Source organism: Nomascus leucogenys, chromosome 22a (genome assembly GCF_006542625.1).
Source record: "Nomascus leucogenys isolate Asia chromosome 22a, Asia_NLE_v1, whole genome shotgun sequence".
Lineage (NCBI taxonomy): Eukaryota > Metazoa > Chordata > Mammalia > Primates > Hylobatidae > Nomascus > Nomascus leucogenys.
The window spans coordinates 122,824,458-122,968,636 of record NC_044402.1 but is presented as its reverse complement, the minus strand read 5'-3'; the positions used below and the strand labels follow the sequence as shown (position 1 = coordinate 122,968,636).

Sequence of the window (144,179 nt, the reverse complement as noted above, 5' to 3'; positions counted from 1 at the left end):
ACTGGCACTGGTGTTAGTGGGTTCAGGTCAGCTGATTATTGGGCCACCAGGAGGATTCCTTGGGTGTTGACAGTCACAGCAGTGAGCCATGTGGGTGGGAGGGTCCTTGGGCCCCTGGGCATCAAGTATGGCCTGGGTGATGGCAGTAGCAGTGGCAGGGCAATCTCTAGCTGTCCTGGTGTTGGTGCTGACTGTGTTGGGCAGGGTGGGCTGGTCCCTAGGCCTGCAGGTGGGGCATACAAGTGGGTGGCAGCTATGGTGGTAGTGGCAGGTTGGTGGGCCTGTCCTCAGGTCCCTGGGAGGGGTGCTTAGGTGTCAATAGTGGTAGATGAAGTTCGGCAATCCCAAAGCACCCAGACATCATGCTCAGGCACTAGGGGAAGGGGGATGGAGCCGGGTCAGGTGGGCCTATATTCAGGCCCCCTTGGTGGTGCATATGGGTGCTGGCTGTGGTAGGCAGGAATGTAGTGATCCCAGGCCATTGGCAGAATGCCTGGGTGGGAGCAGCAGCAGCTGTGCTATGACCCTGATGCTAGGGAAAGCAGGGTTGCTTTCAGTGGCAACAGTAAGGTGGCTGGGGAGCACACATTTTGGCCTCAGGTGGCTGCTATAAGTGAGGTAGCCTTTTTTTGGGATGCCTTTAAATGCATAGTGGCCTTGCTACTGGAGGCAGCTGGGTTACTGACAATGGCTTGCATTTTGGCCTTGGCAGCAGAGCCAGCTGTGGTGGTGAATAAAGGTGGAGAATGTCAATGGGGCTCCAGGGATGTGAAGATACAGGGGCTATTGGGCCCTCCAGCAGAATACAGTATGATAGGGGCTGTGTTCTCAAAATGGTGCCTTCCTGTAGCTGCTTAGGATTTAGGAGCTGTGGAGGACCCTGTGTGAGCTTCCTCTCAGAAGAAATACTGTGGGATAGTCTCCAGGCAGCTCCCTATGTTAGTCTCAGGGACTGCTTGAGTTGAATGGCTCAGGGTCCAGGCTAGGATTTCAGGAGTCCATGGTAAGAAGGTGGACCTGCTGGGGGTTTCTCATTCACCCTTTTTCCACATTGGAGAACTTCTCCAGGCTCCTAGCAGATCCCTGCTGAGCAGGCTGCCTTGCTTCCCCCTCGGTACTTGTCTTACGTGTTTCCTGTCACTTCTCTGTTAAATTCCAGCATTCTTTCTCTCTCTCTCTCTCTAGGTGGTCTATTTGAAGTGTGATTATGTAGTCACTATTTTGGTTCTTTGTGGAGAAGGCAGCTCTAGATGCCTCTGGTCAGCCTTGGTTGATTAGATTAATAATCTGGCCAGCTGGGATACAGTCATGTACCTGTCTTTCATGTATTTGCATAGTTTCTACATACTCTGTCCCTTTAGTTCAATATGCAAATATGTATTCTTTCAAAAGAAACAATAGCAACTCTGGTGAAGAAAATTTGAGTTTAATCCAGAAGTGGATTTACCATGAAACCAATGAAGCTTAAGTTTCAAGGTCACTTATTTGAACTTGAAGTGTTCCCATGTCCATATGTTCTCATAAAATTCACAGGAATATATTTTAACTGCAAATCGTTGAGACCATTGTTTCTTTCCACTTCAACTTCCCCTTGTTAGGGTCTGGTAGCATCGAAGAAGCCACGGGCATTTTTGGACCACGTGTAAGGAAGTTGATCTTTGGTTTTGGTTTAGTGAAATATTTATGCAATTCACAGATTCTTCCATGTAGAGGTTAGCTGTCCCAGTGCAGAAAACCATTTTCAGTCCTAATCTTACCACTCCCTATATCTGTGCATCTAACTTTATAAAAGGAAGGTGAAGGGCCCCATATAACCCTCATAATATGCCACAATATTAGGGACACCAAAGACAAGCTGGTCAGTGAGTGTTGTCAATTCAGAGTACTTAAAATTACTCCCTGCAACAAACAAATCCCTAAAATGCCTTGAAGTTTTACAGCTCATATATGAAATTCACTTGAGAGAAGTGTTTTTAAATTAATAATAATCCTAAAAGTGTACGCACCAATACAAACAATTGTGAAGCCAAAAGGAACCTTTCCGTACTATTAATTTTTAAAAAATATCTTGTTTGATCCACCATGCTACAAGCAAGACTGATTTCTTCTTCTAGTCTCTCGCAGAAAGTATGACAAAATTCTTGTGGCATGAATAGACAATCAAATAGTATGCAGACAAATAATTTTATTGAGGGGTGTGTCAGATAGCTAATTAGTTGAAAAAAAATTTTTCTGGATTTTGAGATCTTTCCTCAATTTGTCAACTTCAAATGTTTTGTTGTGGCAGTGGTTTATTTTATAATTCTAAATGAATACTTAACTTCTTACCAAGTAGTTTTAATTATTTTTCTTAAAAAGGACCTCCAAAACGGTCCTTTTTAAGCTTCAGGTCCGTGGGCTTGCATCTGGTTGAAGTGAGTACCTCACCCACATACTCTGATAGTGGATGGGAAAGAACCTAATGGATCTGCCCTTTACAACTGCCTCAGTCTCCTGAAAACCAAATCTGCTTATTATTAAGTCAGCGAATGCACAGTTGATGGATTGTAATGACTCTGAAGGAATCTGTGTGGCCAGAAAGATAAATAATACATTGTTTAAAGGTTTTTGAATTCTTATAATGTTTTGGAAGAAGACATTCTTTAAAATACAAAAGAAATTAAGAGGGAGGATGTATCATGGTCAGAGAGAAAAATACATAAACAACCAATTATGATTAACCATGCTAGATGAAAGGTGATTTGTCTCTTATTTCCATCTATGGGAAATATTACAAAAACATCATCATGTGAAGAGTCAATTAAGCAGATACCATCTAACAGAGACAGTCTATCTTGGCTCAATATACCCATAGAATCTGTTTGTTTCTTTTCAGCAAGGGTACTGCTGTATGTAGGATGGTACATGGCTTCAAATAGATGATGCAAATGGCATATGGAAGAAATTAGCCTGTTTCTTTATTGTTAACCCATCCGGTACTCCGTGCATGCCGAATCTCACTCCCAGCTTTAGCCCTTTATAGGTATAAAGGGAAAAGTCGATTCCTGTGTTGGTTGATGTGCTCCTTTGTCTTATGCACTTTCCTGCACCACTCAATATTTATAATGCAGCATCTGAATCTGTTTCTTTAAAATTCTCTTCTGTTAAGGCTTTTAGTCATATCTTAGATACAGGTTTACTAAAAAAAATTTTTTTTGAGGCTGTAAAAGTTTGATAAACACTTGTTTATACCACATCGAACTGATTTCTTTACATCTTTGTAATAGTACTTCTTAGAGGCTTTAATAATCAATCTCTGAGTAGAAAATATAGAATGTAGTTTGGAATACTTCCCAAATTATTTGATGACAAAAACTTTTTTTTGAGGAACTAATATTTTAGAGACCATAATTTTGGGAAATTCTGCTTTAGACTATAATGAAATGAGACAATGGAATTTACATGCTTTGTTTAACATAAAAACCAAAAAATTATATGGTACTATGATAATAAATATTATTATTACTGTTATTATTATTATTAAGACTACCATGTTCAAAGGAATCAATTGGTTCTCTCATTCTTTTCTAATAGGTGTCATTTAAACTGTATGTATAGATCTGAAAAGAAGATGCACTAAGACAAACATATTCACTTGCATAATTTTCTGCTGTAATAGTTTTGTTTTACAAAGAGATTGAGAAAAATTTTACAAGCTTCTAGCTATCGAGATTTTTCCTGTGGCCTCAGTAGTTTTCACTATGTTTTTAAGATTCCTCACTGGATTTATTAAAGAACAGTGACTATCAATGCAATCCCTATCAGAATTCCAATACTTTTTTTGCAAATGTAGAAAAATTCATTCTAAGATTCATGTGGAATCTCAAGGGGCCCTGAATAGCCAAAACAAATTTGGAAAAGAAGAACAAAGTTTGAGCATTCACACTTCCTGATTTCAAAACATATTACAGAGCTACAGAAATCAAAACAATATGGCATTGTCACAAACACAGATAAATAGATCAATGAAATAAAATAGAGAGCCCAAGCTGGGCATAGTGGCTCATACCTGTAATCTCAGCACTTTGGGAGGCCAAGAAGGGCGGATCACCTGAGGTCAGAAGTTCCAGAGCAGCATGGCCAACATGGTGAAACCCCATCTCTACTAAAAATACAAAAATTAGCCGGGTATGGTGGCACACACCTGTAATCCTAGCTACTTGGGAGGCTGAAGCAGGAGAATCGCTTGAACCCAGGAGGTGGAGGTTGCAGTGAGCCAAGATTGCGCCAGCACACTGCAGCCTGGGTGACAGAGTGAAACTTTGTATCAAAAAAAAAAAGAGAGAGAGAGAAAGCCCGGAAACAAACTCATGTGTATAATCAAATGATCTTTGACAGGGGTGCCAAGATCACTCAAGGGGGAAAGGACAGAGAAATGGAGAAATGGTACCGAGAAAACTGGATATACATGTGCAAAAGGATGAAGTTGACTTTTATTTTATAACATATACAAAAATTAAATCAAAACGAATTAAAGACCTAAAAGTAAGACCTAAAATTATAAAACTCATAGAAGAAATATAGAGGTGAAGCTTCATGACACTAGACTTGGCAATGACTTCTTGGATACAATACCAAAAGCACTGGCAACAAAAGCAAAATAGATAAATGGGACTGCGTCAAACCTAAAAACTTCTCCACACTGAAGGACACAATCAACATAATGAAAAGGCAACCTATGGGATGGGAGAAAGTATTTGAAAATCATATATTTATGGGGGTTAATATCCAGAATATGTCAGGAATTTCTACAATGACTCAATGACAAAAAATTAAATAACTTAACTAGAAAATGGGCCAAGGCATTGAATAGCCATTTCTCCAAAGATGATATACAAATGGCTAACAGGCATACGAAAAGTTGCTCAATATCACTAATCATCAGAGAAATGCAAATCAAAACCACAATGAGATTTCACCTGAGACCCATTAGCATGGCTATCAAAAACAACAACAACAACAACAAAACCCAGAAAACAAAATAATAAGGGTTGGCAAGGGCGTGGAAAAATTGGAATACTTACATACTGCTGGTGGAATTGTAAAATGATGCAACTGCTATGGAAAACAGTATGAAACTTTCTCAAAAAATTAAAAATAGAACTGCCCTATAATCCAGCAATCTCACTTCTGGGTATATGTCCAAAAGAACTGAAATCAGTATGTCAAAGAGATATCGGCATTCCCATGTTCAGAGCAGCATTATTCACAATAGCCAAGAGGTGGAAGAAACTCAAAGTGTCCATTGATGGTTGAATGGATAAACAAAATGTGATATACACATACAATGGAATATCATTCTGCCTTAAAAAGGAAGGAAATGCTAACAGATGCTACAACAAGAATAAGCCTTGAGGAGATTATTCTAAGTAAAATAAGCCAGTAACAAAAAGACAAAAAGCATATAATTCCACTTATATGAGGTATCTAAGTGGTGAAGTTTACTTTTAATGGCAAGAACTGCAATTACTTTTGCACCAACCTAATACAAACAGAAAGTAAAATGATGGTTACCAGGGGCTGGGGGGAGCTGGGACAAGGAATTTGTTCTTTAGTGGGTATGGAGTTTCTGATTTGAAAGATAAAAAGCTCTGGATATCTGTTTCATAGCAATGTGAATATACTTAGCATTACTGGACTATACACTTAAAAATGGTTACGATGATCAATTTTATGTTATGTGTTTTTCACACACACACACACATACACACACACACACACACAACCATAAATAAAACAGTGACTGTCTGGGAGGTCCTCAAAGATGAATGAAGGCCATTTATAACTAGACTTTCTAGAACAATTGGCTTTTTTTTTTTTTTTGTCACAGAGTCTCACTCCATCACTTAGGCTGGAGTGCAGTGGCACAATCTTGGTTCACTGCAACTTTCGCTTTCCAGGTTCAACCGATTCTCCTTCCTCAGCCTTCCAAGTAGGTGGGATTGCAGGTGCCCACCACCATACCTGGCTAAGTTTTGTATTTTTAGTAGAGATGGGATTTTGTCATGTTGGTAAGGCTGGTCTCAAACTCCTGGCCTCAAGTGATCCACCCACTTTGGCCTCCCAAAGTGCTGGGATTACAGGCATGAGCCACTGTGCTTAGCCTACAGTTAACTCTTGAACAATTCAGAGGTTAGGGGAACCAGCCCCCTGTTCAGTCAAAAATCTGCATATAACTCTTGACTCCCCAAAAACTTAACTACTAAAAGCCTACCATTGACCGGCAGCCTTATAGATAATATAAATACTTGATTCACACATATTTTGTATATGTTTTATAAACTGTATTCTTACAATAAAGCAAGCCAGAGAAAATAATATTATTAAGAAAATCATAAGGAAGAGAAAATATATTTACTATTGGTTAAGTGGAAGTAAATCATCATAAAGGTCTTCATCCTTATCGTCTTCATGTTGAGTAGGCTGAGGAGGAGGAAGAGGGGTTGGTCTTGCTGACTCAGGTGTGACAAAGGAGGATGAAAATCCATGTATAAATGGACCCATGCAGTTCAAACTCATGATGTTCAACTGTACTTCTCTTTCTGTGTACCTTTGTTCACTTTTGTTCTAATCAAATGAGTTCTTTTAATAAATTCCCCTTGGAGCCAGGATACTTAAGAGATTATAAATAGACGGCATACATGTATAATGGGTGTTAAAGAGTGAGAAATTGACACCAAGTCTGAAATGTTTTCATGTGATGTTTCTTTTCCTTTCAAATTTTGCAACTGGTGATCAAACACATCAAGGACTGCTTGACCATACAGTCTGTGATGCCTTTTACTACTTAGATCTTTGTGAAGTATCAAGGAGACTGGAGTCTCAGAAGCTGGGCCATCTCCTCACCTCCTACAGTCCATGGGAACCTACAATACCTCTTCTTTCAGTCAAAGACTTGATTAGACTTAACACCATCTTTGGCTTTTATTCTCCCTCAAGGTCAAGACCATCCCTGGTGTCAGGTTGGGAACTTGAGTGCCTTTAGTATTTCACAGCACTAGGGCAGCCTTTTGAGTTTTGAGAATCATTGCTTTGATAGAAGTGCCAGGACAAATAAAGGTAAGAAATGCAATACAATTGCAGCTTCATTTACTCCTATTTGTGGCATCCAAGAAGGTGTATTTCTTTATATTAAAAGTGCTGTATTTTACTTTTATGTCTCAAAGAAAATATTCATAGCTCAAAGAGAAAGAGCTTTTGCAACTTCAACACACATTTTTGACCTGATAAAGTGTGTTTATATTAATAGCATCAAATAAAAGGGTAGAATTATAAGAGCGAAAAAATTTTCTGGCAACAATGCAGACTTGATTGAAAGAGTCCAGGCTGCAGAATGACCGTTCAGAAACAAAGTACATTGCATGTATTTCCATTTGATCTTGCCTTTGGCATACAAATTGTAGGAAATATTAGAAGGGAAAAAGCTATTTTAGAATTGAGCCTGTAGCTGGTTGGCATAGAAAGCATAAGTTCATGAATGGCTTCCAGAGATTAAGGTAGGGCAATCATTTTCCCAGGTGAGGAGATGGCCCAGCCTCCTAAACCTGCAGCTTTTAAAACTTTGAAAAGATCTGAAAAGCAAAAAGCTTCAGACACCGCTTATAGATTAGAAACAGGTATTTAAACGGGTTTTTCTTCCACAGTGGATTTAGTAATTCTTAAAAAATCCACCATGAAAGAAGCTCCTATTTTTCCATTCTGCCATTTTCCCATTATTCTCTTTGTTATGTAGCACTGATAAGCTCCCATATTTCTTCTTCTTCTGCTTTGGCCCATGGAAGTCTGGGTTTTGGAGCAGTGATATCACCAGTGTCTTGAGTGATAAGGGCAGTGGTCTGAGGCCTGAGCAGTGCCTGTGGAGAATGGAGAGAGGAAAAGAAGGACTCCTAGGACTCGTGCTGGGCAGTGAGCTCAGCCTTGATTTTCCTCCCTGTTTCAGAAAGGGTACATCTGGGCTCCCCTCCCACTTCAGCGCTTCCTTGAATTCTTTCTGTTTTGTTTTTGTTTTGAGATAGAATCTTGCTCTGTCACCCAGGCTAGGTGCAATGGTGCAATTGTGGCTCACTGTAGCCTTGAACTCCTATACCCAAGGGATCCTCCCTCCCCAGCCTCCCTTCGTAGCTGGGACCAAATGTGCACACCACCACACTTGGTTAATTTTTATCTATTTTTATATTTTGTAGATAGGAGCTGGCCATATGTCCCAGGCTGGCCTTGAACTCCTGGCATCAAGTGATTCTCCCACCTCTGTCTCCCAAAGTCCTGGAATTAAAGGTGTGAACCACCACCATTAGCCTTCCTTGATTTCTTTTTTCTCTCTCTCTTTCCTTCTCTCTCTTTCTTTCTCTCTCTCTCTTCCTTTCCTTTCCTTTCTTTCCTTTTTCTTCTTTTTTTTTTTACAGTGTCTTCTCAGCTGCCCAGGCTAGAGTGCAGGAGTGTGACTCACTGCAGCCTCAAATTCTATAGCTCAAGGGATCCTGCTGCCTCAGCCTCCTGAGTAGCTAGGACAACAGGCTAATATTTTAGTTTTTTTTAGAGACAGTCTCTCTGTGTTTCCCAGGCTAGTCCTGAACTTCTGTCCTCAACTGGTCCTCCTGTCTCTACCTCCCAAAGTGCTGGGATTGCAGGTGTGACACTGCACCCAGCTGTAGACTTCTTAAAGACAGCAGAGAACAAAAAGAGGCCAAAGGAAAAAAACAATGAACAAAAGAGCTAGATTCCAGATTATTTTCTCCAGTCCCTTAAAACTAATGTGCTTAGTGAGGTCTTCAAAAATGTAGTCATTATTTGTGCTATTTTTATACAGATGATCCCAGTTTTGAGGGTGTCTGTAAGATTGATGACTGTTATGAACATTTTTAAATATCATGGAAGATAGTAGTGTAATGAGCATCTGTATCCCCATCATCTAGCTTTATCCATTTTCATACATTATGACAGTCTGATTGTGGATTCACTACTATTTACTAAAGTCCATGCTTTAGTCAGATTTCCTTAGCTTTTCCCTAATGCTCTTTTTCTGCTCTAGGATTCCCTCCAGGATATTACTGCATCACATATAATCATCCTGCCTCCTCAGGCTCCTCTTGGCTCGTCTATTAAATTATTGGGTCCAGGAGGCCAGGTATATTATCACCAGCACCAATGGCTTCTGGAATAGGACCTCGATAAATGTTGATTAAATCGACCCGGTTTCTATTTTAAAATGTCAAGGCTTTGATTGAATCATCTAGTACCTGCTTCTGAGTGGCATGATCTGCATGTATGTATGTATGTATGTATGTATGTATGTATGTATTCCTCCAATACCTACAGTGAGATTTCACTTTGTCCTGATGTTTTATGCAGGGCTTTATTTATTGTAACTAGTAGATCAATAATGTGTGATTAAATTCATAGGTCGGGCCTCTGCCTGCTCTTCTTGACTGAGCTACTACCTATATCTCTATCTCTGAAATAACAGAAGAGATGCATGAGAACTACTTTTTGCTCCTATTGGCTGTGTCACCTTGCCCTGATTACATAAACTTTCTGAGCCTCTCTCACAGGGTTTCATAAGAATTACTGAGATCAGCTGTAGGAACTGCTGACATAGATAATACTGAGTGTTAACAGCAGCCCAGGAGTCTTTGTGTGTTATGTGTACAGCATATTCAGTCTTCACAACAGACTTATGCAGTAACCACCCTCATCCTCATTTTACAGTTTGGGAAACTAAAGCACAGAGAAGCTAAATAGCACATCTAATACTACACAAATGATGAGCAGCAGGACTAGGATGTGGACTCAGGACTGTCAACTCACACTCTGTGTGAATGTTTTTCCCCCACTAAGTCCTTTGTGAGACAGTAACCCCAAAACTAAAGCATTCTCTCTCTTTAGGTGGTCAATAGAGGAAATCTATGTAAGAGATTGCCTGAGACCATGGCTGTCTCCCATTTATACACAAATCTTCAAAAATAAAACAATTCAGCAAATAGTGGATGTCTAATATGTTCAAGCACGAACAAGATTCTTGCAAAGCCCATTCAAATACTGACATGAATACACAATGAATATCCCTTATCTGAAATGCTTGGAATCAAAACTGTTTCAGATGTCGGATTTTGGAATATTTGCATATACATAATGAGACAGCTGGGGGATGGGACCCTCAACATGAAATTCATTTATGTTTCGTATACACCTTATACCTATAGCCTGAAGGTAATTTTATACTCTCTCTCTCTATTTATCTATATATATATATAAACATGGTATATATATATATTACATAGATATGTATTTTGAGACAAAGAGTCTCGCTCTGTGTGTGTGTGTGTGTGTGTGTGTGTGTATATATATTTTTTTTTTTCTTTGAGACGGAATCTCTCTCTGTCGCCCAGGCTGGAGTGCAATGGTGCGATCTCGGCTCACTGCAACCTCTGCCTCCCGGGTTCAAGGAATTCTCCTGCCTCAGTTTCCCAAGTAGCTGGGATTACAGGCGCCCATCACCACACCTGGCTAATTTTTGTATTTTTTCATAGAGACGGACTTTCACCACATTGGCCAGGCTGGTCTCGAACTCCTGACCTCAAGTGATCCACCTGCCTCAGCCTCCTAAACTGCTGGGACTATGGATTTGTGCCACTGTACCCAGCCTATATAATATTTTTAATATTATAAAATATTTATATATTCATCACATGAGGTCAGGTTTAAATTTTTTTCACCTGTGGCATCATGTTGGTGCTCAAAAAGTTTTGGATTTTAGATTTTTAAATTAGGGATGCTTAACTTATGCCGAGTTCCTTGTTTCTGATCCCTTTTAATACATCTTGCTCTAAAGTGGAACTCTAATTCCTACATGAATGACCAGGATTTACTACTTAAACCTTCAGGTGACACTGGCACTGGCCTGACAGTCTATTAAGGCAGGTGCTTATGGCCTGTGTCACACGAACTCACACTCTTTAGCAATGTCATGCCTCCTCCCTGAACCTACAGAAGCCCCACATGGCATTTTTATGAGTCCTAAAAATGAACGATTTACTTTAGGATATAAAATAATTGAAGATTTGGGCTCCTCTGAAAAACCTATCTAAACTCAGACAGTAAATTTTACCATGGTTAAGCAAATTCTCGCAATTGTTTATGACTCCATTAACAGGATGTGTTATTGACAAAAGCTGTACTGGACCTCTCAAAGACAGTTCAGTATTATCTAAATGACCATGAGCTATAGAAGAAATGCCTGTAGTCATTAAATTCTTTGAGAATGCTATCTTACACTAGTTAGGAGCTGTAAGATATTACTGGTTTTGGTTTCACTTTAACCAAATCTGTGACTTTGTGGTAGCTCCACTGTCCTCAAAGAGTGACATTTTTGGTTGTCACAACTGGGGAGAGGTGTTACTGACATCAAGTGCATAGAGGCCAGAGATGCTGCTAAACATTGAACAATGCCAAGAACAGCCCCACATCAAAGACTTATCCAGCTCCAAATGTCAATTATGCTGAGCTTGAGAAACCCTGGTGTCATCCTGCACTCTGTTCCTCAAGTCTGTCATTCAATGGTGAGAATGCATAATAAAGTGAAGCTTCAAAATCTTAAGTGTTTTGCCCATATGCACACCATATTCAAACATACAGACCTTCAGAACTATTTTTAGTCGCTTGGTATGGAGGCCACACTAGCCCTCCTGTTCATGTGCTTCTCTTCTCCCTGACACTCTGTTTTAAATATGTCCTACATCAGCATTACCTCTCTTCTCCGCACGCAGCTACTCAAGGCTTAAAGCACAAGAACCCAGTTTAACACTCTGCATAAATGAGCATTTTCAGGCTTTTCCCAGTCATAAAACTAAATGAGGGAAAGAGGACAGAAAGCCACTTCCTATAGTTAGGTTAGTGTCACTTTGTAATATTCTAAGGCCAGACTAAGGCCTTCTCAGGATGTCCCCTCAACACACGCTCTCTGATCACCACCCCATCACTAAGTGAAATGCTTAAAAAATTGAAAGAATGTTATCACCGCAAGTAATAATTACAAAATTAAAAACTAGGAAATGGAAAATAGTGGGTTTTAATGAGCTTCACTTAAAACCCTTCAAACTGAAGATATCACATTCACTATTAGCATAGAGTAACACATTTATTTTGAAATGTCATAGAAACAATATTGATAAGTCCTCTTCTCCACCTCTTGTGTGGTGATTTACTGATTTCTCTCTTTCCTTCTTTTTCTTCAGCTTGCTTCCCATCCAGTCATCCTTTTTCACAAACATTCCCTGGGGGCATTTTGCTGTCTTCTGCAGAGAATGTGAAAAAAAGTAGGAACATTCCCAACTGTGGGAATCCAGAACATTCCAAAGTCATCTTTTCTTGTGTTGAGGGGGAAGGTGGGTTCCCTGCTCGTAGAGTGAGGCCCAACCTGGAGAAATCGGGGCACAGACTTTCCGGTTAGGAATATCTGAACACCACCCCTCAGTTGGTCCTCAAGCCCACCACTCCTGTCACCTACCCAGTGCTTCTTAAGCAAGCCCTATTTCTTGCTACCCGGTCCAGATGATCTTCTGTTTTCATTAAATCAAGAGGACCTATCCCATGTTACCCCTGGAGTTTCAGTTCTCTACATGTGTATGTTAAAAGTTGAAGTGGACGAAGCCAGTGAGGGAGCCCAGGAACTCGGTTTAAGCCGCACTTTGACAGTCTGTGAACCTGTTTGACAACTTTCTCCCTTCTCTGCCTCTGTGAACGCCTGTGCACCAACGAAATAGCTACCTAGATCCGCTGTGGTCAGCGTCAGGAAAACAGCAAGACCCAGCTACGAATCTGTGTCTTCGTCCTCCTTTAACTCTCAGCAATATTTCTGAGAGAGAGAGAGAGAGAGGGAGAAAAAAAAATACTGTTCAGCTCAAAAATTTCCTCTAAATGATACAAGGAAAACGCCGCCGCTCCGTTTGTACCCTAGATGTGGGCTGCAGGGCTGCCTGGGCTCTGCTAACAAAAGCACAAGGCGTGAATGACCTGGTGATGGCTGTTTTTTCGCCCTTGGACGGAGAGATGAGATCACGATTTTCACGAAGAGAAGGAACCGCCGCTGCCAGGCGGTTGAGGCTGCCGTTTCCCCTCCCCGCGCGGGTCCCGCATTACATCACTGGTGAGCTCTGGTTTGGGGGTGGGTGGGTGAAAAGGAGTCTTCGCCAGGGACCCAGCCCCCGGGCGAGGAGGATAAACAGAACCACACTGGTGGGGAGGTCGTGCCGAGGAAGAGAAAGAAGGAGAACTCAGGAACCGGTTTCCTGCCACTACCCCGCGTAGGGGGCGGGGGACTGCTGGGGTGAAAGGCAATATCTTTATAAAGCAGCCGCACCCCAAATCTCCTTCCCGCGCGCCTCCAGGCCGCCCTCAACTCCCAATTTCAAGTCCAACAAAAAATGATATCGTAAGCTGCTGGAAAAGCTGCGTTGAGGGGGCCGAGGGGGACTGCAGAGGAGCCCAGGGACGGAGAGGACCGTGGTGCACGCGCCGGGGGCGGGGGGCGGGGAGGCGGGAGGGGGAGGCGGTCGCTGCTGCGCCCCCGCCTGGCCCAGCTAGCGGTGCCTCCCCCGCCAGGCGACAGCAGTCAGAGGGGGGAGGCAGAAGCGCCTCCTCCCCGCCCGGAGCCCAGGCGGCGGTGCAGGGGGAGGAAGGCACCTCACCTTGCCCCCGATGAGGGGCGGATCATGCCATGGCAGCGCCGGCGAGCGACAGTGGCGGCAGCCAGCAGAGCCCGAGCAGCAGCCCCGGGAGCCGAGAGGGAGCTGGGGTCGCCGCGAAGGGAGCCCCGGACTGCGGAGACTCAGCAGCCGGGGACGCAGCGGAGACGGTCTCCGGCCTCCCTCCGCTTGAGGACTACGAGTGCAAAATCTGCTACAACTACTTCGACGCGGACCGGCGCGCGCCCAAGCTGCTGGCGTGCTTGCACACCTTCTGCCAGGAGTGCCTGAGCCAGCTACAGCTCCGCGCCGCCGCCGCCGCCGCCGCCGCCGCCGCGCCTGAGCGCCCGCCGCCCTGGCTCTGCCCGCCAGGCGCCATCGCGTGCCCGGTGTGCCGCCACCGCACGCCGCTGCCCGACAGCCGCGTGCACGGCCTGCCCAACAACACCAAGCTCGCCGAGGCCTTCCCGCTGGCTTTGCGCGCAGCCCACGACCCGCTGCCCCAGGACCGCCTCCCGCCGCTGCCCGCGCGCCGGCCCGCGCCCGCTGCTGCCCCGCCGCCCACCCCAGCCCCGCCACCGCCGCCCTCCCCCGCCCCGCCGCAGCCGCCGCCGCCTGCCGAGGACCCGGCCCCCGGGCCTCGCGCCCGCTCCGGCCTGCGCGCCCCGGGCGCCTACGACAGCTGCCAGAACTGCAAGCGCGCGGCGCTTACCGCTGGCTGCGTGTGCGTGGTCTTCTCCTTCCTCTCCATGGTGGTGCTGCTCTTCACTGGTCTCATCTTCGTCAACCACTACGGCGGCGGGGGACCCCCCGGAGGCGGGGCGCCCCCTGGCGAGGCACCGGCCACCGGGTCGCCCTCGCCCTCGCCCGTGGGGCCCATCTGCCTGTCGGTGGCCAGCATCCTGGCACTCTTCTCGGTCGTTGTCACCTGGGTCATCTGCTGGCTCAAGTATCGGCCCGAGGGTGCGGCCGCGGGCTCGACGGGAGGCAGCGGCGGCGGCGGCGGCCCGAGGGCACGGGCGGCGGCGGGCGGCGCGCGGAGGAGCGACACATAGCCGGGCCGCGCTGCGGAAGTGGCGCCTGCACCTCCAGCCCCGCACGGCGGGAGAAGAGGGGGCCTCTGGCTCGGTGCGCTCGAGCTTCTGCGCCCTCTCCCTGCGGCCCCCGGGCTCTCCCGGACTCACACCCTCTCCAAACTCGGCCACTGAGGGGCCTCGGTTTTCTGTCCCTCGGGCTTCTGTCGCCCCTCGCCCTTCGCTCTGGGCCAGAGAGGGAAACTGAACAGGCAGGGATGCTGGTGGGGGGTCTCTTTTGCCTGGACTGTGCAAAATTGACCTCCGCGTTATGCACCACCCTCGTCCTAGTCAGAACGTGCGGCCATCCCTCCCTAGAGCACAAAGATCTGCAGAGAGGAGGCAAGGGGAGGAGGAGCCCCACCGCCCCGCCTGAAAGCTGGTTTTCTGGCCGCCAGGACTTGAGAGTTTCTTTAAAGGTGCAGCTGCGCGCGCGCGCGCGCACGTGCATCTGTGGCGGCTGTGAAAGACTTGAATTGCCCGGAGGAAGAATGAATGGGATGCAAACGTGAGAGGAAAAGGGTTTCCTGCTTCCTAGCGGTCCTGGAAAGGGAGAGATCCTGAGCGCTGAGAGTGACGGACACTCCCCGCCGGCACAGCGCGGGCGTGCCCGGAGCTGCTGGAAGAACCGGCAGGCAGCAGCTGGGCGCGGTGGGGCAGGTACACGGCGCGCGTGCGCGCTCGGAGCCGACTCAGAGCGGCCGAGGCGGCGGCGCGCCCAGGGCAGTGGGCCCTGTTGCCCATGGCCGGGAGTTGTCTGGAGCAGAGCCCAGAAGTCTCATCTCCTGGAAGCTTGTGGTTGTTTTATTCACAGTGTTACTGCCAGGAAGTCATTTCATCTTCTGTAACTGGACTCAGGGAGCTTAAAGAGCCTGCTCTCCCTTCTCTCAAAAGTGACTTACTGTTGCCCCCACCTGGGAGATATTGAAAGCTATTCACACAGAATATAAACTAGATTTTCTCCTTTCCCTTGCCTTTTTTTCTTAATTTCATTTAAGATATAATTTATTTTTGAATATATAAATCTGGAAATTTTTGTGCATTAAGATATCCAGTAAATTGTTTGATAAGCAGTGACATTAGTCCCATACCTCGAGTCCAAACACATTTCGAAATTAGGAGCAGAAAATAAAAGCCTGTTGGTAATTGAGTCAATATTTTATACTGTGAAATAACTAATGACTTTTAATTATCTGATAAAATATAAACTAGTGCCCAAAGATGAAATCAACTAACTGAAGGTCTTTCTGCCTTTGACTACAAAGATATATATCGTATACACATATTAGAAAGTATTATATGATTTTGAATTTAGCTGTTTGATATTGTTGGAATTACTGAAATGTTCACATACAGTCACATGAGATGAAAAAGAATATATATCTATCTGATTTTGTAACTACAAAGATCAATTACCAGTATATGTTGCAAGTGGGTTAGAAGCCTGTTTTTTTTAAGAAGGAAAACTGTTCCAAATGTATTTTATATGAAAACATTCTTTATTCCATCTTTTGAAATTTGGAATAAGACAAAGTTTTCATGCTTAAAAATCACAGAAGCTACTGAAGGTATGCTATTATTCCTCGAGTATTTATGCAAGCTGTCTGCATGATATCCTGACACTATTCTATTAATTGAACTTGAATCGAGCATTTGTATCTATCATAGGAGTGAAGTAATTTATTGGCCATCGATAAGTGGTTTGGCTGCAATGTAGAAACTACAGTATGAAGTATTTTATGTCTGCATTGTCTTAATAATAAAAACAAGAAGTATTTATAGAAATATCTATTTTCGTGACATTAATTTCATGGTAAAATTGCTCCATTATTTGTGTGGCACTTCTCTTCCTTAAATACATGTCCCCATCTAAATCCAAATTTCACATTTTTAAATGAGGCTGAGAGAGAAATAACTCACACATGGAAATGTGCATTGCTAAGATGGGCATTTTGTGGGATTATTTCTAGGAATAATGACCCTGGAAGGCCCAGTGAGATCTGTTGTGTTCTGAAGAGAGAAGTAACTTACATATTTACTAGCACAACATCCACTAAAACTAAACTCTGTTGTGAGACTTTGTTCTTGCTTTCTATGAAATGTTTTTAGGTTTCTATTACTAAAAATCACTTTTCAGAGCTTAGTTTCAATTTACTTATACCCCCATGTCTTGTGTTTTACTTCTATATCCATTTTTGCCTCTTATTCATTCTTTATTTACCTCCATTGCTAAGATTCTGTTTGCACTAAAAACTGTTGAGTTGCACAAGTGCAGCTACACGTGTATATATGTATGTATTAGGTTTATGTTTAAAGATATATTATATATAAAATATATGCATACTGGTAACAACTTGGCTTTGTGGCTGTAACCATGTGTACATGTGTACACACACATGAGTTTTTTATGTGTGCTAAACTGGCAACCTGGAAGTCTGTCTAAGGTTACTTTGGGCACCAGGTTTCTTCTTAGAGTTTATTTGTGCTCCAGAGAAGTATGCCAACAATGTAACCTAAAAGATTCCTCATAACTGAGAAATACATTCTTGAATCACCTCGATGACAACAAAAGCCACATTTTGCTTCTCTTATGGATTGCATGTGTAAATTTCATGTAATTGAAATTTGAGTTAGAATACTTTTAAGTCAAAGAGACACACTTAGCAGATCAATATCTAAACATGGAGAGATATTTTCTGTGGCTTACCATGCTTTATTGCTAATTTCTGATTTTGCTATCAGGAACTGAGTGGCAAGATGTGGTCATGGAAAATATCTGTCTGGTTTCTAGTGGTTATCTGGCATTCAGGTCTCTCTCCCCTCTCTCCATTCAGCAGATTGGATTTAATCATTTATATTCATGTGGAAACACCTATACACCAGCACCTTGAACAAAGCAGGAGTTTAAGGAGTAATTGTTGAAATAACAAGTGAGTTGTCTGGAGGGCTCCTGGTGAAAATGGTATTTTTCTCCCTTCCCATGGCAACTCTCTTCATCTCAGAAAAGCTTGATTCAATCCTGGACACCTCTACTACCAGTAGAGTCACTACAAAAAGCCAGGCCTGGTCTGATCTTTGCACCTGCTTGGAAACTCCTGGTCCCCATGGGCCACATTCTGCCTAGGTTCTGGGGCTACAGGTTAGACTCATCACCGTGCTTTCAGGGGATCTACATTTCAGGTGAAAGAAACTCATGATGCAGGTGGTGAATTAAACATTCAGCCTCTGAATACAATATGATTTAGTGAACAACAGGCACATCTAGAAAGCACACTGGATTTGGGGTCAGTATCTGCGGGCAGGAGGTGTAAGCCTGAACGTTGGTTCTCTCTTTAGTCGGAAAGACCATTAAAAATCATTTAACCTCTTTTGAGTCTCAGGCTCCCCATCTATAAAATTAGGGGTGGGGAGTACCAGCGCCCCCTACCTCATGGAGTTGGTGTGAAGATTTGTACACATAAGAGGGTAAATTCATGAAAATTCTTTGGAAACTAAAGCCCTATATGGACCTTGCTTTTATTTAGGTCTCCAAGTGTCTAATATTACCTCCCCAGAGAGGTCTGCCCTGGCCAGTCTATTCCCAGTGGATATCTATCCCAGTTTTACTTTCTTAATGAGATTTACTTTGTATAATATGTGTCATACTGTTTGCAGTAGTCTTAGTTATCAGTTGCATTTTTCATCACTCTCCTGCAGAATGTAAAGACATAAACAGAAACTTTGTCTATCTGGTCATCCGTTTGATCCACAAAGCCTTAACCAGTTCTGGGCACATAGTGAGTGGCTGATAAACGTTCTGTTGAGTCTGCTGAAGGGACACTCTGGAATTAATCTTAAGTGACTTGGCTTCCCAGACTCACACTGACCATAACTCCTGAGATCCTGGGAGGCTTAGGTAAACAGTTTCCTTCCTTACTTCATAAGAATTTTTGAAAGGCAAAAAAAATACTTCTGGCAAGCACTTTGAGTTTTGAGAAAAATTAGCACTATAATAGTGGAACTCTTACTGTTTTATATTCAGTGATAGGAACCACTAGAGAGACTAAAGGACATTTGGCCTCCATTTTTAATCAGTTCTGCATTGTGTGACATTTTAAGGTATCTTTGTGAACGTGTCTACATTGTCGCCTCCAAGGCTAGCAGCACCTGCGTAGCTGGGAAAAAAGCACATTGCAGTAGAATTTCCAACATGAGAAAAAGATCTATTAAATTTCTTACTATTTGTTATTCCCTGTTTTCTTAAGTATTCAATCTTTGCCATTTTAATAAATCGTTATTCATAGAATTGCTAATTTTATGATCTTAATAACTAAGCAATTTCCCAGTTATTATGATCTTAATAACGAATCCCCCAGTTATTCTGTGATTCAACTCGTACCCTCTTTAATAATTTAATTCCTGTTAGCTATATTTGTATTTCACACTTCTGCTATTATACAAAGATGATGAAATTCACTTTATGGACAATGAACTGCATGCTTGCTAAATATGCATTACACTTCTTCCTTTGAAATCATATGCTTTTTATTGTATTTGTTATAGTGCAAGTTTGTTTGAGGAGTGGCTAATATTTACTGTAGTATCTATTTCTGAAATGAATGTTAGAAATGACTGCAGCCAGATCTTGTTTGAAGTTATGTGAATGAAGAAAGCGTAAGAAATTGAATTTATCCTCTGCTAGAGATCTCTTTTGATTTTACATAGAAGATAAGCTTTGTAATATATATCGGCATTGTTTCATCCAATCAGTTTTGATTCTAAGCCTTCTGTACTCTTATGCAGACTGAAATATGCCAAAGAAAAACAAGTTTGTCTCTGTGATGAATTCACAATAATTTCTGATTATAAAATATACTTGGAGAAGTAGGAATATTCAATGCCTAATTTCCAAGAATATTCCTAGGAGCTGAGGAAGAATGTGCACACTTCCTTTTTTTTTTTTTAAGCTGTCTTTGCATGTAAAATTGGATTATCTTTGGTTTAGAAATACCACATCTCCATGGGGTTGAGTGGGGGATATTGAAGTAGGAAGAGAGTGGAGAAAATATGCAAAAAGTTTCTTTAGCTTTTAATCTTACAAAACATACCACAAAATAAACAGAAGAGAGCATATTCAATCACTGCAAGAATAGAACAATTTTATTTCAACAACTATGATTTCAAGAACTGTGGTAATATATGGTCCACTCAGCTATCTCATAGCACATAAACAAGTATTCTCCATCATATATAAATAACACATTTGTGTCACTACTGTGTGACTTTAAAAATATTTTGTAGTCAAATTTGAGAGGTAGAGAGCAGGTTCTATCTGATGCAAAGTTTGGGGAAGAATTAACTTCCAGTGAGAATTAGACAGTCTTTGCTTGGAAAAAATTGGAGGGCCAAGTTCTGCAAGGCAAATGATTTGTCCCTAGAAGCTCATTTCCTATTAAATTCACACATAGCAAATTTATCCACTATATGAGCTTTATGGAGATTCTCAACCCTATTAGCAAGTTAGAGTTACCTGGAGAGCCTTAAAAAAAAATTACAGAAGCACCCTTCCTGCCCCCAGAGACATATATTTAATTGGACGGGCCAGTGGAGAAGGAGTTGCATCGGTATTTTTTTAAAGGCACCCCATGTGAGATTATTGTGCAGCCAAATTTGAAAGCCATTATATTTAACGTATTTACTGAAAGGCGACTATCTTCCTAATCTCACTTTAATGAACTAAACGCCACTAGGTGCCCTGTCTTAGAAACCGATTGGGAGATGCTGAGGCAATGCTTGGATTTTGAATTTTGGAAGTGGTCTTGGATCACCAAAGGAGGGTTATTTAATTGTTGCTTCTGTCTCTCTCTCTCTCTGTCTCTCTCACACACACACACACACACACAGACACACGCACACACACACGTACACACACACACGTACACACACACACACACACACTCCTGTTACCTTAGCGTTCTCAAGAAGGTTAAGTAAATACTTGCATCCCTATTTGGCTGCTGGGATCTTTTCTCACGTGGGCGGGGTGGCGGTTGCTCCTTCCCCCATCTGGGGGCTTTTCTATGGGCTTCCCCATCCCCCACAAAATAGGTGCTTTCCAAGTCCCCCGTGTCATCAAAATGCAGTGACAACGAGGGGATTTGAGGACGGATTATGCGGATAATCAGGGAAGTCTCGAGGTTAAATTAACAAAACATCGCCAGTGATAGATGTGGGTGTCATCGCCAGTGACAGCTGAAAGGGGAATCTCAGCTTGTCTGCTGGTCGCTGACAGGTGCCGACGGGCGAGCTGATCTAGCGCAGAGTAGTGTTTTAAAATACTCGCCAGGAGAGCTGTTAAAAAGATCCTTTTTAATAGTAGCCATTCAGCGTGTAAATTAATTCCACGCTCTTGGGTGCAGGTATACTTCGGTTTGCACAGAGGCCGAGCTTCCGACAGTCGGTGGGAGGCGGGGGATTACCTCCATTTCTCTCCTTGGGTGCGCAAGCCGGCGGTGGCTCGCAGCTGAGCCCAAGGGGCAGGGCGCGCGGACCGAGGACTGGGGTCCCTGCTTACTCTGCGACCGCGGCCCGGGGCAGCCACTGCCAGTGGGACACCGGGGGAGGCTCTCGGGTGGGAGGGGCAGAATCCTGCACCCTGGAGCTGGCGGGGTCTTCCTCCTCCCCTGCAGCCTCTCCGACTGGAAAGGACCCAAGGCCGCCCAGGGTGACAGGCGTTGAGCCTCTCTCGGCCGGGCCAACGACGCTTTAGGCTGTCCCGTTCGCCCCACTTGCCAGCCCCATTACTGGCGAGTTTGAGATCGGAAAGGCAGAAGAGGGCTCGGGGACAAATCCAAGGCACAAGGACGCTGTGATGAGCCCACTTGTCACGCGTGGAGGGAACCAGCGGCCACACTATCTTGCCAACCCCATCACTCGGCATCCCGGCTGAGTTTGGTTTGCCTTTGTGCGAACCTGGTATTCAGCCTCACCTGTGACGTCCCGGATTTCAGGGCCTGGAGAGTAGGTTATTTACAACCGGATGACGTTTTTAATATTCCTAGATGCCCACGGGCCGCTCCCAGAGCCCGCCCAAAAGCTCCGCGTTCGCATTTATTTGTAACAATAGCAGAGGTGCCCCAAAAAGTAAATTAAGAATAAAACAAACGCCGGGTACGGTGCCTGCGCCCTGCGGGGAGTCTCCTTCGTTTAGTCCCAGGTTTCTCCTGCGCTTTTGCCCCCCAGCAGGGGTTCGAGAATCTCAGCCCCGAAGGGCTCCCGAAAACCTGCTCCCGGTCGAAAGTCTCCTATTTCCCCCTCGGCTTCCAAAGATGCAAAGAGCATCTTGACACACCCTCTCATTGTCCGAGGGCGGGGCAGCGTGACCTGGACACGAAAGTTGGAGGGGGGGACTTGGAAACACCTTAGGAGTCTTTTTTTTTTTTTTTTTTTTGAGACGGAGTCTCGCTCTGTCGCCCAGGCTGGAGTGCAGTGGCACAATCTCGGCTCACTGCAAGCTCAGCCTCCTGGGTTCAGGCCATTCTCCTGCCTCAGCCTCTCCGAGCAGCTGGGACTACAGGCGCCCGCCACCACGCCCGGCTAATTTTTTTGTATTTTTAGTAGAGACGGGGTTTCACCGTGGTCTCGATCTCCTGACCTCGTGATCCGCCCGCCTCGGCCTCCCAAAGTGCTGGGATTACAAGCGTGAGCCACCGCGCCCAGCCTACACCTTAGGAGTCTTGAGGTGCGTTTGTAAATTTCTTCCCAGGGGCCGAGCGTCCTCACGCCCAGGGGCCCAAGGCCCTGCCTCTGCAGCAACACAGTCCCTATCCCAGACCTTCTACGACGTCTGCACAATCAGACTTGGCGGTTGGGAAGAAGGCGAGCTTCTCTGCGGGGCTTGCATCGGAGTAGGAATGCCTCAGAACGCCCGCAAAGACGCCGCATTCCAAATGCAGAGCAGATCGGCTGTAACAGGAAGGCGAGAAGCTTGGAATTCTTACTTTATATCTTCATCTTCCGCCTGCCATTGTCCCGACCGAATTAGAGGCGGAGGGTTGAGGCTGAAGTGTCTCAAGTTGTTTTCTGCATGGCAATATAGGCTAATAAATTTTCCCCGGGAAGAAAAAAAAAAGGTTGTTTAAAATAAGCAAACACTTTAGGCAGGGCACAGTGGCTCACACCTGTAATCCCAACACTTTAGGAGGCCGAGGCCGGAGGATTGCTTGAGGCCAGGAGTTCCAGACCAGCCTAGGTAACACAGCGAGATCCCCGTCTCTAACAAAAAATACAAAAATTAGCCGGACATGGTGTCACACGCCTGTAGTCCTAGCTACCTGGAAGGCTGAGGCGGGAGGATCGCTTGAGTGCAGAAGTTCGAGGCTGCAGTGAGCTATGATCCTGCCACTGCACTCCAGCCTGGGTGACAGAGCTGTCTCAATCAATCAATCAGTCAAATAAGGAAGCACTTTAAAGTGGGATTATTTGACGTATTTTAAAAGGGAAATGAGGTGAAGTAAATTTCTAAATTATTTTCAATCGAGATAAGTTAGTTTGGTGTCTCCTGAAGGCATTAAAGGTAACTTTTGTTGACATTTACTTACTGCTACAACAAGGCAAACAATGAAAGATGAAGTATTTAGGTAGCTTCCAGACCTCGTGCTTTCCGGGGCTGAAAACTAGTACTTTCTAATGGACCAGGACTGGTAACATAACCTTGTCCTGATTTAAACCCTAACACAGCGGCTTCTTAGCTGTATGACCTTGGGCAAGTTAATTAAACTATCTGTACCTCCTTTTCTCATTTTAACTAGATATAACCTAATTGATTTGAGCAGTAAGTAGATGAATCTTTGTAACATACTGAGAACAATACCATTATCTACTAAGCACTCAGTAAACATATAATTTTATGATTCACCATTATCAAGTACTGTTGTCACCACATGTGGATTTCCTTAGTTCTCCTGAGATACCTTATTCAGCTTATTTGGGTGGGGAACCCCCGCAGCAGGACAGCAGGCCCTCCAAGCTCTCATGTTGCCAGCCCCAAGACACCAAAATATCCTCCGAGAAATCTCATGAAGATTGTCGTCTGATTCCCAGGACCGAGACTGAGACAAGTGAAAGGTGAGATGGCTTAGCAGTTTGTAATGCTAAGCAGGGAATAGTGGCATCCTCTTCCCTGATTCCCCCACCCTGGCACTTCGGTGACTTCTACTTTAAAAGGGTTTATTCCAAGTATTTGACTTCTTTACCTTCACCTTTTCTCCTATTTTTCTTCACTTTTGCAAGGTTTGAGCAGGCAAAGTCCAAACTCGATTTATTTTAAAACCTTGGGAGCAAAACAAATAGGTTTTTTCTTAAGTCAGTACAAAGTAAGGTTATATGTAATTTGTCTAGCCCATGATAGGATCATAAATAATGCATTTTCCTTTCTAACATTTTCCCCCTATTATGGAAGAGTGAATTGGGGATGAAGATCAGTTCTCCCAGTGCATATATGTCCTTCAAATTGGAAATGATCATTTATTGTTGCCCAGTGTAATATACCACCTGGATTCCATGTAGAACATCAGTTAGGATTCATTTTATCAGAAATATCTTAGTAATTATATTCCGATATTTGATGCCTCCCTCTATTTCTCTCTCTCTTCCTCCATCATTCTTTTCAGTTTGGAGCAATCCTCTCTTTTTCCAGGAGTTTTTCCTTTTTTCTGTCTCTAAGATTATTCATTCCTAGGACTTTCCTGCTTTTTGAGCTTGGAACGCTTTTCTGATTTTTCCTGCCACCCTGCTTTTAATGTCCCGTGGTCTGGCTCCTGCCCTCCTGAGTCATCCTCCTCCAGTGAAACCTACACAGTTTGCTCTTCTGAAAGTCAAACTGCTTCACCAAGCAGAAGAGTGGAGCAAAGCCCCTATCATGTGACCTTGTACTGAGGGATCAGAGATTATCTTCTATTATAGGCATGATTCTCATGTCCCCATTATGACAGAGGTACCTGGTCTTTCTGAGAACCTCTTTGGATTGCTTTGGAGATATGAAGATTAGGTTTGGAGACGCCACGAAGATTCTCTTTCAACATGGGTCTTCTCACCTCCTTCACCGGTATAGGTTCCTGTTTACTTCCCTGATGAGCAGCTCTAAGTTATTTATTGGTAGGTTTTACTTTATCAGTAGTTCCTGTGATAAGTAAGTACTGCTCTCTTTGGCTGTGAAGCACTTCTGCATATTGCTCTGAGAAATCTGTAGTGTTATGTCAGGTGCGCATGGTGGCTCATTCTTAGAATCACAGTGGCTTTGGGAGTCCAAGGTGGGAGAATGGCTTGAGACCAAGAGTTCAAGACCAGCCTTGAGACTCCATCTCAAGAAAGAAAGGGGGGGGAGGGAGAGAGAGAGAGACAAGAGAGAGAGGAAGAAGTAGTAGAGTAAGAACAAGAAGAAGAACAAGAAAACAAAAGAAAGAAGGAAAGAAAAAGAAAGAAAGAAAGGAGAAAGAAAGAAAGAAAGAAAGAAAGAAAGAAAAAAGAAAGAAAGACAGACAGAAAGAAAGATAGAAAGGAAGAAAGAAAGAAAGAAAGAAAAAAGGGTCTTTTTGTTTTTTCAAGCCTCTACTGCAGGGCAACACACTGTTGCCTCCACTTCATCTGTTGCATTCCTTGGTCCCAAACTTCTTAGGCTTTCAAAGATGTGTTCAAAGACTTTGTAATAACTTATGAAACGTTGTGAAAATATTTCCTCCTGAATTCTTCCTGCTGGTTTATTTTCCATTTATCTTACAAATACCAGCCAAGGAATGACGACTGGTTCTTTAGGGCCTTGGGCTCCTCTGGATTATCTGGAAAGAGGAGTCTTCCACACCCCTCCCACTGCCAAAGTGGTAATACCTCCTCCAAATCACCCAGGAGGAAAACCCAGACTTGCCGTCGCAGTGTGAAGCAGGATACTCCTAGCTTTCCCAAGGTCTCCCCTGCCTTGGAGGGAGTTTCCTCCCGTATGGGAAATGGGAGTGACAGGTCCCGTGGAGTGGGGATCTGGACCCCAAGAAGGTGCGCAGTCATTTTCTGTCAAATAAAAATGCACTTTTCACCCGATGGGGGCTAGACGAAGAGGCCCAGGTCCATCCTGGATTTTTGAGCCACGATCACTGGAAGGGAGGAGTCTCACACCTCTGGCATGTCAACGGTGACAGCTACCATACCCCTGGAGGTGGTGCGAGGAACAGGGCTCAAGGGAACCTCAGCCCGTCCATCAGAAGGTTCAGTTCCCCTGTCACCCCTCCCATAGCCATTTTGAAATATCTTCCCAAAGAAGACAATGGGAAACATCTAGAGAGATGCTGGGCCCCCAGAGGAGGCAAGTACTACCTCTTTTGGAGGGAAGCATATCTGCAGATTTGGCTGCCCAGGCCCTGCCAGGAGTTTTCCAGGACCTCAGACTGCCACAGCACAGTAGGCATTCACTAAAGTGTTGTGGACTACATGGTTTCATCACTTTCCTTTGTCCTTGCCCTTCCTTCAGCCAACACTCCTTCCTCCTCTCCCTTCTCTGCAAGGAGCTATAGTTCCATAGAGCCTGCCCAGACCACTCCTGCTGAAATATCAACTGCACCCCAGCCTTTCATACCAGCCCACTCACTACCCCACCCTTGGCCCTTCAAGCTTCTCCAGAGCTGAGCCTCAGTCTTACAACCAATCTCCTGGCAGGGTGCATTTCTGTATTATTTTTTGCTATTTTCTAGATCATCAGCTCTGCCAGGGCAAAGACTTTGGTCTGTTTCGTTGCTGTGGCGCCAGCACTCGGAACGGCACGTAGTAGAAGCTCAATAAGTATATGTGGAATAAGTGAAAGGCCACGTGTGCCAGAGTGCGATCGATTCCAGGCGAAACCGGAAGACTAGCCCGGCCGAAGATTCAGTGGGGGAAGAGAGGGACAATAAAATAATCTGGTGACCCTCAAGGTTCGCAGGTGCCTCAGGTCCAGGAGACGACCCGTGAGCAAAGGAGCCTGAGAACTTTCAGAGGGAGAATGAATGATTGAATGTGAGAATGCCGGACACCGGAGTGCGCCCAGCTCCAGCACTAAGGAAACATCAGGGAAGAGGGAGGTGCTCCAGGCGCTGCTAAACCCTGGCGGGTGGTGCTCGTGGGCCACTCCCACACGCACTATCGTCTCCGCTAGTGCAGCCCAAGCAGCACAGTGGGGCAGGTTCCTTCGCAGGCCACCGGGTGCCCAAGGCTGCGTGCTGGGGCTCAGTAGCTCCCGGCAGCGCCTTCGAAGAAAAGGCTCAGTGTGCGGTGCGACTTTCTGCTTCCCGGGGAGGCTCCGAAAGGCCCTCGAGCCAGGGGCGCCAGAGGACGTGAGGGTGGGCAGGCCAGTCCTTTAGGGTGGGGACCAGCTGAGGGCCAGACCTCCGACGCCAAGCTTGATCCAGCTTTTATATTTTTTTTTATCCAGTAGAATCTCTTGAAGCGACGATGGTCCAGGCTCAAAGCGCAGGTTAGGACCTACTAGTATAGGGTGGGACTAGGGAGCAAGGTCAGGCCAAGAGACCAAATCCTGCTTTGCTGAGAGAGGTGGTCGCACAGGACACCCCGCCCCAAGGCGTTTTCCCTTGAAAGCCCAGGGTAACCTGCCTTCAGCGGACAAGACTGCTGCGGGGCTGCCCGGAAATAACCTGAGTTTGCAGCCACCCCCTCTAACCCCAATCTCTAGTCAACTGGAGGATCCCTCTCTCTCCCCAAAACTCACTCCTGAGCAGTGTGCCGGTCCTATGGCAACCTGGCCACCTGGGAGGAGTTGGTCGCCCTGACAACTTCTAAGGTCTTCCCGCCCCATCCCCCAGAGCAGTTTTTCGGGGCGTCCTGGGGCAACAGGAGGTTTTCTGCCTCCGCTGTCACTTCGCCCCAGGCTCCTTTTTAGAGGGTCCTAGGGAAGAGGAGGGCTGAGAACCGCGTGGTCCCCACTGAGCCTGGGGGTGAGGGGAGGGAGGAAATGGACCATGAAGTGTCCGCGCGAGTCCCTGTGCCAGTTTCTGCGTACGAGCGCGAGCCCAAATAGTGAGTGGGGGGTATTTTCTGGCCTGTCAGGGGATCTAGAGCGATCCTGCTAGCGCGCAGACAGCCGGTGTTTCAGGAAAGGCCTCCCTGAGCGCCGGGTGAGCAGCCAGCTCCAGGCGAGCCCAGGAAGGTGGAAGTCACGGTGGAAACGCCGGCCACGCGGCTTCTTCTCCAAACGCGCTCTGGGAAGGGATTAGGCGCCCCCTGCACTTTCGCTTTGGGCGTGATTGATGCGAACGGCGCGCTAAGGGCTGCGTAATTAATACAGATTACGCCGGTTTTGTCGAAACGTTCCTCTTAATTAATGAAGGAGGGGGGCGCCAAGGGTGTTTGATTTGCATTTGGAAAATTACCTCTGCGGCTCGGGCTCAATGGTGAAGCGGCCGCTGGGATCCGGGACTAACGGGCAATCGCCGGGCCGAGGCGTTCTTGTTCCGGATCAAGTGTACCCCATCCTGTTCCCCTCGCCCCGAGATCTACCGGGACGCGCTCCCTGGGGCTCAGGGCCCCACTCAACTCTGTCTGCATCCACCCCTCCTCGAGCGGGCCTCCTTGCCTTCTGCGGACATTGGCGGGCACCCCCGCCCCCCAGCCCCGCACACTTCCCGCAGAGCCTCCTGATCCTTCCCTGTCCTTACCCCATCTAGAGGGTACCTCCAGGAACCCAGATCACCGATCCTTGGGCTCGACCAGGGCTTTCGTCGCTGCCCTCTGGGAGGGGGCCGAGGGATGGAAAGAAGCATTTATTCCGTGTCTCTAAGGCCAAAGGGCGCTCAGGGAACGCTGAGAACCCTCCCCGCCCTGCGTGATTGTGTGTGTGTGTGTGTGTGTGTGTGTACGTGTGGTTGTTTGTGTCCTGTGTGGGTCGTATACGTGTGTTTCTGGGAGTGGTGCGTTTTGTTAAAATACTACATTTTCTCGGGCCTTACTGTCCACCTGCTGCAGCCCAGGAAAAAAGAACCTCCTTTCCCTAGCGTTGCCGCAGTGAAACACACTTTCGCTTTAACCCTAGACTCCTCCACCCTGGTCCCAGGTTGGAGGGGGAAGCAAATGCTCCCTGCACAGCAGGAGCTGGGGGCGGGGAGGTGGGAGAGACCCAGTGGCCGCGTGGAGGGCCCGAGAGCCGAAAAGCAGCTTCAAAGGTTGTGGTAACGACTCTTCGGCCTTTATTTATGCCCCTATTAATACAATATCCATCATGTAGATATCGATCTTTATCCTTTAAACTGATACGCTGAGAATCAATTAGCCATGCAGATTACATTTCCTACATATCCAAATGTTAATCTCTTAGGCTCAGAGCCGGTGATAATATATTTTTGCAGCCAGATAGTATTAGATTTCGTTGAGAAAAAAAAGAAAACGAAGAAGAACAGGAAGAAAGGCTCTCTGAGGCTCCTTCCTCTTGGGGCTACTTGTCTTAACTCTTGGCCCGGCTGAGGCTGGGGTGCCCCTCACAGAGTTTTCCGGGGCGAAGAAGCGAGACCGCGAGGATGGTGCGCGCGCAGGGCCACCGTGCGGAGCCGGGCAGCTTTCTGCAAGAGGGCTCTAGGAGGTTGGCGGGTTAGCGAGGGGTCTGCACTTCTGCCGCGTGCTCTCTCCAGCAAATCAACGGGTCTTGGTGGCCCCTTTCAATTGGTTTCTGTGTCGGAGATGGTCAGTTTTCATCTTTTTAGAATTTTTCCACCTGGTTCTCCAATCTCCAAGGTTCTGGATCAAAATTATTCTCTTGTCCCTCGCTCCCAAACCTACGACTTGTTTAAAGGTTCATCTCCAGAAAAATAAACTTTATTTAAAAGAGGAAATGGGAGTTTTCTTGGGTGACGGGAGATGAAAAAGTTTAAGGTCTAGGAAGGAACTTAATGCAAGTCATGTGTAGAAATTCAGGAAGCTTAGGCGTCCTGCTTTGGTTGTGGTGATGAGAGTTTCTCCCCTCTTCCCTCCCCCGTGTTTTCCCTTCATTCTTCCCTCCTTTTATTATTTTTTAAAATTTCTTTCTTTCCTTCTCTCTTTTCTTCTCTCTTTCTTTCTTCTTTTGCATCTCCTCCGCCTCTTCCCCAATTTTGAAAGAGTGAGGGGTCGGGAGAGGACGTGTCCTAGGGCGGGCAGCCCTCCCGGGGTCTGTGGACTGTGCGTTCTCAGGAGACGCCCGGGCGGAGTTGGGTATCTCCGAGAGGCAGGTGCGCTCAGCACTCTTCAAAACGTCTCTCTGCAGTCCGAGGTCCGCGCTCCCCAAGAACTGGCCAGATCGCGCCGGGCTTGGCCCCTGGCAACTCTGCCTCCTCCACCTGTTGCGTTTACTCCGTTTAGTTGGCTGTGCAGTCTCTGGCCCCAGGTACGCTTTTAAAATCCGAGGAAAGCGGGTGCTGGACTCATTCGCAGCCTCTTGCCTCTGGTTCCCGTGATCCCACGGTGGCGAGCTTCCAGGCTCAGCGAGGAGATCTGGGTTTGAACATTCGTCTCCCGTGTTTCTCTTTTCTTGCTCCTCGCGTCACTGGCCCCTCTTCCCTGCCGCTGAAATCCGTCTCGAGGAGAAATTTTCTAAGAGACCCAGGTTGAGAAGCGGCTGAGGCTCACTGTGCTGGTTCAGGAGCTGGGGCCGCGTGGAGTCAGAAGGAGTCCAGTCCTGATCCGAGCGAAAGAAAGACCTGTTAATTCCCCCTGCCCAGTACCCTCCTCCCCCAAGAGCAGGACACACAGCCCCAAGCTCTTTGTGTACCGGCGCCCGGAGGCAGGAGCTCCTGGAGTGGTCACTCGCCTACTTTTTTGCTCCAGGCGTCAAGGAAACCAACGGACCCCAAGGTTTCTTTTATTCACTTCCTCCAACTCTGTTCCCGCCCCCACCTCACTCACAGCCTTCACCTGCCTCCGCACAGATCAGATTTTCTGGTCTTTCCAAGGCCTAGGCTGCCCGCCCCCAATATAAGACAGTCCCCGAGCTAAATAAGGCCCTTCAACCCTTACCCCTTTCACACACACACTTACACACACCCCGAATACACACACTCCCCGAATACACACACCAAAGAGCAGTTACCAAAGAATTTCTCTTCTAAACATCATCCCCACCCCACCATGAACTTTTACCTAATTGAGCAGAACATTTTTTGGAAGATTAGACAGGACTTACTCTTATTTTTTACAAGACACCCTCCCCCGGCACCGAGAATCGGGCTGTGGAATCTTGTCTTCCTTGTATGCCTAAAAATAATTTTCTCAGACCCAAATGAACTAGGAGACCAGCTGCTGTGAGATTTATTCTTCTCTCCCTCCCTCACTGCCTTTAAAAAAAAGTACGTCTCTCTTCTTTCCCTCTTTTCTTTTTCCTTTCCTATTTTCCTTCTCCCTTCCTTTTTTCCCACAAACCATGTGTTCTTTATTGTAAACCCGCTCACACGTTCCCTGGGGCTCCCCAGCTGAAAGAGCAAACCCACTTCGGCTGGCCTACACCACGTTTTCAATGAGATGTCCGCATCCTCATCTAGTCCCTTAATCCGAACTCATCCCGACTGATTTTTCGATGGGGAGAAGAGCGGCGCCAATGCTTTTGACAAATAACTGCGGGGGGCCTAATGACGGTCACTGAGGCAGGGGCTGCGAAAGACCACGGGTTTAACCCGGGCATTCACCAATCCTGTATCATCACATCCGGACCGGAAGCTCATGATCACGAACCTGGCCTTTTGATGTCCTCCCCGTGAGCCCCCGGCAGCCTTTCTGTGGGATCGAGGGTTTCTCGGCGTTTGCCCAACTTTTACTGCATCCTGAGAGTCACGCCTGGGGCCGGGCGGGTGGCCAGGAGCTTCTCTGCTTGACCATGTCAGCCTGCCAGAGCTCGACCCTTCAGACAGGACGAAAAAGGCCTGGGTGGCAGAAGCCACCCCCGCTCCCCACTAGGTCAGGGACATTATTTTGCATAGATCATAATATCCTCTTAAGATCTGTGTCTGGCTGAGTATGAAGTCATCTCTCAGAGGCCCTGAGAAGTCCACGGGCCATGAAACCCTTGTGCCAGTGTCCCCAAGTGCGGAGGCTGTGCGCTGAAGGGTGGTTCACAGCCCAGGCCGAAGTCACCCAAGTGCGACTGGGCTGTAGACGCACGCATCCAAACGGGCTGCGAGGGAGAACCTTCAAGCTAACAAGGGCATGCTCCACCCAGGCCTGGACAGCCAGCCCGCTGTTAATTTCACCTGTAGTGTCTCTGAAACTGGAGTCAGAGGCGCAGAGGGGACAACGGAAGCTATCTCCCCCCAATTTTTTTTTTTTTTTTGGTCAAATTATCCAAATATCGTCTTCAAGTCTCCAGTTTCATTTCGAACGTGTACAGAGCGTGAGTGGACGCTACACTCGTTCACAACACCGTTGTGGAGAGTCCTCCTGATGCTTTCTGGGTAATTTGTTACTCCGGGGAAAAGCCACTGCCTCCCAAACCAGGGTTCAAGGATGCAGGGCGCGGGCCCTCGCCTTCCAAACCCCACCGCTGGGTCATCCCTTTACCAATTAGCGCCTGTACCGCGGCCAAATTTGGCACCAGGACTCCTTGTCCCACCGGCTCCGGATAGGGAAGTGGCCTGGACTCCCATCCGGCTGCGGGGTTTGGGGGTGGGGTGACTTGGGCTCCGGAGAGACTTCAGAAAGAAATAAAGGGGAGGCCCAAGCCTTGGAGATAGAGAAAGAGTGGCTGGAATCACCGGGCATTCCTGAGACCTGTTGCGCCCTGTTCTGCGGAGTCCCCGGCTCTGAGCCGGGTTAGGTTTGGTGGCGTGCGGGCGCCCTAGGCCGGGCAGCCTCAGCCAACTTTGCTGTCCTGGCCATCCCAGGTCGGACTTGGGGGACACAGGCCACAAGAAATTTAGAGTCATGAAGTCTTTGGATGTGGCCCAGCTGTCCAGACCCTAAGGGTGAGCACCCACCCCTCTCCGGGTCTCCAGGGACCTCTGGCCACTGTCCAGTGGAGAAGGGCCGAGCTGATCATCTGGGTACATATGAACCTCAGAGCGCTTGGCAGAAGAGAAAGAGGCCGGAAAGGAGAGAAAATGAGTCGCCTCCTGATTCCGGAGCTTTAGGCCCCCAGCACCCTCGCATCCCCGTGGCCTCCATTTGTACATTTTTATAGCAAGTGACGGCTAGTTTATGAACCAGCCCCCACGGGCACTTAAGACCCAGCTCAGCCGGCAGTACCTCCGTTCAACGGTCCCGCGGACTCCGCAGTCTACGGGACCGGGAGAAGGAATCTTGCAGCAAGCGCCTCCCTCCAGCATCTGCCGGCTCTCCGGAGAGAAAACTCCCGGCAGGAGAGAGACGGGTGGACGCTGGGAGGGCTTGGAGACCAAGCCTCCGGCTCAGAAACAAATGAGATTCAGCCCTAGATGTTCTTTAACTGCTCGCGGGGTCCCAGAGTTTATTTTAGCTGAGAGTTGAGCCTACATTTGCCTGCTTGTAATTACACTTCGGGTACCTCCTTCACCCAGCAATTACTGCTGACCCCAGAAAGTGCTCTTTCGACTCTGCTCAACTTTTGGGAAGAAGAAAACTTGGAAAAAGTCTAGCTCTCAAAATGCTATCGCTGAGAAGTGGCTTAAAAAATATGTACACAGGCTTTAGTGGACCCAACTCCTTAAAAAGAAAATGAGAAAATTTTCCCCTTGAAAAAATTGAATCATTTTATGTAAAACCAGGTTAAATAAGGCCCATGCCTCCCTCATGGGTCCAGACATTTTTGGGAGTCTCCTGAGACCTGTCTCCGTGGCTCTGACGGTCAACCAAGCCTTCTGGCATCAGGCAGGCTGAAAGCTTGTCTGTTTTCCCCAATGGTGGGTGGGTTTTTAAAGGACCAACTTGTGGACTGCTGAGCAGCTATACCCCACACACCCCCCCCAACCACATCTTGCCTTCTGAGTTTGCCTTAATTATGGAATGGGGAAGTAGGGTTGGGGGCCCGAGTTCACGTCAAAACTGTCAAAGGAGGTGGGGGAGGAGGACAGAGAGAGAGAGGAGTGGAGAACTCCCTCCAGGCGCAGGAAAAATTCAAAAATCGTAAAAGGAAAAGGGGGAACTTGAAGCCCAGAAGTCATTGTTTCCATTATTTCAAAGGGAAAAACCTGCCCGATTCTCATCCTTTTGATTGATTAAGGCCCTGAATACCTCGCGGCCCCGGAGTGACAGTCCCTGAATAGACTCGAGCGAATAAAGCTCAGTGCAGAGCGCGGGGCTGGCACTCGGGGGTGTGAAGGAGGCGAGTTCGCTGGCACTTACCAAGTTATAAATAAAAGCCTATGCACAATGGTACCTTCTCTAAGGACAGACAGTCTTTACAACACTCCTGGCGTCATATCCTGCTGGGGACACTTCAGCTCCTAGCCAAGACTTCGTTCCTTTTATTTTTCCAGCAGTTTAGTCTGAATGCCATAATAAATTCCTGAGAACAAACGCTGCACCCGGGCAAAACTTTAACATATAGACACATCTCTGTCGGCGCATCGGGGATCTATACGTAGAGATTTAGAACCGCAGCTTGCCAGAGCGGTTTTTAAATCAAGAAGAGGAGCCAGGTTTTTTTCTGCACCCTCCCCCATACCCCCAGCCTTCAACTAACGAGTGCTTGGGCCTAGCGACGGCTGCCTGTGCTTCACACTAGTCGCGCTTGCAGACGGAGAAGACAAAAGAACATCAGCGCACCCTGGACTCCTCCTGGGAGGAACCCCATCGGGAGGACCCCTTAACAAGCCTAGGCCAAGGGGCACTGACCACAGGAAGCAAAGCGAAATATGTCTGGGGCCCCAGATCCCTTCTTATTGGAATTGTGCCCCCTCCAGTGGCAGTAAGCCAAGAGAAATGAGAGCGAGACCTACAGGTAGAAAAAATGAGACGTATAGAGAGACACAGGAAATCACAAGAGGAATAGAGGCTGAGCGAGACACACACACAGAGGCACAGAAAGAGACAGAGAGAGAAATAGAAAGTCACGGAAAGAGAGATCAGAGAAAGACACACACACACACACACACACACACACACACACACACACACACACACACACAGTGACAGCCAGAGACAGAGAGACAGAGAGAGACTTCTCCGCCCTCAGCAACTGCCATCTCCCTGGGGCTGTCTCTCTCAGTTTCCACCAGGCCACCCTTCTCTCCTGGGCAAGGGGCGCAGCGCGGGTCCCCCTCGGGGCCAGCAGAGGCCTCGGCACCACCAGAGATGGGAAGAGAAAGTGGCCGCTGTTGCCCAATCAGCGCGTGTCTCCGCCACCCGGGACGGTCTCCCCGTCGGCCAATCGCAGCTCAGGGCTCCTGACCAAGCTTTGGGTAAAAGAACTAATAAATGCTCCCGAGCCCGGATCCCCGCATTCGGTGTCACCACAGGAGAAGACTCAGGCAGGCCGTTCTCCCGCCTCACCCGGCTCCCCGGCTCCCCGTGGCTCTCTGAGCCCCCTTTTCAGGGACCCCAGTCGCTGGAACATTTGCCCAGACTCGTACCAAACTTTTCCGCCCTGGGCTCGGGATCCTGGACTCCGGAGCCTCCCCGTCCTCCCCTTTCCCGGGTTCCAGCTCCGGCCTCTGGACTAGGAACCGACAGCCCCCCACCCTGCGTCCCTCCCTCTCTCTCCAGCCGTTTTGGGGAGGGGCTCTCCACGCTCCGGATAGTTCCCGAGGGTCACCCGCGCCGCACTCGCCTTTCCGTTTCGCCTTCACCTGGATATAATTTCCGAGCGAAGCTGCCCCCAGGATGACCACGCTGGCCGGCGCTGTGCCCAGGATGATGCGGCCGGGCCCGGGTCAGAACTACCCGCGCAGCGGGTTCCCGCTGGAAGGTAAGGGAGGGCCTCAGCGCGCCGCCTGGATCCCAGGGCCTGGGACTGGCTGCCTCACCCCATCCCCAGGCTCCGCAGGCTCCTTTGGTGCTTCCAGGAAGCCCATTCCCCGGGCACCCCACACCCCAAGAAGCACCAGTCGGGGGCGAGGACCTACTCGATTTCCTTTCTGCAAATGGAGCGCGCTGCTCTCTGCAAATCCTGGCGGAGCTGGGCGGCCAGGCCTGCAGCGGGCCGGGGCGACTTGCCCCTGTTGTTTTGGAAATGCTGCGGTGGAGAAGGAGGGGAACCGGCTTCTGAGAGGCAGAAACAACTTCTCCGCAATTCGTCCATTCGAAATTGTCTCGAAACTGTCCCGGCTGCGCCCACACTTGTGAAACATATGTTAGTTCAGGAAGCATTGTTTTTGCCCTGCAAATTTGTGGTGGCCAACGCCGCGCCATTGTGATTGGAATTTTTAGAATAATTAAATAAATTAGAATTCTATTTATCTCAAATAGCATCTAGAAGTTTCTATAACTTGTTTAGGAATCGCCTTTCAGTCCACTTGAAGATTCTGGGAATCCCAGGGAGGCAGGAAGCCTTGCAAGCCTGAGCCCCTTCCAGTGGTTTTCGAGGTTAGGGCGCCCCAGCAGAGATGCTCATCGCCCCCCCAACCCACCCCCTTCACGCCCAGCCTAGAGTAGAATGTAACACCCAGAGCAAGAATGGGGGCTAGGGGGCCCAGGAGCAGCCCTGCCGCTGCTGTGGTCTCTGTCCCAAGATGTAACAGGTGACACAGGCACTGCTGTTTGGGCCTCCTTTCTGGACCCTCTTTAACCCTTGGCTGCTGCACTTTTGGCTAGAAGCCCCAAGGGCTATCAGCTCGCCCAAGTCCCTTAGAAAGGGAGCGATCCCAATTGGACAGGGATCGATGGGAGCAGAGTTCATCAAGGCCAGCTCCTGGGTGAACTTCTCTTTCCCAGGAGGCTGTTTCTAGAGCAAGCTAGACTCTCTACCAGCTGTAGGATCTCCTAAGTTGCCACTCCTCCCGGGCCCGAAGGGGAAGACGCTTTCTCCGGGGAGAATTATTTTGCCCCATTTGCTGTCTTTACACAAGATTACATGCGCTATATTGCTGAATAATTTGAACAAATGTGATTGAAAGGAGGTCTGGGTCTGGGAGTCCGATGTCGAGCAGTTTCAGTGTCGGTGCTGTAACATGAGGATAGGCCAGAAGACTGCGAAATTACGTGCTGCTGTTCTTTGCTTTTTATTTTCCTCCAGTGACTTTTCCCTTGCTTCTCTTTTTCACCTTCCCACAGTGTCCACTCCCCTCGGCCAGGGCCGCGTCAACCAGCTCGGCGGCGTTTTTATCAACGGCAGGCCGCTGCCCAACCACATCCGCCACAAGATCGTGGAGATGGCCCACCACGGCATCCGGCCCTGCGTCATCTCGCGCCAGCTGCGCGTGTCCCACGGCTGCGTCTCCAAGATCCTGTGCAGGTACCAGGAGACCGGCTCCATACGTCCTGGTGCCATCGGCGGCAGCAAGCCCAAGGTGAGCAAGCGGGCCTTGCCCTCCTGGCTCCCAGACTGTGGTCCCCTGTGTTGGGAAAGAGCGGGCGGGAGGCAACGGCTAACATCTGGGGCTCTCCAATGAGTTATTACTGAGGTTTGTGAAGTTGTGTAAAGGGGTGTGTGTGTATGTGTGCGCGCGCCCTGGGCACTTCTTGGTGAACACTTAGGGAAAGCTCTCGCCTTTTTTGCAAAGGAAAAATAACATTTGTTTTTTAAAGCCCATAAGCCTTGGAATCCTCATCAAATTATTTTAATGGATAAACACCTAAAGCAGGCAAGCTCTATGTGCCCACCTGTTGCCAATTTCTTTCCTAAATGTCTTCCCAGCTCCCACCCATGGCACCGTCCTTTCCAAAACGAATGTAAGGAACCTCTTTAGGTTTTATAATGGTTTGTCTCCCAAACCACGCCCTCAGTCTCCCCCAGTGCAAATTGTTTTCAATGAGTCAAAAACTAGGGTGATCAGTTTTCTTTGTAATAAGCCAGTGACTCCATTAAAAAAATAAGCAGTTTGTTGCTATCCTCAAATTATTCTGGTTCCCTTTTTAAAAACAAAGAGTCACACCAGCTAGAGCTGAGTGGGAGGGAATTACACAAGTTCTGTCTTTTCTTCTAGTTGCCACGGGGCAAAATCAAGAGGGTTATGGTAAACTGAAGACCTCCAAACACCCTCCTCTTCCTTCCCACCTACTGAAACCCTTTCACAGCCTTTCTAAGAATCTTTAGAACCTTCTTCTTCTTTTTAAAAAATATATTGGGGGTAGAGAGAAGAGTCAGTCTCTCAAGTGATATTTGTTATCGACTCGAAGTTTTAAAAACCCAGATACGTACCTTTACATTTCAGTCTTCACTTTAGCATAAATATCCCTTTGGAAAAGCACAAGTTGCAGATTTAACTTGATTTTTCAGCTACTTTTTCAAGCATCGCTTTTTTAGTTTCGTTTTCATTTGGTTCTGTGTAAGCAGTTGCCTTATTTCCAGGGATGAGAAAGTATAACCCCACCCAACCCCCATCAAGATGTTATAATTCTGAATTTATCCCGGTTGTCTGGGGCTTGTCTGGGGGAGGTAGAGTCTTCCCAGGCTGCTCCAGGATGGGATGGGATGTGTTCTTATCTGCCCCTTTCTAAAGTGCCTCAGAGAGTGGGGGTCTTTTTGCTCACAAAAGGGGACCGTCCCATAGGATTCAGGGAGGAACATCCCAACAGGCCCAGAGGCGGTGGGGCAGCCGCCACCTGGCCCAGGGTACCGGGTACCAACGCCTGCCCGCCTGTTCTCTTAAAGCAGGTGACAACGCCTGACGTGGAGAAGAAAATTGAGGAATACAAAAGAGAGAACCCGGGCATGTTCAGCTGGGAAATCCGAGACAAATTACTCAAGGACGCGGTCTGTGATCGAAACACAGTGCCCTCAGGTACTAGGCCCATTAACGTCTCCCCGAGGCGCGACAGTCAGTCGCTATTGCCTCGGCAGGTCGACCAAGACGTAATCACCCCAATTATCGATCTCAGCTATTGGGAGCTGGCCTCTCACGAGGCCCTGAAATATTTACCAACCCGGCGTTCTTGGCACTTTATGGAGGGAGGGGTGAGCTGCTTGTCCTGGGGGCGGAGGGTGGCGAGACCACCGCTGAGGACTCCCCAGAGAAGATTTCTGTCGAGGAGGCAGGGCAGGAAACGTGAGGCGGAGGCAGAGCGTTTATTAATATTGATGTTCCCTTTTAAAGAGAAACAAATGTTTTGGTAACCCCAACCGAAGGGAGATGGGGCCCGCGCCGGGAGGGACTTTGCCGGGTGCGCAAAGCCGTGGAGGCTTCCACAACGGCCTCGATTTCCCCCGAGAGTCTCAGGGACGGTCCGGAGCCCTCCGCCACGGCAGCCTGGGGGAGGCGGAGGGAGAAGAGGGGCGAGCACGGGGCCAGCGAGAGGGCACACGGGAGGGTTTGTTTTTAATTAAAAGGAAACTCCCTTTTTCCCTCTGCGAGAAACATATATTTCAGAGCATGGATTTGTTTACCAGACTGGAATCTGGAAAAAATAAGTGGGAGAGAGTGCATTTTCTTTTGATTTTTACAATAGGAAACGATTCTGCAGTTGAAATTTAAACCCTTTATAGCCTTAAAGAAAAAAAAAAAGAGAAGAAAAGAAAAAAAGAAACTTGATTTGCGGGGGGTGGGGCGGGGGGCGCGGACAAGTCGGCTTTGGTTCTTCCTCCCTTAAGGCGAACCGCAGGATCCATGCATTCAGGTGGGGAGGAAGGAGGGTACCCGGTGGGCTGGTGGGAGAATCCTCTTAGATTGAAGACCTAGAGCCCGGTCTTCGGAGTCCAAGAAGGGAAATGCTTCCTGCCCAGAATAGAGGGACAAAGATGGCATCCGGCCCTAACTTGGAGGCACGGTTTTCCCAGGCTCCGTCTTTCAGTACCGAGATACAGATAATAGGGAGGGGGGTTTGAGTGGCAGGATGAGAGGGCTGGAGAAGGATGAGGATGTCCAGAGATGCAGGAGGAGACACCCAAGCAGTGCAGGGCAGCGGCTCTAGGGCCCTGGCTGGGGTTTGGTGGGGTGGTCCTTCCCGCACAGCCCCGCTTGTCTCAACCACGTGCACTCCCTTGCTTCCTTCCTCCTCCCGCCCCCAGTGAGTTCCATCAGCCGCATCCTGAGGAGTAAATTCGGGAAAGGTGAAGAGGAGGAGGCCGACTTGGAGAGGAAGGAGGCAGAGGAAAGCGAGAAGAAGGCCAAACACAGCATAGATGGCATCCTGAGCGAGCGAGGTAAGCGGTGGCGCCTTGGGCGGCGCACTTGCTGGGGGACTTGGCAGGCATCGGCTCCCTGACATTGGTGATCTGAGGGCAGCCAAGCCCAGCTCGGATCAAGGTCCCTTCATGCGCGGTGTCTCTGCGCCTGAGTAAGGTCATGGAAGTGAAAGACCAGAGGGACACTAGGAATTAAAACAAACATTTCTATTCTGCTTAGTTTTTCTGTTTTGTAAATCTTTCTTTCTTACCACTTGCAGGCCCTGGGATTCTAGAACTGTGAATTGTGCTCTATTGTAGGGGGCAGGGGAAGCTGTCACTCTCTTGCCATTAAATGTATGAGACTGGGCATCTCTGAGCAATTGTAGGGCCGGGGATAGAGGGTACTTGAATCTTCAGAAGTTGAAGTAGATTTTATGCCCTCAGGAAAGGTCCTGGTCTCCAGAGTTTCCCGCATTAAAGGAGAGAGAGAGAGAACTCTTTTGGGCAACGGCCCTCCAAAAGTTGCCCCCACATCGGCTGCCTTATAAATGTGTGTGTGTGTTGACTGGTTTGATTTGTTTGAAATTGATTTTCAAATGTGAGGGGTTTAACCTGTGTGTGCCTGGGAATCGAAAGGAACCCAAGCTCTGGGTTACAAATTGAAGGGATCTGGGTTCTTAGAGTCCTGGCACCCTCTGTCTTCTAGTGGTACAGATCCCCATTCCTTTTCAGCTGGGCACTGTCAGCACTAAGAAAAAAAATCTCCCCCATGGGAGACAGAAGTGCAGCTTGCTTCCCCTTCACCTGCTGCAAGTCATCCTCAAACTTTAAGGGTACAAACGCAAAAAGAAAGAAAGAAAAGAAAAGAAATGCTGAACCCGGAAAGGATCATTGCAGCGGGAGACAGCGGGGGGTGGCGGGGGGAAGGGAGGATTGTGTCTCAGTGGTTTTGGCCTTGGGGGTGGTTGCCCCTCTTCAAACGCACAAATGGTCAACAGTGGCCAGGGGTCCCACTTGCGCCTGAAGTTTCCTCACCTGGGACTTGGAGTTCATTGGGCAAAGTTAGTTTTGGAGTTGCCAGAGGGACAGGCAGCTTTCCAGGTGGGCTCACAGCCGTTGCCGACTGTGACTAGCTGGGTCTGAGCCCGTACAAGAGTGGCATCCAAGTGGGACTTCTTTTATCTTCATTGCCCAACTCTGTGGCAGCCACTGGCTCTCCTGAGCAGCTGCTTTACAAAGCAGTGCAAAATCTGCACACCACCTGGAAGGAACATTTAGATTTGGAAGTTGCAGATCCAAATGGCTGATTTGAGGGAAAAACAAGTGTAGATACTCTGATGCACACAAGAAATCAAAGACATGTCAAACCACAGCAGGTTGGGCAGGGAGATGCTTCCTTTGCTTTATGACAGAGGCCTCCTGTGGACTCAGCCTAAATCCTCGTTTTGGAGAGGTGCATTTTTCTGCCCTGGTCTCTGAGAAGACACCTTGGCTTTTATCCCAGGCCTAGCTGCAGCATAGAGGTGCTGAGAAGGGAGGAAGGCAGGGAGTCAGACAACCCCAAACCAAATGTGTTCCTGTGGGCAGTGGGGAGAAGAGCCCAGAGCAGTCACAGAGGCTGGGGACTCACGGCTTTGCTACTTGTTGCTGGAGGCACCAGCGCGGCAGACTGGCTGCTCTCTCGCAGTACAGGCGACTGAGGCCCAGGAGACAAAACGTCCCAAATGAGCTGGTCAAACATTTGTACAACTTTTCCAGCTTTTACAAAGAAGGCCTTCTCTACACAATCTACACTTGGAGATGAACTTGGGAGACAAAGCCTGGAGAGTCCATTGAAACTCACACTTTAGCTCAGCCCAGACAAAGCTCCAGCTCGGAGCAGCTTGATGTGAACAAAGGAAGGCAACCTTTTTATAATTCAAGGAGAAAAGAAGAGAAAACAGCACCACAAAAGGCTGAGAATAGACATTATGGGCTTGCAATGAGGGATGAATTATTCAATGATCCCCAATAGCTGCTGCGCCAGGAAGTTTTATGGACTCTCCAGCGTGGAAAAAGTGGCCATTTCACCTACAAAATGTTTCTAGTCTTTTGGGCTGTCTAGCTGGGCTGGCTGCTATTCAAGGGCAATTGCCACCATTTTAAAAATCAGAGTATTCTCCCCAGTGGGGGCTGTGCTGTTGGAAACACACACACACACACACACACACGCGCACACAAACACACACACACACACACACACCTTGGAGGCTGAAGCCTGATTTAATTTGGGGTTGTCAAGGAAGATGCAGTGTCTTTCTCTTCAGCACCTCTAGCTCCTTTTTAGATGAGCCTTGGAGGCAAGAGGGGCCCAGAGACAGGACAGAGTGAGGTGCAGTTTGAAGTCTAGAAATTTCAAAAACTCCTCTCTGTTGTTTGGGCATCAAAAATCCCAGGCTGCCCGCTTGTAAAATAGAATGAATGTTGATAAAGCGCTCTTAGCGTCCTGGCAGAGGGGGAGGAGAAAGCTGAGGGAGGAGGGACTTTGGGGTCCCCTGACCAGTGTGGTGTATTCTTGCCCGTTTCCAGTTAGTGGGTGTGGTGGGTGCTGCTGAGCCTGGCTTTTCAGGGGACATCTTTGGCCTGAGGTCTGCTTGGCAGACACTAGGACAAAAGGGTTGAGCCACCTTGAATGAGGTTAGAATCACCTCATTTTTCTCTCCAGTGCCTTTCTCCCAGATGGTCCTAACTTTCCCAACTTTCCCTTTTCCCTAGCTCAATTCAAGAGCCGAGCCGCTTACGGAGCTGGTGCGCTCAGGCCAGCGCTCCCTAACGGGTGCGCACTAAGCATGATGCATGATCCCTTGCTGGATCCATCCTTTCAGCTCCACAGCCCAGGAGAAAGGAGAGGACTGGGCGGTTCACGAACACGAACCCCTCCCCCTATCCCCAATCCCCCTAGCCCCTGGCGCGCGCTGAGACTGGAGCAGAGGCAGCCGAGGGAGCCAAGTCCTGGCCGAGGCATCCGGAGCTGTGGGCACGGCCCTGCGCAGCGGCCGCTCAATGGTCGCCTCTGTTCCACCCCCGGCTCGGCCGAGCGCACCCGCGGGCGCCGCCACAATGGGCTGGGCCCCCAATCCTGCGCTCTGCGCCAAAGCGCCGCGCCGCGCCGCCCCCTCCCCTACTCTCTGGCCGGCTCGAAGCTTAGCTCGCCGTGCTGCAGCCGACTCAATTGCCTCCTTTATGTCCTTCTCACTTTCATCTAGACACAGCCCGCCTCCCCCCTTCTTCTCCTCTTTTTTTTTCCTCCCTTGCCTGAGGCTCACATTAGTGAAATTTCTGCAACCTCCCCCCATTTTTTTCTTATTTTAAAGAAAGCCCTTAACACAAAAGCGGTGACTAATCAATAGAAACTGCCCCTTCATCATCTCCTCCTCCTCCTCCACCCCTCCTTCTCCCCCTCCAGCAGGGTGACGCTTTTCCTGTTTGTGAGTTTTGGGAAACATTTTTGCTTTGTGCAGTAATGGAATTAGAGGACAGTTGAGGACTGTAAATGGACACGCGACTGCAAGACTCTCGCTTAAATATTTAGATGCAACGTTACAATTACTGACTTGTTGTAGCAGCTTTGAAGTGGCAGCTCCGGAGTGCAGGGGGAGAGAGGCCAGATTGCCAAATTGATGTTTTGATTGGGGACTGGCGATACACTCTCATAAGACTTTCCTCCCTTTTAAAATCACAAGTGAGCGTGGGAGGTTTGCAACAATTTAAAAGATCCCGCTAAGAGATCTCAAGCGTAGGTCGGTTGGGGGCTTATATTCCTTTCCTATCTGTTCCCTCCTGTTTGACGTTTACAAAAAAGAGTGCTTTCTTAAAAAAATGGAGAAAGTAAAAGTGACGAAAGCTTTGCTCAAGTTTCCATTTTATTTGTAAGCTTGTCAGCTTTCGTAAAGTTAACGAGGACGACTTCAGCTTTTTTGGGGGGGGAGGTAGGGGAAGATTAATCAGTTTAAAACGCAGAAAAGCATTAAAGGTATTTGGAGTATTTTATTTCCAGTGAAATCATGAAAAGAGCACGCTTATCATTAAGGGACTGCTGAAATCAAGGAAAACGAAGGGCCGTTTCTTTCCCAGTTAGTGAGCAGGAAGGGCCATTTTGGTCCAAGGTTGGGAGGAGGGGAAGGCGGGGGACGAACTTTCCCATAGATTAAAATCATTGGGTATAGGATCATAGGCTTATGGCATCGGATCCTTTATTCAAGTGGACAGACCAGCCCACTTTCCAAGTCCATTTGTTAGGATCACGAATTTGACCTCAACGTCGTCTCGATTCTTTAGAGAAAACTTCATATTTTCTGAAGTCCTTGCAAAACTCAGCAAAGAAAGATCATCCATTTAAAAAATATTGGAAGTATCAGAACTTGAATTCTATTAGAACACCACGCCGTGTTCTATTTGTTAATGTCGCGGTAACAATTTTCCTGCCGGAACGATTTGAAAGGAAACACCAGAGTTCAGCTCCTAGCTTTTTCTTTTTCGCTTGTTTGGTTTGGTTGACTGCTGTGTGCTTACCTTCTAGAGCTTTATTGAAAACATGCAGATTTTCTAATTAATGCTTGAAATCGTATGTTTATTTTGGGGTTTGATTTGATTGTTGATAGCACCGGAACCAGGACGTAGGGGCTTCTACTGAGTAATAATTACTGAAGGTTCATTTAAAAGTCCCCAGGGCTGAGCAATAAAACCCACCCGGGCGGTGGGGCGGAACCAGTCAGCGCGCGGCGGTTCAGGCGAGAGGAATATACAGAAATCGATCACGTGAATATGAGTGTGGCCGCTAAATCCGAATGGCTTCAGCATCTGTGAATGCATACATTTTGAGAACAACAACAAAAAATTCTTCCTGTGAGACTAAATGTTTAAGTTGTACATAAGTAGATGGCCAATGAAAATGAAAAGCTGCAACAGTAACAACAAACGGTGAGAAATGAGAGTTTGGCTTGGGCTGGAACAGAAAATGTTTTACGTTCGATTGGATTCTGTATGACAGGTAACTTATCTATGAGAGTAAATAAAGATTAAAGAACCATTTAGAATGTACATATATAACTAACAAGACACTAAAAGGCAATTAAGCAGTCAGTTTAATGTCTTATCTCACTGGCTGCTCTGGGGTTGTTTTACAAGTAGGAATTAAAATCTGAAAAGGAAGTTTTCAGCAGCTCTGGCCAAATATTGATTAAGTAGCTGTTTGTTGATACCATTGTTACGCATTAAAAAGCCGGGAGCGCGGCCCCTCAGTGGTCATCTTCCATTGTGAGGGGTTCTTAACCACAGAGATCAAAGCGGGATCATTTCAATTTATCTGTCCTGGAAAATCCTTCTTTTCCTCTGAAATCTCTAAGGAGGAATTGACCAAATTCTCTTTAAGAAATAGGAACTGAAACCAGTTACATGTTGTAGGTTTGTAGAGAAGGCTCATGGGGTGTTTTTAATTAACCTATCGTGATTTCTTACTTAGAACTGAGGCTATGATGGTGAATTTATCATCAAATAGATTCTCATTTTTGGGGGGGTGGGTGGCAGAAAGCATGGCAGTTACTATCTGCCTGTTGCTAAATTTCTAAATACAAAAGTTTCCCTAAAATTGTCTTCCAAGCTGGAATTATTTAATGAAAACATAGCAGATTTTTATGTAAAAGTAGGTGGGGAATAATTAAATACATAGGAATCTGAGCGTTATATTGACTACATCTCTCTACACGTGTTTCTGTAATTTCTGTGTTTATAGATGGTTAGATGATTCTCATGTATATTTCTAATCCTCCATAATTTAGGAATAGATATGTGTTTGTGTGTATGTATGTGCATTGTTAGAGTTTATTTATTACACTAAGGATTATGCTGGCACTAAACTATATTTAGTTGCACAAAATGAAGATATGTTTGTCCTGTGGATTGCACTTTCGAAAGTCATCAGAAACTGAGGTAACAGCACAGCCTCCCAGTTGTTGAATGCCAGGAGAAATATCTCCTTGAATCATTTTATGACTTTTTTAAACTGTTGATTTTGAGATAAACTATTCGACTTTTGTTTGTTTAAGAACTCAATATATTTGCATAGGTTTTTCTTTTATTATGAAAGCAAAAATCCTGCAAAGGAATCTTTTGGAAATACCATCTCTGTGCTTAATTTGCTAATTCCAACAAATAGCACTAACTGAGATTGTAAAATTCATGCCAGATTTAGGCTTTGGATACATAACTGTGCATCATGGATCTGCCTGTGTGTGGGGTTTTTGAATCTCTTTCTTTGTGCTCATTTCAGTACTAAAAAGTTGTGCATGAGGCTTTATTGTTTCATTTTTTACTCTTGTTCACCCTTGAGCAAGATGAATCTTGACATACAGAGCAGAATTTTGGTGGGTATCATCTAATATTTTCTACTATAATCCTCCTATTAATTAATAATCCATCTGTGCTCAAATGCTCTCTGATGTAAAATATTTACTACCAAACATTGCAGTGTAGAACAACTGCCTGAAATAGATTAAGCTAGAAGTTACAGTTAGCTCAGATTTGTTACGGTTCCCATGTCCTGGGTCCGGATATAGCATTAGATAGTTCTTTGTCATATATTTCAAATGTATATTTCGTATACATACAGAGTTCAAGTAACTTTTTTTCCTTGGGTATTAGGCCATGTATTCACACACTGTCCCAGGGACAGCAGCTTCCAGCTCCAAGCTGGACCTGATCTTAGTACCAACTCAAAATTGCTGACCCAAGAACCGGCTGCCTTTAGTTGGGGAACTGTGAAAAGGAATTTCAGATATTTCTGAAGAAAATTCAGATATTGCCATCTTTCTGGAAGATAAACACCAAAGCAGCAATAAGTATTATAATTCTATAATAGGTGAATAAAAGGTGTTATAAATTCTTACCTTCAGTACCTATTTTCTTTCTTTCCTTCCTAATAAAGGTTATTGAAAAGACTAATCCCCTAATGGCCATCCTCTGCCCTATTGGGAAAGATATTTTTGTCCCATTCACACCAATCTTCGGTACAGCAAGACACAACTCAGCTTTTAGCTCTACCCTACAGTGTTGGGAAATACGGAGCTCCAATAGCACTGTGAGATTTTGCTGGAAGCAGAACACCTCTCCTTTAGGGAGGCTTTCTTCAAATTACCTAAGCTGAGATTATACTCCAAAATGAACAGAATATGTATATTTCCAAGTTTTAGTTGGAATATGCGCAGTTATCAAAATGCCTATTTAACATCATAAAACATCGATTCATGAGAGAAGAATCAGAAAGTTCACCATTGTCAAAGGGAGATATGAAAACCATGAAATATAGTTATTGAGGACAGTTGAGGAATCATAGGTGTTATAAATTCTTATCTTCTTCTTTTCCTTCTTTCCTTCCTGATAAATCTTTTTAAAAACCACCAACAGGTAATTTCTGCTGTTGAAGTGGCCACTTGTCTTTGAAAATGAAATTGTATTGAATAAAGGGCAACAGTGTTAAGAATGTGATTTGATGCACATTTCTTCTAGGGGAAAGGAAAATCTTGAGAAAGCATTTTGCCTTGCACATTGCATATAGCAAAGTTCGTACCATTTTACATTTTGCTGCAGGATTTTAAGTGAAACAGAACAACACAAAACACCTCCACGTTGTGATAAAGTAAGTTGATCGAAGTAGTCTGAGTTTTTATGTCCACCTCTTACTGAAGTGATTGATAAATTTCCTTCCCTAGCAAAACAGATTAGAACTCAAGATAGGCAACTATTAAACTAGCTGTATGTTTGGCTCCTTAAACTCATTCAGTAATTCCTTGACTATACTTTCTTATGTACTTTTATTTGGCCATATTTACTGTATCTGTAATAGTATGTGAATATCAACTCTGAATTCTAGAAGCCAATTTCCGACGCATCTTGGACCTAATCCAACATATTCTGTTTAAAAATAGCTGATCAAGCCGCCGGGCCTGGTGGCTCACACCTGTAATCCCAGCACTTTGGGAGGCTGAGGGAGGTGGATCACCTGAGGTTAGGAGTTTGAGACCAGCCTGGCCAACATGATGAAACCTTGTCTCTACTAAAAATATAAAAATTAGCTGGGTGTGATGGCACACGCCTGTAGCCCCAGCTACTTGGGAGGCTGAGGCAGGAGAATTGCTCAAACCTGGGAGACAGAGGTTGCAGTGAGCCAAGATCGTGCTACTGCACTTCAGCCTGGAAGACAGAGCGAGACTCCGTTTCAGGAAAAAAAAAAAAAAAATAGCTGATCAAAATGCTTTGATGGGATGGGAGACTTTTTTTGGTTAACCAACATAGGGTTGAGGGAGAGGAAATACCACTGATTTTCAGCATTTAAAAATTTACAGGATCATATGGATAATTCAAGTAGTATAGTTTTATCAAGACTTAAATGTAGATTTTCAAAATTTCTGTAATTGAAAAGTAGGCATATTTATGGAAACAACTGTAGAATTAAATGTATTTGGTCTTGTGTTAATGGTTGGAAATAATAAGTAAGTTGGGGTAGAATATTAAGAAAGAAAAGTTAATTGCTATGAAATTTCTATTGCAACATGGAATTATTGTGTACTCTCATAGTAAACGCTGATATGGTCACATACACATTTGCATTTTTAATAGAAAGTCTACATTTGTATTTTGTGATTTTTACAGGCACACAGATATGCCAAATGTACATATATACAGAAAATGAAAGTGACTTTTAAACATATCCCTCTTCGCCCCCTACCCTTTTAGTGGCAAACTCTAGTGTAGGCATAACTCACCCAGTTCACAGGCTCTTGGTTCTTACCCAGTTCATTGGCCCTTGCCTTTGAGTACTAACTTCCTAGTTTCCTTCATACTACCTCTTTCTTTCAAAAGCATTTTATTTTTAAATGATTATAGATTCATAGAATCTGTCTTCAAACATATATTTAAATTCTTCCAATATTCAAATGTAATATGATGATTAAGAAAATCTTGGCCAAAGCATGTGTGCATGTGTGTGTCTCAATCATCATGGTTGAGCTTAACCTGAACTAAAGAAAATTAATTGGTCCAATTCATTTTATTGTAAGAAAAGCAATAGGTTTCTTCTTTATGAATCCCCACTTGGCCAGTTCCCCAAATGAGGTCACTAAAGCAGTTGAATGTTTTTTGTCTTGTTTGACTTAAACACACTCCAAAGTACCTTTTCAGATCTTTCTTGCCTTATAAAAACACAGTACCCAAGGTGAAAGTGGTCTGCTCTTGCATCACCAATTTTGCTCTAAAATTGAGACCAAGCACATTTTAGTTGTGACCTTTTGAACTTCAGTTTGGACATCTCTAACATAGGGAACTGCATACCAGCTTTCCAGGATTCTGTGAGAAAGAAATGAGAAGGTGCATATTATGTGCAAATTACACTTAGCAGCAAAACTCAAAAGTCTTGGTCAGGGGAAAAAAATCTCTGAACACTCAGAAAGTGACCAGCCTACAAACTAGCAGATGGGCTCTGCCCAAGGGCAGATAAAGCCTAATTCAGGGCTTAGAAGCAACAATGAAGACCAAACACACACACACACACACACACACACACACACACACACACACACCCTACACCAAGTCCGCTTTCACCAAGTCAAAAAATTGAGTTTGTGAGCAACTACTGAAAGTAAAAAAATTCGATTTAACGGGTATAAAAAATAAAATTCTAAAACCATTAGCTGAGATGTCAAAACATGCTTCTTAATTACTTTTCCTCCCAGCTTAAAAGGTTACTTTTCTCTTTTAGATTAACTTGGCTTTTTTTGAAACTCCAACTCAAACTTTTCTTTGTATTTGGCACAAGTTTTTCCAGCAGATCAGGAATTGACAAATACGTTGCTTTTTGAAAACGAGTCTCATACATCCATTCTTATTCCTAAAATGCTGTTACAGTCTTTCTTTTTGGGGAATTGTTTTTGCACAGTTTCTCATTATATCCCCTCTTCAGCCTGCTTCATTGTTCTTAAAGGTCTTTATAGCTCTGCACGTGAGGTTGTGTGCATTCTTTTTTCTTTGTGCATGATTCTTCTTAATTCCCTCTCCTTTAAAACTGGAGCTCAGAAGTTTTAAGGATACCTTCCAAAGTAGCATTCTTCAAGCTGAAGGATACATTTTAATGATCTTTCTGTTCCATTTTCCTCCATTACGTCCCAAAAGGTTGGGGGCTCCTGTGTTATTGGGGTGCAGTGCGAGAGTGAAAAAGAAAATAGCCTGGCTAGTAAGGCTCCTAGGAGCAGGAGAGCTCCTGCCCCCATGTTTCTCCCTCTGGCGCAGCTTGGCAGTGCAGCCACTGGCTGCAAGGAAGGTTGTTTTCTTATCCCCGCATGCACTGGTCTGACCTGTCTCCAAAATAGGTCAGGCTGGGGCACAGCCAGTTTATGCAGCTGTTGCGGCTTAGGCTTCGCAGCAGGCAGCCGAAGCTCCTTGGCCAGCCGGGCCCCCAGTGAACTGATAAAAATTCGCTGGCGAGCTATGGGGCCTTCCTTCTGGACAGTCCTGGCCCCCTGAAGGCTTTTAGATGCAAGGAGACTCCTGGATTATGGGGGCCAACTCTCAGCCTCCAAAGGGAAATGTTCTTTTATTCTCAGGATTGCACTCTTGTTGACCCAAACACTGAAGTGAAATATATACTTTGTCAGATTAAAAAAATATATCGTATTTATTTTTGACTGGGTAAAACATTCACTTTGCACAAAATTCAGAAGATATAAATGGATATACGGTGACTAGATTTCCTCCCACCTCTGTCTGCTAGTGGCCAGTATCTTGTCTATTTTTCCAGACACTCTATGCCAACCAAGCAATTACATTTCTCTCTCTTTTTAAAAATATTATCTTCCTCCTTTGGCAGAAACGGTAGCCTACCTACAGGATAAACTTTTCTGCACCTTGACTTTTTTTTTTCCACTTTAGAATATATCTCAGGAATTATTCTGCATAATGTCTTGTTCGTATAGCTGCATAATACTCCATCGTATTGTCAAAGGATGACTTATTTAACAACATGTAGATTGTTTTCAATCTGACAGCACCATTTGGCACATGTGTGAGTTTATTTGTAAAAATAATTCCTCCCTGGTAAGGACAAAAGGAATGACATTTGTAATTCTGGTAGCTTTGGTGGAATTTAGCTTCTGCATTGAGAACAAATGGTGGGGAAGTTCTTAGAAAGCATGGTGCAGGAGTGTTTGCCTTTGGGCACTGGCACAAGAAAAATGATACATTTTCTCCTATCACTCTATCTGAGGAGGAACATGGGTTTCAAAATTACTGCTTAGGGTTGTTCTGCTAACAATGACTACCCTCTGGACATTCCCCCAATATTCTATTGCTTCTTCGAATGGAACATTCTCTAAACATAAGGAAAACTTCTTTCTTTGACTTATTGGTTCCTTTTTGAAAATTCTACTTTTCCCCTAATTACTATTTATTCAAGTTTGGCACCATCGAAAGTAGTCTCTTTATGTTAAGCATTCTTATTTTTCTTTGTAAGCCAGAAAAATTGTGGGTAGTTTTATAACAACTTAGAGGCAACTTATTATAATTATTTACTTAGAAAAGAAAAATTGTCTCCAAGGTCACCAAATCAGGTTTGAACTAGTAAGAGAGTGGTTTATGAATAAGAAAATCTGGTCTTGTATTTATTTTTCAGAAGTGCTCCCGGATGCTCTAGGGGTTTCTTGAGTTTGGGAGTGGCTGACTTTTCATTTGTAAATTTTTAGAGAGTATATATCCATGTCCATCTCTGCACAAAAGACTTTTTATGTTTTTTTCAAAAACCTCGCTTCCCCCAAATCATTTCATCTATTTTCCCTTAAATCTGATGCCATGGAATTCAGTTGTTGCCCTGCTGAATACCTGGTCTACCTAAGCTAGACATTTCAGTCTGTGAAATGAGCCAGAAAGGACTCTGCTCCAAGTATATGAGAAAAACAACCCCTTCAAAACCCTCCCGAGAAAAACAGAGCTGTGAATGCCAACGAATATTATAGAGCAAATGTTTCAAGTCATTTCTTCTTAGGAATGGGCCTTTCAGAAATAGGAGAACAAGTTAGGGGCGAAGGATTTATTTCTGGAAATTAAAATCTTGATTTGGTTTTAAAAAAATAACAAAAAACCAAAAACATGTCTTCTTTCTTGACTGTTCTTGCGGCCAGGCCCGGAATGTGCAGGACGTAGTGTGCCAGTAAGGCAGGAGGATGCATTTTCTTAATTCTAGAACTTTTGTTTGTGCTTAGATGGAAGACGGCTAGCAAGGTGCCCTCAATTCCCTTCTTGCTTTCTCTCTGACTTGCCTATGGAAATCTAAAGGGGTCAGTTAGGGGATGGAAAGAGGCCTGCATTAAGAGTGTCTACCAAGAGCTAAGAAAAATCAAAAGCAGCTTTTTAAAAATTCCCTGCTCTGCATGATTTGGGTTGAATCAGGCTCATAGTTTGTGGCATCTGATTACTACCTGTAAAAGTATGCAGCTCTCTGCAAAGGAAGGAAAGTCTACAGAGGATTAATATCAACATGGAAAATTTTCATTTGCTCGTCAAGTTGCTGTGATGTTCTCAATAAACTTTTAGACCATATAAAATAATTTGCTTCTAGGCCCATAGTGGCCAAGCTTTAGGTTACTGACAGATCATCACACTGCTTTTATCCATACAGGTGAAGGGAAGTGGCAGGCAGAGCCATCCTCCAGGGAACTTAAACCTCCAGGCTTAATGTCAGAGAGCAGGTGTTTTGTGGGGAGAGCAGCCCCTTTGCTTCTGATTTGTAAAATTACAAGTTTTTAAAAATAGGAAGTGGAACATAAATTCATCTGGGGAAAATGTTTCAATTTTCCATTTCACAATTCCCAAGTAGACGGGATCTGGAATTGTTGGTTACATTTTGGGAAGTTCTGGGTTGTCTAAAACACCCTCTCAGACCATTTCTAAAGAAGGCTGAAAGTCCATTTCAAGTTAAGCAAATAAATGGTGGTTTCCTTACGGTGCCCCCGGTGGACTAGCAGTATGCCAGAGCAGAATATAATTTGGGAATTGATCCAGTGTGGAAACTTTCCAGGTGGTAGATGTGCTTGGCTTTTATGCAGACAGGGCACATCTGGGGCACGTGTGTACATGACACACATTTATCAGAGGGCAACAGAAAGGCAACTTTTACAGTTTCTTACTAGAAGCCAGTGTCTGTTTGTGGTCACTGGCCCTGCCAAGCTCTAAATACTTGCTGAATTTTTGTCTGAGAGCAGAAGTCGAATGGAAGACTGGGGATTTAGCATCATGTCCGAAACTACAAAGAGCCAGGCTTAAGAGTGCAGGAGTTAGAGGAATTCGCTCCAAGTAGGAGGCCAGGATGGAAACTCAAGGCCTGTTCTACTTTGGATTCAGTTTCTGGGCTTCTCAGTAAACTTTTTGGGCCTTGGCTCCTCTGGGTCTTCTTCTTGTCTATGGAAAGTATCAGCTGGTCTTTCTTGGGCATTCCTGAACATAAAACCAATGGATAAGTGGGATGACCGTCTCATCTTGCTTTTGTAAGAGGCTCAATGAGTTGTCAGTAAAAAGCAGGGAAATACAACTCTTGTGGAGGTCAAAGCAAGTACTCACTCATTTCCCGGCATACCTTTGTCTTATATTATTTGTCCTTTTTAGGAAAATTGAAACTAAGCCATTGCACAGGACTCTTTCTTTCTCTCTCTTTCTTTCTTTCTTTCTTTCTTTCTTTCTTTCTTTCTTTCTTTCTTTCTTTCTTCTTTCTTTCTTTTTCTTTCTTTCTTTCCTTCCTTCCTTCCTTCCTTCTTTCTTTCTTCTTTCTTTCTTTTTCCTTTCTTCCTCCCTCCCCTCTCCTCCCCTTCCCCCTCCTCCCTCCTTCCATCCCTCTCTCTCTCTTTTTCTCTTTCCCTTCCTTTTTCTTTCTTTCTCTCTCCCTCCCTCCCTCCCTTCCCTTCCCTTCCCTTCCCTTGCCCGCCCTTCCTTCCTTCCTTCCTTCCTTCCTTCCTTCCTTCCTTCCTTCCTTCCTTCCCTCTCTCTCTCTCTCTCTCTCGTTCTTCCTGACAGAGTTTCACTCTTGTTGCCCAGGCTGCAGTGCAACAGCACAATCTCAGCTCATTGCAACCTCCACCTCCCACATTCAAGCAATTCTCTGTCTCAGCCTCCTAAGTAGCTGGGATTACAGGCATGCGCCACCACGTCTGGCTAATTTTTGTATTTTTAGTAGAGATGGGGTTTCACCATGTTGGCCAGGCTGGGCTCGAACTCCTGACCTCAGGTGATCCACCCACCTCAGCCTCCCAAAGTGCTGGGATTACAGCCTGACCTTGGACTCTATTGGATTACATGCCTAACCATGGACTCTCTTTCTAATGGGGTGCCAGTACATATGTTGGTCAGATAAGGAGACCAACCATTTCTTTATTATAAAATGCAAATGACACAGAGAGCCAATTTTTTTTCTGAATCTTTGTTGGCTAACTTTCATCATTTTATTGAATTACTATAATTTAATGTTACTAGTTTAAACTAACATTTTTTCCCCTGAAATGAATCCTTTCTATTTTTTTGTAACATGAAAACCCAAGTTAAATTCATTAGGTAAGACAATGACTATCTTTCACATTGAAATTTCTGGTACTTGGAAAATTCTTACGGAAAAACTTCAGGAAAAATAAAAAGAACTGTCACTCAGACTACAATTTATAGGAAATGATGTTACCAGAACAAGTATAGGCTTTTCACAGGCGTACTTGAAAATTCTCGTACCACCTAACCCTCCTCTACCAAACCGTTTGAAAATGTTTTTCCCCACTTTCCTTCCATAAAGGGCCCTGTGGGCTGACCTTAGGTGAAAAGAGTGAAGTCAGTCTTGGGTGCTGTTCCTTCTCCTTTCCTGAATCCCTGTCCCTGCCATTTGCCTTGTACATTCCTACTACTACCACTACTACACCACACACACACACACACACGCACACACACACACACACACGCATAGGCTTGCACTCAGCTCTACCTTATTCACATAGATACTCAACTGGTTGGCTGGGCATGGTGGCTCATGCCTGTAATCCCAGCACTTTGGGAGGCCCAGGCAGTCGGATCACTTGAGATCAGGAGGTCGAGACCAGCCTGGCCAACACGGTGAAACCCACCTGTCTGTACTAAAAATACAAAAATTAGCGAGGCGTGGTGGCAGGTGCCTGTAGTCCCAGCTACTTGGGAAGCTGAGGCAGGAGAATTGTTTGAACCTGGGAGGTAGAGGTTGCAGTGAGACAAGATCGTGCCACTGCACTCCAGCCTGGGCAACAGAGTGAGACTGCATCTCAAAAACAAACAAACAAACAACAACAACAACAACAACAACAAAAACAAAAACAAAAAACAAAGGAAACTCAACTGGTTAAGCCTTTAACTGGGTAAATGGAAAGTATTTGCTCTTTTCTGAAGGACACTGAGAGCTGACAACTTAGCATGAAGGAATGAATCCCTAATGGTGGAATTTCAGGTGTCCGTGTTTGGTGGGGGCAGGTGATAGGTTCCTGATTCCCCTAAAATCACATCTCAGCAGATCCTGTCTTCACTGTGAAAGGGCAGGATTAGTTCTGCTATGAAGAAGCTCCTTGCTGGTGGGCAGGACCTGCTAGGGCACAATTCTCCATTGAGCTGTCCAGGAGGAGACATAGCCAGCTTAGACCAAGAGCATCCATCCACCACAAGTGGATTTCCCTCACTTCCTCAGTGCCAGGGAAGGGCCTTGGCTTGTGTCCCTTGGGCTCCCTGGCAAAAAGCAGAAGGACAAGAAGGGTCTCTTTGGCCAAGAGCCATAGACTGGGAAAGAACTGTGGGGCTCATCTCACCTTAGAACTCACAGCCTTCCCCAAGGAGCAGAAGTCTGGGCTGAGCTCTTAAATCTCTAGTGGCTCCTGGACAGTTGTCAGAGGTTTGAAGAAATGAGACTCCCCTCCTCTAGAGGACTGGGGTACAAAGGATGTCTGTCATGGATCTACTAGCTGTGGCTGGGGGTGGGGGAGGCTTCTGGCCAGGGAGGGCCAGAGGCTTAAATCTCCAGAGACTCCTAGAATCTCAGTCTTCGGACTCTTGAGATCCTTAGAAACAAATCACTTTGGAGCATGTAAACCAAAGGGTCTCAGTGGAACAACTGGGATTGAGTCCACCAATGATATCTGGGATTCAGAAATTGCCAGTGTATTCATGGACCATTTTAATCAGGGTGTCCAATCTTTTGGGTTCCTTGGGCCACATTGGAAGAAGACTAATTGTTTTCGGTCACACATAAAATACACTAACACTAACACTAACGATAGCTGATGAGCTAAAAAAAAAAAAAAAGAAATCATAAAAAAACTTAATTTTTTTTTTTTTTGAGATGGAGTCTCGCTCTATTGCCAGGCTGGAGTGCAGTGGCACGATCTCAGCTTACTGCAACCTCCGCCTCCCGGGTTCAAGCGATTCTCCTGCCTCAGCCTCCCGAGTAGCTGGGACTACAGGCACATGCCACCATGCCAGGCTAATTTTTGTATTTTTGGTAGAGACGGGGTTTCACCATGTTGGCCAGGCTGGTCTCGATCTCTTGACCTCGTGATCCACCTGCCTCAGCCTCCCAAAGTGCTGGGGTTACAGGTGTGACCCACTGCGCCCGGCCAAAACTCATGTTTTAAGAAAGCTTATGAATTTGCTTTGGGCTGTGTTCAAAAGCATCCAGGGCTGCATGTGGCCCGTGAGCCATGGGTTGAACAAGCTTGATTTAAATGATCTTGGGTTCCTATTGGGCTGTCGAAGTGGGCACTCAGGCTTGATTTGTGTTTTATAAATATTAGGTAATGACAGGGAGTATGAGCGTCTAGAAAAACGGTCCACGTCTCCCCAGGAGGGGTTCCTGTAAGAGGTGGGTTCAGCAAGGAGCTAATGAACCTACGGGAATCTCACCTTTGAGGTTTGTTTCTGTGATTTGTTTCTGAGGATCTCAAGAGTCTCAAGACCGAGAGTCTAGGAGTCTCTGGAGATTTGAGTCTCTGGAGATTTAAATCTCTGGCCCTCCCTGGCCAGAAGCCTCCCCAACCCCCAGCCACAGCTAGTGGATCCATGACAGATCACCTAAAAACATCTTTATGTCATTAGATTTTTGTAAATATTGCAAAATTAAGATATATTGTATTTATTTCTCAAGAGGAGCCCCCTAAATTGTAAAAGCTTCAGGTCCCACAAAACCGCATGTACCCTTGTCCTCATTCAGCAGAGGTAGGGAGAGATGGTACGCTTCTGTGTGTAAAGTGTGAGTCAGAACAACCACGTAAGAGCCAAATACTAACAGTGCCAACTTGTATCTTGCACTTTAGAATAAGCAGGGTGCTTCTCCATTTCCTGTGCCTTATCTTGTTTGCTTCAAGAAGTCAAAGTCTGCTTTGACTAACAATTTACCCATATGGTTCTTACTCTACACAGCATCCTCTGTCTTTGTAGGGAGCCCCTTAGGGGGGATCTTGGACCGACTCCTCACAAGAAGATGAGAAACATCCACTCACTGCATAAGGGCAGGTGGGCAAAACCCTTAATTGGAGGATGCAGAGAGGTTTAGTTCCCTTAGCTGTAAAGGTTGTGTTAGGCAGTTTCTAGATGTTTCTTGTAGATCTCTGAAACTATTACTGCGACCAGGTTGCTTGCCCTTTCTGGACCTCATTCTCCCCTCCTCTGACAAATGGAAGCTCTGGGGGAGGTGAAGGCCACGGTCTCTCTCAGCTTTAGCAGGCTGTGGCAGCTGTGGCCCCATCCACCTCTCAGCGGACCTGTAGAAGGTACAGGCAGCCGCTCGAGGAAACCGTGGGGCCCCCAGGCAGTGGGGGAATCAGGGCAAGGATGGAGAGGAACGGGACCCTTGATATCTTAGAAGATGAGCAACTCCTACCTTGCCTTGTCTTTGAGGGGAAAGATGCCTTTAGGTGCTGGAAGGAGGTGGGAAATGAAGCCTGCTGGGAAGAAGCATTTCTGTGCAGTATCACAGGTGAACACACCGGCTCTTCTCCATCCACACAGGGAGATGCATGTTTTCTTGCACCTCTTGTCAAAGCTGTGGCTTCCAGAAGAGGCTGGAAAGGCCTCCGGGTATTGTTTTGAGAGCTTCACTTTCAATGGGTTGCACTTGATTCTGCCGGGAAGCTAGAATTGCTTACACAGGAGGGTGACATTCCCTCGTTCGTCTATGCCTGGACGATTTCTTCCTGTGTCCAGAGAGGGACACACAGGATTTCTGGCTACTGACCACAAAGCTAGAAGCTGTCTGGTCTTGAAGAGAAGAAGACTCAGACAATAGTGCATTCACTTCAGATGATTCTAAGTCATATTATAAATTAATGCCCTAATGGCTCACACTTAGCGGTTGTCCCAACTGATTGGGGCAAACAAGATTTTGCTCTTAACTGAAACACACATATATACACTCACATATTTAAGAATCTTATTTGAATAAATCAAAATTTTCAATGCCAAACAGAGTTTCAGAGAAAACTCATGAAGATTAAACAGGAGAGCATTTCAAATCTGAAAACTTTTGTTGTTTTTGTAAGGACATTGAAGCATTTAAAAACTTGGAAAGAATGTAAGAAATTTTTTTTTGTTGTATTGAAAACAATCCAAAGCAAAATGTCATAGCCTGTCAAGAGGAGATATTACTAAGTTTCATCCTCCCATTTTTTTACTATTTTATTTTTGTAGAGGAAAATTATTTCAAAAATCATCTACACAACATATTGACTTTTCAGCTACATATTCTGAAGGTAGACAATGATTCATTCAAATATTACACTTTTTAATTACAAAGACTGAATGGTAAAATTAACAACGTAAAACGCACTTTGAAAATGTGGTGGGTTTTTTTTTTGTTCGAGAAAATTTTAGAGCATATAAAATATCCAAATTAATATTTGCATGCATAATTTTTTGTATGTACCTGATATCTATGGCTCAAGCTTTATTGTAGTTTATCTTAAACAGGTTTGTGGAAATACATGTAAGCAAATATTGTCATAAAATATTTACTAATCTTTTAAAATAGAAGCCAAACGTTATAAAACGAGAATGTTAGGAAGAGGAACTATACCCTTTGTACATTCAGAATCATAAGCCTTGCTATTTACCATATGAGTTTGTCTCTATTTTTCTTAGTGATTATCCTGTACTCAGATCAAATATATTGCAATTTTGAACTTTGAATCGAAATTAAAATTTTTATTTAATAAGAGAGAAAGTCACTACTTGACCTTTAGATTAAAGAAGAAATCTGATCTTAGCCACTTCACTTCTAGCTAACATTGGGATTTTTGTTGAGTAATTCCATACAAATCAAAACAATTCAAATTATTGACTCCCTTTTCCATATCCACAGACAAAACTGACTGATTCTGCCACATGAATTGGGTCCTAGCAGGTTTGAAGAAGTTGAATTTGTGAGAGATACGGCATGAATTTGTTTAATATAGTTTGAATAGCGAGATAACTGTATAGCTTTTAAAATGGCAGGCATTCATGATGCTTTGCCAAGCTTGGGGTGGTGAGCGGTACTCCATCTGAGTATTGATTTCCTCTACTTATTTTTTTTCCATGTTTTCTTAGGGAAGTGCTGGTTGAGATTCGAAGAAGAGTTGTTATTCTGTTTAACTATATAAAAACATTAAAACATTTTAGGGAATGCGAAAATACATATGCTTCAAGTTAAAATATTGAGACATCTTGGATATTTTAATAACATATCTACTCTAAAGTAGCAAAAGCAGACTTTAAAAAAAAAAACAAAAAACTTCCTTTATAGAGGTCATTACGTTTGCTGGTTAAAATAATTTGAACATTTAGGAAGAACGCTAACTCTACAGTGTTGAGACATTTACTATTTTCCATTCTCTATTAAAAAAGATTTAAAAAAATTTAAAGTATGAAGATGATTATTTTTACAGTTTGCCAGAGACTTTAATATTAATATAAATATAAATTTATACTTCTTAAGGAAACTGAAATCAACAAATGCTAAAATGAAACTATAGAATGACTTCTTCAAAAGAAGAAAAATATGTAGTTTGTCAAAATTACTTATATTAATAATGTATAACAGGGCTTAAAGACTATTGTACAATTCATTTTGGATGTTTGAGATTAAAAATATCCTTTTAGAATTTGGAGAAAATGAAATTGTTGCATTTGAGAGGAGAGGGAGCTGCAGAACAGAGTGCAGTGGAGAGAGCATATTAAGGATTCTGTATATTTTATTTCACAAGTCCTTTGTAAAATGAATTTCTCACATTAGGATTAAAACACTAATTTTTCTAGGAACCATATAAGTACCAAACTCCAAATTTACTTGCAGGACAGATTACAATTTATACCTGCTTTTATTCAAATGATGGCCATTTTCTAATGAAGAGAATGAACTGAGGAGCAAATTTAAAAAATTATAGCACCTAATTTGCCATGTTTTAGTTGAATTTTTATTCGATTATAGTTCTAAGAGCTGTCAAATTACCTAAAGGAAGCAATGAGTTTCTCAATAGGAAAAAAAAGAAAAGAAGAAAAGAAAAAGAAAGGGACATGATCCAAAAATGCTGCAACTAAGTAACAATCGTTTCTGCTAAGCTTTGTGCAGCTTTAAATACAATTGAATATTAATTCTTTCAGACCTAGTTGACTTAAAAGCTAGGATGGATCAGGAGCTGATTTTTGGCATTCCTTCATTTTTCCACTCTTTTGTTCACTTGACACACAGCTTTTATACATTGGCTTTGCAGGAACCACTGGCATGATCTCCGAACAATCTGTTTGAGGAGGAAAGGGTCCTTCCAATCAGCAGCCAGAGTTTTAATTAAATACTGCCCATCCTGTCTACCTTAAACAGTAGAAGAAATAGCTGTTGGCATAAAGGTACCAATGAACTTATGTTTCCTCGTGTTAATAGAGCAAAGAACCTTCTTGGTGTTTAAACACACATGGACACACACGCGTGTGCACACACACACAAGCCCGAAAATCATGTGGTTATATGTTTTTAGTTAAGAAGAGTCACAGTGAAGCCACAACCCTGTTCCATACTGCTAGATTCAGTATCATGTTGTAAGGAACACGCTGGTTGAAGAAATTATTTTGTTTATTAATTCAGGTTACATGTCCTGCCAGGCTGGCTGGAAGAGAAAGGAAAGAAAGGTGTAACTTTAAGCACACACTGATTTGTTCTTATTACATAACAAAAGTCTATTTCTTTATCATGTTATCATTCAGTTAATAAAAATTAGCTACAATAACAGCATCAACTTAAAAACCCCTCAAAGTCCAGGGGATTTTCTTTCACAATGAACATGAATACTGTTCAGAAATACAAACAGTCAAAGGATAACTTTAGGTCTGAAAGAGAAACCTGGCAAGGGTAATTGAATAAGCCTGGGTCCCCTGACTGTGTCATGGTGAGGGCAGTCAACATGTCATAATTAGGTTTATTGAGGGCCATTCCAACAATCTGCTTCTATTCTTCCTGCCTTATTGTCCACAGCTAGGCAAATAGCCAAGGGACAAAAGGAATCAAGTGCTGACAAAACATGAAAGAGGAAAAAGATTTAGCTGCTTTTATCAAAGAAACTGAGAAGGACTTTGTGTAAATAAAATAAGTGACTGGCCATCCTGCATTTAGGCAATGCCGTTTTCATTAGAATTAATTCTTGACATATTGGAAGAGTTCCAAGGGAAGGATTTCTACTTCTGACAAGTTTAATTTGTAAATTAAAAACAGTTGGTTAAACATGAGCCTCCATCAACAAAACTTAACCAAAGCCATACATGGTAAAGGCCTAAGCAGGTGAAAAAGAGAATTACTTTGAAAACAAAGTCTTCCCCAAAATTATGCAAATTCTTATTACTTCATAACAAATGTTACCCATTAAAGCCTACAGCAGGATGTCTGCTCCTAGAGGTTTGTTTAGATCACATTTTCTTCCCCTTTAAGCCTCTTTAGTTGACATAACACTTACTCCATGCTTGGGAAACATGCTGGTGCTTGGGAGAAGGGGCAGCAAGATTAGAAGGGGTATAATGACATTTTTAGAGAACTAAAGCTAATGCAAATTTTGCAACTCTACAAATTTCAGAACGGCTTGCTGCACTTTTTTTCTTTTTTCCATTGAAGATGAGAGTTTCTACTAAGTGTGCCTCTGATTCCTAACTGGGATAAACAGTGGCGGCTACTATGCAGTATTTCCTGAACTAAACATTCATCACATCCCAGGTCAATGTTGTCTGGTAGGACGGTTTCATGCAACACGATCAGCTTTGTGGTCATGACTTGGTGACGCGAAGAAAGTGAAACCTTCAGGAGAGAGGTCCAGCAGGCATCTGGACAAGGCTTTCATTTAAGTCTAGGAAAACTCTTTAATAAAACAGCTCCTTGTGAAGTTGGAACACCTTTCTTGTTGCATTTTTACAGCTTGCAGGTTAAGCCTTAGAAGGCTTCTTTCATGTGGAACTGAATTTCAGAAGCATCTTTTTCAAACTGCCAATGGGAAGGTAGCTAGAAGGAGGATGCTGTCATGAATGATTTGTCCCTTGGGAATATAAATTTTACTCGGGTATCAAATACCCCTCAGCTTTATTGAGAATTACATAGGAAATAAGAAACCTATTACTTAGGTAGCTTCAATGACTAGGTTATTTAGGTTTAAAAACTTCAAAATGCTTTACTTCCCTTGGCATCAAGGCACATTGCCTTATTCCTTGACACTTAAAATGAAAAAAAGGTTTTTCCCTCAACTCAAAGAATTATATGGTTACACCAAATAGTGAGTATAAAAATACTTTAGGAAGTGTAAAGCCCTAGACAACCGCAAGATATAATCGTTACTGTCACCAGCACCATCTTCAGCATCACCATTATTACTATGTTTGGGATGGAACTTGTCACAGTGATATTTACATGACCATAGCATCCTGAGGAAGCATTGCAATATGTGTTCCAAACATTTTTCTTGTGTCTTGTTGAGCTGGATTTGCAGAGGTCTTGAAGTTTATTCCACTTAGGGATTTTGGTAAAGAATCCATAGGACATCAGGCTGCCCAGGTCTAGTTCCGCACCAGATATAACCATGGCTTTATGAAAGGCTTTGGGGTTAAGAGATTTGGGTTTTTGTCCTGGTTCACTCTCTGAATAGTTGTGATCATGGAAAAGTCACTATTTGTTCTGAGCTGGAGTCCTTTTCAATGTAGGTGATAATATTTGCTCCACTACCTCAAAGGATTGTTGTGTTAGTGACCACGAACACATCAGAAGTCCTGAGCAAATATAAAGTATTATTTACTTAGAATCTGTTGATTGCTTTTGTACTCATTGAAACAAGGTTTGGTAGCTGATTGATTTGCCTTCTTGCTGTCTCAGAGTGCAGTTTAACAAGGATTAAGTGGATCTTCCTGTGGTCAGTCTAAAATACACAGAACTAATTCTATATCTAGGACATAAGGGACCTAGTTGCTGGGATAACATTGCTTTATTGCAAAGCAGCACACCGCTGCATATCTAGTGAAAAACTGGTATGGAAGAAACTGCTTTTAAGGGTTTGGATTTGGGCAAAATAAGTCTTTTGATTTTCACATTGTTCTGATGCCTGTTGGCTCATGTCACAAGATTGGAAGGCCCAGCAGGCCAGGAAGGAGTTTCTCTGGAAGGAGTTGGAGATTTATGCAGATTGGCTGACTCTCTGACATTTATTTGCTGCCCTTTTTCACTCTATTTTGGCAACTCTGAACCAGATGGATAAGCTCATGGAAAAAAAGGCCAGTGAGGAGAAGATGCTTTTGATTTCCCTGAAGATAAGGGAAACCTCTCTCTTTTTCTCTTTCTTTTAACATAGCAGTGACTATTCTATGCACACGAATGCAAAATTGGCAACTCACTTTTGGAGACTGATGGAAACATCTGAACAAGGACCTCCCTTGTACGTCATTGAGGGTAACATAAACTCTGTTTACCTAAACATCCACTGAGGGGACAGAAGCCCGGACAATGGTCCGAATGTTATGTCTACCAGGAGGCCAACAGATCAGTTTGTAGCTGGGCACCAAGGATGCTAGTCGGAGCTTGAGCTAAGATGATAATTCACCAGGACTGAAATCCTTCTTTAATCATCAACCTCTCTGCAAGGAGAATGATGAAGAGGGGAGACAAGGCTTACTATTTCACTCTGTAATCATTTATGATTTGAGCTGTATTTTACCTTATGTTGACCTCTGGTGCTGTTGGTTTGCTCATTCTATAGCCGCAGCTACAGTGTTGCAAGGGGACAGTGCAGACAGTGGCCACTGCATGATGATTTCTCTGTAAGAAATGGAAAAATATTGTCTAAATGTGTAGATAGAGAGATACAGTTTTACTATTTTAGGCTCGAACTAAATTCTTTCTACTAAAAGAATTAAGTGTTTAAGCACAAGTGTTCATATCAAAAGTAATTATGTCTTGAGCTCACTAGGACATTTTTTGTGAAAGTGGCATTTTTTCCCTCTATTTTAAAGTCATCACATTTTCCCTCTGTGCTACCCATGACACAGAATTTCAAACTGAAAATACTTTATCTCAGGCATATTGTTGAACTTTGCCCTTGGAATTTAAATGTTGAAATATGGTATTAAAAATGGTGAAGGGATTTGCTGATTAAGTACAACTTTTTTTTTTTTAAATGGAAAGGTGGGAGAGAAATGTGCAGCTCGAGAATTTAGCCTTATTATTTATTTTATGTTGTCGTTGTTTGTAGACTTTTTTTTTTAATTTGTTTACTCTTGTTTGTTTGCACTAACCACTACTTAGGGAAAAGTAAGTCACAGGCCAGCCTCCTCTTCACGAAGCCTTTAGCCATGGTGACCGTTCAGGCATAAAAACGTGCTTATCTGCAAATGAATGGCAGCTCTTTGCTTCATTAAAGCCCCTTTCTCTTTTGGCACTCGCATTGTGACCCTTTGATATTAATTCAAAGGGCAATTAAAGAATGCGGGCCATCTTTGAAGTAAGGCATTCAGGGCAAGGATAGGGACGAACCTGGGCCTCTGATGGACTGTGCGCATTCAACAGGCCTTTTCAAGGCAGTTTGAAGTGAGTCAAAGAAAATGGGCAGGAGAAGGTCAAAGAGAAAAAAGGGGCTAAAGAAACAGTCTGTATTTGTTCGGAGTATTAGCCAAGAAAACTGCAAATAGCAACAAAATGAAACAGTTAATAGAGCAGCCAGACAGAGCCATGTCAATCACTTAACTTGAACAGCGTTAGGCTTACCAAGGCTCCTCCGCTGTGTTACCTAATTATCTTGGGAAAAGCAGTAACTGGAAGTAATGGTATTGTATTTCTTTCTGCCTACTGCCCAGAAAAGGTGATAAATACTCACTGCTCCATAATTATGCAACATATATACATAAAGGAGTAGGAGGGGGTGGAAGGGGGCTGGGGGCTCGGAGACTGCCTTGAAGTCGAGTTCCTAGTAAAACGTCCGAATATGGCACAAATATGGCATTTTCAAACATTAGCATGCTGGAGAATCGCTTAACTCGTTTCATCTGGAGCTGGCTGAAATATGCATGATCTCTCCTGGAACAACTCTTAAAGACAAACACGTTTACTCATCTAGGAAAGTTCTCGTTGAGAAAAAACAAAATAGCCTGCAAGAGCTGTGCTCAAATAATATGAAGGATTTGGTGAACACTCCCCTCTGCCGCCCAACCCCCCGTGGAAACGAGGAGATTCAGAGTGAGGTAGGAAACTCAGCTTTTAGCTTTGCCCATTGTGCCTGGTTATTGAAACACCCTTGGGGAGAGGCAGCCGGAAAGCCCTCCGTGGTAACCGCACAGACGCAGCGAGTTGCATATGTTACCTACAGAGCAGGCGGATAGTAGGTAGGGCTGGGGGGTTGATTGGATATTTGATTGCTTTCTATTAGTGTGGTTAGGATGGATATTTTTGGATTCCACTTTTATTGGTCATGATAAAAAGCAAAAGAACAGCAGAAGCCAAGCACTTCTTTGAAAGTGTGAGCAAACTGGTTGAGAAAACATTTCCAGATTCCCCCAGGGGTGTATGGGTAAGGGAGGAGGAACCCCGGCATGCACATAAATGTCTGCAGGTAGGTCGAATATGTGTCTGTAATTGCAAAACATGACCAGCCTTTAAAGAGGCCCCCAAGGACTCTGCTCAGATTATTTGCAATATGGGCTGCTACAGATTGTTGTTTGATGTTGCATTTATGCATAACAGGTTTTGTTTGGAGGGACAGTAACAGAGCTAAAGGATCTGTTATGCAGCTTTTTGACATACTGTTACAGAATGTAGCTATTAATATAAAAGTTATGGCCTTTGTAAAAAGTCCATTATTGAACTAAGTTCTCAGTTGCTCTGCATTTTAACAAAACAGTCATATACTGGTGCTTGAAAACTTTCCTTTTTTTAAAAAAATTCCAGTTTGCGAGTCACCCAGGGTAAGTCGTATATAAAATGATGAATCACAAATTATATGATTTTTAAAAAACATATTAGTAACTTCAGCTACTCAGTAGGATCAACCAATAAATTATGCCTTCTATCTCGTTTAATGGTACAACAGAACAATGTTTGAGTGGTTGGGGGTGTCACTATCTCAGAGACAGTCAATAGAGCAGTAGCTGCTCAACTAAACAGGAATCAAGTTGGTGACATTGCACATTTCCTTAGGTGTCTTGGGAAAAAAGTACCACAGAATGTCCCAAATAATAATAAAAATGTAATTTAAAGTAAATTATAAAATAAGGGGAAACTCAAGTAATAGAACAAGCTAGGATACTTTTACCAATGGTAAGCAGTAACTCTCTTCCACTTACAGAGAGAATAGATTTCTTTTTTCACAATAATTTTGAAAAAGTGTGTTATTTTAAAAAATACACAGCATATTTTGATGTCTTTTGAAAGGGTGACTAAAAGTCATATATCAGGAAAGATTAGGAAATGTCCATAATTTTATAATACTGAAGATATTGATGTACCTTGTAGCTCACAATCAGTGACGTGCGAGGGGAAATATGGAGTACTTTTTTTTTTTTTTTGAGTCGGAGTCTGGCTCTGTCGCCCAGGCTGGAGTGCAGTGGCGCAATCTCGGCTCACTGCAAGCTCCGCCTCCCGGGTTCACGCCATTATCCTGCCTCAGCCTCTCCGAGTAGCTGGGACTACAGGCGCCCGCCACCACGCCCGGCTAATTTTTTTGTATTTTTAGTAGAGACGGGGTTTCACAGTGGTCTCGATCTCCTGACCTCATGATCTGCCCGCCTCGGCCTCCCAAAGTGCTGGGATTACAAGCGTGAGTCACCGCCCCCGGCCTTGAGTACTTTTTAATTGTATTCGCCCTCACACCTCCGGGGTAACTTGCACGTTTTCATCAACTTTTGTCCTTCTAGTCTCTTTTTTCTTACGCCTTTTCCATGCAACTCAAAAATGTGTGTTACGAGGAGTGAAGGCTGGGGAACAGTGGTGAAAGAGAACACTTTGAGTTACTTTTTGTTTCCCATGTTAACTTTTCCCACCTTCTTGAACTATCAGTTAGAATCGTGCAATCTCTGGGTAAGAGTGTGGCTTTGAATAAATTTAACGAGATAAAACTGGTCACTTGGTCTGCTTATGCTTTGGTGAATTCGGATTGAAGTGGCTCGATCTAGCTTACAGTTACTGCACTTGTAGTGCCTGCTGTATACAGGTTCAATGCCACGTGATTTCACAGGTTGCAAATGCAACAAACTGATTCTGTTATTTCCTAAGCTGCTTCCTAGAAGTACATAAGGAATTCCTGGGATCTGTATGATCTTTGAGACCTCATGGTTTCAGTGGCTCTCTGAAATCATAGAGGAAGAGAATTTTCTCTCCCACCTCCTCTGGACATATATCTCTTCTTGGATCTGACAGGCATTCCCCTTCAAGGGCCAGGCAGATAGCCACAAAGCAGAAATAATAATGTACTAATTGTAAAGCTAAGGAAGCAGAATTTTAGAGAGATTGTGTAGCAGCTATTAAGGGGCAGAGCTGTGCTCAGAATCCAGGTTTGCGCAACTCTAGAACCTGCACCTTCAACTGCCACACTGTGTGACTGGCTTGTGCCTTCTGGGAAGACAAGTGGTATTAAGAAAGAACTGAGGATGAGGCTACCTTCAGGGAGCGGGTCTAGTGCCTCTGCAGCTGGTAGCTCTATAACGTGGGGCCAATAATAGTATTTGCCCTATAAAATTGTGATAAAGACTATATGAGAATATATAGGGGTGCCAAGTTCTTCTCAATAAGCATCAGGTATTGTTCTTGTTAATCTTATTTGTAGGGCCAGGCCCAGAGGGGGCTTTCCCAGGAAGCTAACAGAGCCTAAACTTTGGGACTCTTGCACATATGAATTCCTGAGTGTGCTGAGGGTTTGTTGAGTGCTGTAGTGTTCTAAGTGAGGAGGGGAAACCAGGATGCAATCAGAATGTGTTTCTGTGTAGGCTCCAGCAATTTGTTGTGCTTTTTTTCCCATTCTAAACAAATATTCACTTTTCGAGCCAGATTTTGCACTTGTAAATCCATATTCTTTTTTTTAAAAAGTCTCCCAAATTTTACAAGCTTCAAGCTCTGCAAAACCTGGATCAACCAACTACTGGCTGTCCCCACACTATTGGACTGGTCCTGCCTGGGCCGGATTCTGGCAGGATGTAGGAGTTTTGTCATTTTGCTGATTGGTTGATTGAGAGTTTGATTCACCCACAGGGATGAACAAGAATTCTAGCTGTTCTGTCAGATTCTGTGTGTATATGCATAAACTAAAGAAGTCAAAATCACCATCGTATTCTGGAATTGTTAAAAGTCTGACTTGCTAAATATTCTAACTCTCAGTGTCCTGAAAAGTTTAGAGGAAAAATCAAAATCTCTCTTTCTCTCTCTCTCTCTCTCTCTTTCTTTTTTGACGGAGTCTCCCTCTGTCGCCCAGGCTGGAGTGCAGTGGCGCAATCTCGGCTCACTGCAAGCTCCGCCTCCCGGGTTCACGCCATTCTCCTGCCTCAGCCTCCCCAGTAGCTGGGACTACAGGCGCCCACCACCGTGCCCGGCTAAATTTTTTTATTTTTAGTAGAGACGGGGTTTCACCGTGTTAGCCAGGAAGGTCTCAATCTCCTGACCTCATGATCCACCCGCCTTGGCCTCCCAAAGGGCTGGGATTACAGGCCTGGCCAAGAAGAAAAGTCTTGCTCCAAGTATTAAGGATCCACAAGAGGCTAACAGAATTACTAGGAAAGCATAGAACCTAGGGAATAATAATTTATTTTAAAGTAAGGGTAACAGGAGAAACTAGGCATTGCCCAGAAACCAATTTAGAGCCTTTTATGCGACATATACAGTAAAATCCACACAAACAAGCCACTCTTGAATGCCTACTCTATGCTAGATACTGGAGAGAATAGTGATTAATAAGATATATTCTGTCTTTTCCAGAACCTATAGCCTGGAGGGGAAGATGGTCACATGAGTAGATCACAACAATCTCATGTGTTTAAGTACTTTTTAGAGTTGAAGGCACTGTGGGAATGCAGGGGATGGTTGTCTGCCCATCCCCAAGTTCAGGAAATGCTTCCTTGAAAAGAAGATCTCAGAACTGAGTGTTAGAGGATGACTAATGAGCTGAAAAAGCAAAAAATAAGTGGTATTACTGGCAGAGTGAACAGCATGGGCAAAGGTATGGAATGGTCACATGGTGTATGTGAGAATGGCAAGAAGTTGAAGACAAGAGATCTTGTCACCAGAATGCCTCAGTCTTCAAAGGCAAAAGCTGTGAGTGACCGTTTTGTAGGAGCATTTTGGGAAAGAACAGAGCCTTATGCACTGAAATGGGAAGTCCTTTGGAATTTAACAACTTAATTCTTCCTTTGTGCTTTGTTCAAGGAGGTAATCTAAGCATGGAGTTACAAATTATTATTAATTTTTTCTAGTTTCTTTCTTTTTATGATTTTAAATTTATTTTTTGAAATTATCATGGTAAAATAGACTTTTTGGATTACTTTGTGTTGGGGTGAAATTTGCATAACACAGAATTAACTATTTTAAAGTGAACAATTCAGTGGCATTTGGTACATTCACAACATATTGCAATCACCAGATCTATCTAGTTCTAAAACATTTTAATCACCCAAAAAGAAAACTTGGGACCCATTAAGCAATTGCTTCCCAATCCCCCATCCATCTCCTGGCAATCATCAATCTGCATTTTATCTCTATGGATTTAACTATTCTGGTTATTTCACAAAAATAGACTGCTACAGTATGCGATCTTTTGTGTCTGGCTTCTTTCACTTAGCATTATGTCTTAGAGGTTCATACATATTGTAGCATGCATCAGTATTTCATTACTTTTTATGGCAGTATAATATTCCATTGTATTATGTATCCTAATTTGGTTATCCATTCATCTACTGATGGACATTTGGGCATCTACCTTTTGACTATTATCAATAGTGCTGCTATGAACATGTATTTGATCTTTTCTTGGAGTCTTAACACATGCTAATTTATGCAATCATCATCACTACCAGGATAGAGCACAGTTCCACCACCCCAAAAACCTCACTTTGAAATTATATTCTCTACTGCTCTTAGTCCCTGGAAGCTGCTCATCTGTTCTCCATCAATGTAGTTTTGTTCTTTAAGAATATCTTATAAGTGGAATCATACAGTATGTAATGTTTTGAGACTGGCTTCTTTTAATCAGTGTAATTACTTTGAGATTCACTCAAGTCATTGCATGTGTCAATATTTCATCCCTTTGTATTGCTGAGTAGTATTCTACTGGATGGGTATGCCACAGTTTGTTTATCCATTCACCTGTTGAGGAACAACAACCAGTTGAGGGTTTTGGTTATTTCCTTGTTTTGGTCATTATGAATAGAATTGCCATAAACATTTGTCTAGAGGTTTTGTGTGAACACAAGTTTTCATTTCTCTAAATACCTAGAAGTATGATTTCCGGGTGATATGTTAACTGTATGCTTAACTTTATAAGAAACTGCCAGATTTTTTTACAGTGTGGCTCTATCCTTCTGCATTCCACTAGCAATACACAAAAGTCCCAGGTGTTCTGCATCTGTGCCAACCCTTGGTATTGTCAATTTTTTTTATTTTGCCATTCTAATATATTCTTAGTGATATTTAACAATGGTTTTAATTCATTTTTCTCTAATGGCTAATGATGTTAGGCAACTTTTCATGTCCTTATTTGCCAACCATATATCCTCTTTGGTGAAGTGTCTATTCAACTCTTTTGTTCATTTTTAAAAATTGTTAAATATTTTGTTTTCATATTGTTGAGTTTTGAAAGTTCTTCTTATATTCTCAATACAGGTCTTTTGTCAGTTATGTGATTTGCAAATATTTTCTCTCAATCTCTACATTGTCCTTTCATTCTTTTAACCATGTCTTTTGCAAAACCAAAGTTTTATTTTGATGAAGTCCAATTTGTCAATTTTTTATTTTATCAGTTGTGCTTTTAAGCATCACATCTAAAAACTATTTGACTAGCCTTGGTCCTGAAAATATTTTGAAAATATAGACTTTACATTTAGTTCTATGACCCATTTTCAGTTAATTTTTGTATGTGGTGGTGTTAGGTTTAGGGCAAGGTTTATTAATGTACTTTTTGCATCTGTATGTCTAACAGTTTCAACACTGTTGAAAAGGCGTTCCTTTCTCCATTCAGTTGCATTTGCACCTTTGTCAAAAATTGACTGTCCATATTTTTATGGTTGTTTCTGAATTATCTGTTCTGTTCCATATATATATCTGTGTCTTTCCTTATACCACAATGTCTTGATCACTGTGGCTTCAGAGTAATTCTTAAAATCAAAAAACGTGATTCCTCTAACTTTATTCTTATTTTTAAAATTGTTTTTAGCTATTCTAGTCCTCTGTCCACATAAGTTTGTGAATTAGTTTGTCTGTATCTACAAAAAAAAAACCTTCTGAGAACAATTTACTTTCAAAAGGTGTTTTATATTGGTTTTAAAGAGTTTTGGAAATCAAAGAGTGATGAAAAATGAATCTATTTATATTACATACACAATTAATAAAATTATCTGCCAAACTGAGGATATCATTTTATTATAAAATTTTCCTCTATGCAAGTGCTCAGTTTTAGTAAAATGGTGAGAGGGGTTGAGTAAAGTCATAATATCTACACCAGAAAAAAATTGAATTGTCATGTTTTTTGTTTGTTTGTTTTGTTGTTTTTGAGAAGAATGGTCATGGTAGCTTTATTTGTTATAGTCCAAATAGGGAATAATCCCTAAGTCCACCAACATAAGAATTGATAAAATGGATAAATAAATTGTGCTATATACACTACATTGGAGTCCTGTTCAGTAATAAAATAAGAACGAACTACTCACATATGCAATAACATGGATGAATCTGAAAAATGTTATGTTGAGCAAAAGAAGCCAAACATACGAGTCTACATATACTGTCTGATTCTACTTATCTGGCATTCCAACACATGCAAAACCAATGGATTGTGGTAGAAATTAGAACAGTAGCTACATCTTAGATGAACTGACCAAAGGGGCACAAAGAAGCTATTTGGGGTGCTGAGAAAGTTCTACTTTGGGAACCCACTGGAATATTGGTTGCCTGACATGCTTGTTTAAACTGCTTTACTAATTTGTCATGCAACACTCAAAATTATTTTCAGAGAACAGGAAGGCATACATGAAACATTTAACGTACATTCATAAAGAAAAGGTCGTGTCCTTTGTAGGGACATGGATGAAACTGGAAAACATCATTCTCAGTAAACTATCGCAAGGACAAAAAACCAAACACTGCATGTTCTCACTCATAGGTGGGAATTGAACAATGAGAACTCATGGACACAGGAAGGGGAACATCACATTCTGGGGACTGTTGTGGGGTGGGGGGAGGGGGGAGGGACAGCATTAGGAGATACACCTAATGCTAAATGACGTGTTAATGGGTGCAGGAAATCAACATGGCACATGGATACATATGTAACAAACCTGCACATTGTGCACATGTACCCTAAAACCTAAAGTATAATAAAAATAAAAAAAAAAAAAGAAAAGGTCAATCTCCTCATGGCTTTTATATCATTTATTTAATTTATATAGTTGTAAGCATTTGGGTCCTCTCAAAAGCATTTACAAATGTGCAATATTATAAGGTTTGCAGGCCAATGTTCTGACTCATGCATTAAAAACTGCAATATCAGGAACTTGGGAAGGGAAGTAGAAGGTAAGAAGTTGGTGTTTCTTTTTCTTTTTCTTTTTTTTTTTTTGTTGTTGTTGTTTCTGCTTGAGTGAAGACAGAAACCCACCCTCTGTTCTGCCTCAGAAGAGGACAATTAGAGAAATATTACAATCTTCTTGGTATCTTTTCCTTCTAATGTAGAATTTCATTGCATAGTTCCAGTGAACTTTGAATGCTGTGTTGTAATGTTCCATACAAATTGACATGTGTGCTAGGTATTTAGATTTTTTTTCCTAGCCGTTTGCTAACATTTCAAATAGGATTAAAATTTAATACTTACAAAGTCAATGCGAGCATTATGAAAATGAGCTTAAAATATAATTAAGGATTCAACAAGTGAGCCTCAAATTTGGCCGAGGCTGCCTGTGAAACCCTTGGCTTTTTGAGGGAGGCTGTTAGCATCGGTGGCTGTGGATATCCTGGCAGTCCGCTGCGTGCATGCCAGCTCTGGCAAAATCGTTGTTTGCTGGTATAATTTTGGAACTTTGGGTTAGAGGAAGTCTGCATTTCAGTTTACTTTGAAAAAACTGTATATTGAGATGAATATCTAAGGATAAAGTTTATCAGTATAGTAATTTTAGGAATTCTCCATTGAGACTGCACTGACTGCATTGAAGGATGTGGTGCTGAGTGCTTCTGGCCACAACCTGAGTCCATTTTAACTATTTGTAAAAAGTCTAAGTGACTCTAGGTGGTTATTCAATGGTTCTAAGGAAAGCATTATTTTAAAATCTTGTGTTGCGGCATGGTGCGGTGGCTCACGCCTTTAATTCCAGCACTTAGGGAAGCCAAGGCTGATCACTTGAGGTCAGGAGTTCCAGACCAGCCTGTCCAACAAGGCAAAACCCCGTCTCTACTAAAAATACAAAAATTAGCTGGGCATGGGGGTTCACACCTGTAATTCCAGCTACTCAGGAAGCTGAGGAGGAGAACTGCTTGAACCTGGGGGGTGGAGGTTGCAGTGAGCTGAGATCATGTCACTGTACTCCAAACTGGGCAACAGAGAGACACTTTGCCTCAAAAAAATAAAACAAAAACAAAAAAACACTTGTGTTGCTTGAAATAGTTTTTTCATTCCTCAACCATGACCTTATGGTATTGAAATAGAGACATTTGTAAATGAAAGGGAGTTTGATTTCTTAGTTAAAGAACAAATAGAAAAATAGCATAGTAAAACTATGATCATCCAGCCGTGATCATTATGAAGCTTTCTTTTCCTGTTGTTTTCTTTTTGAGAAAGGTCTTGCTCTGTTGCCCAGGCTGGAGTGCAGTGGCATGATCATGGCTCACTGTAGCCTCGACTTCCCAGGCTCAAGCAATTCTTATTTTTCTATAGTCTTTTTTTTTTTTTTTTTTTTGCGACGGAGTCTGGCGCTGTCACCCAGGCTGGAGTGCAGTGGCGCAATCTCGGCTCACTGCAAGCTCCGCCTCCCGAGTTCACGCCATTCTCCTGCCTCAGCCTCTCCGAGTAGCTGGGACTACAGGCGCCCGCCACCACGCCCGGCTAATTTTTTGTATTTTTAGTAGAGACGGGGTTTCACCTGGTCTTGATCTCCTGACCTCGTGATCCACCCGCCTCGGCCTCCCAAAGTGCTGGGATTACAAGGGTGAGCCACCGCGCCTGGCCTTTTTTTTTTTTTTTTTTTTGAGAAGGAGTCTCGCTCTTTCACCCAGGCTGGAGCGCAGTGGCGCGATCTCGGCTCACTGCAGGCTCCGCCCCCCGGGTTCACGCCATTCTCCTGCCTCAGCATCCCGCGTAGCTGGGACTACAGGCGCCCGCCACCTCGCCCGGCTAATTTTTTGGATTTTTCAGTAGAGACGGGGTTTCACCTTGTTAGCCAGGATGGTCTCGATCTCCTGACCTCGTGATCCGCCCGCCTCGGCCTCCCAAAGTGCTGGGATTACAGGCGCGAGCCACTGCGCCTGGCCCTTCTATAGTTTTTTTTTACATGTAGTCTTAATTTGCCACTTCAATCTCGTGATGTACAACAGAAGGGCATTGGGTTCCCTATCTTAAAGATAAACAGACCAGGCATGGTGGCTCATGCCTATAATCCCAGCACTTTCAGAGACTGAGGCAGGAGAATTGCCTGAGGCCAGGAGTTCCAGGCCAGCCTGGGCAACAAAGCTAGACCTCATCTCTATAAATTTTATTTTTTAAAAAATTATCCAGGCCTGGTGGTGTGTGCCTATAGTCCCAGCTACTCTGGAGGATCACTTGAGCCCAGGAGTTTGAGGATGCAGTGAGCCATATTTGTGCCACTGCACTCCAGCCTGGGTGACAGACATCCTATCTCTAAAAAAAAAAAAAAAAGAAAAAGAAAATGAGGATCAGAAAAGTTAAATGAAGCTAACTTCACTAGTAAGTAACTGCTAGTAAGTAGCAGAATTAAGATGATGACCTCATTCTCACACCAATCTGAAATGGCATTTTACTTTTAGGTAAAGCAAATTCCTATCTATGTCTGTTAGAAAAGTGAAAGTATGACTTCAAAGTCCTGAATTTCTGATCCTGAGGCAAAAGTTATTAGATTTTAATTTTTTTTTCCTTTAAGATGAAAAAAATGCTAAATTTTGTAGCGTTAACTCTGGCTTTGAAATGTTTAAAAAATATGGACACTTGCATTTTTCTTTTTTTAAACACAATCAGTGTTATTTCCCAATGTCAATTCTCTGTTTAGTTATAAACCCCTTTTATTTTGATGTTCTTAATAGATGATGATTGGTAGAATGCTATGCCTAGTCTTTATATTTGATACATATCATTTATTACCTGCAAAGTTCTTATTTCTTTTGTACAATCTCTTGGCCTTACCTTTTGATCTAGATATAAAATAGGCAGAAGCAATGCGATTCCTGCCTTTAATGTCATATGATCCCAGGAATTAAGAATTTCCATCTCAGAATGTATCAGGAAGTGGAGAATGGGCTTACTCAAACAATGATGTTCTGTTGGATAAGTTGTGTTAGTTGCTTCCAAGTGTGTGTGTGTGTGTGCTCATTTTGAGGTAGGTGTTCATTTCGAGGTAGTAAAAGTAGGTTTTCCCTTTCACAAGAAACCACTCTTGGAAAGTACATCTCAGCTGCTGCAGATGCAGCAAAATACAGAATAAATTTAGTTTAGGAAACTTGAAATGTTAAGATTTTTTTTGAAAAAAAAAAAAAAAAAAAAAAAAAAAAAACTTCAGGAAGGAGTTTCCTAATTCTAGTCTTCTTGTTGATGCTGGTTTAGTAGCTCACTCCACAGTATGCTTCAGGGTTTGAGGTTTGTATGAAGTGTTTTAAATCAGTGCCACACAGTCAACCCCAGATTTGGCTCTAGAGAACAAGACTCAGGAAAAAAAGAAACCTCAGCATCACTAATAAGAGACTTTTTGTTGTTGTTAAGAACTGAATTTCAGATCCACACATTAGAACATTAGGAAGGTATAATCCATACTCAATAAAACTCAGATGAAGAAAGTCCTCCGTGTATGCCATATATTCTGTAATTGCAAACAGTATGCAAGGTTAGGAAATCAAGTCCCAAGCTTAAAGGTTCCTCCTGGGGAGCTGCAGAGGAAGGGATGAAGCATATAGATGCATGCCAGTTTCCAGACTCTGGGATCAAGCTGTTGTTCTTAAAAGGAGCAAGGCATCTTCAGAAAAAGTGTGATTATCAAACAACAGGTCAAAGTTTATCTCTACGTCAACGAAAAGGCAGGGGCAGGGTGGTGGTGGTGGTGGTGGTGGTGGTGATGGTGTCATCATTCTGGCTGTGAATATAAGCTCCATATTTAAATAAATTTTTGGTAATGTATTCAGATTTTTTTTCAAATTACCCTATTAGGTTTACTAAGTATTATTTAATAATGAAATCAGAAAATTGTTCTCACTTATAATAATCTAATAATGGGTAATAATAATAAAGTTTCACACACATTACATAATTTAATCCTCACAGCAATGCTATGAGGTAAATATTATTATTCCCACTTTGCAGATGAAATAATTGAGGCTTAAAAACATGACTGCTTCCTTTAGGGAGACAAATATATTGTTTTTTCCACCACTATAGCTCCCTCTGAAAAAGCTGGATGATGTAATATGGATTCATCTTTTTCGGGTTTGCTTTTATTTTTACTTGTTTCCACTAGGGTTGGAGGATTCATCTTAATTTGATTTAACTTAAAATATAGATGCACTTGAAGCACTCTAGAAAACTAAGTTTTAGGATGGAAGGATGTCTCTTGAACAGAATATTCCTTTTTCTTGGAGCAGTTCTTTTGTCCTTCCCTTTTCCCCAGAAGGGTTTGCCGTCCATCCCTATTACAAAGCTCCTCTGTGCCCTGCCTGGATGTTCTCACAGAGGCGGTGTGGGAACACCCTGAGCCGGGATGATGCAGTCAGCAGCGTGGGGGCGACCGTGGGGAGGCCCTGGTGGGCACAAAACAGCCCCATTTCCTGCCCAGCCATGCGCTGCCTTGAGCCTCAGGAGGCCCCGACTTCTGACTTCTGCCCTGCTGTCAGATGCGAAGGGCCCTCTAGTCTTTATCACTCTTTATTGTTTTATTTTTTAAGGATAATTCCGTGGGAGAATATATCGTACAGTGACCGGTGCATGCATTCTTACCGGCATTTGAAAAGATGAATCGAGACAGGTAGTCAATTTAGATGACTTTTTCAACACAAAATGAAGGATGTGTTTAAAATAACGTCTGGAAAACAGGCACTATCTCAGTGAAAGTCTCTGAGAACAAGTCTCAATAATTAGCATGGCAAAACAGCAAATAATTATTTTTTGAGCATTCACTAGCTATGGAGTTTCAAATTTTTCGTAGCTACTGAGGTAGAAAAATAATCATTCTAGCATAGTACTATGCTTAAAACATAAAAGTACATTATTAATTGGCCCTTTATATTTGGCTCTATGAGTTAAAAGACATGAAAACAACATACATCTTGAATTGTTATAGGATGAAAACTTAATAGTAAATTTCAATAGTAAGTGAGTGTGAAGGAACAGAAACTTATCTGAAGGTCAAAAAAAAATGCTGAGTCATTTATACAGCCGTTGTTTACTGTGTCCCTGTTAAGAGCAAGGCACCTGGAGACATTTAAGCAAAGCATGGACATTGTAAAATATATATCTGTGTCAAAATTATCTTTGTCCCCAACTACTATTTTCCCTTACCATAAAAGAGCCCATGGTGTGGTGTGCCTGTGTGTGCCCATTCTGTGACTGTTTCCCAGATTTTACCTACGTATTGATTATATTTATTGTCTCAAATTAGCTTTATTATACAAAACTATCTCACAAGTACAGGGTCCATTTCAATGATACAATGGAAGCAAAGTTTAGAGTTTAGTGGTAGGTGGCCCTATCTGTCTTTTTAGAGGTAGAATAAGTTTTGGGCCAGTCTGTCGAATTTCAAAATGGAAAGTGAGTTCTTCAAATGCAATGACTGCTTTCTGAGATGATGTCAGGTTACTTTCTCTAAAACAAATCGTGTCATTGAAGCATAACATGGAAAATACTGCATTATTATTCACTTTATGATGTTTAGGAAGAGAAAATAAAAGAGTATTAGTTTTAAAAGTGCTGTTATATACAGTATTTAATTTTTCATTCATGAGAAAATGAGACTTCCAGACTGCTGGTAATGAAAAGTTAATTCCTTGCAGTAGAGAAATCAAAGAGCAGTTTCTGAGTCTCTGGGGCCGAAGGACTTGGAGGAGGTTAGGGGGTCTTTGTGCCTGAGGGATTGTCTCAGTGGGAGTGGAGAGGGAGAGGGAAGGATCAGGAAGTGCCTGCCTCAGTGTGAGCCCAAGGGATCAAGGAAGGACAGCAGGGGTCTCTGAGAGGGAGGGATGGCATTACTGGGATGAGAGGATGTGCTGCTCCTATCAAGGCATCGTCCAGAGGATGGTGAGCACTGTCTGCAGGGCTGGCTGGAGGGAAGAATGGTTTTTTGTAAACAAAGAAAGTCTTCCTGCAAATTCTGAAAACCCTTACAAGGATCTGCCTTACGGCCAGTTTGCCTCCTTGGAATGTAATTGATTGTGGCACATTCCAAATAGCAGAGGAAGAAAGGAGCCCATGACTCTAAGGTTTCGAAGACCAGGGTTTGGTACAAGCCAAAGCTCATCCTCAAGGTAGGTGCTAACAACTTCGAGTAAAGAATATAATCAGGGCTGGGTGTGGTGGCTCACGCCTATAATCCCAGCACCTTGGGAGGGCAAAGCGGGTGGATCATGAGGTCAGGAAATCGAGACTATCCTGGCTAACACATGGTGAAACCCCGTCTCTACTAAAAATACAAAAAAAAATTAGCCAGGCCTGGTGGCGTGCACCTGTAGTCTCAGCTACTTGGGAGGCTGAGGCAGGAGAATGGCCAATATTGTGCCACTGCACTCCAGCCTGGGCGACAGAGTGAGACTCTGTCTCAAAAAAAAGAAAGAATATAATTGGGCATACCATTACTATTCTATTATAGACGTGTGAAATAGCATGTGCTTCGGCCACACTGCTAAATATGACAGATCAAGGAATTCACTCTCTGTGCATCTTCCTTCAAAATCTAGGTAGGTCAGTACTTTCCTAACATCAAGGTATCTGAGTTGCCTGCAAGAGAACCTGAGTTCCTATATGTAAAATGCCAAGAACACTGACCGGCTGACATGGTAGATGCTAGATAGGTGTCAGTATTATTACAATTAATTTCTGAAGCCCTTATTTAAAAAGAACATTTCTGGGACCACTTTAAGTGATTTTGATGTTGCAGTCTGAGATGGCGCTCCCGAGTCTTCCTTTTTGACAAACAGCTCAGGTGATTCTGATGCAGGTGCTGGTAGATGATTTGGATGAGATCACCTAGTGGGGATTCTCCAGCTAGGAGGTCTCTATACCGCTAAGCCTATCTTCTTGAAGCCTTCACCATATTTAGGCAGGGCAGACATTTTCTATCACATGCCTCCATAGTGGAATGACTTCATTCAGCAATCAAAATCAGATCCCATGACTCACATTTTTGAAGGCTGCACATTCTCTTCCCCACTAGTGAAATCTGTAAATGAATGTGGCCTGAACAGAACAAAATCTCAATTTGTGTTAATGCTGCAACTTGCCCTGCTGACTTCCTGAGTTAAAAATGTAAAGCTTGCCAGGTGCGGTGGCTCAAGCCTGTAATCCCGGTACTTTGGGAGGCCAAGGTGGGTGGATTGCTTGAGGTCAGGAGTTCAGGACCAGCCTGGACAACATGGTGAAACCCCATCTCTTCTAAAAATACAAAAATTTGCCAGGCATGGTGGTGTGTGCCTGTAATCCCAGCTACTCGGGAGGCTGTGGCAGGAGAATCGCTTGAACCCAGGAGGCAGAGGTTGCAGTGAGCCGAGATCGTGCCACTGTACTCTAGCCTGGCCAATAGAGCAAGATTAAGCCTCAGAAAAAAAAGAAAAAGAAAAGAAAAGAAAATGTAAAGCTTAATAGTGAGCCTTAAATATATGAGAGTCTATAATAAACGCCATGTTGATATTGAGTTTTTGACATGCTTATACTGTAGAGTATCATCAGAAACATTAAATAATATGAAATAATTGCTCATTAACTCTCTCTAAGGGATCTTCTGATAGTTCTACCTAGCCACAATGTTCTCTTGCATCCTAAGTAATTATGACATTGATGGAGACATCAGTTTAGGGGCAGATCCAGAGATGGGTCTGCCAGATGCCTTTTTGATAAAATAATACTTAGTGACTGTGGGAAACTCAAATTTCCAAAGGTCTTCCTGGTCATCTAAGAAACTCTGAATTTCAGACCCTTAGGGTAACCTTATATGTGCGATGCACTGGACAACGCTTATTGCAAGAGGAAGCATGTCAGAACAGACGAGCATATTTCATACAACAAGACCAATCTAAACGTAAGGTGAGAAAAGACTGACAAAATGTAAGATGAAAAAACACTGTGACAGCTACCCTCCTTTCCCCAGGCAAATAACATATCAGCTGAACACAAAATGGGATTAGAAGTCCAGCTATTATCTGGTTAACCATCTAACATGTCTGATTGAATAGTTAAAGTGAAACTTTCTGTTTAAAAAAAATTTGCAATTGGCATTTCCTGGAGATTGAATGTCATATTAAAAAAAAAACTTGTTATTTGCTGTACTGTGAGCTCTGTTCTGCTCAGCTTTTTATGTGCACTGCTTTGCAGATAACTGGAAATACTGCAAGCACTGAGTAAGTATTTGGTGAATAAATGAATGTAAATTTAAATAAACATTTTGAAGAAGAAAAAAAAAAAGGCCAGGTGTGGTGGCTGATGTCTATATTCCCAGCCACTCTGGGAGGCCAAGGCAGGAGGATTGCTTGTGCCCAGGAGTTTGAGAACAGCCTGGGCAACATAATGAGAGCCCTATCTCTTAAAAAAAATTAGTGGGATGTGGTGGCATGCTTCTGCAGTCCCAGCTACTCAACAACTCAGGGGGCTGAGGTGGGAGGATCACTTGAGCCTAGAATTTTGAGGCTGCAGTGAGCTAGGATCATGACACTGCACTCCAGACTGGGCAACAGGCTCTTTTCTTCTATCTCTAAAAGAAAAGAAAAAGAAAGAAAAAAAAGAAGAAAAATTTTGTAGTGAGGTTGTTAAAAATTTTGACTTATTTTTTTCTTGGGAAAAACGTATGTCTAAATGTACGTATGTTGTAGGTTGTGTCCTATTCTCTGGACTCTGGTTATATCTTTGACAACTTGTTTTACTGTTGTTTCTGTGGTGCAACATCTAGGTTTATTCAGAGTCTTAGTTTGCATGAAGTTTTGGATGCTAAGTCACACACTAAAATGCCTAAAATGTCTTTAGGGTTTGAGAAAGTCAACAGACTAATGTTAAACCAGGATACGCATTTCATACCTCAACACTATAATTTACCTGTATTTTACATTCTACAAGCAATGTGTTTTCCAAAGTCTGTTGATACCCCCAAGAATTTGTTTCTGAGAGCTACCTGTGGAGTGTTAGCACTCCTTTACAGATAGGGAATCTGACAGCCATACCATTTAGGTAGCTCACCCAACTGATCATCTGGGTTGAGAATAGAATCCTTGGAATAGAACAACAGTTCTTTCTTTCATGCTGCTTCTAGCTTCTTTGTTTACTAAGTAGGTAAGCTTGCTGCTCTGGTGGTGGCCATTTAGATAGAGAGGATGGAAGTAGCCTATGGGGCACCAGGGCATAGGATTGGGGAGTGAGGTGACAACTTTGGTTCCAGCATTTCTGGGAGAGTAGTTGGTTGTTCATGTCAGAGGTCACTGAGTCTGAAGTCAAAGCAATGATCATCAGTAAGTTAAACTAATCATAGCACCAAGACTCCAGGCCACTTAGAAAACTACTGTCCTGTTAAAAGAGTTTCCTGGTTCTCACCCTTTTTATGAACTGAGTAATAGCTCAGTTTTGGGGAATAATTAATTCATAAATTAAGTTGGACACCTGCCCTATAAGGTTGAGTAACATCACAGAGACCTGGGCCCTCATGGGAAAAAAGTTCCACACAACTCTGGATTCATTAAAGTCTGAACATAGGAGAATAAGAGGAGATAGGGCAAGGCGTCCCTCCATCCACATGGCAGAGGGATTGGGACTTGCATTATGCTGTGGATAATGGGAGTTTTGAGTCTTACATGATGATAGTGATGATGGTCTTCGGTGGTAATGGAATGTGGGGATGAAGTTTGGCACAAAATTCATAAACACAAGCTTCTACATGAGAGAGATTGAATGTTAATTCTACCTTCACTACAGACTAGCTATTAGTATATAACCTCTCTGGGCCTCGTTTTTTAATCTGTAAAATGGGGGGTAATAATAATGTTGATTTGTAAGATTGGATGAGGGAAAGCAAGTAAAGATGCTTGGCATGGCACCTGGTGCATAGTAAGCACCTATAAAATGTTGGCTATCATACAGACTAGGCAAATATTTTCTGTCAAGGTCCGTATAGTGAATATTTTTGGCTTTTTGGTGCCACTGGCCTCTGTTACCACTACTCAGCTCTGCTGTTGTAGCATGTAGCCATGGAAAATATAGGAATGGATGAGCATGGCTGTATTCTAATAGACTTTATCAACACTAAAATTGCATGTAATTTTCCTGTGTCAATGTTACTCTTCTTTTTTCAACCATTAAGTAATGTAGTAACCATCGTTAGCTCAGAGGTAAAAACAGGCAGTGGATCACGTTTGGCTGACATTTGGTATAGTCTGTTACATCTTCGATTTGGAGGTATTATTTTGTCTCCTGGCACTCCATTTATGTTTCTGATGATTTTTCTTAGAGTTCTGTTGGTAAATTCTGGTTATGTAGCAAAGCAATCTCAGAAAGCCATGGTGAAATTGTGATAGGTAAGAGAAATGCAAATCAAAACCACAATAAGGTACCATCTCACACCAGTTAGAATGGAGATCATTAAAAAGTCAGGAAACAACAGGTGCTGGAGAGGATGTGGAGAAATCGGAAAACTTTTACACTGTTGGTGGGACTGTAAACTAGTTCAACCACTGTGGAAGTCAGTGTGGCGATTCCTCAGGGATCTAGAACTGGAAATACCATTTGACCCAGCCATCCCATTACTGGGTATATACCCAAAGGATTATAAAACCTGCTGCTATAAAGACACATGCACAGGTATGTTTATTGTGGCACTATTCACAATAGCAAAGACTTGGAACCAACCCAAATGTCCAACAATGATAGACTGGATTAAGAAAATGTGGCACATATACACCATGGAATACTATGCAGCCATAAAAAATGATGAGTTCATGTCCTTTGTAGGGACATAGATGAAGCTGGAAACCATCATTCTCAGCAAACTATTGCAAGGACAAAAAACCAAACACCGCATGTTCTCACTTATAGGTGGGAATTGAACAATGAAAACACATGGACACAGGAGGGGAACATCACACACTGGGGCCTGTTGTGGGGTGGGGGGAGGGGGGAGGGATAGCATTAGGAGATATACCTAATGTTAAATGAAGAGTTAATGGGTGCAGCACACCAACATGACACATGGATACATATGTAACAAAGGTGCACGTTGTGCACATGTACCCTAAGACTTAAAGTATAATAAAAAATAAATAAATAAATAAAAAGAAATTGTGATGGGTATTGACAGTGTTCCCCCTTCACCTGAGGGTGGTAATGACCACAAAGTGGTTACCACTAGAGGACAGTGGAAGTGTTGGGGGAGGTAGTTCTCTAAATGCAAATGTGCATTTTCAATTTTGTTTATAATCCAGGAGCCGAGGCAGTCAGCCCAAAACTTCTGTGCTAAATAAATCTTCCTCAAATGATCAAGTGTTGGAACTGCTGAGATAAATGAAAATTTGTGTTTTATTTATTTGACAGTGTGAAGAAATGTAGAGAAATTTAGTTTCTAATGAATCACTTGGGGCGGAACTCTATGGGGTGCTGTGTCATATTTAGAATTTAAGAAATCTCAGATGAGAATAAAGCCACATCTTCAGATGCAAATAAAGGAGAAATATAAGATAGTATTTAGGTAGGTGAAATTCTAAAGCCCTTGTCCTTGAAATAACCAACCAATCTAACCAAAAACATTCTTTTTTCTTGTAAATTTCTAATTGCCCCAATTCTTCCACTTCAGTTTCTAGGGTATTAAGTCTGGCCTATGTCTGGCTCATGTTCCCTTTTTCATAATACCTTTTTCGAAGTTTCTGTGGTGCAGGAATTTCCTATGCAAGATGTTACCAAGTGAATTGACATGCATAGAATTTTTAGTGGTATTTGATTTTTTTCAAGTTTGGGAGGGTGCTAGCAGTATCATTTTTTAGAGACAAAAAGATTATACATGCTGGCTAAAATCCTGAACTGACTCAAGGTTGTTTGCAAATTCTCATGAAAATGCCAAAGCTTTTTGGGGGTTATTTCCCAATAATGGAACTACTTCCATTGCACAAAAGTAATACATATTCACTACAGAAGATATATTCATAATAGAATTTCACAAACTATTTCAACTGCATTCTGAGGCTTAGTGAGTATAAAGACATGCACATGGAGGAACCAGAGTGATGGGAAGGGTGCAATCATGCTCATAAGATCCCCCTACCTGTGATAAAGTCCAGGTTCTCAAGACATTTCTTTAAGGGTAGGACATAAAGCAAAAAATAAAACCACAGTTTTATTCATGAGGTTCTCTGAACTATCCATGACCTATATGTCTCCATTTACTCATAAGTCGAGGTAGGTTGATTTCAAGTGGAATTGGGAAAGAAACCCTATTCTCCTATCAAAGACTCTAGGTAGTTTATAAGCATGAATATTGATTGACTTGATTGTTCCTGCTATTTGGGGATCGGGGAGGGCTGTCATTACTGTTATTTAGGGATATTTTATACTGTGTCATTAGCAGGAAGGGCAGACATAGAAGGAAAATGTCTTTCACTTGAAGACTGGCTTTGCCAGAGGTTCATGGGCAGAAGTGAATTTACAGTGGAGAGAACTGCAGGACCCCAGGGGCAAGGGCTTCTTCTGAATCTCTGCAAAGGGCCCTTACAATGTGTCACATGGTCATGTGATTTGGTAGAATACGCAGAAGAAAGCTAGTTTTGTGTTCTTAAAGTGGATCTTCCCAAATCGGAAAAGCTTCAGACCTCTGCAAAACATGGACCTACTTCTAACACTGCACTTTTGGGCTAGGATTTACTCAAACCTTTTTTGAAAGGGGAGAAGAAAAAAACCTCTTTGTTGGCAAATATGTAGGACTCTGGAAGTTGAAGAGTAAACCTTTCCTAAGGCCTCAGACTGAAGATGAAAATGGGAAAAGGAAAGAGTTACTCCAGGAAAGGGTCACTGAGCTGAGAGAGGAATGGTATTGTTGATGTCTTCTTGTATTCAAAGAAAAGAATCACGACATTTGAGAAAAAAAGGGGCAAGTGTATTTAGTTGATCAGAGAAAATGACTTCATACTCTTATGTTTTTATTTTTTGTAGAAAGTGAAAGGCTTAATATAATGCCTCTTCAATTTAATCTTTGTTAATAAAGTTTATTTAATTGGTGCTTTATTATCTACTATAATAATAGTCTGGTGGGGGTGCTGCTGCTGCTAAAAATATGTATGTTACATGAATCTTACAGTTTACTAAACACCTTCACAGTTTTTTTCTCCATTGGTAAATACTGAAACCAAGAAACAGCCTCCTTATCTACTGTCTGTGAATGCCTCCAAAATTAACTGCAAGCCTATGAAAGACTGAAGTAGAATTGATCACATAGTCCTCAGTCACTTTCCTTATTTTGTGATAATGCTGTGTCATACCATCAGCCAGTTTTTCCTCCTTTCCTCAGATTTTTTTTTAGCATTGTGACAGTCAAAATAACCACTAAACTTTAACACACAAAGATATTTCTCTTAAAATGACCTCTAATTTTTTGCTTACAAAACTACTCAACATGCAGGCAAAGAACCAAGCTCCCTCAAAACCTGCTTTTAGTAAGGCAATGTTTGCATTTTTTAGATTTGTCTGTATAAACTTACTAGTTGCTTTGCTGACCTCTGACTATTTGACCCTTTAAAATGAAAAAGTACTGCTAGGACACACAGCTAAATGGATACAAATTCAAGGAAGTGGTCAATCAGAGAAATAAGTGTGGTTGCAACAAGAGTTGACCTGCAAGTTGTAGTCAATAGTTCAATTACCAAGGAAAGGCACGGTGTGTATGGAAAGTACAAAATGCTCTTGCAGTACAGAGAAGGGAGGGGCATTGATGGCTGCGAGGCTCAGTGAATGCTTTGTGAAACTGGGCTTTGAGACCTGCATGCGGCATTGTGTGAAGATGTGCAGAAAGGTATTTAAGGTAGCACAGACAGTGAGGAAGCCAAGCTATGACAAACAGTTGGTCCATTTTGGCAAGCACATGAAATTCTGGGAAGTCATTTTGTTCCACTCTAATGAAAACTTTAAATTCCATAAAGTGAATTCCTAGCAGATTTTTGTGTACATGTTCAACTTCACATTAATTACTAGTTTTCTATATTTTACAGCTAATTTACTTTGGAATTTATTAATCATTATTTCTCATAAAATTGGTTATTAATCAGTAATTGAATATACATGTTATTTGAATGAAAAAAATTTGTGAATAATACTAAACAATAGATGATCCAGAGGACATTTTTATGCATATTTAGAGTGAAGACTGATGATTATCTTTGAAGCTCTGACATGTAATTGATCCGCTGAGACTGGGCAAGTTCTTTTATCAACGTCATTTTTAAAACAAAGATAATATCCAACTCACAGAGTAGTTATAAAGATGTAATGAGGTAGATATAATGAGATATAGTGAGAATTTAAAAATCAGAAACAAAACAGCATTATATAATGGTTAGATGTAAGTAGATGGTTAAGATGCTAAAAAAAATTTTTTTTTCCTCTCTGGGCCCAATTATGAGTCTACCTCATTCCACTAATTTTCAGATTCAGTGGGTTTGTTGGTGGTAGGAGGCCTCTAGCTACCATTAGAAAATAGGAGTAAACTCACCTGTAGATCCACAGAAAAAAATGAGTTGATCATGTGATAAAGTGAAAAGAGCCAGAATTTAGAACTCAGAGATATAGGTTTGAAATTTAACTTGCCACCAAGCCAGTTGATGATGGAGGTATCATTTCATTCCTCTGAAACTGTTTTTGTTTCTTGAATTTTTCAAATCTGAAGAGTTGTCTGCTGATATTTAAAGTGATTTCTAGGTTTTAAAATTCTATGCTAAGCAGCACATTTAGCACAAAACATGAACATCTCTGACAAATAGTGGGAAAAATTTTAAAAAACGATCTATTTCTAATTTTCTCCCTGCAGTTTAGTTACGTTGTTAGTTACCTGGGATTTGCCTTCCTGTGCTTCCACTGGTTTTCTTCTCTTGTCACTCTCTCTGTGCAGAGGCTTAAACTCAGCCATTCACACTCTCATCCTGCTCTAGCTTCTTCTATCAGAAAGAAGAAAATATTTGAAGAGCCCCCTCCTACTTCATTGAGGCCAGAATAGGAATAAGGACATGGACTTGGGAGGGATGCTGTAAGCACAACAATCTCTGATGACCCAGCCCTGGACAAGCTTTCTTAAACTTGTGGCTAACTTATTGTGAGACTAGAAAGAGAGATGTATAAGTGGGTTCAATGTTTGTTTGGATGAATTAGACACCTGAGTTATACAAAGACAATGAGAATATATGTGCATTGGTCTCAACTCTCATATAGAGAAATTGGCAAATATTCATATCTGGACATCCAAATGCATTCACAGGTAAATATGAACAAATCAGAAGGAGTAGTGCTTTATAATCTCAGAAAACAACTTTCAGAAAGTTAAATTTTCAAATATAAACAATACTATTAACCAAGCAACTTTTGTTATTGCTAAAATAACAAGGATAAATTCACTTGAAAACTTGCTGGAGGAAAGAGTTTTATTTACCTTTTTAATATGTAATTAAGAAAGTTTTTAAAAACTTATATTTTGTTAATAATATACACAGAAAAAAAGAATGGCAAGAAACACAGCAAAGGAGTTTGGTCTGTCTATATTTATCTATTAATTTTTCATCCATCCATCCATCCATCCATCCATCCATCTGTATAATCGGATTCTCTAATTTAAAATCAATAGTAATTCTTTTTGATTCTGGGACTCTCATTATTTTTTATTTTTAGACATTGCTCAAATTTTATTTTATAATGTAATGTACTTTTATAGTACGAAAACAAAAATGCGCAATGAAATAAACATATTTTGCTCAAAAAGCTTTTCTTAGGAACAAACATGTAAATTGGGTGGTGAAGAATGAGCTTGAGTTTGAACTGAATTGGCAGTAGTTTCTTTAAATGTTGGCATCTGTCTTGACATAGTGATGGGATGATTTCCAGTTAAAACCATGGGCTGGTATGGGTGGGAAGAATGGGTGGGGCTACTTTTGGTTTTTACCCAGGAAAAGCTTTAATTTATTTAAAGCTGCCAGGATTAGGACACATTGTCAGATCCTCAGCCTCAACTTCAGTCCCTCAGAGCAGGCTTTCCTAACTCGGAAAGGCTTGTCAGAGGAGAATTTTGGGGGAAAAATTCGTGGTGAACCCATTGACTCTGAAACCACCTATTGCTTTATTTTCTATCCTTCTTTGCTAGAAAGGAAAGTTGATTCTTCTCTCTCTCTCTCTCTTTTTGAGATGGAGTCTCACTCTGTCACCCAGGCTGGAGTGCAGTGGCATGATTTCAGCTCACTGCAATCTCTGCCTCCAGAGTTCAAGTGATTCTCCTGCTTTAGCCTCCGGAGTAAGTGGGATTACAGGTGTGCACCACCACGTCCGGCTAATTTTTTTTTTTTTTTTGTATTTTTAGTAGGGTTGGGGTTTCACCATGTTGGCCAGGCAGTTCTCAAACTCCTGACCTCAGGTGATCCACTTGCTTTGGCCTCCCAAAGTGCTGGGATTACAGGCGTGAGCCACAGTGTCCGGCTTCTCTTCTCTTCTTTCTCCCCTCTTTTACTCTCTTCAGTTATTTTCTCTTCTCTCCTCCCCCCCTTTACTCTCTCCCACATAGCACTTCCTTATTCATTTCCCTCCAGTTCTGCAAGATTGTCCCTGAACAGGCAATGTGGAAAAGAAAGGCAGTTGTCCAATAATTCATGCAGAAACCTGCTACTGAAGAAATTCTTGTTTTTTTCTGGTGTTGGGTACCTGACCTATTCATATTGGTTGTGGACACTAATAAAAATGATCAGATGGTGAATTGCTCACAATTATACTTTATATTGCCTGTGCAGATCAATATCAGTAGATATAGAGAAGACAAGAATTTGCCTCCAAGCAAACATATTCAGGTTTTCCCCGTGAAAATCAAACTAAATGTTGGCATATGCTTAATTTCTTTTAGTCTGGTTGCCTGATTTTTGTTAAGCTCGGCCTTCTTGTTTAGGCCCTGAGGTATTTGGGAGCACTGAATTTATTTACTTTCATAGCTACCTTAATTTTATTCTATTTATTTTCTTTTTCTTTTTTTGAGACAGTCTCGTTCTGTTGTCCAGGTCGGAGTGCAGTGGCATGATCTCAGCTCACTGCAACCTCTCCCTCCCAGGTTCAAGTGATTCTCGTGCCTCAGCCTCCTGAATAGCTGGGATTACAGGCATGCACCACCACACTCGGCCTAATTTTTGATCTCACAGTACAGATACAGGTCCTGGACTAGGTGAAGTTGAGTAATTTTGATCTTCATTTTGGATTTTTAAGGGAATTGGGAATGAGCAAGAGCTGAATATCTTTTTTTTTTTTTTTTTGGTGAACAATACACTGTCTGACTATGGGCAGGTTCTTCTGAAGAGGAAGCAGATGGGAGATTGGATCATGCTTATTGTACACATTCGGGAACTTCTACAAATACCTGCAAAGCTTTGGTGGTGATTTTTCTCTCTCAGTCTTAGGATGTAGGGAACATTCTTCACATGCTATTCCTTTATGCCTGGTAGGACTGGTTAACAAGAAGGGGAATAGGTGCAGAGGGGCTAACATTTGCCGAGGATAAATTGCGTGTCAGGAATTTTGTTATGTTTTGCAAACTATCTCCTTTCCTTAAAAACCAGTCTTTGGAGCAGATGCTTTAAACCCTACTTTGCCGATGAGAGAACTGATTCAGAGGGTTAATAAGCTTGTCCCAAATCAGAGAGGAAGGGGCCAACTGGGTATTTGAAGTAGTTTGGCCTCTCTCCTAAGCTGTAGGACACATCGCCATGACATGAAACTTTCTTTGCCCAAACCTTTGATATCACCTCTTGTAAGTTCAATGGCAACTGTTGCTTAGACACAAAAAGAGAAAATTTCAAAAAGCAGCTCTCCCTACCTAAGGCTGGTGATAAATCATTTACATCATCTATTTAGTCATTTTGACTGGTTTGCCAGTTCCTAGGTCCATTGGTTGGATGTGACACTAATCTGAAAGACCACCTTGTAGACAGGAGACTTATACTTTTGCACGACGAAGGGGAGGAATCACACTCTCTTCTCATTCATTATCCCCTCTTCACAGCCTCTAGGGAAGTACTTCTTGCACAGTAGGTATCCCAAGCATGATTTCTGATGATGACCTTGATGTTGCTGCTAATTCCTTTGCCAGCAAGGATTAAGCTCAGCCTTCTCTGTTGCCTCCAGGAAAAGAGTTTTCTCTTACGTTCAGTTACTACCTCTTTCTATCTTCCGACAAGCAATAATTGACCCAGATAAGATTTGGATTTTCAAAACAAGCTTCCTGTGCTACCCGTTTTCTTTTTTATAGAACCCAAGAGAAGATGGGAAGCAAAGAAACAATCTTGAAATGCCATATGGGAAGTGTCATTAAAAGCATTTATGTATTATTGTGATCTTTATACTAAAGATCACAGAATCTATGGCTCTGTTTCTTAGTAAATAACGTATCTAGGTTTTTCAGCTTTGACGGGCTATTTAATCTTTCTGTTGCCATAGGGCATGACTAGATTAACTCCTGTGTATACTGACACTTTCTTTTGCCTTAGTGGAAAGAGTACTGGAATGAGAGTTTTACTTTTTGAGTTTAGGCTCCATATATTATTCATATTTGCATCCCTGGTGCCAAGGACAGTATCAGCCACATCTCAGGCATTTAATAAATGTTTCTTGCATGATGTGTCATTTGAGATAACTTCACTTGCTCTCTCTGGGCTTCATCTGTATAATGAAGGGATTGGCTCAGGGTTCTTTCAAGGATTCTGCAATTTTGTAAATGCTTTGTCTTGGCATTTCCAATTCTCTACTCATTTATCGTCTTACGTCTTTGCATAGGCTTTTGGCACAAAAAGTGTAGTGTTTAACTTTCTTCTAAAACCTTCCTTTCTTTTATTTTCCAAACATCTCGTGTCATGCTAATCTTGGCAAAGTTTCACTGTGGATAAAGCTGTTTAGGTTTCGTGTATCTTTGGGTAGTTTTGTCCTAATAAGGGTGACAGGAGAATTCTTTTGTTTTCTACCTGCTCCAAGAGGCTCTCTGTGTAACTGACTTGTTATTTCCTTTACATATTGAACCTTTGTTTATTTGTTGACTTTTAAAGAACATATGCACACAACAGCAAAAATATTTGATAGTGGAAAATAAGGATGAAGGCAAAGTACTTTGTCTTGGTCAATTATGTCATGAGACTTATTGAACACTCATGTCTCATTCAAAGTTCTCTAAGGTTTAGATTTCATAAGCAGAGTTCTTTCTTGGTAACTGTACAGAACATAATTTCCACCTACACCAACCACCACTGAAAGTATTACTTACCTTTTATGCTTATGTTTTCACAACTGATTTACAGGGTTGTGATATCTGAGTCCTAGCTCAGTGGATCAGGAAGAAAGAAGAAGTGAAGATATTGGCCACAGTTTTTCCTTCAACCCTCATCAATCCTATTCCTCAAATGGCAATGCTGATATGATTTTATATTAGGGTAGCCTCTCTGAGTTCTCATGAATCAGGTAGGTAACATCACTCTAGACCTCATTTTTGCCCATCTGTAAGATGGGGATGACAATATCCCTCCAAAGAGGGTTTTGTTAAAGGTGAAAGAAAATGCACAGCAAGGACTTCGCAGGGAGCAGGGATTGGGCAGAGGAAGCTGTTAGCAGGTCAGTAAGTAGCTGCTTTTTTTATATAATAATTACTATTATTAAGCTAATTTTGTCCATAATGGTAAAAAATCCATCACAAGAAGGGCTTCGAGAGATTTGTGTTCTGCCTCTAGTTAACCAGTTTACATAGCTTTGATTTCCGAAGTAAGTTGTTCAATGGACGAAACACACTTGGATCAAAAAACATGGTTTCAATTCAGTTGTAGTAACAAAAACATAAGCGAAATCCCCTCACAAAACTAGTCTTTTGCAACATGGTTTTTCTTTCCCTATTAAAGAAATATTTGTTTCCAAAGGAAGAAGGTATGTTGAAAAAATGAAATGGCTAGAAACAATGACTTTAATCTGCTTATTTTTTGTTCGATCACTGATTTTGTTCTGTCATAGTAATCAACCCAGAATGACAGCATTTCTAAAATTCTGCAGTTTTGAATAAGTAAGATGTAAATGACAGAAAGGTATATAATTACTACAGGGAACATGATCTTATGTCCTATTTCATAGAGTTAATTATTTTCATTTATAACGTCTTAGAAATGCATGTTTAATTGTGAGAGATTAAAAACGCCCATTGTTCTTTTAAATTGTTTGAAGCGTTCTTTCATTCTGACTCAATTCCACTGAATATCTACGAGTTGTCACATTTTTAGTAAGTAATAACTGTGTCAAGCTGTGCTGACAAAATGTCCCAACATAACTGTTAATAAGCATTGTCATTTTAAGCATGAAACAGTTTAGCTAATGATTTATCTCTTATAATGCAGCACTTGGGGCAGCTGTATGATTTGTCTCTTTAGCAAGTCAAGTAATTTCTTTAACAAAATGTTAAGCACAGATGGGCCATAAGCTGTCAGTTAACTATTATTGTGTCTGCATCTGCTTGCTTTCAACGCACTGTTTTATGTATTCAGTCAGTTACTTAGCGGCAGCTCCGTGAAAAGCTGAACCTACTCTGATTGGCAAATAAAATGTTCATTTGTCTCTTCTTCCTATTGTTTTGTTTTGGTAACACATGTCAGCAGCTCAATTACCCAGTTCATTAACAGCTCCCAAAGGACGTGATGGCCAGCCCGCGATAAGAGGGCAATTGTGGCACATATGGTCAATAATGGCCTCTCTCTCTTGGCAATTGTAAATAAAAGTCACTTGGCCCTTTTCCTTTCACGAGAACTACTGTTTTCCTGTTCCCCTTCAGTGTGCAAATTACCTTTCTGCGCTCCTTGCAATCCAATCCCAGTAAACTAGAACTTAGCTTACTGCTTTTAGAGACATGGAACCTTACTATAGATAGCAGCCCTGGCTCTTAATTTTAATTATGACTGATTTTTAAGCTCTTGGGTGGGGAGAAAGTTCTTATCACGGGAGACTATTCTTAGAACGCTGTTAGCTGATTAATTAGTAAACTAATCAGTTTTCCTAATTAAATAGGGACACATTTTCTTGTGGACTTTCCTCTCTTTTTCTCTTTGAAATGCTTTGGTGGTAGTTACCATGGTGTTTTAAAAAGCCATTAAAAACAATTGCAAATAGAGATCTTTTGCAGGAGACTGTAGGAAAGGGCGATCTCATTCGTGTTGGAAAGGGAATTCTTGTTACACACATATACACACATGCCTCAAAATAAGGGGATTAAGAAGCCACTGGGCTAATTTGGGTCAGTGTTAGGGTTCTCAAGCCAATAACGAATTCCTCCTTCACTTTAAGCCTTTGAAAGGAGTTGCTTAAACAGGTATGGGTTGGTGGGTATTTTGTGGCTCCTTTAAGCAAAATGTTGCTTGTATGAGTGGTTGAAAAAGACACCAGCATGGTTTTACATAAACATACCAGTGAATACAGCTGCTAAAAATAATCACTAGCAGGGCTGCATGAATGAATGAAGGAGAAATAAGCCTTTCTTGTTTGCTGCTGTTGTTAGAAAGAAGGACTTTTCAATGACCAATGGTTAGGTGGTGGCTTGAGAGAGAACTCCATCCAGAGAAAGTTTCCTCAAGGAAATATGGATAGAAATCCTGCACACACCTGAAACTCAAAATTCTGGGAAGCTTAGGATACTGGGGGGCTTTGGGACTGCGCAGCTCAGCACTTCAGAGGCAGCTTGCCGTACCGCCAGCCTCTGCTTGTCAACTCTTATCTTAAATAAACACCCAATAGTCCATGTTGTGCATTAAAAATAACTCCGGAGCAACGGAGCACAGGGCCAGGCCCTCCTGGACTGCCCCCGTGGCCGGCCATATTCATAACCAATCTGTACTCTCCTCCCAGGGCAGCAGGCACTCGGGGAGTTGTTGAGTGTCAGGGTTTATTTGTGCTATTTTGATTAGCCCCAACCTGGCAGGAGCTTATTTTCCTTCTAATGACCTCGTGCTGTGAGACGGCAGCTTCCGAGGGAAGGGCTTGGGTCAGAAGGGAGGGGAATAGCGTTACTTTTCTCCAGCCAAAAAATAGGGGACTGCTGGGCAGGAACAAGAGTAGGTAAATGGCTGGAGGGTCTTAATTAGATTTAGTGTTCGTGAAAGAACTTTGCTCAAGAAAGCCCAGCATATCCTTGCCAAAAATTCTATTTTTTTTTTTTTTTACACTTGCTAAAGAGTCTTTTGCTGGCACATTTCGGGGAGAAATCATAGAAGGAATAAAAACAAAACGAGATCCCTTTACCTACCCCTCACCGCCACCAAATAGACCATTGAACAGGTTATAAACCATCCCTCCCAGTTTATCAGCTAACAATTGTTTATCAAAATAACAATTACTCGGACCCTAGTTCTAGGTTAAGAATTCCGGAAAGTTCAATGTATGGCTTGATAGTTACACAATGTACAGTTCTAGCTACACGTTAAAATTTTATTTTAAATCTCTGTTTTCTTTTCCAACTGCATATCTGTTTTCTTTTCTCAACATATATACGATTTTAAAATAATTTAAAAATAACATCGCTGATTACTTCTTAGCTTGTGAATTAATGTGGAAGAGAAGCTTCCAGGTGCTGAAGTCTCTCAACTGACTTGGATTAACCCCTACTGTGTATCCATTTCAACCTCCCCCCTCCTTCCCTCTCTCAAAAAAAAAACCCACCCCAACCTCCCCTTTCTCATCCACTCCAGCTTTCTTTGTGTCTCCTGCGCCCTGCCAGGCAGGTGTCAGAACCCTGAATGAGGGTAAATGCCCTGCTGATGGATTCCACAGATGGAGCGTGGAAATTGGTAGAATAGGCCTCAGCCACAGGCCATTTCTTGGGATCCAACAAAAGCCTCCAAATAAGTCAACAAAAATCCCAAAGATCACAAAGGGAAAATGTCATTTGTCATTTACTCTGGGTCTGCAAAGGAATATCAGTCTTGCCTCACTCCTCCTGACTTTCACCCGAGTAAACACGAGAGAGGTCATTCACATCTTTCTCAGCGTAAAAGGGCTGCTTCAGATCAGAAAACAGTTAGTTGTCCCATTGTACCCTTCACGTTGAATGGCAAAACTCACAAGCACAGGAAACCTTCTGCAATTAGCCAAGTAGGTGCATCAAACTTCGAGTTGACCTGTTAAAGACCTTCTGGAATATACTTGCGAAATACCCTTTAGTGATCAGACTCGCAGTATAAAAAGGCTTCATGGAGCTCTCAGGAAGGATTCTTATTTTTATCTTGTTCTTTTATCAGTGAAACACAGCTGGGAGTAAAAGTGCTGACAAATCTAGCTCAGAAAGATTAAAACCGACGAAAAGACCATCGGGTTTGGTATGAGGCCATCTTATAGTAAATAAACTATGACTAGGAAGTTCAGCCTCCAGAGATCCCTCCACCTCCTCCCGTGTCTGTAAATCACATTGTATTATATCTAGGGCAAACATAGAGTTTAAATGGTTGTCATGTTTTGATTCTTTAATTATTCAAATGAAACGTCTTGCTGAGAAGAAAGACAATGTACCAAATTCATGCTTGTGAATTATTTTGTTTCTCCATTTTTTGCCTGTCTCCCATCTCTGAATTATATTTGTCTGAACACCAATAATTATAGAATTCCACATGACTAAATCCCTATAAAATTGAGGCAAGATTTCATGTATAATAGTGTTAACTAGGATGAAATATTTCCCGAGGCTACAGAGGAGGTCACAAGGGGCTAATGGACAAAGACATACTCTCTAATTCTGTAATTCCTTCTTTAATTAAACTTCATGGTTAGCTCGCTGGTGGTAATACTTTTGCCTTCTCCTCCCAGTTTGATTTGTCTCTGAAGGAAGAGTTTGTAATCCTGTGGGGGTATGACAGTTGCCCTGTGCTTGATCCTTTCTTTCTTTTTACTGACAATGTCCATTTTCCCAAGTGTAATCTTGGGAGTTAATGTGAGATCATTAAGATAACTAAAAATTTGGTGCCTGTATCTAAAATTAGCTTGAGATCAAACTTTCTTATAAAGCACAGAGTTGAAATACTTCGGTGAGAGGTGATGCTTTCCCGTGATCACACTGGAGTTTCTGCTGAATAAACTGAGATTATCCTGATATGTTTCCAGTTATTCCTTCCTGCACTTTTGCTTCAGAAGACCATTTTAGCCCTTGATAAATTTTTATTACATTCATTGTAATATAAAATACCAAAATTAAAACTTTAATAAAGATATAAAATGAATAATCAGTTCACCAGCTTATGATTATTGGCAGGTTCCAGACTGACCCTAGATATCAATGGTCTGTGATGGTTCTTAGTAAAGACTGCAAATGGTCAGATGAACTACTTTGATTTCTTAAATCCATTGAATATCTTGGCAAAGTTGATTTATTTCTTAGTGCCTTATTGTTGTTTAAAAACTATACCTTGGAAACATAAAGATTTAAATAAGTGTTTGTTGAATTGAATCCATTGGAAAATTGTTTGGATAGGTGTATAATATTGATCCAACTCTAGTAGTTCGGTAGATTTCATTTTATGCAGGGCAGTTTTTGAAAATTTGGGATAAATGGTAGCAATAGTGGTGATTAGCTAAGTGATTGATATTTGAATTTCTGTTTTTGTTCATTTCTGTTATTCCTCTTCAAAAGAACTGTGTGTGTGTGTGTGTGCACGCGCATGTGATAAAATACTCGACACTCATTTAAGATACTCTAAGCTAGAAACAAGCCAGCAAGTATGTCCTCTGAAGTCCCATAGATCTGGGTCAAATTCTATCTTCCTTAGCTGTATGAACTGAACAACCTCTTGGAGTCCCAGTTTCCTTTTTCTGTACAGTGGGATAAGTACCTAATTCCTAGGGTTGCTGTGCAGTTAAGGGGGAAGGGAAGGAAATCTTCATCCTCCTGGAAAGCGTTGCTCTAGGGTCATTGGTGACATTGAGCTAAACTAATAGGTAAGCCAGATAATGGATTGTAAAGGGGTTTTAATAATAGAGTCAAAAATTTCTAAATCTGATAGCAATATAGATTGGGATAAAATCTGCAACCGTTTTTGCAATTTAAAGCAATGAAATTTCCATTTAGAATGCTGTGCCTGATGTATTGATACAGATTTTCTTATGAGATCTATTCTGGAATTTCAAATTTGGGAACGGTATCTCTAATAAAGGAAATTTTCTTTGTGAAGGCATCTGTAAAATATGATTGAACAACTTAAGTGTAATTTAAAATCTTCCCTTAATATTAAAGTTGTACAGTAGTAATAGTCCAAAGAGTTTATATTTAATCTAATTGTTGTATCCTGGCAATTTATTAACTCATTTACACAACAGTCCTGCTAACACATTTGTGGTTTCCAAATCATAGCATTAGATATTCTACAGAGAAAAAAGATATAATTTCTTTCTATTAAGCTTCCTGAAAGAAAGCCTTGTTTTTACTTTCCATGTAATATTTAGAATTAGATTCTTTGTATCTAGGATCAATTGGTTCTAGTAGCTTAAGTAAAACTGAGTATGTAAAATAGATGAAATCCAGCAAAATGGGCCTCCTATGTGCTCTTAAAATGGGATTTAAGTTTTAGATTTGTTCTTGGTAAAAACTGGATGATTCTGCCAGTTGGTGTGAGTCTGTAGTCCCAGCTATTTGGGAGGCTGGGGTGGGAAGACCGCTTGAGCCCAGGAGTTTAAGACCGGCCTGGGCAACAAAGCAAGACCCTGTCTCTAAAACAAACAAACAAACAAAAATGAAATGGTTCAAATTGAGGTGATGATTGTGAATCAAGTACTGTACAAATAAATTTTATTTCTATTGAATGATATAAGAAATGGTAGTATTTCCATGTTTAGAAATAGCTAGTTTTTCCTAGCTGGCAGACTAATCTTGGGTTGCTGACTTTACATGTTTTAAAGCCCACATCCCTTTGGGGTTTACAGATGGGGAAAAGTTAGAATTATCTTGTAAGATTGTGGCTTCATATTGCCAAAAATTATCTGGTTTCTCAAATAAGTTTCCAGCTGAAAAGTCAGGCAAATCATTTCCTCAACATCTTCTGAAATTATGCTGTGTGGTGGTTTTCCCAGTTAGATGCAACCTTTCCATTGCTTTTGAATAAACAGTCTAGAAGTAAGAGTAGTGATTTGTAAGCTTGTTAAAGAGAGTTTTATTTTTGATGGTAACGGCTGTCCTATTGAACTCTTAAATTCTGAGACTTTTTTTTTTTTTTTAAGAATCACCAGGCCCTGCTTTCATGGCCTATATTTATACTCAAAGTCAGGATCAAGGGAGCTTTTGCCCTTCTCCTCCACTGGAAGTTTCTGTCCTCCCTGAAATCACCTTAGGATACCTGCATTCCCGTTTGACAGGTGTACTGTCCCAAATTCTGAGGCTTTTACATTACTAGCTATGCTAGTTTTCATCTTTAAAAAAGCCCACAATCCTCTGAAAAAATTGGTAATCATTCTTCCAAACAATGCAGGTATATAAATACCTGCTAAACATTCAACGTGATTGTTCAGGCCTCACAGACTTCCAAAGCCCATCTGAATAGATGTTGGGAGATGTCATAAGAGAAGAATTTCCATTTTAAAAATAAAGATGTAAAACAGTGGCAAATAAATCAGTGTTGGAGCAAATCTGAAATTTGCCCCACACTTGGCATTCATTCAACGTGTCCTTATTGAGTGCCTACTGTGTTCTAAGGGTTCCAGCAGTGAACAAGGCAGAGAAGGGCTTTGAGCTCACCCAGTTTATTTTCTGGGGGATGTTGATTGTTAAGGTGAAACACCGTGGTCTTGACCCTCAGGATTAATTCTCGCTGGTGCTTGTAAATCTAACCAGTCTTTTTCTTCAGAAACTAGAGATGATTTTGATTAATTGACCTGACAGTGCATGGCACATCATATTTACTTGAAAGAATTTAATAACCCCAGAGACTCCCGAAGGAAACATGAAAATTTCCACATACTATTATCCTAATGGGATCATAGTAAGAGAATGTGCAAGCAAAGATTTAGGGTTCTCTTGGGCAGAGGAAGCTTTCAGTCAGTCTTTAAATGCCATTGACTGTTTCACCTGAATTCACTTTCGAAAGAAAAGTTAGAAACTGGAAGCACTGAAGGAAAATGTTTTATGGAAATTTGTCTTCTTAGGGGAATATGTAATTTGTTTCTTAGGGAGCATATTGTTCACAATTTAAAAATATATATGTGGGAGTGACTTTCAGTTAATTGTGGCAGATGTATTTTATAGAGTTGAAAATTTTGAGAGTAGCAAGAATTAATCTAGAATATTCTATAGAGGTGGTTCTCAGTGTTGTCTGGGGTCAGTAGAATCAGCATCAATCACCTGGGAATGTGTTAGACATGCAAACTCTTGAAGCCCACCTCAGATCTACTGAATTGAAACCATGGAAGGGGATCCACCAGTCTGTTTAAGCCCTCCAGGTGATCCTAATGCTCCAGAAGCTTGTGAAACACTGCTCTATGAGTCGGCACAAATTATTGCTCATTTAGTTTAGCTTACATTTATCAATCATACATGCATATAAGTTGCATTGGGAGCTTTTGGAGTTTATAATGCAATGCATGGCGTAATTTTTAGCATGTTGTCCTTTAAAATATTGTCATAACTAGAGAAAGTCTGGTTTTCTTTCTGTAAGTTAATAGTAAAATATCCTAACATAAGATTTATGTTAAATGAAATAATTTTATATTAAATTAGATAATTGAAAAATCAAAAATAATATCTAACACACATTAGGTGCATTATATGTAATACTTCTCCTTTGTTTTATGCACATGTATTTGTTTTCAGGTATATTTTAAAAAATTTATCACATACACTATTAATTTACTGTATTGCCTCTTAGTTTCATAATATTTAGATGTGAATAAAGTATGGAAGTATTAAAATGCTAGAAAACTGAAAATCACATTTATGGGTTCATTTTGGATGTGTACCATTTGGGGCAGTTTAAAATTTCTACTGAAATAGAATGAAATTTTAGATTTCTGTAGGGCAGAGTTAAGTTGGAGTTTAAGATAAAAGAGAATTAGAAGTATAGGACTTATGCATTTTCACATTGCTTCTAGCACCACCTTCATTTCCCCAGGTTCTATCAGCCTGAAGGTGCAAATGAGTTAGAGTGACATTGACATTAATAATCTACAATTTTCTGGCTTACTGTGGCATTTGCTGACAGTAACCTCAGCCCCTTCTTTACAGGATCCCTTAGTTATTTGGGGGAATTTTCAGAGCACATTTGGATATGTTCAAGAGTCAGGCTGCTCTGGTTCCCCCTCTAGGCTCAGGGTCTATGGCCTGATAACCCTTTGACAGATCTTTGCCCACTACCCCAGTATCTGGGGTGTCGGGAGAGGGCTGCTCTTCCTGCCCACAGCCCTGGTCTGATGCATTCTCCCTCACACTGCAGAACCCTCTATAGCCAGCGTTGCTCTATTACTGTAAGAGTTCACTTTGCTATGGGATCCCTAATGCATTCCTAGCAGAAACAGGGAAAATGCCTGCTCCACCCCTGCCCTCGTCAAATTCTGGCCTGGAAATGGAACCACTTGTGCCCAAGTTTTGCTAGTTGCAGCCACAGATTCAGACCCTGTTCTTACGGGAGTACTAACCATATTGTATCACTAATGTAATTTCTATCAAATTTCCCACTTCCTCCCTCTCTTGCCCATGTACCTGCCCACTCAATTTTGAAATTCCCTTCCACATGTGAGTACAGGCAAATACACACAAGCTTTGTGTGTGTTAGGCCACCATACGGTGGCTTCAGGGGCATTTTTGTCTTACACAGTTGCTCAGGGCCACACACTCAGAATGGCCCTGGGATTGGGTTAATGATCTGTTGTTGCCTTCTTCAATCTCGTAATATTTTTTTACAAAAGGGATGATACTTTTTTTTTTTTTTTTTTTTGGCATTGGCTTTCTTAAATAAAGCAGCTGTCCTGGACAGACGCCCACCTACTTAGCAGAGACCCAGACTCTAAACTTCGGTTAGGGACAGTTCACAAGCACCCATTAAGTAGTAAGCATAGGGCCATACAAATGGAATAAGGCCTGTCCCTGTTTTCTAAGAGCTCATAATTGGCCTAGAATGACAGATGCTATAAGCAATTATTTCTGCCTAGGGGGCAGAAAGACAGAGTAGGGGAAGAAATTAAATATTATTTAATGATGCAGGACTGCATGGGGGTGGGGTGCTTGGTGTCCATGGAAGACATTGGGAATGCACTGTAGACCAGGATTTGAATTATTCTGGGTTGGTTAGACTTGTTTTTTGATCCACATTTATTTTACTTTAGGTATAGGGACCACTGTAATGGGGTCTTACAGTTGGAGAGAGAACTTGGATTCAATCTCAGTTTTATTTTTTTGATTCACATTTTATGATGTTTTTTTCTTCTGTGCTTTTAGCTTCAGCACCCCAATCAGATGAAGGCTCTGATATTGACTCTGAACCAGATTTACCACTAAAGAGGAAACAGCGCAGAAGCCGAACCACCTTCACAGCAGAACAGCTGGAGGAACTGGAGCGTGCTTTTGAGAGAACTCATTACCCTGACATTTATACTAGGGAGGAATTGGCCCAGAGGGCGAAGCTCACCGAGGCCCGAGTGCAGGTACTGTTGTCCAAACCTCTGTGTCCTACTTCAGTCCAGATAAGAAACAAACAAGCATCTTCTCATCTAAAACATATGTCAACCCCCACCAAACATATATTAGAAATGGCCCTTTACTAGGGATGCATATTATTGAGACTTTGATGATTATTACTGACAGAATACAACTATATCATTTACGACACACAGAAGTCCACCACTTCATGTGACTAACTCAGCATTTCAGGAATCCTTATTATACACCAGCACTATATGGACTTTGGGGGCGATACACAAGTAAGAGCAAATAAATTTTGAGTGGTTACTCTGTCCCAGGCACTATTTTAAGTGCTTCACATGAATTAACCCATTGAATCATTATTAAAATCCTAAGTGGGTACTATGATTGCTCCTCTCCATTTACAAATAAGGAAACTGAGACTTGGACTATATCAGTAACTACCCAAGGTGGCATAGCTGCAAAGTGAGTCTAGAGATAATTGGATCACATACGCTTCATCTCTGTGACCTTTCAATTATGAAAATGTGCAAAGGTGCATAACGCAAAATTCCTTCATTTAAGGATTTTATAATTAAGAAGCATTTCAAGTAATTATATTACTTAAAGAACATGTTGAATTATCTTTTGAACTCTTAGAGGTGCTCTGAACCTTCTGGAAAGGCTACTTAGATGTAATATGTTTCTATCGAGTATAGCATAATGTTTTCATCATTAATGAGGAACTTCTTCCTGGAGTTAGTAAAACAGTGTTTGAAAGATGGCAGATATCTTAGGGTATCCTGGAACTCCTCACCACCCTAGAAGTTAAATTACCTTGTCTGCAAATATTGTGTGTTATTTCCAGAGTCTTAACTTGCAGGCTGGGGACTCAGCAGTGGACTAATCAGTTGACATGGTCCCTAGATTGATCAACACGTTCATAGATGCAGCTAATTAACTCTCCTATTACAGAATTTTACAGAAATAGTCTCTTCCAGGGTGCAGAGCTCAGACAGATTGTTTTCTTCAAACTTCTATATGATCATCATAGTGCTAGGAAAGTCAAGGAATGCTAAGATCAATTAAGACAGTTCTCTCAAGGAGCTGCAATCTAAGAAATGTAAAAAAAGTAAACATACAAATAATTTAAAAATAGCACAGACGTGATAAGTGCAGAAAGAGAAAAAGTGCAATGGAGTTGAGAAGAGGAAAGGATGAGTTGTTTTTTTTTTTTGAGATGGAGTCTCACTCTGTCACCCAGGCTGGAGTGGAGTGGTGCAACCTCAGCTCACTGCAACCTCTGCCTCCCGGGTTCAAGCGATTCTCCTGCCTCAGCTTCCCGAGTAGCTGGGATACAGGTGCTTGCCACCAGGCTTGGTTGATTTTTGTATTTTTAGTAGATATGGGGTTTCACCATGTTGGTCAGGCTGGTCTCGAACTCCTGACCTTGTGATTCGGCCGCCTCGGCCTCCCAAAGTGCTGAGATTACAAGCATGAGCCACCGCGCCCAGCCTTTTTTTTTTTTTTAATTATGCTTTAAGTTCTGGGATATATGTGCAGAACGGCAGGTTTGTTACATAGGTATAACACGTGCCATGGTGGTTTGCTGCACCCATCAACCTGTCATCTACATTAGGTATTTCTCCTAATGCTATCCCTCCCTAGCCTCCCACCCCACAACAGGCCCTGCTGTGTGATTATCCCCTCCCTGTGTCCACGTGTTCTCATTGTTCAACTCTCACTCATGAGTGAGAACATGCAGTGTTTGGTTTTCTGTGCCTGTGTTAGTTTGCTGAGAATGATGATTTCCAGGTTCATCCATGTCCCTGCAAAGGACATGAACTCAAGGGATGAGATCTTGAAGGAATGAAGAGAGGTACATGAAGAAGGCAGATTTAATTTTTTTTTTTTTGAGACAGGGTCTCATTCTGTAGCCCAGGTTGGAGTACAGTGGTACAATCACAGCTCACTGCAGCCTACACCTCCTGAGCTCAGGTAATCCTCCCACCTCAGCCTCCCAGATAGTTGGGACTACAGGTGCATGCCACTATGCCTGGATAATCTTTTGAAGAGATCGGATTTTGCCATGTTGCCCAGGCTGTTCTTGAACTCCCAGGTTCAAGCGATCCACTTGCCTTGGCTTCCCAAAGTGCTAGGATTATAGGCATGAGCCATTGTGCTGGGCCCAGAGGGCAGATTTAAGATGAACTTTCCAGGCTAGATAGATATTCATTGGGCCAGGTGCATAAGGAGAATCTATTAGTAATAGGGAATTATATGAGCAGAGGCAGAGAGGTAGAAGTGGTGGGCTACATGTAAGATGACCTTTCTTTTTCACTCTAGTCGTATCGGGAGAATAGTTAGTTTGATTAGAATGTAAGAAGTGGTAGGGTGGTGGAAGAAATAGGGTTTGGTAGCTAGGCTGAGGACATCCTGTGGAGGTCTTGGGTTTCAGGCTAGTGAGCTCACATTTGATGTGACAGGGAGTGGGGGCTATGGCATGAGATAGGTAGTAGCAGTGGGAATGGCAAGAAAGAGATGGTGGTGAAGGTATTCAGAGGTAGAATGGTCAACCGATTGTGTAATCTAGAAGTGGGGAGGAAGGTGAGTGAAAGGAAGAGTTATAGATACACCAAGATTCACAGGGCTGATGTTTTAAAGTTGGGAAACCTACTATCATTGGGAAACAGAGTGTTTCTCCCCACCACACAGTGTAGAAATAACCTTTATTAACTAAGGCATAATATTTCAATAGAAAAATATTTTAATACAGTATTGATATAGTAATATTATATAATACTATATAAATATATTAACAACATTAATTTTACTATATCAATATAATGATATTAATATGCATATTAATATAACAGTGGGGAGAAAAAACCTGTATCACAATCAAATGGGCAGACAAATTAAATTGTATTATAATAGTATAATATTATATATAACGTTATAAATAATATGTTTCAAATCTACTTTGCTTTTATTATAGTTCTGTGATTACCTGCAAATGTTAGGTGAGGTCCAATCATGCCTCTTTTGAGTGGCCACTATATTCCAGGATTTGGCACCTGTCCTCTGTAACTGGCCAAGCCCACCTACTAGATCTGTTTTTTTTTTGAGACAGAATCTCACTTTGTTGCCCAGCCTGGAGTACAGTGGCTTAATCACGGCTCACTGTGTAGCCTCGATCTTCCAAGCTCAAGTGATTCTTCCACCTCAGCTTCCAGAGTAGCTGAGTCTACAGATGTGTGCCACCATGTCTGGCTAACTATTTTTCTATTTTTTTTGTAGAGCTGGGGTCTTGCTATGTTGCTCAGGTTGGTCTTGAGCTCCTGGACTCAAGTGATCCTCCCTCCTCAGCTTCCCAAACTGTTGAGATTACAGGTGTGAGCCACTGGCACTAGATCTATTTTTAAAATAGGCCGTGTATCAGCTCTGAACTCAATGTGAATAAAAAAAATATACATTTATTGTAAAGAGATCAGGCAAAGAGTGTGACGGAAAACTGAGGAGTGTTGGATGTTGCTCTCTTTCATTCCTGCCTTTGTCAAAATTAAGGATGGAGACAGAATATATTTCAAACCCATGTAGCTTATACAGCACCCAGCATTCTCATCTGGCTCAATGAATGTCAAAGGATAATAATAATGGCCCATTAATTTTCAGAGGACATGGGATCAAACCAATAAACAGTAGTTCATACTTTTCCATATAGTGACCTCCTCTTCGAAGCAGGGCCTTCATTAACGTAACAGCTGTCTTAATGTGGCTTTAACCCGGTGACTCTTGACATTCCTTATGGCTTCCTTAGTTCCCTTGAGACACATCATGGCTTGCACCACGGCTGTGATCTATAGCCTAACAAATTCCCTAGAACACCCAGCATATGGATCTTTTACTTAACCCAGCAGGAAAAAGAAGGGAGTAGTTAATCACTGATTAAAATGCCAGAAGAAAATCCTTTAGTTTTTAGAGGATCTGGGAAAGCAGTAGCCAACTCAGTTTGAGTGATAGCCACAAAGTGTGAGTTAGTTTAATTTGGGGCACCTGGGAAAACCAAACACGAAACACCTCCCAAACCCCAAACCATGTCTACATTTCATTTTTTTCCCCCTGAGGAAAAATATTTCTACACTCTTCTAAATAGAGATGGGACTAAAGCTATAATAACTTTAGCCTCTGTCAGTGTTTTATATAAATTCATTTAGGCTGTAGCTGTGTTGAATTTATCATAACCAAATCTGAGTACACAATGTAAGAACTGTTGTATACTAATGACTATTTTCCTAGTAATAATAACACTACAAGGTTTTTTTTTTTTAAAAAGATGATTTGCCTAATTCATCCATAATGAGGGTAGCTGTTATTAATATTATGCAAATAATGACAAACATCAAAGTTTTGTGGGGGAGGAATTACTTGCAAATATTAATTAATTAATTAATTTTTTTTTGAGACAGGTTCTCACTCTGTTGCCTGAGCTGGAGTGCACTGGAGTACAGTGGTGTGATCTCCGCTCACTGCAACCTCTGCCTCCTGGGCTCAGATGATCCTCTCACCTCAGCCTCCTGGGTAGCTGTGACTACAGGCTTGTGCCACCACATCCAGCTAATTTTTGTATTGTAGAGACGAGGTTTCACCATGTTGCCGGGGCTGGTCTCAAACTCCTGGAATCAAGCAATCCTCCTATTTTTGGCCTCCCAAAGTGCTGAGATTACAGGTGTGAGCCACTATGCCTGGCCCAAATATTTAGGATGTGAAAAGTTTTAGTAAATATTCCATCTAAGAATCCCATGAAATAAGCAAGTAGCATCCTCTTTTACCACGAAGACAATGGAAGACAGAAAAAAAAGTTACTAGGGGAAATAGAATTTAACTAGGAGTCAGATGATATGGATTTTGTTCCCAGTTGACAAATGTGTTTTGTTGAGCAAGTTACTTAATCTTGCTGGAATCCTTTTGGACTTCAGGTTTTTAATTTTTTTCAATTTTAAAAAATATGGGGTTCGTTAGATCACATGATCTCAGCTTGGGTTCATGCCCCACCAGGATATTCATGGATGGACTTCAGGAGATCTGGGAGATTTGAGATTTGTACACAAAATTTTGCTCCTTTGCTTGTGTATGTGTATATACAACTGTTAACTAGAGAAAGGGCCTCTGGCTTTCATTATATGCTCAAATAACCTTTCTCCCATGCCCAAATTAAAAACTAGTAGAACACATGATTTCTCAGGACCCTTATAGCATCAGTAATTTAGGATTCCCAAAAAATAACAATGGTGATTCCCAAGGGTCCTGAGAAATCATGCATTTTGGGAATGACCCAAATGCATGATTTCTCAGGACCCTTGGGAATGAGAGAAAGGGAATGAGAATATGGCAGAATCCTTATAGCATCAGTAATTTGGAATTCCTAAACAAGTACCATGGTGATTTAAAGCCATCTAACTGATCTGTATAGTTCAGAAGTTCAGATAGGTATAGAATATCCTAAGCTTCATAATGAAGCAAACATATGTTCATCCTGAAGCTCTCTGCAGGAGTTTACTTTTGGGATGTATCAAGATGCAGTTGAATGTGCTTTTGTGTGTGTCCATGGTCTTTTCACATGCATGGGAGCATGGTGTTCCTCCTGTTCAATCTTGCCCATCCTGTTTCCAACCTGCTCTCCAAATAGTGGCCAAAGTTGGATAGCTGCAGTGATAGGAAGGCTGGGAAAACCTGGTATAGAAAGAGAAAGGAGGTGAGAGTGAAGGAGAAGGTCCAGGGAAATGAGCAGCTTGCCCTGAATTTCCCTACTTGGAAAGTACTGTACTTGGCACTTCAGCATTCGACATCCTGAGTCTAGTATTTAACCAAAGGTTTTACGATCTTGTTGCGAATTCTCTTTGTAAGGATTAACTATTATATTCTCTCCCCATTTTTCAAATTGCATTTGAAATAATCCGTCTTGAATAATGTAAGCTTAATTGCCTGAGAACACCACCAAAAATGTGAACCAGTAATTTATTGATGGGCAAAATTAGTCTGACACCATGGGACAATTAGCACTAATCCATGAAACTTGGAAGCAAATTTGGCCTAAGCCTCCATTCAAGTCAAACTGGCTTTCAATTATTTGAGGTGTTCTCTGGGCACTTTCCTGTTTACTCACAGACACAAAAGGCTTTGGCTGGACACCACAGAGTGAAGGAAACAAAACAGAGCTTCAATTCTTGGTTTTCTCAGATAGAAGTGTCAGTGTGAGACTTTTTATTTAATAGCTAGCATTTATTGAACATTTAATATCTCCTTGGTATTCTTTTGAATGCTTAGATTGCATTGTATTTTTAATAGTCACAACAATCTTGTGAAGTAGTTTTTGTATTCCCCATTTAGCACATGGGAAAACAGAGAACCCCAGATATTAAGCAAATTGTTCATGGTCACAGAAGTATTAATATAAGTGAGGAGCTGAGACCCAACTTTTGCCTGGTCTGCATTGCACACATGTGAATAAGACGTATTGTTATATCTTTACTGTAGAAAGTACTAGTTTCCCCACCACCCCCCAACTTGTAATGTTGAGAGTCTGAACAAATTGGTTTGCTTACTCATAAAGAGAAAAAGTTATGAACATTTCTTTTCTAATTATTATCTTTTTTTCCTAATTATCATGATGTTATGGAGCTCTTTCAACCAATTTAAATTTTGTTTCAAAAAATCATTTGACATTATACTACTAGAGAAATGCATCTAAAGATCATTTTTCAAAGACATAACATATGGCTTTATGGAAGGGCTCAGTAGAGAGACACACAAATTGGGAAGTACAGGGGGCAGCAAAAAATGAACCAGGCTGCAGTTTATCAAATGAAATAACAACTTGCTTTGAGGGAGACTTTTGATGTAATATTATAATGCAATGATAGGCAATTAACTGTGTATAATAGTATAGTAGGTTACTGACAAATTTGTGCCTCCTGCCCCCACTTCCTTAACATGCCAAGTGTGATGTGGAAGGCCAGATAATCTTGTATGGGGATAGTAAAATTACATTGAATTGTAGATCATAGAATTTCATTTAAAGGTGTATAGCCAACTTTGTAAAGCTTGTTCTTTCCACCCTACTGGCAAAGACATTGGGTGGTAAATTTCTGTTCTCTCCTAGAACATCAGTCATAGGCCAGTTTGCCTCTGTTGCTACTGCTATTCTTTTCAAAACAAGGGGAAATTTCTAGAAAGTGTAACTACTGAGTTATAAATATGTATATTTTAGATGAACTTATTCAGTGTTATACACTCACACATGCCATTCCGTAGATTATTCATTGATTGTATGTTAGGAATTAGTGATACAATACTGAAAGAGTTATCTAAGGCTTAGGAGTATCAAGAAAATTTCAGTGAAATGTGGGCTGATAACATCCCTCTAGGATCACTATGCTTGGTTAGTTCAGGTATTGAAAGTGAAGGTCATTTCTAGGGTACTCTTTTTAGTCTACTAAAAATAGAAAATTTGTCTTTTTTGAGTTTCAAAACATAAAGAAGTCAAAGACCAGTTCTTAATTTGCAAAGTTAGTGTGTTTTTCCTTTAATACTTCTTTTGGCAAATTCAGCTGGTTCTAGGAAATGCAGAAGGCTGGCAATGGTAAGATGATAAGAAATCAGGTTAAATGGCCAGAGACAGGCAGGCCAGTCCTGACTAAGCCCTGGTTCTCTCAGGAAGAGCCCTCTGGATTTATTTAGCCAAAATTCAAACAACATTTAAATTCCTTCCTTTGGGAATCTCTTGAACCTCTTGCTGAAGGTTTGTTTCTCAGTAAAGATTTGCTTCACAACAATTTCTCTTCATTTTTTATTGTGGATATAATAGATACTGTATTATAAATATAAGGACTTTGTAATCCAACTCCTGGTGGGTTTACTCAATGTCTTTGTTACCTGTTTATATCATTTGAGAAAATATGAAAACAAACCCCCAAACCCTTAACTCTTACTCTGTTTGGATTCTGTCTTTTGAAGGTATTTGTAGAAACTCATGATGTTTCTTCTTTATTATTTGAGCAAAGACATTTTTGTTTTTAAAAATTGGGTTACGGTGGAGTTAGAATGAACCTTGAGTCAATAGTAACTTGAGATTGATGGAAAGATCAGGCTTCACCACCCCTGGGTTTACTTATCTAAAGGTTACAGAAGGCAAGTGGCACAGAGAGATTGGCAACAAATCTGACAACAACCGAAGCGTACCTTTCTGAGTTCTTCATAAAGGGTTTCACCAGTGGAATTGAGCATAGTAAATCTTCATGAGTGAAGTTACATCAAAACTTTTGGAAGTCCAGTTCTTCTCCCAGCAATATAAAGCTGGTCTAGATAGTTGCGGAGGACTACCTCATCTGAGCCGGGAGTACCTCCTTAGTCTTGATGTATTATAATATAAACTACAACCACAGTGTGTGGTATAGTACAGTGCACTCAGGCATGAACATGACCCTAATTTCCCATCCTCAGCCTCCCCAGGCTAACACAGTTTGTTCCCAGAACTTTCTTGAAAATGATTTTCTTACCCTGATGACTTTGGGAGCCGTGGTAATAGGCACTCAGACTTGCAGTGAGAAAGCACAGTTGATGCAGACCTGAAATTAAGTGCTGTTCATGGTTCTATTACCCCAGGTGGCAATTTATTAAGTTAAGTAAGACTCTAATTCAATTATATATCAACATGGGAAAATATTAACTTACCTCGTTTTCCTGTTGGAAACTTAAGGAGTATTAAATGTTGATGTTTTGAGGAAATTCAAACAGCTTTCCTTACCAGTATCTTGCAACAATGACAAGAGAAGACAAAACTGTTTTCAGACAAATGCTTGGGTGAGTACCAAAAGTTTGAGCAAATCTCTCAGCAAAGGATTTATTAAATTGAGCTCTCCTGCTCCAGAAAAATCTTTTCCTCCCCTCTTAAGTGATCTGACTTTAAAAATTACAATTAAGTTGCAAAATTGTTAACAGTGCTCTGTAAGGAAATCAGTTCTCATCTTCTATTAACAAGCTGGCCTCCTGGAACAAGCCGCATCTGCCTGCCCTGTATGACAGGAAGGATGTCACTTCCATCTCAAGTGATCGCTCGTCGAAATTAGAATCAAACTTTAAAATGAGCTGGAACTTTTTGCTTCCACTTTAGAGTTTTCCTGATTCTCCGTGCTTCCAAATGTGGAGTTTCTACCTCTAGCGAGCAATTATTTTGGTCTCCTTGACTGCTCTCTGAATCCCATGAGGACAAGGCAGCAAACTACCAGAGTGCAGAGATCCTACTTTATTCCCTTCATATCCTTCCAACCCCCAAACACACAGTGCTTTCCTCCATATTAAGTTTCAATGGGTGGCTCACGCCTATAATCCCAGCACTTTGGGAGGCCGAGGCGGGTGGATCACCTGAGGTTAGGAGTTCAAGACCCACATGGTGAAACCCCGTCTCTACTAAGAATACAAAAATTAGCGGGGCATGGCGGCGGGTGCCTGTAATCACAGCTACTCGGGAGGCTGAGGCAAGAGAATCCCTTGAACCTGGGAGGCAGAGCTTGGGGTGAGCTGAGATCGTGCCATTGTACTCCAGACTGGGCGACAGAGCAAGACTATCTCAAAAAAAAAAAAATTTCAATGAACTTTTGATGTAGGAATTAGAATATCTTTAGTTGATAGAAATCCTCTCTCATTTTAGGGGAAACATCATATGTGCTCCGTGGAAAAATCACCCCAAGTTCTACATTTAAACTCTGCAGATGTAGGAGTTGGGCAGGAGCACAGGACCCACGAAAGGCCTTATATCACAATTTCTCAATATTTTAGATATTCAGTTACATTTCTTGCTGCCATGATTGCCCTTTCTGTCCATTGACTCATACAGAATACTTGGGCTTTGAATTATTTGAGGGCATTTTATTACATTGTATCAGGCTTTTCTGAATGTACCTGGTTAGCATAGTGCTTGACACAGCGTATTCTAGGAGCTTAAAGCTATTGTTGAAATAAATAAGAAACAAATGAATTATTTTAGATAAAAAAAGGCTTTCATTTCTTGAAACGCTTACCTCTTTGGCATTTATTTCCACCGAAATCAGTGCAATGTCTCATATTTTGGAAGAGATGAAAAAATGGCTCCACTTATCCTCTGTTCAATTTATATGACCATCCAGAAGCTATACCCATAATAACCACAGAAATACAGAGACAGACTAATAAGAATATAAAATACAAGGCTTGGTGTAATAGGCAAGGCCAAATTTAGCACATGTGTCATGCAGGGGTCACAGAGGCTCATGTATCCTCCCCAGAAGGCTGTCTACATGCAGGTGGGTGGGTGTTGAGGGTAGGGAGGGGAGTTTCTGTTGTTCCTACTCCTGCTCAGTGATTCCTGCCCATGGTCCTCACAAGGTTCATGGGGGCTGTTGTTTCAAGACCATGGAGGGTCCCTGAAGCCCCTCTACTGACCTTTGACACTAAACTCTTCTTTTACTCCTGACCATTCACCCAAACAACACAGAAGGTGGAGAACTCTTTCATCTATTTGCCCTGTCAGTAAGAAGCCTCTAATCTGTTTTAGCATGAAAAATTCATTAAGAATGTACTATTATTTCATCAGTGAAATCTTTAAATTTTAAATTAAATCCATAGGTCTGGTTTAGCAACCGCCGTGCAAGATGGAGGAAGCAAGCTGGGGCCAATCAACTGATGGCTTTCAACCATCTTATTCCCGGGGGGTTCCCTCCCACTGCCATGCCAACCTTGCCAACGTACCAGCTGTCAGAGACCTCTTACCAGCCCACATCTATTCCACAAGGTACCGAGGAAGACTCAAGGAGATTAGAAAGTAACTTCCAGGCGATTTCTCTGGTGGATATTTTATACAAGTGAATCCTTCTGTAGTGCTGACACCATGTTGTTAATTATAATACATCAGGTTATCCTGAACGTACCTATCACATTTCAGAAACATAGTTTGTTCTACGATGTATCTGAATATCTCTAGATAAACTGTGCTATAATATAGTTCCATTGCAGTATTTTAAAACAAATTAACCTTCCTAAATAACCATGGGATTTGCTTTTCTTTTGTTAAAATTTTACCTCTACGTTTTACTCCAGTTTGCAACTAACTGGAATTCAATGATGCTTACTAACTGTAGGAATAATAGAGGGAAGGTAAGCTTTGACAAAGTCATTATTTGTTAGCACACAGAGGTGAATGGGATAATGTTAAATTGTAAGACCCGATTATTTTGGATTATGAAAGAGCATTCCAGGCATTTGAAACTATATTATTACACAACTATTTAGGTGCTTTAAAAGTATATTTGATAAGAAATCTGAGACTTGCAGTCCTTACATTGGTTAATTCTCATATTGATAAATAACATTCACTACCAAAATATGCTTGTTAGCATTGCTAATATGATTTCTGCATTTGTATTCTGGATGAGCCTGCCATGAGAGTATATATGTTACTTACAAGTATGTGCAGAGATAGGTGTGACTGTATCCGTTATGGGTGATTCTACAACTGCATGTTAAGAAACACAGTTTGAAGTGAACATTTGATTTGATCAATAGTTGCTCCTGATGGCCTGGTGGCTGATGAACTTTTGCACTGAACTTTCTCTGCTGGCCTAAAAGAAAACATGATGGTTGACAATCTTTTTCATTTCAGCCGTGTCAGATCCCAGCAGCACAGTTCACAGACCTCAACCGCTTCCTCCAAGCACTGTACACCAAAGCACGATTCCTTCCAACCCAGACAGCAGCTCTGCCTACTGCCTCCCCAGCACCAGACATGGATTTTCCAGCTATACAGACAGCTTTGTGCCTCCGTCCGGGCCCTCCAACCCCATGAACCCCACCATTGGCAATGGCCTCTCACCTCAGGTCAGTCCCGTGTTTCTAGACAGACGATTTGCTGTATACCAGAACCAAATACTCAATTCCCTGAGGCAGTAGTGTAATGAATTGCCAAATTTAAACCATAATGTATTCCTTATACAAGCCACATGATTTCGGTTTTCTAGTTTCCTTTCTCTCCACCCTTCCTACTGGCTTCATCAAAAGTTGTAGCTTAGACTTAAAATTCAAGTGATTTTTTATATAATCTTGGAGACTTTGTGTTCATATTTAGTTGTGAAGGTGTTTGCCATGTTTTGCCTTCTGTATCCTAGTTCTGGGCTTTGGTTAAGAAGCTTGCAAACAGTGGCAGGTTTTTTTTTTTTTTTTTTTTTTTTGTTTTGAATCGTATTTAAAATTGATAAGGTTTCAATCAATTGACAAGCTTTTAAATTGATGAGATTTCAATCAAAAGCACCTTATAAGAAAACACTAAAGCTTTGACAAAACAATCAGAGAGGAAGCAAACAAGTCCTGTGGAGACAGACCCAGCTGATGACTACGAACTCTGGAATAAATGAGTTATAAATGCACAAATTAGGGGAATTACTGCTCTTTGGGACTATATAAATATTTGAATGTTGTAATTGTTTTTCTAATTTGCATTGGACTATGAGCTTTTCTTAGGAGATCATATTAATAAATTGCCTTGATAATTGCATGTGAGAGGGTTGGTTAAATTTCCTACATGTGGCATCTGTCTGAGGTTGACATTATTAGCAGTTGTTTAAATACAGATCCCTTGATTTTATTAGAGAGTGCTTGGCCCAGGTGGCAAGGATAGCTGCCCACTAAATTTGGAGAAATGTCACAAGGGGTTGCAATCTATAATTGCAATCGAGAATCTCTTCAGAGAGTTTGAACAGCTTTATCTGTTCTCAACCCCCTTTTTCCTCTTGGTGGTTAGAAAAACAGAGAGAAGCTCAGAATGACACAAATGAAAAGTGAAAAGACAATTATACTCAATTACACACTAATCACTGACTATCACCACTGCCTAAGCACCAAGAGGGCATTCTAATAGGCAGAAAATGAGATTTTAATGGCACAAAGGGTGGCCAAAATAACGACTCTTATATCTTTGCCTCTTCGTTTTCTTCAACTTGTGGTGTGTGTCTTGGGAGTGGAGTTTCTGGGCTCTGCACGACAGTGATAACTGTGAGCAGCTGAAAAGTTCAAAGCCGGAGGAGTTGAAAAGAATGGATAGCAAAGGCAATGAAATAAACATTTCCGCCTAAAGGCAAAAGTTCATAAATCCTTTTTTGTAACAGTAAATGTAATTAAGTTTCATAGATTCCTATAGCACATCCTGGGATAAAAAAAAAAATTATGAGGTGGCTTTAAACCGCAGTTGAAAAATAACAAAATGAAAACAATGAAAGTGCTTCCTACAGGACTTTAATACATTTTATTTCCAAGTGCTGGCATTTGTGAATGTGATTTCTGCATGAAAATCATGAACTTATATTGATAGAGTCATCCTTAAAATACCCAGATTCATGGCATATGAGCTTCTTCCACAACTTAGAAGTAATATCAGAAGTACTTATCTCTGCAATTTTTTAAGATTTGTAGTTTGGGGGGCTGTAGAAAAGCTTTTTATGAGCATGATTTGGTTGAAAGTTTTAATGAAAGTAAACTCCTACCCTAGCTGCTTCTGCAAGGTGAGATTCCCAGATTCCATTGGCATTTCTTATACCTTATTTTATTCAATAGCAATAAAACTAATAAGAACCTGTATTCTATAAGTGAAACTGGTAGTTTCTTGTACAAGTGTATTATCTTGTATGTTATGATGTGTATTCTTTTGTATATATAAGTATCACATAAGTAGAATTGCTAGAATGTGATCTCCTAACTATTAATCCTTGACTTCAAGAAGCCTGGCTATGATTCTGGAGTTGATGGTAGAGCAAAATCATTCTAATACTAAGCAACGGAAAATTCCACAGGCATTTTTTCCTGTATTTCTTTACTATATCTTACATATTATGGTAATTCTTGATTACATTGCAATATGCAGGGTATTTTGCATTTTTGCCATACATTTCCACCTCAGACCACCACTAGGAATTTATGTTCTCTTGGTTTTTGTAGCAACCCCACTGAGTTAGAAAAGAGACAAATAATATGAAGTTCCTCCTTATTTCCTCAGGCAAAGTTAAAGAGCAAAGGACAATGAGTAAATCAGTATCTTGCCAAACATATTTATGCAACAATGGAGTAGGAGAATTGGATTCGAACTTAGATTTCTGTAGACTTTGGGCTATATCACTTCTCTGTAATGACTCTATTTAAGCAAGAGGTGCCTACACTACTTTTGCTTGTCTGGCTTTCTTAAAAATATTTTAAAGAAAAATGTGAAGCAAAGAGCTCATGTCTAACACCGTGGTTTACTTGTTAACTAAAGAAGAGACTAGAGAAAGGCTGGTGATCTATAATAAGTCACTGCTTATTATAGAGTACTTTTGAATATACTGGATCATATAACACGGACAATGTTATGCTAACTGATAATAATAATAGCGTTATGATTACCATTTCTCCTTTTCCTCACTACTTACTCTTCTACTTCCTCTACCTCTGTCTGGTTATCTAATATGCAGGAAAGCCAACTGAGGCCCAAAATGATCGTCACCTTCTGCCAGGCAAAGGATTGATAGGGAGGGAATTAAGACTAGAATCTAGGATTCCCGGTTCCTGGTCTAGGATCTTGTCCATTACAGTCCAGAGTTGAATGAAGAGAAAACAGTTTTCATAAAAAAACAGATGCAGGAGGTTTTAGTCATATTATAAAATAATTTAGTAGAGACTAGTTTTTTAAAACTTTTCTGTTCAGTTCAACTCATGCTCTTTTTGCTAAGTTTAATTTCCATTAATCTTCTATCTTCTCCCCATATTAAAAGCACTGGATGTTCATTGTGGAGAAATAAAAAAAATTGCTTAAAAAGTGTCTATAAAGTAGAAAAAAAAATCCCCCAGGGCAACTACCATGAATATCTTTGCATATTGCCTTCTAGCTTTTTAGGTTCTTATGCCTCCTTTAGAAACATAATTGAGCAAGTAGAAAGTAGTGCATACAACTTCGTATCTTGCCTTTTCTCTGTCTTTACGTGTCATCATAGGCCTTTTGCCACCTGTCAATTTACACCGAATTGGATATAGTTTTTTGAGTCACTGTGATCAGTTCACTGTAGATCTCTCTGGTGGAGCTATTTGACATGTTAAAAATATTTCTGCATTTTATTCGACTTTTTCCCTAGAGCCATTGAAATTGATGTATTGTTTGCCATCCACACTTGGAAATTGTGAGCTGGAATGTGTGTGAATGATTGTAGAGTGGGCTTTCTAGTTTCTCATCAAGGAATTAATAGACACTATAAGGATAGCCAAAGCATTTCTCTCTCTCTCTCTCTCTCTGTCTCTGTGTGTGTGTGTGTGTGTGTTTGTGTATGTGTACAATCGTTGGTTTTTGTTTTGCATCTCTAATGTATCTGTTCCCTCAAGCAAAGGCTGGGAATTAGAGCCATTTGCCAAATGGCGCATCATAGATGCCCTCAGTCCTTTCCTCAGAGAAGCTCTGAGCTTCATGAGGGGCTGGTGTGAAGCAGTGTCTCAGGGAGGTCACACCTGTCCAGATGGTCAGAGCTTGGCAATGGACTGATCTGTATTTGTGACAGCCTAAATCTCAGAATACCAACAGCAACCTTTAGAAACTCTGATGTTGTTCTTCCTCAAGTTGCTGAAAGGGTTTGTGCATTATTTAATCATTGGCAAGATTTTCTTGTTCTGAGGGAATCAGCAACAATATCTGGGGAATATTTTCATTTTGCTTATTGGAAAACTGAGGCCAAGGCAACACAATCACCTAATTGATGGAGTGAGCTAGTGGCAGGGTTAAGAGCCAACTCTATCTCTTGTCCAGTTCTTACTAGTTCTTCTATGAACACAAATTACACATTTTAGTGGCTGGTCACCATCAGAGGAAGCACAATGTCCTAAGAAATTTCCCAAGGGCTGCCCCAGTGATATTCGACTGAATTTTCTTGCAGCCATGGTTGAATGGCTTCACAAATGGTGGGCTTGGCTTTTCATTCTATATCGAAGGCTGGATGTGTCAGGGAATTTGAGGTGAGATTCTCAGTGATGTGTGAGAGGGTGGAGAGAGGCTAATGACCTCAAAATTTTCTACCATCTCTGGATAGCTGTTTGAACTGCATAACCTTTTTGGAGATGGGGCTTATAATGAATGACAAAATACACTCTGGGAAGGAAAGCATTTAACTCACTGTAACACGGGCTTTCTTCTGTAGTACCATCCTTCTGAAAGTTTCTGTTGGGTTGATGTGAGGACAATATAGTACATGGGGTAATACAGACCATTTATTTTCCCTCCATCCCCGGAGAGTACATTACCAGCACCTTCCTACACATGCAGGAGGAAAAAGGAATGCTGCTTTGGAATACAGAGTACGGAGGAAGTACTGCCATATGCTCAAGATGTGAGGCTAATTGACATTTGGCGCACATTCTTCTAATTAACTTTTCTTTGCAAGAAATACTACCCTCACTGCTCCCCCACCCCCAAGACACACATAGCCAAACCCCCAAAACAAGAATTAAATTAACAAACTTTTATCATTTCATGCCTCACCCGCCACCCGACTTCTACAAACTCCACAGTTCTTTGGTAACAGTTTCTAAAGATTTCCTGAGTGAAATACAGTATCAGCGGGTTACACGGTTTCTAGGAAAATCTTTTCTATTGTTTTGTAGTATACAAAATGGGCCAACTTGGCTGCATTTAGGGTTCATCAACCATTGCAAATGATTCTTCAAATGTTTTGGCTTTGGTAAAACCTAAAACACATTTTTGCCAAGCACTTTTCCTTCTTAATTTTTCAAACTGTGTATTTTAAGGAAAATTTGATCCATATGGTTTTGATTCATTTACTCTTATATCACTGACATTGTTTTTCCCTGTGAAGCCATTTGATATCCAAGAAGCTTTCTGAGCCTTTCCTACATTCATTTTAAGCATTTTCCTCCCTGAAAAGAGGAAGTTCTGTTTGCAACCTCAGAGCCTATAAATTTTGAGTTCCTCTCAATTCAGCAATACTTACAAATACATTTGGTATAAATCTGGGTTATTATGAACACATTTTGTGTTTAGAGCAGATGGGCAGATTTTAGTTTCTGGTTTATGAGTGAAACCAATGACAAAATAAGAAAATAGGCTTAAATTACAAAAAAAAGTTTTAGAGAACTTTTAACTGTTATTAATAAATCCCCATGGTAAGAACTATGCTGTGAGGCCTCGTTTCAAATTTTGTCCAGGTCTTGGGTAAGATGTAATTGAATAACCAGTACACCTGTCCTATTTCATGGATAATCTACTGAGGAAAGAAAAAATTCTCATAAAGATTTGTGTATTGGGCTTGAAAATGCCTGAATGTTTGCCCACCACTCAGCACCACTCAGGAACAAAGAGGAGGTCTGCAGATCTCATCAAGTTTATCCACCATGCATCTAGTAAGTCCGGCTGAATCATCACAGACTTGTGTTGATGAGATACCATCTCTGAAATAGACCCAGAAAGAGCAGATAGCTCTTTACACTAATAAGACTGTGGTTAATGGCATAAAATGCCAGGATCAACTTTTTGTTCTTATTCACATTTTACAAAAGCAAACCTTTAACTCTACCACCCATCCAGTTGCTTTTAAAGAATAATATTAAAATTGAGATTATTAGTGTGTAATGTATGTAAATTGCATATTTGGTGTCAGCTACGCCTATTAGGAAGCTTCTTCGTTTCATGCATATATGTATTAGACTATCGTGGTTCCATTTCAAATTAGATTTCAATTGCTCAGCACAGTTCCTTTTGACAAACATTTGTTAATCCTGAAACTTATTAGGAAGAAGCATTTAAGTGTTAATATGTGTACACAAAACTCAAGACTGCTTTTGATTTTGCTTGTCATTTTGGGACCACAGTGCTAACAGTGATCTCAAATTCTTTAGCTGCCAAGGCAAAATGATGGTTGTTTGCTCATCCAAGGGGTAAGGACTTGTTATGTGGATGGGATATAGTCATTAAAAATTGTTGCATTGGGTACTTCTCTGTTTCATTTGTTGCCGTGAAAATCTTTCCTACTGTGGCTTGGTAATTCCTTGCCTTTCTCTTGTGCTGTTGACATAGGTCAAAGCAATAAGGTTCACTCTGGTGGTACAGCCAGCTTCTGTTTCAAGATAGCTAATTTTCTGGGACGTTTTTGGGTGCACATCCAGAAGCTACTTGATGCTAGTCTTGTATCAACAAGGCACTCATTTCACACCCTGGTTGCAAATTCTGTGCCCTTGACCTACCTTTATCATTGTGAAGAATCAGACGAGCAAGTAGCCTGCCACCAACCTATTTCCCAATGGAGGGGCTTTCTTCCCTTTACACTTTCCAGGAATTTATCTGTAGAAGAAAATGGAGTGATGTTGATTAAAGAAATTTGTTGAGTGTCAAACAAAGCTGGAGGCAGAGAGATATAGAAATATTTTTTTACAAAAGTGGCAGCCTCTCAAAGGCTCCAGCCTCTTTCTGTTTCTTTTCTTAAGCAGTTTGTGAGCTAATTGCCAGGGCTTCAGAAGCCTCCATGTTTATGAAGGCTCAAGAACATTTATGATCATAAATAAGCCCATTTCAGCTACACCGGAATAACCACTGGCCATTTGGAGGTTTCCATTCTGCCATATTAGGTTTTCGAGATGTTCTGCTCCTGGAGGAAGACATGACTGTTAATCCATTTGTTGAATCAATGAGCAGGCTGTAATTGACCTGGTACTTTTGGTTTTTCTCTAAGGCTGTGGTTGCTACACTTAAAGAGTATGAGGAGAGCCCTGGTTTATGTCAGCTCCAGTCACAGCCTCTTGAGTTAATTTGGCGAATTGTGAGAGAGACAACGACTTGGCCCAAATCTCCTTTTTAAAGAAAGGGAGAATGTAGCAGCCAGTGACTGAATCTTACATCATGTCACTGAAATGAGCCAAAAGAAAACCTTCCTTGCTGAATTAATTATTTTTGTGTCTGCTGAGTTGATTTAAATAGAAATTCTGTCAGCTATGTTCTCCTGTACATTGGACAAATCAAATGCAACAACCTTGTGTTTTCTATTTTAGTCCCATTTGAATTCCTCTAGCTCTTGAGTAGAAAAAAAATGAGCATTATTGCTTAGTCTATAACTAAGCAACTAGGATAAAACGTTTTTCTTTGTAGTCGGCAATACACAGCCGTGCTAGATACTATGTGGGCCAATGGCCTGAATCAACCCTTTATATGTGGTTGGAATGCAATGTAAAGCTTTTAATTTATTATTGCATTTGCAAAATGGCAATATCTTCAGAAATCTGAATACTTGCATATTTATTCAATTAGGGGATGAATGTGTGCTTTGTACTACAGACACAGAAGACTTGATTTAGTCATTAGTTGTATACTATTTGTGTGTGTGTGTGTGTTTTTGTTTTTCCAAAGAATCTGTCTGTGTAAAACAGTCTGGGTTTCATCAAAGGTATATATTTTTCAATGTATAGTAGAATATTTAAAAATTTCTCTTGACATTTAGCTCGAATTCAGTAAACTAGAGTTTCTGAGATTAGCGATTGCATTGCCCCTGCTGATCAGTGGAACAGATGGCAAATTGGGAGACATTTGGGGAGAGTGCATTTTGCAGAATAATGGGGTAGCGTGTCTACATTGAAGGGAATATTTCTTAGCTGTGAGATGACTGTTCGGGTAACCTTTAGCACAGAACTAATGAAAGAAGCAAGCATTACTTAAAGAAGCCACTCTTCTTTTTTCTCATGAAAATACTGATGTCTCATTTTGGGCAGCTTGCGTTATTGCATCTGTCCTGAGATTTCAAAATACCCGCCTGCAGAGATGATCCTCTATTTGTGTCACTCTATGCTTCTAGCTCAATGTCAACCCTTCCATGACTCTTCCAGGCAAAATTTCTTTTTTAGCCTCTATTGATGCCACATTATTATATTTATACCTTGTTAAAACACATACCAGACTCTATTCTATTATAGTGTATCCACACCCCTACTGCCTTTGATTATAAGCTTCTAGAGGAATGATGCTATTTGAACACCCTGAAACCAAACCAAGCCTCATGATAAAGACTTGTTCCCCAAAGCAGCCTCTGTAGAACAGTGGTGTGAGAGAAAAGTATTCTGAAGGTAAAATTTGGTAAAAGTCATAAATTATATCTGTTTATCTTTCAGTGTAGGAGTGCACATTAGCCTACTACAGGCCCCGACAAGTCTTGCAGTATGAAAACATGTTTAACTTTGTTTAATTCAGTGTATTCTAATCTGATTATGGAGCCCTTTTGTTGAATACCAAACTATCAAGTTTTGAGGAACATTTCGTGGGATGTACTGAATGATGGAAAACCCACGTGGAGACCTCACTCTTGATCCATTTGTTTCTAAAATGACTCCTTGATTTTTTTCCACAGGTGAATGTTTTTTTTTCTAATTAATGTCTGATGGTGTCTTCTACCTCAACACAGTGTCAGCCCTTTGTGTAAGAACTTAGAGCAGGGGGAGACTAATTTTTAAAGAAGAGGCTATAAACTACCGAATAATATTTAGGATGAGGCAGATAAGGGGGTAAAGGAAAAGAAAGCATTCGTATCTAATGAATCGATTGCAGTGTGGATATAACTCATTAATCTAAAGACAGCACCAGTAGAGTTCAAACTTAGCCGCTTACTCGCAGTGCGTTTTCACATAAACTGTTTAAATTACCTCAGCTTCTTCTGTACCTTCTTGTTCAACTTAGATGATATTGAAAAAAAATTGTCTTGTAGACGTAGGCTGATGAACATTAAGTGCTTTTTGATAAAGTATTGATGCTATTGCAACAGGGTTTCATTATTGTTGACTTAAAAATATCATGTGTGGCCAAGTGTGGTGGCTCACACCTATAATCTCAGGACTTTGGCAGGGATCGCTTGTGTCTAGGAGTTTGAGACCAACCTAGACAACATATTGAGACCTTGTCTCTATAAAAGATACAAAAATTAGCTGGGAATGGTGGCCTGCACCTGTACTCCCAACTACTCAGGAAGCTGAGGTGAGAGGACAGCTTAAGCCCAGGAGGGTGAGGTTGCAGTGAGCCGTGATTGTACCATTGCACTCAGCCTGGGTGACAGAGTGAGATTCTGTCTCAGAAAAAAAAAAATATGTGAATCTCTGACAAAAATATACTTTTGCTTGTCCATGAAAAATAAAGCAAACACGGAAACTGAGTGACATCAAAGGAAAGGTGGTATGTTGGTAAACTGGAATATTTTCAGGTGTTCTAGTTAGACATTTCAAAGATCTCAGGATTCATATTGATGTCCATTCAGAATGCAGTAACTCTAAGGTGGCTGGATAAGATAGTCTCCAGAAATATAGTGTACTAAGATCAATTTATTTGAGAAATTCAGGTTACAATAACATGATAATCCACTATAATGAAAACTAAAGTTAACCCTTTATTCCATGGGGCTAGGAGCAGGGAGGGGAGAGGGTCATCCTGTTGTTTTTCTTTTTGGATTCTAGTTTTGACTTATTGAAATATAATATTGACATGAATGTATTTTTGAAAATATACAGTCCATCTTCTATAACAATAGATACTTGGTAAATTAGAAGCATGATACTTGCCTCAAAGGCAGGGGAATCTGATATGCGGTGATGCTTCTTTCACCAGCCAAGGATAAGGGTAGCTAAAACATCATGTACCATCAAAAGGTTTTGGAACATAAGGGACAATCTAAGTGATTTTGAATTTATCAATTGAGGAGCATTTTTTAAAATCACTAGATTACAAAGATTTTATTTTGCTAGGATCTGCAGGAGCAGAATTAGTTTCTGTAGATCAAAGTAGGTTCTGTATGTTGCCAGCCTACATCAAGTTGCCTGTGCAGTAGGAGACATAACCACTGCCCAAATTATGACCATAAGCACAAGTCGTCAGGTGGAAAAGAGAACACAGCATCATCATTGGTTCAGTGCCCCTGGAGTTAGGTATGGGAGAGAATTAAGGTAAATGCGATTTTAGTTTAATGGTGTAGTAGTTTCTAGCTTTTGGAAGACTGTGTTCTCAGATGTTGTCTCACATTTGTAGAGTTGGTAGAAATTCCATTAATTTGATTAAATTTAATTTTCCTTTTTTTGAGACAGAGTGTCACTCTGTCACCCAGGCTGGAGTACAGGGGTGCAATCACGGCTCATTGCAGCCTTGACTTCCTGGGCTCAGGTGATTCTCTTACCTTAGCCCCCCAGTAGCTGGGACTAAAGGTACATGCCACCACGCCCAGCTAATTTTTTTTTTTTTTTTTTTTGTAGAGACAGAGTTTTGCTGTATTGACTAGGTTAGTCTTGAACTCCTGGGCTCGAGCAATCCTCTGGCCTCAGCCTCCCAAAGTGCTGAGATTACAGGCATGAGCCACCGCATTTGGCCAAATTCCACGAATTTTAAATGAATGCTTATTCTGACTTACCACAGAGCCTATGAAACAGACAAGCAAGTGTTTTCTAAAGAGTATGTTCATTCTTAGACTTTTGCAAGCCTGTTCTCCATTTCCCCGTGATTAACAGAAATACCTTTCCTGACATCTACTCATCAGTCACAGGAAAATCAGTATCACCAGGTCTTTTCAGTTGGTTCTTTTCTTTATCTTAAGGATGTACCTTCCTCCACAAGAAGAGAAGGGTAGAGAAGCTTCTTTTCCGTAGTCTTCAGACATTTCATAGCTGCAATCTTATGCTATTGACTTTGGGCAGCCACAGAAATATTTGCTTACATCATACCTGGTCTGGAAGAAAGAAGAAATTTCCTTGTTGAGCTGGACAACCATTTGCTTCCTTTAGCAGATCAGAATGTCTGCCCTACATGTTGTTAGAGTGGTAGGTGGAGGGAAAACTTTTAGGGAAATGGGAATATAGTATATATAAACCAACATTCCTCTGCTTGGGAGAGGCAGAGTTGAAGCTCTTTTCGCTAAAAGGCAGTATTTCTAGTTTATTATAAGTGATTTGTGAGTCTCAAATGGGACTGTGAAGTTAAAGGTCAGCAAGATTTGCATTAATGAATGGTTATTAGGGTGAATCAGCCCTGCATTTCCTTACATGGAAGTTTGGTTTACAGGCAATTAGACAGAAAATATTGAATGTCATATCACTGAAGTATTGTGAGATGCCCAAACATAGAGCTTTTCTCTTTCTATATTTAGAATCCCAAGTCTCAAAGGGTCAATTAATATTTAGCAAAAGTATCCTAGAGTAGTCATGAAATGAAACCAAGATACACGTTTGATTTTCCACAGTCATGTTCTCAGACTGGATTTTGAAATGGTGATAGGTTTGAGCACACACGCCTTAGAGGGCTACTGTGGTTGTGAGAAATTTCCTGAAATGAGAAGAGTTAACAGCAGGTAATGTCATTCCTCCGAGAAAGAGTTTGAGGCTCTGTGTGTTAAGTGATGAATGAGGGTATCTGACCCACATCTGTTTTACATTAGAATGGAACATTGCCCTGACATCCTCAGGAGCATTTGTCAAGATTCCCTGGACAGAGCTTCTGTAAATTACATGCTGCAAATGTGTCAGGGTCAGATAAGAGGATATCATTAACTCCCTCAAGTTTACTCAGGGCTCTGTCAGTCCCTCTTAATATGCTAAGGGCCAACAATTTTCCTGAGCCATTTTGTTATATTTTTCATTCATAGAAGGAAAAAATATTTGCTATAGTCCCCCAATATTGCACATGTTCTTTTCCCATAAATCATATTAATTGTAGACATGGTCACAAAGCATATTAAATGCAGGCATGCGTAAATGAATTAAAACATATGAGAATTTTATTATGCCCATGGTGGGTCTAACATAGTCAAATACCAGTGGTATTAACTGGCATGCTTTTTCATTTAGGTGGAATGAGCTTTTTCTTAATGGGCTTTATTGATAATAGATGGACATGATATAGTTATTCATCACTGGCTAGAAGTAAACTAGAAGTTTTATATATATATATATTTATATACACACACACACACTTTAGAGGGAAGGCTAGAAGGCTGAAAAACCTTTATATCATACAAAATCATAATTCACAATGGTTTTTTAAAAAACAACTAAATGTGCATATTAAATGTTAAATTAGAAGAACATCTGCCTAGTTAAGAACAAGTATCTATGGTTATGCAACTCATTTCTGTGCTAATTCTCTGTCTAGATTTATATTTTAGTCATCAGTCCCTAAAGAATATTGCTATTAAATTTAACACTTAGCTCTATTGAGCAATAGATATTCAAAATAATTGATAAAAATGAGCTGTTTCTGTGATTGGTCACAGGGCTGGAGATGAAACATACATAATACCTTAGAGTTTAATTGAGACAATACTTACTGTACTCTTTACAATGAAAACTTGGAAATGTATGCTGCATATGAAGCACACTTGTCTAGCACTCATACTTTTTCATCATGCATTAAACACAGCTACTTGTAAAATGTAGGCTAAGGATTAAAATAAAACATGCACAGGTTTTCTATCTGGTTAGGTAAAGGTCAGTCTTGGCCTTTCCCTAACTCTCAGGATGGGTGAGAAGGTCACCACACATACCTTAAGAGAAACTTCTGCCTTCAGGCAACTTCCCTCTTACAGCTTTCAAACAGACAGGACCCAAAATCTAATTATTTAGATGCTAATCAACTGCAGGATAATTCCTAAGGCATTTGAATCTGAGGACAACATTTTCAGGAAAGTCTCTGCTCTTTAAATTTAGGTTTTTAACCTCAAAGATACAGTTACTGAAATTTAACCATTAGATGACTCCAGTAACACCCATATTGGCAAAAAACATTTGGATAAACATTTGAACAATTTTGTTTGGTTCTGAAAATAAATTATATCTAAATAAAAAAATATAGTCAGTAGATTTTTGGAGGAAAAGATGGAAGGCTAAAAAAACTCTTTATGTCATACAAAGCTGTAATTCACAACATTTAAAAAAAAAACTAAATGTGTATGTTAAATGTTAAATCAGAACATCTGACTACTTAAGAACAAGAAAGAAAATAAAGACGTGAACCAAGAATTCCTACTAAAGAAAAAAGAAGCGCCTGGATGTGCACCATAATTTACTAAATCATTTTAAATTTCTGATAAGCTTCAGGCACTTTCAACTGATGGGAAAACCATAATGCTTGTGCCAAGACAAATATTTTCCAGACATATCATTTTAAAGGTAAATCTTAATTTGGCCCATAGTTTTTATCTTTTTTATTTAATCTTGCAATAGGAAAATTAATTCAAGAGAAATACGGCATGGAGCAATTGTAAAGACTTAGTTTTTCCTGAACCATATAATCTTCCAATCAAGATATAAACAACCTATTTGGAATTCTGAAACTTGAGAATGAGTTTAAAGAGATCTTCAGAAAATGTCTCTCTAATAATGCAAAAGATGGAGGAGCTGGTAGAAGAAACGTGGACATAAATTCAGAAGCTTTGAATTTGTTTTTAAAGGCTGTTCAAAAAACAATTTAGAAACAGTATGTGGAACACATTTTGGAGGTAACAATTTAGAAATCTGCTTAATAGATTTTTTTTTTAGATGGCTCACAACTAAAAGTAAAAAGAAAGAGTTCTCCTTACTTCCTTTTCTAACGAGACAGAACAGAGATCTTTATTAAAGAAAAACTCTTCCTGGTCATTGCATCTCCTGGATTTACCTGGCATTTAATGAGTGTGATCTGTGTTCAGGAGACAGAACTGAGTAGCCTTGAATTTGTTTCTTTTTCTTTGAAATTGTTTGTCAAAACTAGGCAATCAAGCTTCTCTCATACCCCAAATTAAAAAAAAAAATTGGTACAAAATGCCAGCCCTGTAGTAGAAATATCTTACTAATGGTTTAAGGGGAGGGCAAAAAAAATCCACTTTACAACAAATGAAGATTGATTTTAGGCTTTGAATTACAAATTCGAAGGAATTTGTAGGAAAAGCATGCCTAAAAGAAATTCTGACATTATTCTTAAAAAGAAAATGTGACTGGAAGACGTTCCATAACCATATTGGATAAGTTCTAAGAAGTTCATTCACCAACTTCTTTGTGCACAGAAAGAAATTTCCACAGCTTCCCTTGAACCGCATGAAACACAAAATAGCTTTTAAAGAAACATACATGAAAGTGTAATGGAACCCTTCTACAGAGATTTGAGGTTTTAAATTATGTGAGGGGAGAGTAATGCATTTTCTATTGATGTCCTCACTCCCCCCGCCAACACATATTTTTTAAAAATGTAAAACAGTAGGTTTGTAAAATGGTGTATATTTCTCAAGTTTTCTCAGTGTGAAATATTGAAATAAATCACATTATAATTATTTATTAATCTCAGTTTCAGGCCAAATGTAGGAAAATGTTAGTACTGTATTCCCCATCCTTATAAGATTCTTGAGATTATGATTATAATATGTGACCATCGCAGTGGAAATAAGAACTTGTGAATGTCTGTCTTGGGGGCTCTATCAGGGAAGTCAAAGGAACAAAAGATAACTGGTCTCTGGTCCCCTCTATGCCCTCACATCAGCGCCTGCAAGTATTGGGCTGCTGTGCTGAGCGCTGTGGCTAAAGGAGACGCCCTCGCTAGCTTTCTGTGTGTGACAGTAGTGACACACAGGAAGACCCTGCAGGTGTCCTTCCTATTTGGTCATGTTTTGGGATGTCTTAAAGCTACTCAGCCCTGGAACCTTTGAGGAACTATCTTTCTATTGCCCTGATATGGCCCTGCAAACAGTGTATCTTCTCCCTCCTTCAATAGATACACTTCAAGGTCTTAAGAGTTAAATCCTTTCCTAAAGAATTTTCTAATGCAGCGACTGCCAAAAGTTGCTTCATGAACGACATCATAAGCTGATTTTTGCTTATAGGAAGGACATGTTTCTTCTTTTTTAGGACCTTCTTGGGTTCCCCCATCCCCTATAATTAGTTATTGCTGCCTTCAAAGTTATGCAAACAAAAAATGTACGGCAGGGGATTTTTTAAAAAGTTTATCACAAAAATGTACATATAGCTCATGGCAAAGTGTGCATGTTTTGAATAAAATTCTGCTCTGAGCTCATCAAGTATAACTATACATAGAGCATTCCGTTTCTCTCTTAAAGTGACATACCATTGACTGAATTTCAAGTAAGTATCTTCATGAAGGACACTATTAATTTAGAGTTTATTTTCCTTTTATTTAGTGCCACTGGATATCTTTCCTCTCTGAACTGATATAGTTATAAAATTGCTTTTTCTAAGTTTTTGAATTTTGCTTAACACAACTTATTCATGGTAAAATATTTGCCCTGTGTGATTATTCCCTTTCATTAAAAAAAATCACATTTTTAAATGTTTTTATGTTCATGTCCAATCTCACCCATCAGGATTGCACACGAAAATGTACTCCTGATTTGAAAGGAGTGTGTTTGCCACCAAACAACCTCTAACTTAAAGACTCTTTTCTTTCAAAAGAGATGTCTAATTTGGGCTGAAATTTCATAATTAATAAATTAGTGTATCAATTGAAGTTCATGAATTTTCCAAGTATACACTTATATAGAAATCATCTATATAAGCTCAAAGAAAGGCAAAAAGAACCCACGTAGATGGGAAACATATCCAGGAACTAATTTAAATGCATTCTTAGTTATGTTCAAGTGTTTTTAAATAGTGAAATGAAGAAATTGCTATAAACAATGCTGGGTAGGGCCCTAAAAGAACCCACATTCTAGTGATTTTCCATCTTCCTGGAATTGTCAATCCTATTGATGCTTAACTTTATTTTGTGACTTTCGCTTTCTCCAAATCCCCAATAAAACAAAACTAGGCTCTACCACAAAAAATGTTTTGTGTTTTTTTTTAAAGAATATAACTAATTTTTTAAAATTGTAAAAAAAGATGTTTTACCACGTATCTCAAAAAATTTTAGATTCCTGGGATGTCTTTCAAAATGTGGGCATTACTGTGTTGCTTTGCCCACACGGGCCCACCTTCCCATGTGTGTGCATGGACAATAACTCAAATGAAAGAGAGACAACAAAATGAAAAACAGGATTTCTGGGGAAGGCAGGGACATCCGTTCAAATGTTCTGTAAAAATGGAGGAAGAGCGGATAATTGATAATCCACAGAAGGTGGATCTCTTTTTTCTCTGTCTTTTGGGGCTAACTGAAGATGGATCAGCTCAGAGCTTTAATTCAAGAAGATTTTACTTAATCATAAGGATTACGCAAACCCTTCCCAAAGGGAATTATGGGATCCTTGTTTTTGGAATCTGAGCTGAGATGCTTTCTGGGAAACAAAACTAGACCTGCCTCCCGCCCAAACTGCCTCTCAGATTCCTGCTTTACTGGAACTTCTAGATCCAGGGTTCTATTGCCTGAATTATGAGACTTATTTTGTAGTTAGCATGAGGGCTTATAGTCAGGGCTTGGTTGTCATTTCTGCCCTCTCCTCTTTCGCTTATTTGTACACTTTAATCTCTGTAGGCTTCACATTTCCTAAAATGAGACAGGACTGTTATGGAAATGTTGTGGAATTGTTGGATACTGCATTTAAATACTTTGTAAGTAGATGTGCCTTAGGGGGGGCTCTTCACCTGGCGTTAGATTTCCTTTGCAATTGCTTTTGAACCCTGCCACAGAAGGGTACACAGTTTAGAAAAATCGCTTCCTCTCTCGTGTGGCAGTTTTCCAGCTGCAAAATTAATTATCCACTTACTTTCACCACAAGGTGCCGTAAGGGTCAGGGATCTTGAGTTGGTGAAACAGTTCACCATGTTGATCCGTAAGTTATTCTGTCACAGGATATTTTTCTTTTTTCCAAGTTGTCTTACTCTCCAGGTTATTTACAAACTGAACTTTTTAAGACCATGTTTACATTTCAGGCTTGTCTTTCCTTTTAACACTTCATATACATATATATATATATATGAAATGGTGGTTTAGAGAAGAAATAAAATAATTGGTAATGGAGGCTTTTACTTGGAGAATCATTTACATTTCATTCATTCGGCACTTAATATGTGTCAAGCACTCACTGCTTTAGGTGCTGGGATATAAAGATGAGTAGATTGCTCCTCTGAAAGCTCTCACCAGTCAAAGCAGGTGACTGAACTAATGAATATGCCATGGGAGGGGTAAGTAAAGTACCAGAGACCATCAGGAAAGGAGTAAATATTTCTAATTACCAAAGGATGGCCAAGACAAGGAAAGGGGCTTTCTTGAGAGGGAACACTATTAAATAATAATAATTTTAAAAAAGGCACAGAGGTCTCAAAGTACATGAAAAATAACTTGATTTGGATTCATTTATCTTTTAAAAATATAAGCAAATGACTATTCAAAAATCACATGTGAAACTTCCAGATTTAATGTATGAATAGACATTTTTCTATATGAACAGATACAATTTCTCCCTCTTTTCATCCCTTTTTTCCCCTTCTTTGAAATTCCAGTCTGATTTTATCACTAGGGACGTGGTGTAATCTCTCTCTTTCCTCTTCTCCTTCCTTCTTTTCCTTTTCCCCCTCTTCTCCCTCCCCTTTTCCTTCTTCTGAAACTGCAGTCAGATGTTATCGTCAGGCGTGATGTAATATCTCTGCCACTTAGAATTGGGGTCATAGTCTCCTGGACAGCTCTTTAACAGATTTCCAAAGAAATAAAAACTGGACTGTCAAGTTATTCTTTCAGCTGTACGCTGCAATCTGGTTCTCTCTGCATTTTAACTTCTTCCCAATCTGGCTGTTTTTTTAGGTAATGGGACTCCTGACCAACCACGGTGGGGTACCTCATCAGCCCCAGACTGATTATGCGCTCTCCCCTCTCACTGGGGGTCTGGAACCTACCACCACGGTGTCGGCCAGCTGCAGTCAGAGACTAGACCATATGAAGAGCTTGGACAGTCTGCCAACATCTCAGTCCTACTGTCCACCCACCTATAGCACCACAGGCTACAGTATGGACCCTGTCACAGGCTACCAGTATGGGCAGTATGGACAAAGTAAGCCTTGGACTTTTTAGGGGGCAATTTCTCCTGGAAGGGAGATAAACTCAACTCTTCCTTAAGAAAGGTGAATTAGAGGCAAGATTAAGCCACACATGCCGGTATCAATTTTCTTTTTTTTTTTGCAAAGCCAGCTGACCGTTCCAGCAGGGGCTTCCTTGTGTAATTATTTTCTTAACTGATGTCAACAACATCTTGCGGTTATTAATTGTTGAGACGTGAAACCTGATTGCCACTAGGTAAAACACAAGGGTTGGCCAAAATGAAATAATCCCTGACATTAGAAACACATGTTCTTAATGAGGTCAGCTCCAGGATCATATGGGGGATAATCCCAGGGACATAAAGTTGTGTCAAACTTGTCTCAGGAATAAAAATATTAGTCTCAAGCCTTTGATACCACGGTATTAAATATGACATTGTCAGCCTGTAGCTGATCTTGCCCCTGACTGTGAATTGTCCGAGCATGACCTAAAAAGCTGCGTGTGTTTCCTTACAGGTGCCTTTCATTATCTCAAGCCAGATATCGCATAAGTGAACTGTCCACTTGGAGCTAAAACTGGCCCTGTTTCTGGTCTTCGCAGCCTAGACATGAAGAATCTGCTCAGAAAACAAAAAAATTACCCTTTTGTTGTGGGGGGGGGGGTGGTCCCAATAGGAGACAAAGGAGAGCGATTGATTTTCTTCCTCCAATAGTTGGTTTCAAATTCTTTTGAACACGTTCGACAAAAGCAGTGGAGAAGAGGAAGAGCTGGAGCAATAAAAGACAAATGCAACATTTTAAGGCAATGGTTTCACATGGTTACATATCAAAATATCCCAGTTCTTTAGTGCTGATCATCGAGGAGCTAGAACATTCCATTTGCTTGTGTGCGTGCGTGTGTGTGTGTGTGTGTGTGTATTGAGATTTACCCAGACTGATTTGGCCAAGCAGACTGTTCTAAAATATAATAGAATACTCTAAAGTATAACATGTCGATGCTGATACTTCTACAACTTTAAAACTGCTCACTTTATGAAGCAAGAATGGAGGAATCCTTGACTTTTACACACTGGAAATTGAAATAAAAATAAATGCAACCATTTTTAGGAAGCTAGACTAGCTGTAAAGGACCTCCTAAATAAATTGTTACTGTATCCTCATTTGTAATCTAGTTGTCAATAAATGTCCCAGATATGTCTTGTTAACAAGATATGGGCTACCAGGAAGAAGGATTTGTTTCCCTTTCTGGTGTGGGGAGAGGTGTGTGACGTTTTTCCAGTTCACATTTATTTGGTAGCCCACCTGGGTTGGAGGAAGGGCACGGTGGAGAGAAAGTGACATGCATTCACATATCTGCTTATCAGTGTGCAATACTGTGTACCTCATGGATGCTTTGGCAATGCCCAAGGCGATATAAACAAAATCAGAAGTATATTTTTGCAGGTGCTTTTATTTTCACAGCCCATAATTCATAGTGATAGAGTGCAGTGATGTTTGCCATTTGCTGGACAACCAGCACCCGGGTTGCTCCTTTGATTAGGGACCAGATCAGATAATTATGCTTTTAAACTGATTACGTTTACATTCTTCTCTTTTCTATGAAAGGCAGGGCAAGAACAGAAATGTTCACATGGCTCTCATGTACTTTTAAATTATACAATGATATCCAATATTAAAAGATTATAGGAACTGAGGTTTACATACGTTTGTGGGGTGACATTTTAGAATGTCAATAAATTTGCTTTTTGAGATGTTGAGAGGAACAAGAAGGTGGAAGGCAGTGTTATTTATTTCTTTCTATTCTTGGAAACGTGAATGAGGTAGGCACAAATACATTCCTTTTAGAGTTAAGAACTATGACGTAGCGAGTTAGTGAGACTAGACGTAGTACCGAATTTAGTTCATGCATTGGTCTTAGAGGGTGATGGAATAAGAGAAGTACTATCTTTGTATTGCAGCCTCAACCAACAACAATGTGTTGTAAAAATGTCTTTCATGTAAAAAGTGCAGTAAATATTTACTATTTATAATGAATAAACAGTTATGAAAACTTGCCCACTACTGCTTTTTTGGGGAAACTGGTGAGTGTAGTGTAAATGAAAACTTGGCAATGGGGAGCCCAATGTACATGTATTCGCTTCTGGTGGACCCTTTCTATGAGAATATTCTGTAGACAAATAAGGTTACATAACCCACAGTTGTATTCTCTTGAAGAAGCTTGGTTGAACACACTTTTAAGGATTGAAGTTTATGTTTTTATCAGTGTAGCATCTAGAAAAACCCTTCAGTTTAGCTTCCTTCATCTTTCTTTGGTTCTCTCAGAGTTATCCAATCCCTTTTCTGTCACTTAGAGATATGTTTTCCCTGGAGTACCAGGCTCCATCTTCATCTCTAACTCATCTCCACTGAAATTTTTATTTAAAACTCTCATATTTTATTTATTTTATTTTAGCAGCCTACTTTATTCTTCATGAAATATATTACTGCCTACTTCATTCATTCTTCCTTTCTTCCTTCTCCTTCCCTCCCTCTCCTGATCCTTTCTTCTCTCCCTCCCTCCTTCCCTTCTTCCTGAACGTATTTAATGAGAGTCCAAATGTGCCAGGCATGGTCAAGGAACTTATATGAATCACTCAGTGGCAGAGCTAGGATTTGAACCTAGTACAATCTCAGTGCCCAAGGTGTTTAAACTCATGCTCTTCTGCTTCCTCAAGACTGGTGTGAGAGAACCTTACAGTCAGGATGATCTAAAAGGGTGCTTTTCAATTCAGAAGCTACTAGCCATGTATCCCTATTTAAATTTAAAGAAACAAAAGTACATAAAATGACAAAATTAGTTCCTAAGTTGCACTAGCCACATTTCAAGTGTGCGATAGTCACCTGGGGCCAGAAGCTGCCATACTGGGGATTGTTGCTGTGGAACATTCCACATCACAGGAAAGTTGACTGGTCAGCTGATTGAATGCACATGAGTTCATAGTTTAACAATATCAAAAACTTGAAATGCAGTGGGTAACATTTTCCAAAGTTGTAAAATGCTTTATTTTGTTTTAGCTCACACACTCATCTTTCTGATCAAATGTGTTGCTCTTCTTCTGACAATTACTCCAAAAATAATTTAAGAGGAAAGGAAGATAATCTTTACAGCACACTTACTTTTATTGTCTTGTTTAATCCTCACAATATTCCGTAAGGTGGGAGTTATTAACCCCAACTTATAAATGAATGGACTGAGGCCAAAGCTGTTAAGCAGTTGGGCCAACATTACATATAGCCAGAAATGGCGAAAGAAGGCTTTGACTTCTATGCAACCATGTGGCAGAACCTGTTTGTTTTATTTGCCTCTCCAAATGCTGCTTGCAATACCCACTTAATTATGTCAGTCTATCCTCATGCCAAACTCAAGTTGCAAACAGGCATTAAAAAAAATCATTCACTCCCAATACATGAGAGGAATGCTGCCAGGATTCAGATTACACAAGAGAAACTGATTTTACATGATCTGTTTTCCTTTCTGTCTCCTGATACCAGAACTTGCCATGAATGGCTTATATCTTATTTTGATATACTTCTTTGTGTCCTTTTCTTATTTCTGCATGTCTTTGAAATCTATTTCTCTGCCGTTACTTCTCATGTTGAAAGTCCCTGTAGATCTTTTTTCCTCCAGACTCTTAAAATATCTAATCAATTTCTGGGGAAATGTGACCTGATTTCTTTCAGTCAGAGATCCTACCCTCATTTGCTGGGACAAGTAGCCCTAAGAACTTTGACCCTTTGACATTCAACAGAACTTGAACCTCATTGTATGTGGGGTGTTTCCCCTTGTCCATGTAGTTATTTGATTTCATTTGAAAAATTAAAAGTGAGAGCTGAAAATTAAAACCAAATTATTAAATTGTGGATGTACCATTGTCAGCTGCTGAGCCATTGCTTGGCAGCAATTTTTCTAGGAATAGATATCATACATTTCACATCTGTGACAGAAACAAGCATATTGTTTTATGCTTTTGATTTAGCCCAGTCTGGAAATGTATTTTCATACACACTTGGATGCTTGGGAAACATCCTAGGTTAGAAGGGATCTTCATTAGTGCTGGCATATAGAACCAGAGTAAGAGACAAGATCACTGGCTCATGGCTGTAAGTTTAGGAAGTCTTAAATGGAGAAGGAGATGGATTCATTAATGCCTTTTATCTGAATATGGCATGGAAGAATCTATCCGAAAACTACATAAGTAAGAGTTAAAATTAATACACAGGACCAGAACCAAAGTATCTATAAAACAGAAATCTATTTACCTGAGCCTCAACCATTCTGAGTGAATGAGTCTTGGTGTTAAGTCATTCACGGATAAGGAAAACCGGTGTCAAACATGGTGGGCACAGTAAGTGACGAGTGGCAGTATTTGTGCAAAAAGTTCCACATGGCCAGTCTCAGCCTCAGAAAAGTGCTCATGGAGCTGGAAGTCAGTGGTAGATAATGCATGAGAGAAAAGGAAGAAAACAGAGCTGGGTACAGGACTTCTCACCAGATGCCTGTGATATGAGTTAGTTCTCCTTTTTCCATAGACCCACCTTTGGAATTGCTGACCATGGTGTCCCAAGTGCCTAGCACCATGTCTGATCCATTACAGGTACTCAATATGTGCCTGCTGAATAAATGAATAAATGAATAGATGAAAAGTGGTTTTCTTATACTGTCCCTACGTGATCTTCTGAGCAGGGAGACATTTGCATGACCAAAGGTGCACAGATTGCCGCCAGGTTAGATTGGTATGAAGTCTTAGGGAAGGAGTGAGAGGCAGCTGGCCTAACAAGTCACTCAAAAGCCATATTTCTGATGATTTTGACTGTAGCAGAGGATACAAGGTGGTGATTTGTGGGATTCACCACTGGGAGGATTAGAACAGAAAGGGGAAATAGCCAGTTGGCTTATTGCTTAGAAAAGTGGCTATTAGCCCTGGCTGTTTAGTAATCTGCACATTAAAAGCAAAGAGAGAGAGAGAGAGAGAGACCATTCAGACTACTGAACTCAGAATCCACGAAGACAAAGACAAATGCCAGGAAAGTTGACAAAGCAGGAGATCTGGGAGAAGCCTCTGGCTGCATTGCAACCGTGGCCACACCTGACTAGGTAAGTTTTCTGGGGCTTGAAGCAGTAGTCAGGGCTGTTCACCACAGCACACCTGAGATAGGGAATATGGACGCAGCTTAGCCTTATCTCTGAACAAACCTCACTACCCCCTCTTAAGCCAGACGGTGAGATATAGAAAGGCAGGAGTTCTGGCCATGGTGCATGAGGAAGAGGGGTGGAATTAGGAGGAAGAGTCATGCCAAGTTGGTTGGTGTTGGGTTATGATCCCATCATTTTCACAGCTGGAGGCCTACAAAGCCCCACCATGCAAAAATGAGGAATGCTTGAGCTCTTTCCTAAGAGGCATGGCGACATCTTGTTCCCCAGGCTCATGTGATTCTGTGGCATTTGGGAGAGTGTAAAGCATGGAGCTGAAAACCTAACTGCCTTTCCATTCTGCTTGTCTGGCATCCCCCACTCCATGCCACTGAACATACATAGAGCTCCTGAGTCTCAAAAATAATCCCCACAAATCCTGACTCTTTTCACTGCTTGCAGAGTTGAGGGAGATGGGCAGTGATTGTTATTTCCTAATTAATTGCTTAATGCATTGGATACTAACCAAGCTCCTATTGTGCAAGTAGGAGCAGTGGGACTATAACGGTGAATAAAGCACAGTTCCTGTTGTTGAAAGACCCTAGGGCAGAGGAATGAGCTGGATAACTCAGGAAAGAGTTGGAACACAAATAACATGTAAGCAAAAGTTAGTATAAGAACCGATGTGCCTGACGTTGGAGCACTTTTCAGAGGAAGTGGCCCTAGGGCTGAATCTGATAAGTGCAAATTTTTTGGGTAGATGCTGTGGCAAAGGGCATTCCAATTCATTTTTACATGATGCCAGCTCTTAGGTTATCAGGTTAAAGGAGCTAGGAGATCAGACAGGGGCTGACCCCCGCTGATTCTCTAATCAGAAGGGTCCGCAGGCAGAGCCTTCTGGGAAATCCCGGTTGATAGGGCCCAGAAGGTCTGAGATGAGGCGCAGAGGGGCAATTTTTTCTTTCCTAAAAACAGATTGAGAGAGTCTCAATCTCAAGGGCAAGTTAAGGAACTCATGGGTGAGCCTGTAATCCCAGCACTTTGGGAGGCTGAGGCAGGCAGATCACTTGAGGTCAGGAATTCAAGACCAGCCTGGCCAACATGGTGAAACCTTGTTTCTACTAAAAAAGTACAAAAATTAGCTGGGCGTGGTGGCGGGCACTGTAATCCCAACTACTTGGGAGCCTGAGGCAGGAGAATCGCTTGAACCCAGGAGGCAGAGCTTGCGGTGAGCTGAGATCTCACCACTGCACTCCAGCCTGGGTGACAGAGTGAGAATCCATCTCAAAAAAAAAAAAAAAAAAAAGAAGGAAAGAAACTAACTCATGGGTGAAGGAACATATGTCTGCTATCATTATCCTCTTCCTAAGCTGACCCCCCAAAGTTTGGTAGGGGGGTAATGCTCACTGTTAGTGGCCCAGCTGCATTTTTATAGGTGGACGACTATTGGAGGTCTGGAAGCTGCTCCATGCTTGTCCCTGGCATTTGCCTGGGAAGCTGCAATATTGCTCAATACTTCTACAGATTGTTCCAGGCTTACTGGGATGATCCATTCTTACTAATTATCCAGTTGTGTGTAACTGGGTGCTTTGCCGAGGACAGGCCCCAAGATCCCTTTGCTCAACTTTGTTGGGTCAAAATGAGAAAAACTGCTATTTTTTTTCTCTTCTATTTTGAGCTCCAAGTTTAAATTCTTCTTTGGGGCACTTTTCCCCTTCGCAAGCATGCTAGTGGGTCTCTTGGTAAAGGACAAGCAAATATCTGACTCTGAGATGGAGGGTAGACTACACGTAGATGCACATAGAGATGATGAGACACTAAGCAGCTTTGTACAAGCATATCAGAAGCTCAATTTGTCGGTAGAGTTTTATGTTTGCAGATTATATTTAGTTGTAGGAAACCAACTCCTTCTTTCTGGCTTGGAAGAGTAGAGGCCTGCTCAAGGGAAGGAAACTACTCCCAGAAACACAGGGGCAGGCTGAGGGCTCAAGTAGAGGAATGTGGGTCTGCGAGAGCTGCTGTCCTCTCAGGCAATCACGGCTGAGTAAGGATCCCAACAGAAAACAGCCGCCACACTTGCATTGGAAATTTAGAGAAGGATTTTTAATAAGAGACTATTTACCAATGTGAAGTGGTGGAGGGAAATCACAAAGGATGATGTAGAAACCTGAGGATAGTTGGACAGCTAAGGAGTGGGTAGGGTGAGCTTACTGAAACCTGGAAATAAAGAGCCGTGCAGCACAAGTGGTTCTGACAGTGACCTCTGAGGAAGGGATGCAGACATCCAGAGGAAACCTCAAAGGGAGGGATCCAGGGGACAAAAGTCCTGGTCTAATTTTCCTCTCGTCTCCCAACTCCTGCTGGGGCTTCTATTGACTGAACCCAGTTAGAACCAGAGGGCACAGGAGTCAAGCGTGTGCTCCATACACCAATCCCCTGCAGAGAGAGAGCCAGGTAGAGAAAGACAGAGAAGGATCTGGGAGAGTCTGCAGATTATACCCAGGCTTGAGTTTTCTGTTTCGCAGTCTGCTATGGCCTGAATGTTTGTGTCCCCTCCCCATCCTTCCCCCCAAATTTTTATGTTGAAATCCTAATCCCCAGGGTAATGGTATTATAAGGTGGGGTCTTTGGAAGATAATTAGGATTAGATGAGGTCAGTAAGGTGGAGCCCTCATGCATGGGATTAGTGTCCTTATCAATAAGAATCCCAAGAGAGTTTGCTTCCTCTTCTCTGCCATCTGAGGACGCAGTGAGAAGGTACCATCTATGAAACAGGAAGCAGGCTCTCCTTAGACACTAACTCTGCCAGCGCCTCGATCTGAGACTTCCCAGCCTCCAGAACTGTGATAAATAAACTTCTATGGTTCATAAGCCTCCCAGTTTATGGTAGTCTGTTTTATCAGCCTGAATGAACTATAACACAGTCCCTTTCAGTTATCCCCAACCCTTTAAAAAGGCTTAGACAGCCTTAGTCATCATCCTAAGGAATTCAGGGAAGGATCCATGCCCAAGTTGGGGAGAGATGATGCAATGCGTACAGACGCTGCTGGAGGAAGGCTAATCTCCGGAGGGCAAGCAGCACTGTGTGCAGCAGCCATTCAAAGTCAGCTGGTTGACTGAGATGACAGAGTGAGATTTAGGAAAGATACAATCTTTTCTCAGGAATTCCCAGAAGTGTTTGGAGGAGAGGAACCTGTTCAAATGCTGTACTTCTTATCAGTTAGCTGTATGGCTCTTTGCACTACAAGAAGCTGGATATGAAAAGCAAAGTGAGAATGGTCCTTTTTAGTCACCATACCAGGAGATCTGGAACACCAGACTTACCCATAGGAACAGTTTCATAACTGTTTTAGATTTGTCTATTTCCTCCATAGTTTAAGTTTTTGGAAGATAAGGACAGTGTCTTGGTCATTCTTGCATTTCCAACTTTGTTTTGTTCACTGTCAACCTGTCTGACATGCTTATTGAATGGAATTAAATTGTTGCTTACCATGTATGCTTGATTATTAGGCAGCACATGAATAGTTCTTTACACCTCAAACATAACAGATTTACTTGTTTCCAGCTGCAATTTATTTAAATACTAAAATTCTGTAATTGTGTGTTTTAGTCTTTGTGGTTTTCTGATAATGTAAAAGAGATGGTCCATTACAATTGGAGAAAAAATACTGAAGACATTTAGGATGTTATAGAATTCACTGCATTTACTCTACATCCCAGGTGTTTGGGAGATAGAAAAACAAAACAAATCATGATTCCTACATTCAAGAAGCTCCAATCTATGGATAAACTCAAAATTTAGTTTGTATGATTATATGATAAAAGCTAAAGTTTAGTTAATTTTTATACTAGAAATAAAGAACTTGCCAAGAAAATTATGATGTAAATATGATTATACTGACAATAATAAGAGTACTTAATAAAGTCAAGTCTTCAAGATCACAAGAAGAACTACTTATGAATGAACAAAGTTATATGGCAATTATAATTCAGAGGGCAAGTTTTTTTTAGAAATTTGTGTTTGGAAATTTGTGTTTTAGAAATTTGTGTGTGGCAACACTTCTTTAGTTGGCAGCTGAAGTTACTATATATGTTTGATAGTAGTAACATTTCTTTTCTTAAAAGAAGTTCTATCAATTCAATTTCATTCCAATTAAAAAATAAAGACAACAGTCCAATTTTAGAGAAAGCTTAACAGTATGTTATTCTACCAACATGAGAGACATTTTCAGTTTTGTATATTCTCTTCCAGCCTTTAGCCAAGTAAACCTATAAGTATACTAAGTATACCTTTTCATGATCATTCAAGTACAGTAAATTAAACAACAACAACAACAAATAAACTAGTTTTTCTTTTTTTTTTTTTTGAGACGGAGTCTTGATCTGTCTCCCAGATTGTGCAGTGCCACAGTCTCGGCTCACTGCAACTTCTGCCTCCTAGGTTCAAGTGATTCTCCTGTGTCAGCCTCCTGAGTAGCTGGGACTACAGGCTCCTGTCACCACGCATGGCTAATTTTTGTATTTCTAGTAGAGATGGGGTTTCACAATGGTGGCCAGGCTGGTCTTGAACTCCTGATTTTAAGTGATCCACCCACCTTGGCCTCTCAAAATGTTGGGATTGCAGGCATGAGCCACTGCACCTGGCCACAAAAAGTTTTTAGAAAAAAAAATTATTACTAATGTCAATTACTACATAACTGTCTCATTTCTCCATGTGTCTACTATAATTTTCTAAAATTCTAGTAACACATGTGATTTAATTTAAAGTATAGGACTTTTTATGTGCTCAATTTCTTCTTTTTGCTCAGACCTATTCTCTGCTTACAGTGTACAATAAAGGGAATATTAATAAAAACTAAATTTCCTAAATCTGGTTTTCTCTTTTTTTTTTTTTGCAAAATTCAAGTACTTTTTTGGGGGGTTTGTTTTGTTTTGTTTTAGCTTCTTATCTCACCTAACTTATTTTCCTTTTTCTTTTGTTTTTACTCTCAAATTTAATATTAAAAAGAAAAAGTCAACTTGAACATTGATAGTAAGAAAATATCTCCATATCTATTTCTATGTTTGTAGACTTTTCATGTAATTGTAAATATCAAAGAGTTTGAGGAGTAGTATTATGTATCTGTGATGGTCTGTATAACACCTTAGAATTTCAAGGAATTTTCACATACATTACATTGCTCTTCCCAATATCTTCATTAAGAAGGCAGCTCATGAATACGATTCTCAGTTTACAGCAAGAATATTAAGCAATAGAAAAGTCAAATGATTGTCTAATATTTCTGACTCAGCTGGTGGAATCAGGAATGCAATTCAGGCTTCCTACTTTTCCATTTAGTAATCTCTCCACAACACCATGTTTCAGTTAGAATATGCCCTCAGTGAATTCTTAAATACTTGCTTACTGTTACTATTAGACCTCTAGACCCCTGCTCACATTATTTAAGCTTGTAAGAGAAACTGGCTTTCTACGTTTTATAAGGCATTATGGGTCATTGCTTACTCTTCTAATGTAATATGAATATAATACTGAGCCAGTTTTTAAAAGATTGCCTGCTGGCTATGGTTGCTCAATCCTCACAGTGTTGACAGCTCCAGCTCAACTGTGTAAGAGCAGATGGGGGTGAAGGGAAGCAATGACGATGGGAGAAAGGGATGTCTAAGCTGCATTTGAATCTTGTTTATAAATATAACACCAGTTGTCTATATGATAGAATGATGGTGGAAGTGATCTGATGGAGATACTTGGAGAACTTAACCATCTATCATTGACAGCTAGTCATTCCTCAGCCCTGTCCACTGCTTTGCAAGTTCATGGACCGATTTCAGCTCTACAAGGTAAATGGCTTCTTCCTGGAGTTTCAATACCTCAGGTTTCTAATTAAATGCAAACCTTTAGAGTCCCATAGTGGGTTGTCCATGAATGGGTCTTTTTTTGCTTCAAGGAGTGCATAGCAGAATTAGAAAGACGTCAGTAAGTAGATACCTCACCTGGAGAGGGTTGGACAAAGAGGAGGGTCTCCTGAGCCAGACCTGGGTAGTGTGATCCAGGAAGG

At 41.6% G+C, this 144,179-nt stretch overlaps 2 protein-coding genes and 1 long non-coding RNA gene across 5 annotated transcripts; 1 reads left to right on the top strand and 2 right to left on the bottom strand.

Moving 5' to 3' along the window:
• Positions 1–12,249: 12,249 nt before the first annotated feature.
• LOC100604479 lies at positions 12,250–21,710 on the bottom strand. The gene is given in 6 exon segments (XM_030802313.1): positions 12,250–12,329; positions 12,802–12,889; positions 14,431–15,023; positions 15,025–15,548; positions 20,979–21,135; positions 21,250–21,710. Coding segments are annotated over 6 exon segments (1,857 nt in total). The 3' UTR covers positions 12,250–12,295.
• Positions 21,711–29,803: 8,093 nt separating this feature from the next.
• LOC100604144 lies at positions 29,804–33,087 on the bottom strand. The gene is made up of 4 exons (XR_004027707.1): positions 33,008–33,087; positions 32,230–32,454; positions 31,901–32,033; positions 29,804–30,308 (listed from the first exon to the last, which is right to left on the bottom strand). It is a non-coding gene; the product is annotated as a coiled-coil domain-containing protein 140 (long non-coding RNA).
• Positions 33,088–35,177: 2,090 nt separating this feature from the next.
• On the top strand, positions 35,178–135,006 carry PAX3 (paired box 3). Of its 3 annotated transcripts, XM_030803681.1 has the most exons (10): positions 35,178–35,645; positions 36,950–37,185; positions 38,490–38,619; positions 39,843–39,977; positions 102,762–102,967; positions 113,607–113,772; positions 114,640–114,854; positions 132,721–132,967; positions 133,470–133,500; positions 133,667–135,006. In XM_030803681.1, exons 1-10 carry the CDS (start codon positions 35,561–35,563, stop codon positions 133,731–133,733), a joined length of 1,518 nt encoding a protein of 505 aa, XP_030659541.1. In that variant the 5' UTR covers positions 35,178–35,560; the 3' UTR covers positions 133,734–135,006. The 3 variants fall into 3 exon arrangements, with proteins under 3 accessions (XP_030659541.1, XP_003272464.1, XP_003272466.2); XM_003272416.3 differs by having other exon boundaries at positions 133,470–135,006; XM_003272418.3 differs by lacking the exons at positions 102,762–102,967; positions 113,607–113,772; positions 114,640–114,854; ... (1 more) ...; positions 133,470–133,500; positions 133,667–135,006 and adding an exon at positions 40,386–40,506.
• Positions 135,007–144,179: the final 9,173 nt, after the last annotated feature.

Bases quoted from the DNA above. Each gene is read 5' to 3' on its own strand.
- PAX3 (XM_030803681.1), top strand. From the start codon at position 35,561: ATGACCACGCTGGCCGGCGCTGTGCCCAGGATGATGCGGCCGGGCCCG. The intron at 102,968-113,606 runs GTACTGTTGTCC...TTAAATCCATAG, and splicing joins TCACCGAGGCCCGAGTGCAG to GTCTGGTTTAGCAACCGCCG. The intron at 133,501-133,666 runs ATAAGTGAACTG...TTCCTCCAATAG, and splicing joins TATCTCAAGCCAGATATCGC to TTGGTTTCAAATTCTTTTGA.